Source organism: Panthera onca, chromosome B1, assembly GCF_046562875.1.
Source record: "Panthera onca isolate mPanOnc1 chromosome B1, mPanOnc1 haplotype 2, whole genome shotgun sequence".
NCBI classification, from domain to species: domain Eukaryota; kingdom Metazoa; phylum Chordata; class Mammalia; order Carnivora; family Felidae; genus Panthera; species Panthera onca.
In genome coordinates, this window is record NC_138342.1 from 114439799 (window position 1) to 114583977 (window position 144179).

The window sequence follows — 144179 nt, forward strand, 5'->3', positions numbered from 1 at the left end:
AGTGGGTTCACAATTAAACAGACAATATACATACTTCCCATGGTAAAATTATTGTTTTAATTATCAAACCTCTTCATTTGACGGATCTAAATAATATTGTTTTGAGTTAAATTAAGCATACCCTTGGATTTATCTATACATCCCCGATGTCAACTCCAAAGTCAAGTAGATTACAGTTTCTTGTTCCTATTCATAAATTCATAGTTTTTTTTTCTTTTTCTTTTTTTGATTTAGGCATTCCAAGAAACAGTTAGTCTTTCACATATATATCTTTAATATATCTGATGAACTCTAATACTGAAGTAAAAACTAAAATACATCAGAAAAACACTAAGTTTGAGGCTTGACAATGCATTTATTCTGACCATGTGTTAGTGTATGTAGATATGTGTGTTTTCTTTTTATATTTGAATGTTATCTTTGGTTTTCCCAAGTATACAAATGGTAATTTTGTGATCTTGTGCCCTTAATAAAAAGAAGTAAAGACAAATCTGCCACAATCATCATCCAATCCTACTGTGAGCAAATTAGTTTCTCATGATCACCCATGAGAGGCAAACATCTTCTTCCAGAACACTGGGGTTCCATTTCTGTTACTGCTTCTGGTACAGCAAATGACACTTTGGTGCCTGATAGAGTTTATTTGCCTCTTAGGTATACCACACTCACTGAAGCATTACACAATAATATTAACTTGGATTGTAAATTCAATGAACCAGTGCACATCATCCCCAGTTCTATGCTATGCATAGCACCTAATTCACTGTAGGAAACTGTTTTCAGTTTGAATATTAGCCAAGAAAAAAAAATTATAAGAACAAAGGTAGAAAATTACGAACAATAACATTAAAAATTAAGGTATATGTTAATTTTTCTTATCAATTGCATATCTGCTACTCCTAAATTTTCACTTCTCTAGAACCTAGTTCTATTCAACTAGTTTATTATTTTTCTCTAAGCATGTGTTGCCCTCTCCACCTTTTTAAACTTGGTAGTTGTTTTTATCTTTTATACTGATGATCTCACAGTCTCTATAGCTGATTTTCCTTGCAAGCTTCCTCTACTTTTCTTCTTAGTCACAAGGCAGGAATGTAGCAAAAAGCCAAAATGAGAAAAAAAATTAATACCATAAAAAACTAGTTTTATCTCATAACCTTAACTTATATACCCCTTTTCTACTTCAACTAGAAAAGAAATTATAGTACTCAGATTTATTTATGCTCTCCAAACAAGACAATCTATTTGCAGAAAATTTATTTCACATTTTAACTCTTGTCCCTGTATCTGTATAAAATACGTTAAAATAAAAGAAGAAACAAAAAAAGAAATAAAAGATCAAAACAGCAATAAGTTCAGAATGTTTCTTTTTTTGAAAAACAATATACCTGTAAAATGGCTTCAGTAAAGCTAATACAATGTTTATAATAAAATTATGTGTGTATGTGTATGTGTTGAAGATAGTAGGTAAGATGATACAGTAGAGAACATCTGAAAAAAATCATTACGGTTCACTCTGGAAGAACAAGATGTTTACCAGCTTTTTACCTTCACCTACTCAGCTATCTTAGGACCAGCTTGAGGCTGAAGAAAAGGGAAGACCCCAGAGATCACGAAGGACCTCTCTGGTCTCTCAAAGACCATATGGGGTACCAGAAAAACTGGATACTGTGATTATTAGAGGATTTTGGAGATGGAGGTACTTTTCCAGAGACCTATATTGCCCAGTATCCACTAGATATGTGATGAAAGAAAAAAGAATGTCAAATGCACACGCCATCCAGGTAGATCCTGAAGGAAATTTAAATATAATGCAATTGCTCAGCCAGGACAGTCAAACGACAAGGTCATTTATGGCAAGTACACTGGCCTGGTTCCCAAGGAAGCCATGAATGCAGATGATCCAGACCTGCAAAGACCTGATGAAGAAGCCATTAAAGAGCTAACAGAAAAGACAAGGGTAGCCCTAGAAAAATCTGTATCATAGAAGGTTGCTGCAGCCATGCCAGTGTGAGCAGCTAATAAACTGGCTGCTGCTCCGTGTATTTGATATTCACCATCTCAACCAAGAGTGGCTTTCGATTCTGGAGCTAAACAGAGTTATTTGGATGGTGAGAATGCTGAAAGATCCAGTGGAACCTCCAAGGTTCAAGATTAATAAGAACGCTCCCCAAGGACCACCTTCTCCTCCTGTGCCTGTTATGCATTCTCCTAGCCAAAAGATGACCATGAAGGAGCCATAAGAATGGAAGATTCCTCCTTATATTTCAAACCGGAAAAATGCAAAGGGTTGTACAATTCCATTAGACAAATGTTTGGCTGCGAGCAGAAGAGGGTTGCAGACATTTCGTCTCAATGAGAACATTGCCAAGCTGGCAGAAGCCCACTATGTTGCTGGCCAGAATGTTCATGAAGCTGTAAAAATGCATTCTCAAGTAGAGAGAAAGATGGCTCAAAAAGAAAAGAAGAAACATGGAGAGAATCTTAGAGAAACAGCCCAGAAAGCCAGTGAGAGAAGAGCTGGGATCAAAACCCATGTGAAAAAAGAGGATTGGGAGGCCCATGGGAGGGATGAAATCTGGCATGACAGGTAAAAAGACAGACCACATGACTGGAATCTTTCCAGGGAAGCTCCTAATAAACGGTCAAAACTACAGACAAATGAAAATCGAGGTATCAGTGACATCATCGCTCTTCATGTGCCCAATCCTCAGATGTCCAATGACGTTCAGTATGACCAAGAGCCCTTCAAGCAATCCAAGGGTATGGACAGTATTTTTACAGGTGTAAAAAATGAAATTTACAACGTTTGTGATCAAGTCTGCAGAGGTGTCAAAGATAATGGTTCAGAATATTTACAGGCCCAGTAAAATTCTGGACAAGGTCAGGTATGGTGATGACCTAGAAGCCAGAATAAAGACCAACAGATTTGTTCTCAATAAGGAGTTTTCTGGTTTGGGCCACAGACAAAGAGGCCGAGAAGGACCAGTTCAGTTTGAGGAAGGTCCTTGATTTGGACAAGTTTTTGGAAGAAGCCAAATAGCCAAGTGGCTATAAAATACTCAGATAGCAACCACCCCAGAGAACATGAGCATGAAAGCAAGTAGAGGAGGAAGGAGTAGTTACACCTCTCTCCATAGTGAATGAAATTTTGGGGTACCTGGGTGGCTCCATTGGTTGAGTGTTCAACTTTTGATTTTGGCTCAGGTCATGATTGCAGGGTTGTAGGATAGAGCTCCACATCGAGCTCTGCCCTGAGCATGGAGCCTACTTAAGATTCTCTCTCCTTCTCTGTCTCTGTCTCTCTCTCCCTCCCCCTCCACTTCTCTCCATGACTCACATGCTCTCTCTCTCTCTAAAATTAAAAAAAAAAAAAAGTTGGGGCATCTTGGTGGCTCCATCGGTTGAGCGTCTGACTTCAGCTCAGGTCATGATCTCACGGTTCATGAGTTCGAGCCCCACATCGGGCTCTGTGCTGACAGCTCAGAACCTGGAGCCTGCTTTGGATTCTGTGTCTCCCTTTCTCTCTGCTCCTTCCTTGCTTGTGCTCTCTCTCTCTCTCTCTCTCTCTCTCAAAAATAAATAAACACTAATTTTTTTTTTAAAGTTAATGAACTTTTATCCATAACCCTACTGATACAAGTCAGATGGAGAAACACTTTGTAAATGGCCAGAATAAAAACCAAATCTAGGTGTCAGACCCCAACACTACTTTTTATTACAGGAGTAAGCAGAAATGGAAAATTATCCGAATTATTTAATTTTTGTGTTCGTGCTTCTACATTTTAGCATTTGTAGAACATACTGCCCCACTCATGATATTAAGACCACTTCCTTTTGTGTGACATTAATACTTTGGGGTTGATACGTTGTGTAAGAATGACTGCTGATGAATTAAGTTGCCCCAACCACAGTGAGTAGAAGGATATCCATTCACATAGTGGACCAATCCTACTAAACCACATTTGCCCCTACTGTGGTGTGTTTTAATTTGGAATGGGGAAAGTCAGCTCTTTCTTGGCACAATGATTTGTTTTAAGTAAAAACATTTAGACAATAAAAATAAAAACAAAATATAATCACTACAGACTTGCTTAAGCTACACTTGGGGAAGCTTACTGTTAGAGAATATTATGTATCTTTTGGTCTAGCATAACTCACAATGCCTCAATCTTTTTAATGCCCCTCAAAAATGATTGTGCAATATTGATAGCCCATTTCTTTATGAGATCATCCTGAATGTGGGCGAGTTAGATGGAACCATGCAGAGCTTAGCAAGACAATTTGGAAATGAACCTGAAAGTAATAAGTAGAAATATAAAAATCATTTCTTTAGAAGTTGAATGGAAGGGGATAAAAGGAGATTAAGTATTAGTACAGAAATACAAAAGAAGAAACAAGAATGGGTATTTAGACACAATGGGAAGAGAAGAAGGAAAAGAACAGAGGAAAAGAGAAGGTAAAGGCAAGAATTTAGTATCCAGCTATCACTAATTCCCTTTGAAGGGCAATTCTCACATCTTTACACAGTTGGCTTCCGCATTTTAATCAATAATAGCTCATCCTGTGTTAGAAGGTCTTCCTTACATTTATTGAAATGTGCAAACTCTTCTGGAGGCTTGTTTTCCTATAACACCTTGCTACCTCATGTGGAGTCTTTAGACCATCAATGGCAGCATCACCTGGGAGCTTGTAGGAAATACAGACACGCAAACCCTACCTGGGCTTATTGAATCACAATCTGCAATGTGACAAGACCCAAAGTAATTTGTAAGACACATAAATACTTAAGAAGCACCACATTTTATATAGTTTTACATGTTAAAAATAAGACCGCATTAAAATCTATGAAATTTCAAACCAGAATGACGAAGCATGGAAGCGATCTTTCAGTGTTTGGATGACTTTTATACTGGGAATTTAGGATTATAGCAGGACAGCAGAGAGGCTGGAGGACGAAGTGAGCACAGGGAATATAGGACAGACTTTTGGAGGCTGACTGAAATTTTTTGGCAAAGGCAGGAATAACAGTATAACACATGGTTCCATCTGAAAAGCTTTGAAAAAAAACTTAACATTTTACTGGAGATGTAGAGAGTCACTCATTGCCCTGAATCTCTTGTGTGTCATGTAGGGGTATTTGGGCCATAGAAATATTTTGGATTATAGTAAGGTGTCTTTACTGAGCCCTAGTTGGAGTTTTACTTTAATAAATGGACCGATTAATCCCTTAGGCATTAGTTTGCAAAACTTGATATCTATGTCTTGTTTGTGGATTATGTGGGGTTTTGTAGGGTAATAGGGGAAGGAAGCAAACAACAAAGGAGCATGGTGCTTTCTGAAGCTTTGCTACCATCAAGGTGCTTTCAGAGCTTGCAAAGACTGAATAGCTGAGGTGATCTTTTCTTTTCTTTTCTTTTCTTTTCTTTTCTTTTCTTTTCTTTTCTTTTCTCTTTTTTCTTTTTTCACTTTTATCTTCTCTTCTCTCCTCTCTCCTCTCCTCTCTTTTCCTCTTTTCCTTTTTTTCTTCACAAAACCATTGTGAATTTCAGCACCATAGAATACTGGTTCTCAAAAATGTCACCAAAACAGCCTATTAGTAACAGGAGGCTAATTTTAATGCTTATATGATAAGGAGTAAATATATATTTATATTTTATTTTATTCTGACAGTATATACAAGGTTTCTGGATCAAAGGCAAAACTGATTATTTATTTATAGAATATCTTAGTACTGTTTGTCCATGCTCCATTTTCCTCCAGGAGGCAACATGGTGAGAGCCAAACAGACCTGCATGTGGAAGGGAGTAGAGAGGACCTATACTATAGGAGAAGAATCAAAAGTTTGAAATTAGAAGCTTAATATATAGGTGTTGGCATAGTAACCCCACTCCTCACTCCAGTCTGTGTAGAGATAGATGGGTCTTTTTTTAGTTTGGAATGTAAACAAATCCTTTCTTAGGGAGAGAAGGGGAAAATCACCTAGGTTTTCACATTTTAGAATGTAATCATTGGCTCTGGGTTTTATTACTATTTGAAATATAAACACATGGCTCCAAAACTATCACCTTAGAATATGAGAAGTAAATGATTTTGGGAAAAAAAGATAGATTCTTTATCATTATAGAGAGCTCTTTATCTCTGTCAGAAAGTCCTGTTTGTTCAGAAAAAGAAAAATATTCACATTCTAACATGAGAACACCACTTTGACAGTGTCTTAGTAACATCTCTGAGAGAGAATGACAAAGTTGGGATATTTGTTAAGATTTTGATGTCTTGTTTATAGAGGATACTTCAGAGGAGGGGCTCAATTAGGATAAGAATCGTGATGGAATAATTTAGAATTGGTAAGAACAGCCAGGCAAAGATTTGTAGTAAGGGATTAGAAGAGTTGTAAGGTATAAACTGTTATTTGATGCTTCCCATTGAAGAGTTGCTGTATCTTTCAAAAAGTTCCTGGAATGAAACTTTTTGGAATTTTACATTGCTGAACAAGAGTGTTTTAGCACAGTAAACTCGTATTAATGAAGATAATGGGATAGAAAATTCAAGTTAATGTACATTCATTTTGATTTTCCGTCCATTTCATGTATCTCTGGTGTCAGTTAACCAGTTCTCTCTCAGGATCCACACCCCCTTCATACCACAGCTTGATCCATCTGTTGATGATGTCCCTTAATTGGATCTCTGCCTCTGGTAGAGCAGCAAATCCATGCGATGAGCAATACATCTAGAAAAGAGATTGGAACAGAAAAAAATAAGAACCTGAGTATATGTGAGACATAAACTTCTTGGGAAGTTTAAAATATTTATGACCCTAAATATCATGGAGTGAGGAGCATCAGGGGAGATGCCAAAGTCCTTCCTACACAAGGCAGCAGAAACTAAGACTCATTGTCACTTGAGCATCTATGTAAAATGAGTTTATGTTTACCTCTAGGTCTGTAAATCCTGGCAAGCTTGGGACTTGTCACTCAGCTTCTGAAGAGGCAATGAATTTTAGACCATTCTTCCTTCTTAAGGAAGACCTGTCTTGCTATATACTTCCCTCTTATGTCTGCCTATGCTGCATCCCACAGGTTTGGGGCTGTCATGTTATCATGACATTTATCATTTATTTATTTTTGACAGACAGAGAGGGGCAGAGCATGAGTGGGGGAGAGGCAGAGAGAGAGGGAGACACATAATCCAAAGCAGGCTCCAGGCTCTGAACTGTAAACCCAGAGCCCGACAAGGGGCTCGAACCCACAAACCATGAGATCATGACCTGAGCCGAAGTTGGATGCTTAACCCACTGAGCCACCCAGGTGCCCTAAGATTATTTTTCTCTTATTTCATTGTTTCACAAAATATTGGTTAACAAAAATACATCAACAAACAATATGCTATGAAACTATGCAAAGAAAATCATAGGAAAATGTGTGCATGGGAAAGCTATAGAAGAAAACAAAGAAAAAGTATATTCACTTGTAAAGCATTTTTTAAGTATAAACAAAGAATCATGTGTATGTACATTATCACTTTAAAATCTAAAGCCTGATTAATTTGTTTTTTTGTAAAACCTACTTGCATTTGTAAATAAATCAGAATCATCAAGTTGTGAATCAGATTAGGAAACTGAAAACAAATCAGTTAAACGGATGTCTCAGTAAAATTGTAAGCTCTTAAGAAAGTAGCAAAGATTATTTGAGGATAGCTCAACTTCTGCATTAGTACAAGATAGTGAGTTTTGCAAATTGCTAATCCTGTAACATGCTCCATGAAAACGGAGTATGGGAAAAAGAAACTTTAGGAGGGCATTAGCTATGAAAAATCTTGCAATAAAGAAAACTCTAACCTTGTTTAACTCACTGTCTGCCAAACTTAATTAGCCATTACATCTTTTACTTCGTACATCTTTTTAATACAGAATAGCTAACACGAATGTTTTACACTCTGTCATGGATTTGAATAGCAGCAGTAGCTTGCTGTGCAAAATGTGCACCAGCAGCATCGGAACCAGCTAGGACATTGTGAGAAATACAAAGTTTATCACCTTGAAAAACTGAAGAAGAATTTGAATTTTATAAGTTCCCTAAGTGGTTCATAAGCATATTAAAGTGACAGAAGCAATAGTATGGAGCATTGCTTTCCAGCCATGACTGAACATGAGAATAATGTGGAAATCTTCTGATACTGGTGTCCTGGGGCCACACTAAAAATCTTCTGCTGTAAGGGTTTGGGAGAAATTCAAGAGTATTGTAAGAAACTCACTAGCTGATTCTAATTTTCAGGCAGATTTGAGAACTGTGGGGAAAGAATAACACCATTTAAGGAACATCATTAAGGAGTCTTTCTGCCTCAATTAATAGCAAAGTCATAATATCACTTCTTGGCCGTTTGGCTAAGATCAAGTATAGTATCTGTTCCTATCAGTTTAACAGCAAAGTCATATTTATAATAGTTTAAGCCAAAACCTTGGAGGTTTTCTTGACTTTTCACATGCTACCTTTAGTCTGTCAAAAATCTATAGGCAGGGACTTCCATTTTCAGCCAAGGTGGATTATCAGGAATCAGTAGATAAGGTTTACCCTCATGCACATGACTTATGAAAACTAAACAACTACACACACACAGACACACACACACACACACACAAAACACAAAACGCTGCATATGCAGTTTTCTTTTTTCTTTGAAGAAAATTGCATTTCGTTTTTTTATTTTTTTAATATGAAATTTATTGTCAAATTGGTTTCGCTACAACACCCAGACAGTTTTCAAGACACTAGACATCAAGAAAGTAAGGACAGTAATCCCTGAGAAATGGAAGACAAATGAGGGGAAATCTATAATTGTTTTGACTTCACTTGTGGGAGTTTCGAGGCCCAAGCTCATGGAATCAAACCTTCTTTTTTAAAGTTATTGAGTTAAAATTGACATATATTAATTTCACGTGTATAACAAATAATTTCATATGTACAGGTATTGCCAAATAAGTCTAGTTAATATCCATCATCGCACCTAATGGCAATTTTTTTCTTGTGACGACAGAACTTCTAAATTCTACTGTCTTAGCAAATATGCAATACAGTAGTATTAACTATAGTCCTCATGCTGTATGTACATCCCATGACTTATTTGTTTCATAACTAGAAGCCAGTAACTCTTGACTGCTATTTCACCCACTCCTGCTCCCTGGCTCTGGCAACCACCAACCTGTTTTCTTTATCTATGAGTTTGGCTTTGTTTGTTTTTGGATTCCACATATAAGTGAGATCATACAGAACTTTCCTTTCTCTGACTCATTCAAAATCTGGTACTGAATTTTCTAAAATTCAGTCTCTATCTTCTCAATTCCCTTTTACTCATCAACATTTTGCAAAGCAGATTCTGGTTCTATTATTTCAATAAATCACAACTCACTTTGATGTGACTAAATCCATTGGGACTTTTTCCTTCTTGTACTTGGCTCTGGAAACTTTGCACACTTTTGAATGTATCTCTTTCTCTTTCTCTAAACGGTCTTCCTTTGGCTTTATTCACATCAAACACTCCTACTTTGTCTTTATCCTTATGAATTCCTCTCTTTGAAAGCTTGTTTTCTTCTTTAGTGTAGTTAAAATCTGTATTCTGCCATCATTCAAATTAATTAGTGGTCCTAGCTTTTATCAGTTACTTTAGTTCCACCCATACAGAGATGAATGTCTGATACATGTCTCCAGCCTCGTACTCTTTTTTTCTTATTCTCTATTTCCTTTTGATATTTTAAACTTAACCAAAAAATGCTTATAATTGATAATAAGACTATCATTTCCAAACTGGTCTTATGACATTTCCATACTTGTCATGAATGTGAACCAATATGCATCCACTTAAGAAAAAAATAACATAGAAATTATGCTTGGTGCCTCCTTCTTCTTCATACACTAAGTCAAATACACGATGATTTTACCTCCTAATTTCACAAATTGAACTCGATTTCCATGACGAGCAGCACCTTACTTTCAGCCATTAACGTGTTTTCTTTTGAATACCATAGTAGACTTTCAGCTGGCCTCCCTTGCTCAAATCCATATTCTATATAGATTTATTTTTCCTCTAAACAATAATAATCTGATTATGCCACTCCCTGATTAAAATTTCACAGTCACTCTCATTGCTTGCTCTAAGGCTATAAACAAAAGTTTTGTTGTAATTAAGAAAGCTCCCCCCCCATTCTTGCTTCTGCTAATCCCTCCAAAGTTATTTGCATTAAATGCCTACTCACTATCTTCTAAGTTCTAAGCCTACAATGCTGGTCCCTCTATACTTTGCCCAGGAAACTCATACGTATCCTCTTTATTTGATCCAAATATCTCTTACTCCATGAAACTGTCTTTCATCTCTCTTCCCAGGTGGCAGCTGCCCATTAGGTGTCCCAGAGTTCAGTATACCTCTTTCTCGTGGTATTTCACATGTATATTTTACATTTGCTTGCATACTATTTCAGCTTCTATATATCTTTTAAATTTGATGTTTGTTTCTTCCCCTCGACTTTAGGTTCTGTGAGGGTGAGGTCACCATATGTTTCTGCATCTCTATGACTCCTCTTGTGTTTGACATAGAATAGGCACTCAGTAATTTTTTGGCAAACATGTAAACATATTGATTGAGAAAATAGATGGACACTTGAATTACACATTTTTTAAGGTTCGTATAATCTCTGCTCTTTTAAGGGGCTAAAAATGTTCTTTTTGAGCAAGTACACTAAAGTCTACATATCTAGGGGTAATTGAAGGCTTGTGCTTTCCGGAAGTTCTGGAAAACAAAACTTGTATGAGCTCTTTTTCTTTGTTCTGGGCATGCTCTTATTAGGTCAGCATCATAAAGCCCTTGAACCATAAAGCAGTAGATTCTGAATTCATGGTGGGAAGTTGTACATCAGCCCATGTTCCTAGTTTGCCTTCCTCTCATAAAGCGATAAAAAGGTGTTAAGGGTGTTGGCTGAGATATCCATGAGTATGGAGGCTGTGGGAATTAAAGTAGTAAAGGTGGCAGAGAGACTTCCTCCAGAATTACCAGCAAGGACCTTTTAGCTGGTTTCTTATATTCACCACTCACGTTCAACACTTAACAACCTGTTGATGATACTTAGGCCCTCTAACAACCAGTGGACCAAAGACTGGCATGACAATAACAGAAGGTAAGTCAGAATTGATAGAAGACATGATTAGATAATGGTTTTTAGAAAGACAGACAATACAACAGAAAAGTCAAAAAAGCAGTAAGGGAATAAAGTTAATTGCAACATCAAAATGGGTTTGTAGTTTGCAGCAAAACAAACATAAAACAACACACACACACACAAAGAACCTTATTTTATACTTGAACAACTCAATAAATAAATTGAAGGAGGGCATGACACCGAGGACACCCAAATTAGTGACCTGGAAGATCAATAGCATAATTTTTTAAAATGTTTATTTTTGAGAAAGAGATGGGGTGGGAAGTGAGGGGCAGACAGAGAGGGAGAGAGAGAATCCTAAGCCGGCTCCACTCTGTCAGCACAGAGCCTGACAGGGACTCGATCTCACAGACTCGTGAGATCATGACCTGAATCTAAAGGAGTTGGATGCTTAATCGACTAAGCCACCCAGACACCCTAGAATAAAAAAAAAAAAAAAAATTAAAGTACAAAACAAGAATTGACCAAACAGATCATGAAATGTCATAATGAAAGAAAATATAAGTGACATGCTTGGTAGATTCAGAAAATATGAAGATTTCACATGTGAAGATTGTACTTCTAGGAGGAGAAAAACAATTGTACGGAGAACTAATAAATAGATTAAGAATCATTGAATAGCCTATGCCTCGGCAACCTTGAATGTGTAAATTGAAAGCTTTCAAGTAGTTCTATGTAAGTCTAGCAATAAAAGACACCCATCTGAATGGGTTAATATTCAAAATGGGTAACAACTGCTGTACATAGGCTCCACCCAACAAGAATGTATGCGAGCCAAAATAGTCAAATGGCTTTACTGGGTTGCATGAGCAGTATTTAGCCTGGAATTAAAATCATTTTATTCAAATATTCTCTCTCTCAATAATTTGGACACAAAGAGTTACTTATATTGGACATCCCATTTATAACAAAAGCAGAAGAAGCACTTCAAGACAACTGAGAGAAAAGGGTCACAAATACCAAAATGTTGACCTAGTCAAGGTACTATTCATCTGTCAGAGAAAAAGTGTTTTAGCAGTTTTAAAGGTTTTATTATTGCAGGTAAGATACTTTGAGATCTTTAATATTCTCACTTGTTAAATAAAAAATGCAAGTAGTATGTTTGATACGTAACATGTTACGAGATTATTGGCTATAGAAGACATTTTGAGTAATTCCTTTTGGGTTAGTGCCCTGGAAAACTATATTTAGGTAAATGCTAAATTAAATTTGTGGTTTTTAGTAAAGGAAAATTAGAATGTGGTCATTAGAGTTTCTGGGTACATAAGATTAATTTCTGAGGAAAAGTTCCTGCTTTTATCTTTGTTTATACTAGGTAGACCAGAGCATCTTAAAATTTCCTTTATAATATAAATTAATCTTGGAGGCTTCAGTTTTCTGACCTTAATCTATAATAGAAAAAAGTTTCCCCAAATTAATGTATTAAACTGTTAATAAATTTTTTTGATATTAAGTTAATTTTAAGACATTATTATATAAACTTTTGTTTATTGGTTTGTTTTTTATCCTGATAGTGAATAGATTGGTCAGCATTTTTTTTAAATAGGTGAATGAGTCAATGAACAAATAAGGTAGTTTTTGAGATGAATAATCAAATTATAAATTATAAATTTTATAAATATGCTAATTATTCAAACTACCTCTGATTTATTGACTCAAAAATTCTCTTCAGTAGTATGGGAAGATGAAAACCAGAGAACCAAATGTAGTTTGTAGTCAACACTTTTCTTATTAGTTACTACATATTATCCTTTGATTTAACTTTTCAGTGTTTGGCAACATGCCAATATTATGAGTTTCACTTCCTTTTTAACAGAGGTGACCTATCATGTACACTAAATTGAAACTCCAATTTAGAAGTGAGGAATATAAATGAATCTGTCATATTGCTTTCCCAGATAGTAGCAGAGACATCTTGCTTTTGGAGGAATCAATAATTGGAAAACTAATCTTTATTTTTTTTTATTTATTTTTTCAATATATGAAGTTTATTGTCAAAATGGTTTCCATACAACACCCAGTGCTCATCCCAAAAGGTGCCCTCCTCAATACCCATCACCCACCCTCCCCTCCCTCCCACCCCCCATCAACCCTCGGTTTGTTCTCAGTTTTTAACAATCTTTAAATAATAGTGTCCAAAATGATGGGAGAAGAGCCACTGTAGTCAAATCTGGTTGTTGGGTTTTGCTGTTTGGAGCTGTGATCCTGATAGAAACAACATGGTTTTTGACATTACCTTAGAACTGGCCATTGTTCCTGGAACATTAGTCTTTGTTTCCCAGGACTTTGTTTACCACTTATTATTCTTTAATATACAAGCTTGTTTTCTACTTACGCTAGCAATAATAGTGTCTGTTATTTGTAACTAAACAAAATTCCAAACAGGCTGCAGATCTCTAGTCCTGAGCCAGGCATCTCTTGGTTTTCATGCTTGCTCATCCAACATTGTGGGTGGAATCTCTTGGCACTAAACAAGGGGCATTTTCTTCCTTTGACACACGTTTGTGGATGGATACCCAGTTTTGCTGTTAACTGAGTGAACTTGACCAAAGTCCTTAATTTTTCTGTACTTGCTTTTCACCATGCGACCTTAAAATGAGGACAAAATATATGCTTGCCGCTTAAAGTGTGGGAGGGGCTCCTAAAATAAGCAACTTCCCAAAATAAAAAAATAAGTTAAAAATGTGGTGAATTTCTCTTTAGAAAAAGCAAACTGGTAACCATGGGGGAAGATAATTAGAACGACAAAACAAATGGGATAATAGATAACATGCATGGCCGTTTACAAATATAAAATAAGTTCATTAGAACAACATTGAATGAGAATATAAAAAGCAAATGTATAGGCAAAAATCAAATGATCAACAAATATGTGAAACTTGATGTTTTTGCTGAAAATTTAAAATCAATGCAAAACCATTTTATACCCACCTCCTTGACAAAAATGTAGAAGTGAAGTATTAGCAAATGATTGTGAGGCTGTGGGAAAACAATCTTCATAATACACAGGGAGAAAGTTAGTGAAATTATAGATAGTTATACTTGATGATCCAGCAATCCATACTTGGATATTCATTCTAGAAAAACTTTGGGTTTCGTACCTAAGGGGACATAGTACAAGGGTTTTTACTATAGCAATGCTTGAATACTAGAGAGTGAACACAATGTAATACCTATTAGACAATCTATCAACAAGATGTAAATGATATCATGGATGCTACTATAGAATAAAACCCAAAAGAGTAGTCAAAAGAGAAACTTTAAAGTATGTGCAGTAACATGGATAAAACTTAAAAAAAAAAAAAAAAAAAAACTTAGAAAAAAAGTGAAGAGAATAATGTCTAGAACAATAGTATTTCCTTAATGTAATACACATATTTTATTTTTCAAATTTGCCTATACATTCAAGGACATTTATTGATATACAATTAGAGACTATCAGGAAGAGAAAGAGTAAAAATAATGATTATGGGATAAAAAACTGGAATAAGACAAAGGGAAGGAAAGGGTAAAGAAGAAAGGAAGGGGAAAAAAGGAAAGAGAAAGAAGAAAACCCTTGCGCATACTTTAAAAATAAATTCACTCTGCAGCCAAGGGTTAAAAAATGAGTTAACTGCTGTATCTAATCACTGATATCCTAGGCACCAAGTATTTAAATCAGATACTACTTTTTTTCTTTTTTCTTTTAGCTAATATGTTTTCTTAGATTGGAATACTCTATCTCTATCTATGTATTTTATGGAAGAAACATTTCCAATAATATTTTCACAAAATTCTCTGTGCTGTTTTAGAAAATTAGGGCAGGTAATTCCCAGGCCTGCTGTGGCTAAAAAGACCAATATAATAAATTTTAAAACATATTTATTAGACTTGTTTCTGGAAACTGTTGATTTCCAGTAATTAGACACACCCTACTGTTTTTAAGCAATATTCAACATCAGTATTTTTTTTTCTAAAATTTGGCTCTCTTCAAACTGACCAAATTTTCTCACTTTAACAAAATTACATCTGAAACAAATAGAAGCGTTGAAGTTTTAAAGTATTCTATTTCTAAACCAACATAGGTGAGCACACACTCAATTAGATTAAGGATATGCTGCTGATTTTGTGGAGGGAAAATGCCTCTTGCCAGTAATTGTCAAATCATGATTCATGCACTCCTATCGACCTCCGTCTGCAATAAATATGTACGCATTGATAATAGCAGATTTGATCAGTCTTTTCTTTATATTAATCTCTTAATTAAAAGTACTAGTAACACTAACTAGTTGCAGTAATTCTTGTGATGTTGATATTAAAAGAAAAAATTAAGACTAATAAATTCCTTGCTTTTGATTTTATCTGGTTATAGGTCCTCTTCCCTGGCCACTGGCATCCACCTGCTAATGTTGCTGCCAGAGTTAAATAAATTTCAGGATCCTCAGGAGCATGCTTTACTTTTGATTATTCTTTTACCCTGAAAAGCTGACTTTAAAGAATTTAAATGACAATGTGACCTATCCAGCCCATGGATATATCCCATGGTGATAACAAGGAGAAAATTGTTTTTCTTACAACAGTCTCTTTTTCAAAGGCAAACTTGAGCTTTGATCTTTTTAGGTCCTGTTGCTGTTCATATTCAGGGACACAATGCCATAGATCTGCAATGTTATAACTCAGAAATTTCTCGGTGGCAGGAGTAAAAATCCATAGCTAGCCAATTATATTGCATTTTTTTTTTTTTACATATGGAAGACATACAACCGTCCTTTTTTGAGCACTCTCAATTTATATCATATACAATGTACTATTGCAGTATGGAACATAGACAGCTTAAATTTAATTTGACTTAAGAGAATTGCATTGCATACTCATTAAGTCATCCTGCAGGTCTTTGAAGAAGTACTATATTCTGAAGTGCCATAGCTAGTGGGCCAATTTTAATTTTAACCAAGCATGACATGAAATAAACATGCAAATGGCAAACAAAGAGCTGTTAATTTGTGTGAGAAGTTAAAATTAAGAAAACAAAAGGATAAAAGCAGTTAGTTTGTGCTACTACAACACAGAATCCACAATTCACATCCTGGGGGAGTGACAAACCAGTCATTTAATGCTATGTCAACACATGTATCTTGTCTTTCATTAGTAAACTCTCCTGCTGGTTCGTACACTGTCAGAAGTAGACCTCCTACTGACTTTCATAGAGGTGTGGAAACTGGGATGGTTTAATAATTCTGTTTTGTTTAACTTTCTTCCTTATCCTATTTAAGGCCAGGTTTTTCCTTTACTTTTAGAACAAGTAATATTATATATTAGCTTCATTTATGAAGTAAATGTTAAAAACGTTTATGATTCAAATGACCTACTTCCCTCTTAATTCTTTAGAGCACTTTGAATATCCTAGCCAATTGAGGGTTACATCTGCCTGTAAATTACCCATGCTTTCTCTCTGCACACAGTCTGCCCACATCATCTGTGAATAAATAACCATAAAAAATAAATGGAGAGGAAAGACGACAGCATCCATCTCCCTTTCCTCCTGAAAAGTGTTCTATTGAGATGTTGGTTAATGACCTAAGCAGTATTATAGATCCAAAGTATTTTTCACCCCACCAGCCCACTCCTGCCCCACAAACCTGTTCAATTTAACTCTTATTTGTTTTTAGATAATGTTGCTCATAGGCAGTGTTTAAGCAAACAAATTTATTTTATTTTATTTTAATTTTTTAATGTTTATTTAGTTTTGAGAGAGACAGAGACAGAATGCAAGTGGGTTAGGGGCAGAGAGAGGGAGACACAGAATCTGAAGAAGGCTCCAAGCTCCAAGATATCAACTCAGAGCCTGACGTGGGGCTTGAACTCACGAGCTGTGAGATCATGACCTGAGCCAAAGTCAGACACTCAACTGACTGAGCCACCCAGGCGCCTCATAAGCAAACAAATATTTAAATAATTTCATCTGAAATTCCTGCAAAACAACCATTAAAGATTAGGAAATACACAGATAACTCAATATGGAATTTTTATCTATAATTTCTACAAACATTTCCAAAAAAACAGTTAAGAGTCAAAGAAAACCTGTCCCAGTTTTACATTTTAACTAACAAAGTCATATTTATTTTAGGAATTGATATTTGTAAAATTAATTCTTGGGATTAATTTGTAATAATATAAATCATCTTGACTTTTATTTTATACTATGCTGTAGAATACTTAAAACATGTATGTTGCTGTAAGGCTGTTTCAAATTGTAAATAATGGTGAGCATGAGTTAAACATTTAAGTGTCTACTTCAAATATTATTCCCATTTAAATTGCTAATCCCTCTTTTTTTTTTAAAATAATCCCTCTTCTAATGAAACTATTTTTAAATTACTCTGTTGTCTTCTTGGAACTACCTTAAAACTCCAATTCTTTTTTAAAAAAGGATTTAGGTATTTTTGTTTGTTAGTTTTAGAAACAAGCAAGTTTAAAAGTTGTATAGATCACTAAAAAGCTTTTGGGTGAAATCAAGGACTTCCACAGTAATTTTATGTGTTCAATTATGTACGTTAGAGTCAGAATGTAAGTAAATTCTAAAAAGAATATAAAAATGTTTAGAGAATTGACTGCACTGTTGAAATACGTATGTAACCATCTACCATAACTGATTCGAAGTGCAATAGATATTTTAGAACATAAAATTATATACATTTGTTTAAAAATAATCTTACATATGTTTGGTATATTTCATATCACATTTTACTAAAGGAGTTTTAAAATATTTCATGTTTTACAGAAAGTGAACTTTGTACTTTTGAAGAGTACAAGCAACCACCCTACTCCAAATTAAAAAAAATACAAATAGGTTTTAATTGAATATTAAATTACTAGAAGTAAAATGTTAATAAATTCTTGGCTTTAAAGTATTGGAATTTTTTTTAAATATGATTTTAAAGGACTATGATTTTAAGAGACACGTGACTGGCTCAGTCCAGTGGAGGATGGGACTCTTGATCTTAAGGTTGTAAGTTTCAGCCCCATGTTACACTGGGTGTAGAGATTAACTTCAAAATACAATCCTTAAAAAAACAAAAACAAAAACAAAAAAAAACACTATGATTTTAAAATATTAAACATTTTATAAAATTATTTTCTTCTAAGACCTATTTTTATTTTTTTACTTTGAGCCAAATTTTCATAATAGGAAACTAAAGTTTTTATAAAAGTGCCTTACTTGATAAAAATTTGTAAAGTTATTAGAAGAGAAAGCAAAATTATTTAAAGTATTACAATTTAAAAGGGGCTGTAATTTCAGTTAACTGGAGGGAAAACACTTTTTGATACTCACTGAATTACAAAGTTTTAAATGGAGAAACATTTTACTTAAAATAATTAAACATTTGCTTAATAATATTTGTACCATTAGCTTGTTCAAAAAACTTATGCTTAGTTCAAAACTATTACTAATTCTGATTTATTAGAAATCCATTATAAGATTTACATGATAGAAAGTAGTCTGGATCTCTAAACAATTTTTTTTTTTTTAATATCAAAAAACCAGGAGAAAAAAGTTTCCACAGTTCTGGAAAACCCACAATTAGAAAAGACTGAAAAACATTCCTTTCAAAAGAAATATCCAAAGCTACTAAGATTTTGTATAGTTTCTCATATGTTGGAAATCTGTTATGGTGCTGTGTTTATGACTAATTGCCTTAAGGTGAAAAAAAATGACTATCTTGAGCTATTGTTTCAGAAATGTATTTTACATGCAATTTTTAGACCTAATATTTAATAGACATGAGAATAATAATTTCTAAAGTGTCACTGGATCTTGTCAATAGTTCTTTAACACTGAATCCATAAAGAAAAATATATTTTAATTAAAAAATGACAGCCTTTCTTCACATTCTCATTTTACAGAGTTTAAGCCCACTGTTTGGGTTATTGTTTGTTTAGTTTAGTTTTCCGCCTGTTTTAGCATGGGGAGTTTGTGGTTTTATCTTTTCCTTCTGTCCATCTCTGATTCTTTAAATTGTTTTTAAATTTCCCAAGAGAAACATATTGCATAAGATTATGATGATAAAGTTTTAAGGTAATTATGTTTCTTCAGCAAGAAGTAAAATGACCGTGCACACCTATCTGTTTATGATTTCAACCTCTAAAAATTTAGGAAGTATCGGATGCCTTAAAAGAGTGTCATCAGAAGATCTGTCAAAATACAGCCAGGAACATTTCTTAGAGAACCGCAACTCGATTTTTACACTTAATATATCTGGTTTTGGTTGACTAGAAGATGTCTATAACAGAGCATTAACAAACACTGTAATTTGCTGGGGTCAGCCAGGTCTGCAGCTTTGAGATTGAAAGTCATCTTAAATTATGCTATCAGCTTTCCAAACCTCATTAGACTTAACCCATTTAGGCGCCACTGACTTCTCGGAATCACCAATAGAACCCTAATCAGAAAACCGCACAGCAGCCGGCCTACTGCTATCAGAAACCTCAGTACAATTTTGTATATTAATATTTCAGAACGTTTGTAGGAACATATACTCCCTGCTGAGCACTACAACCAGTTCAGACACAGTTACAGTCAGTCAACCCGCCCAGAGCGGCTGGCTGCTCCCTGTCTGTCTCTGGAACTGGCAACTGGGGAAAGAAAAAGACAGAAGAAAATGAAACGAATGCCTTCACTTGATTTATGATTAATAAATTCCCATAATTGGAGAGTTAGGTAACCAGTAAATAGAATAACAGAAGGTTACAGGAAAATGGCAATTTTATCCTGTAATGTTGCCATTGAATTTTGAATACAATATCACTTTATTTTTCTAGGAGAAGCAATTTTTGGGGCTGTTTGGAGAACATTAGTTTTCTCTAATGCTCTTTAAAATATTTAATCAAATTTTCACCATGTATTGGCTAAAATAAAGCCTAGAAGAGATTCAACAAAGTAGTGCAATTAAAAATGTTTTATAACAGACAAATCAGTGTAGTAATGAAAACCGATGTGAATTGCTAGTGACTTTAGAAATGTTTGCAATGGAGTGAAATAGAATTTCTATGATGATAAACAGTGACCAAAGTTCAGTGAAATACAGTAAAGCTAAATGTCAAAAATAGAAAGAAAACAGTAAATGCAACTCAAAGGATGCTTGAATAAATAATTTACTGTAAATAATCAGAATTATGTACATAATTGATCTGTTTGCTGATAATGGGAAAGATCTAATATTTAAATTTACTATACAATGACATACTTTTACAGATGCCCCAGAGGAAAAATATTTACAGAAACTTCCAACAAGTTAGAGTTTCTTACATTTAAATGAAGCCAAAAGTTTAAAATGAAATTGTACCAGAGCGATTAAAATGTGTCATTTTTTTTAATGAAACTGTTACTACTTAGCATATAAACCAAAGGAAATCACTAGGGCACTGAAATGGCCACCAGAGTCCTTTCGCATTTTTCTTGAAACAAACAAATTATTGTGACAGGCACACATTCTGTCACGTATACAAACTTGAAATCTGGCATTTTCCTGGATTTACGTAAATAGAAATGGAGAGCACTACAAAATTTGGAACCACGGTCCTTATCAAAGGCTCTTGATAATATCCTCTTCCACTGTTCACGGCATGGCAGCATTCTGGCCCTAGGAGGCGTTCAGGTCCACTTTAGTGCCACTTCTGTCATGAGCTCTGTGGGTGGCACTGGCAGATTAATCAGCTTCTCCCCTTTAGTGTCAATTTACATCCGAGATTCCTCACAATCCCTCTGTTGTATGACTAAATTAAAATCGTCCATGTGCATACATACCCTTTAATATGAATATTTTCTACTGTCATCTAAATCTGACTTCCATACATATTCATAAAGCTTCATAACTATTTTATTTTAAATGATATAGGAATATGAACACACACCAATCTTTGTCAGTTCTGATTTTGTTTATATGTATTTAATGTTTTTATTTACTTATTTTGAGAGAGAGAGAGAGAGAGAGAGAGAGCAGGGGAGGGTCAGAGAGAGAGGGAGGGAGAATCCCAAGCAGACTCTGCACTGTCAGTGCAGAGCCCAACATGGGGCTCTATGTCATGAAACATGAGATCATGACCTGAGCTGAAATGGAGAGTAGGACGCTTAACTGACTGAGTCATCCAGCTGCCCCTGGTTTTATTTATTTTATTGTGATAAGAAAACTTAATGAGACCTGGCGTCTTAACAAATTTTTGACTATACATTGACTATACATTGTATAGACTACACATTGACTATACATTGACTATACATTGACTACATTATTTTTGACTATAGGTACACTGTGTACCTCTAGAACTTATTCATCTTTCTTAACTGAAACTTTGTGCCTGCTGATTAATTACTCTTCATTTTCTACCCCCACCAACTCCTGAATAACCACTATGCTGGACTTGGATGTCATGAATTTGACTATATTAGATAGATTACATAAAGTGGAGTCATGCAGTAATTTCTGTGTCGGGGTAATTTTACTTAATATAATGTCCTCTTAGTCCATCCATGTTGTCACATATCTAAGAATGTCTTTCTTTTTTAAAGCTGAATAGAATTCCATTGTATGTGTTCTTCATCTATTCATGTGTTGTTTTGGTTGTTTCCTTTTTTTTTTTTAATATGAAATTTATTGTCAGATTGGTTTCCATACAACACCCAGTGCTCATCCCAAAAGGTGCCCTCCTCAATATGCATAACCCACCCTCCCACCCCCATCAACCCTCAGTTTGTTCTTAGTTTTGTTTTTTTTTAAGGTCTTGAATATTTTGTTTTATTTTTTATATGAAATTTATTGTCAGATTAGTTTCCATACAACACCCAGTGCTCATCCCAAAAGGTGCCTTCTTCAATGCCCATCACCTACCCTCCCCTCCCTCCCACCCCCCAACAACCCTCAGTTTGTTCTCAGTTTTTAAGAGTCTCTTATGCTTTGGCTCTCTCCCACTCTAACCTCTTTTTTTTTCTTTTTTTTTTCCTTCCCCTCCCCCATGGATTTCTGTTAAGTTTCTCAAATCCACATAAGAGGGAAAACATATGGTAACTGTCTTTCTCTGTATGACTTATTTCACTTAGCATAACACTCTCCAGTTCCATCCACGTTGCTACAAAAGGCCATATTTCATTCTTTCTCATTGCCACGTAGTATTCCATTGTGTGGATAAACCACAATTTCTTTATCCATTCATCAGTTGATGGACATTTAGGCTCTTTCCATAATTTAGCTATTGTTGAGAGTGCTGCTATAAACATTGGGGTGCAAGTGCCCCTATGCATCAGTACTCCTGTATCCCTTAGGTAAATTCCTAGCAGTGCTACTGCTGGGTCATAGGGTAGGTCTATTTTTAATTTTCTGAGGAACCTCCACACTGTTTTCCAGAGTAGCTGCACCAGTTTGCATTCCCACTAACAGTGCAAGAGGGTTCCCATTTCTCCACATCCTCGCCAGCATCTATAGTTTCCTGATTTGTTCATTTTGGCCACTCTGACTGGCATGAGGTAATATATGAGTGTGGTTTTGATTTGTATTTCTCTGATGAGGAGTGACATTGAGCATCTTTTCATGTGCCTGTTAGCCATCCAGATATCTTCTTTAGAGAAGTGTCTATTCATGTTTTCTGCCCATTTCTTCACTGGATTATTTGTTTTTCAGGTGTGGAGTTTGGTGAGCTCTTTATAGATTTTGGATACTAGCCCTTTGTCCGATATTTCATTTGCAAATATCTTTTCCCATTCTGTCGGTTGCCTTTTAGTTTTGTTGATTGTTTCCTTTGTAGTGCAGAAGCTTTTTATCTTCATGAGGTCCCAATAGTTCATTTTTGCTTTTAATTCCCTTGCCTTTGGGGATGGGTCAAGTAAGAAATTGTTGCGGCTGAGGTCAGAGGTTTTTTCCTGCTTTCTCCTGTAGGGTTTTGATGGTTTCCCATCTCACATTCAGGTCCTTTATCCATTTTGAGTTTATTTTTGTGAATGGTGTAAGAAAGTGGTCTAGTTTCATCTTTCTGCATGTTTTTTTCCAGTCCTCCCAGCACCATTTATTAAAGAAACTCTCTTTTTTCCATTGGATATTCTTTCTTGCTTTGTCAAAGATTAGTTGGCCATACTTTTGTGGGTCTAATTCTGGGGTTTCTATTCTATTCCATTGGTCTATGTATCTGTTTTTGTGCTAATACCATGCTGTGTTGATGATTACAGCTTTGTAGTAGAGGCTAAAATGTGGGATTGTGATGCCTCCTGCTTTGGTCTTCTTCAAAATTACTTTGGCTATTTGGGGCCTTTTGTGGTTCCATACAAATTTTAGGATTTCTTGTTCTAGCTTCAAGAAGAATGCTCGTGCAATTTTGATTCGGATTGCATTGAATGTGTAGGTAGCTTTGGATAGTATTGAGATTTTAACAATATTTATTCTTCCAATCCATGAGCACAGAATGTTTTTCCATTTCTTTGTATCTTCTTCAATTTGCTTCATAAGCTTTCTATAGTGTTCACTATACAGAACTTTTACATCTTTGGTTAGGTTTATTCCTAGGTATTTTATGCTTCTTGGTGAAATTGTGAATGGGATCAGTTTTTTTATTTGTCTTTCTGTTGCTTCATTATTAGTGTATAAGAATGCAACTGATTTCTGTACATTGACTCTGTATCCTGCGACTGCTGAATTCATGTATCAGTTCTAGCAGACTTTTGGTGGAGTCTATCGGATTTTCCATGTATAACATCATGTCATCTGCAAAAAGTGAAAGCTTAACTTCAACTTTGCCAATTTTGATGCCTTTGATTTCCTTTTGTTGTCTGATTGCTGTAGAACTTACAACACTGTGTTAAACACCAGCTGTGAGAGTGGACATCCTTGTCATGTTCCTGATCTCAGGGGGAAAGCTCTCAGTTTTTCCCCGTTGAGGATAATATTAGCTGTGGGATTTTCATAAATGGCTTTTCTGATGTTTAAGTATGTCCCTTCTATCCCCACTTTCTTAAGGGTTTTTATTAAGAAAGGATGCTGAATTTTAACAAATGCTTTCTCTGCATCGATTGACAGGATCATATGGTTCTTATCTTTTCTTTTATTAATGTGATGTATCGCATTGTTTGAGAATGTTGAACCAGCCCTGCAGCCCAGGAATGAATCCACTTGATCATGGTGAATAATTCTTTTTATATGCTGTTGAATTCGATTTACTAGTATCTTATTGAGAATTTTTGTATCCATATTTTTCAGGGATATTGGCCTGTAGTTCTCTTTTTTTACTGGGTCTCTGTCTGGTTTAGGAATCAAAGTAATACTGGCTTCATAGAATGAGTCTGGAAGTTTTCCTTCCCTTTCTATTTTTTGGAATAGCTTGAGAAGGATAGGTATTATCTCTGCTTTAAACGTCTGGTAGAACTCCCCTGGGAAGCCATCTGGTCCTGGACTCTTATTTGTTGGGAGATTTTTGATAACTGATTCAATTTCCTCAATGGTGATGGGTCTGTTCAAGCTTTCTATGTCTTCCTGTTTGAGTTTTGGAAATGTGTGGGTATTTAGGAATTTGTCCATTTCTTCCAGGTTGTCCAGTTTGTTGGCATATAATTTTTCATAGTATTCCCTGATAATTGCTTGTATCTCTGAAGGATTGGTTGTAATAATTCCATTTTCATTCATGATTGTATCTATTTGGGTCATCTCCCTTTTCTTTTTGAGAAACCTGGCTAGAGGTTTGTCAATTTTGTTTATTTTTTCAAAAAATCAACTCTTGGTTTCATTGATCTGCTCTACAGTTTTTTTAGATTCTATATTGTTTATTTCTGCTCTGATCTTTATTATTTCTCTTCTTCTGCTGGGTTTGGGTATCTTTGCTGTTCTGCTTCTATTTCCTTTAGGTGTGCTGTTAGATTTTGTATTTGGGATTTTTCTTGTTTCTTGACATAGGCCTGTATTGCAATGTATTTTCCTCTCAGGACTGCCTTCGCTGCATCCCAAAGCATTTGGATTGTTGTATTTTCATTTTCATTTGTTTCCATATATTTTTTAATTTCTTCTCTAATTGTCTGGTTGACCCATTCATTCTTTAGTAGGGTGTTCTTTAACCTCCATGCTTTTGGAGGTTTCCCAGACTTTTTCCTTTGGTTGATTTCAAGCTTCATAGCATTGTGGTCTGAAAGTATGCATGGTATGATTTCAATTCTTGTATACTTATGAAGGGCTGTGTTGTGACCCAGTATGTGATCTATCTTGGAGAAGGTTCCATGTGCACTCGAGAAGAAAGTACATTCTGTTGCTTTGGGATGCAGAGTTCTAAATTTATCTGTCAAGTCCATCTGATCCAATGTATCATTCAGGGCCCTTGTTTCTTTATTGATCCTGTGTCCAGCTGATCTATTCATTGTTGTAAGTGGAGTATTAAAGTCCCCTGCAATAACCACATTCTTATCCATAAGGTTGCTTATGTTTGTGAGTAATTGTTTTATATATTTGGGGGCTCCTGCATTCGGCACATAGACATTTATAATTGTTAGCTCTTCCTGATGGATAGGCCTTGTATTTATTATATAATGCCCTTCTTCATCTCTTGTTAGAGTCTTTAATTTAAAGTCTAGTTTTTCTGATGTAAATATGGTTGCTCCAGCTTTCTTTCGACTTCCAGGAGCATGATGGATAGTTCTCCATCCTCTCACTTTCCATCTGAATGTGTCCTCAGGTCTAAAATGAGTCTCTTGTAGATAGCAAATAGATGGGTCTTGTTTTTTTGGTTTTTTGTTTTGTTTTGTTTTGTTTTGTTTTGTTTTTTTCTCTTCCGATACCCTGTATCTTTTGATTGGAGCATTTAGTCCATTTACATTCAGTGTTATTATAGAAAGATATGGGTTTAGAGTCATTGTGATGACTGTAGGTTTCATGCTTGTAGCTATGTCTCTGGTACTTTGTCTCACAGGATCCCCCTTAGGATCTCTTGTAGGGCTGGTTTAGTGGTGACGAATTCCTTCAGTTTTTGTTTGGGAAGACCTTTATCTCTCTTTCTATTCTAAATGACAGACTTGCTGGATAAAGGATTCTCGGCTGCATATTTTTTTTCTGTTCATCACATTGAAGATCTCCTGCCATTCCTTTCTGGCCTGCCAAGTTTCAGTGGAGAGATCTGTCAATAGTCTTATCAGTCTCCCTTTATATGTTAGAGCATGTTTATCCCTAGCTACTTTCAGAATTTTCTCTTTATCCTTGTATTTTGCCAGTTTCACTATATGTCATGCAGAAGATCGATTCAAGTTACATCTGAGGACGTAGCTCTGTGCCTCTTGGATTTTGCCTTTTTCCTTCCCCAGATCAGGGAAGTTCTCAGCTATAATTTCCTCAAGTACACCTTCAGCACCTTTCTCTCTCTCTTCCTCCTCTGCAATCCCAATTATGCGTATATTATTGAGTTTTATCACATCACTTAGTTCTCTAATTCTCCCCTCATACTCCTGGATTTTTTTATCTCTCTTTTACTCAGCTTCTTCTTTTTCCATAATTTTATCTTCTAGTTCACCTATTCTCTCCTCTGCCTCTTCAATCCGTGTTATGGCCACCTCCATTTTATTTTGCACCTTATTTATAGGATTTTTTTTAGCTCCTCATGACTATTTCTTAGTCCCTTGATCTCTGTAACAATAGGTTCTCTACTGTCCTCTATGCTTTTTTCAAGCCCAGTGATTAGTTTTATGACTATTATTCTAAATTCTTGTTCCATTATATTGCCTAAATCATTTTTGATCAATTTGTTAGCTGTCACTACTTCCTGGAGTTTTTTTGAAGAGATCTTCCATTTTGTTATTTTGGGTAGTGCCTGCAGTGGCGTGAAGTCACAGGGCACTTCCCCTGTGCTGTCTGGAGTAACTTGTATTGGTGGGTGGGGCCGCAGTCAGACCTGATGTCTGTCCACAGCCCCCTGCTGGGGCCACAGTCAGACTGGTGTCTACATATCTTCCCCTCTACAAGGGGCAGGACTCACTGTGGAGTGGTGTAGTCCCTGTCTGGGCTGCTTGCACACTGCCAGGCTTGTGGTGCTGCTTAGATGGGATCTGACGTATTAGCGGGGGTGGATCCTCAAGGTGCACAGGGGCAGGAGGGGCAGGCTTAGTTTGCTTTGCAATGAGTGGTCCCTTGCAGGAGGGGCCCTGGAGCACTGGGAGGGAAACAGGCCCATCAGAGGGATGGATCCACAGAAGCACAGAGTTGCATGTTTGAGTGGTGCAAGGAAGTTCCCTGACAGGAACTGGTTCCCTTTGGGATTTTGGCTGGGGGATGGGTGAGGGAGATGGTGCTGGCAAGTGCCTGCCTTTGTTCCCCGCTGAGCTGAGCTCTGTTGTCCTGGGCTCAACAACTCTCCCTCCCATTGTCCCCCAGCCCTCCTGCTCTCCAAGCAGAGCTGTTAATTTATAACCTTCCAGATGTTAAGTCCCGCTGGATGTCAGAACTCACACAGTCCGGCCGCTCCGATTTTGCAAGCTAGACGCCGGAGCTCTGCCTTGCCAGGCGGGCTACCCCTCTGCCTACCGGCTCCCTCCTGCCAGTCCCTGTAGCACACACCGCCTCTCCGCCCTTCCTACCCTCTTCCGTGGGCCTCTCCTCTGTGCTTGGCTCCAGAGCATCTGTTCTGCTAGTCTTCTGGCAGTTTTCTGGGTTATTTAGGCCAATGTGGGTGGAATCTAAGCGATCAGCAGGATGCAGTGAGCCCAGCGTCCTCCTACACCGCCATCTTTCCTACAAGTTTCTCAAGGGAAACTTTTTAAAATACTTCTGTTGATAACTGTGTCACTACCAGATCCTGTTGACAACGCTGGCATGATGCAAGCCGCAGGCTGGGACAACGCACACCAAATGCTCTCCACTTAGAAAGCCACAGGGGAGTCCAGTTCTGTGGCCCACAGCCACGCTGTCGACCAAGGTTTATCGTGCAGGCCGTTTCTGCTCTGGGCAGCCGTGGCTGGTGAGAGGTGCGATCACTCTGGCCCCTGCAGCCCCAGGTCGGGAGACAAGGACACAGCAACCACAGCAGCCGCAAAGGACAATCGGGAGCCAGGGGGCTCGGCACCACCTCGGCAGACACAGAACACAGGAGCCCAACGGGAGCCCGGCCCCCACCCCCAGCCCGGTGAGTAACCCTGTTTTGATTGTTTCCAAACCAAATGTTGGCAGTTGTGAATAGTATTGCCATGAACGTTAGTGCTAATATCTCTGAGATCCTGATTTCAATTCTTTTGGATATATACTCAGTATCGGGACTGCTGAATCAAATGGTAGATACTTTATTTTTAATTTTTTGACAAACCTCCAAACCATTTTGCATAGTGGTTGCATTTTTTGACCTATCCTGACATGGAAGTAATATCTCGTTGTTGTTTTGATTTGCATTTCCCTGATGATGAGTGATGATGAGCATTTTTTCATACACTTGTTGACAATATGTGTGTCTTATTCAAGTCCTTTGCCCATTTTTCAAAATTGAGGTATAATTGACACACAACATTTTATTAGTTTCAGGTGTACAACGTAATGATTTGATATTTGTGTACATAGTGAAATAACCATTACAATAAGTCCAGTTAACATTTTTTCTTGTGATGAGAACCTTTAATATTTATTCTTTTAGCAACTTTCAAATGTGCAATATAGTTTTAACTATAGTCACCATAACTTATTTATTTTATAACTGGAAGTTGATACATTTTGACTCCCTTCACTCATTTTTCCCATTTCTCAACCCATACCTCTGGCCATCACCTATCACCTATCTATTTTCTGTTTTTATGAGTTTGTGTGTGTGTGTGTGTGTATGTGTGTGTATTTATTTTTTAGATTCCACAAACAAGTAGTATCATACAGCCGCCTTTGTTTTTCTCTATCTGACTTATTTTGCTTAGCATAATGCCTTCTAAGTCCATCCATGGAGTCACAATGGCAAGATTTCTCTTTCTTTCTTTCTTTTTTTCTTTCTTTTTTTCTTTTTCTTTTTCTTTCTTTCTTTCTTTCTTTCTTTCTTTCTTTCTTTCTTAATGGCTGAATATTTCATTGTATTTGTGTATTACATTTTCCTTTTTTAATTTTTTAAATGTTTATTTATTTTTGAGAGAGAGAGAGAGAGCACATGCAGGGGAAGGTCAGAGAGAGGGAGTCACAGAATCAGAAGCAGGCTCCAGGCTCTGAGCGGTCAGACCAAAGCCCGACACAGGGCTCAAACTCACAAACTGTAAGATCCTGACCTTAGCCGAAGTCTGACACATTCAACCCACTGAGCTACCCAGGCTCCCCATGTGTATCCCATTTTCTTTATCCATTTATTTATTGATGGATATGCAAGCTGTTTCAATATCTTGGCTATTGTAAATAATACGTTGAACATGGGGGTATTCTTAGAGTCCTTTTTTCATTAATGTTTTTGCTCTGAGGTTACAATTAGACTTACATATTAAAAGTTATATTTATAGTAGTCTATTTTAAGTTGATAACAACTTAAGACTGAATGCATTCTAAAGCTCTGTGTATTTATTCTCTCCCTCCATGTTTTATATTTTTGGTGTCAAATTTAAATGTTTTTGCCTTGTGTATCACTTAACTAATTATTACAGTTTCAGTTATTTGTATTACTTTTGTGTTTTAACCTTCATGCTAGCTTTATAAGTGATCAATCCACAATTTTTACTATATATTTCTATATATTTACCTTTATCAGTGAGATTTATACTTTCAAATTTTCTTGTTACTAATTAATTCCCTTTCTTTTCAGCTTAAAGAATCCCCTTTTACATTTTCTGTAAGGCCAGTTTGGTGGTGATAAACTTTTTTAGCTTTTGCTTTTTTGGAAAAGTCTTAAATCTCTCCTTCAATTCTAACTTTATATCTGCCAGGTAGAGTATTCTTAGTTGGAATTTTCTTTTTTTTTCCTTTCAGCACTCTGTATATATCATGCTCTTCCATTCTGACCTGCAAAGTTTCTGCTGAAAAATCTGCTGATAATCTTATGGGGGTTCTCTTGTGTGTAATAAGTTATTTTTTCCTTATGCTTTCGAAATTCTCTTCTTGCCTTAACTTTTAACATTTTAATTACAATCTGTCTTGGTATGGGTCGCTTTGGGTTTATCTTTTTCTGGAGCTTTCTGGACTTCCCAGATCAGGATCTGTTTATTTCCCCGGGTTTGTAAAGTTTTCAGCCATTATTTCTTCAAATACGTTTTCAGGCCACCCCTACCCCGTTCTCCTTCAGGGTCACCTATTATGCAAATGTTAGTCCACTTGATGTTGTCCTACCAGTCCCTTAAGATATTTTATTTTCATCTAGTTTCCATTTATAATAATGAATGCTTCCATGACCATTCTCCATCATGTTCCCGTATGGACTTGCATGAGAATTTCTCTAGGATATGTATCCAGAAGAGAAATTACTGGGTCCTAGGAGTTAATAATTAATTTGTGTCTCTGGAATCAGATTGGTTTTCAAAATAGCTATGTCATTGCACAGTCCCAACTGCAGTAGAGAATTAAGATGGCCCCGCATTACAATAACCCTGGGCATCTTACAGTTCTCTAATTTCAGTGCGACTGGGGCAAAGTGATAGTTTATTTTCAAAATTTTGTACTTCTCTGATTACCAGCGCTTTTGAGGATATTTTGGAGGCTTGTTTATTCTGTTGCTTATCCTCTTCTATAAATTGCTTGTCCATATTTTTTGCCTGATTTTTCTCTCCACATTGCTCTCTTTCAAGAGTGCTTTGCATGTTTTAGAAAACAGATAGTTTTCACCACCTTTACTTCTACTCTGGTTAAACCAGTACAGTATTATCCCCAGACTCCCTGTTTCTACCCTTGTTCCTGACTCCTACATTCTATTCTCAACAAAGTTGCTAAAATGACCCTATTAAACTGTGAATCAAATTATGGCATATCTGCTCAGAATTCTCCATGTCTTTTCGAATTACTTCAAGATAAAAAACAACAGCCTGTCAGACCCTGTATCCTCTCCTTTTCATCCCCTCTTCAATCTCATTCTTCTCACTCGTTCCTCACTTTTGCCATATTGATCTACTCGGCAGTCCTTGAACAAGCCAGGCACACATCCCCTCTGCGGCTCTGCCTTCATCCTGTTCTTTGTTGGAAAGACCAATGAATTACTCTTGCCTCCTTCAATCTTTGCTTCTGCTACCTTCTCTGTGGGCCCTTTTCTGAGCATCCATTTAAAAATTGAATTTGTATCCATGGCGTTTCCTATCCTATTTCTCCTTTAAAAATATTCTTTGCAAGATTTGTTATGTTCTAAAATATAGTTAAATTATTCATCCTATTTTTGTCTTATTCCCCATACCTGAATATACATTCCATGAGGGAAGACCTTCCTTTTTTATTTTGTCCATTCACATTGTCCAGCTCTTAGCATATTATCTAAAATGTAATATATAGTAAAGTATATATATATATATATATATATATATATATATATATATATATATAAATTTGTCAAATTAAAGTAACTATTATTTTCTCTTTTACATAGAGTTAAAATTGGTATAGGCCTAAATATATTTCACATCCTGTCAATTTCATATTCCTTCCAATAGTGACCCTAAACAAAAGCAGCATAACATTTATAAAATGTTCAGGTATTTTATTAAATTACACAATAGATCTCTACAATGTTGCACATACCAGCTTGTATGAAATTTTAATGGTATATCACTTATTACAAAGATATAACTGAGCGGTAGTTTTGCAAATCTAGTGAGCCATATTTAACCAAATAAAAGTTCAATAATTAAAAAAAATAAAACTGGGCAGTAAAGATCAAGTAAGTTCTAGATAGTGAATAATAAAGTGTTCACTCATTTATCATTTATCTTCAATATTCATATAACATCTTCAACCAGAAAAAAAGATGTGGAGGCTAATTGCATATTCATTTCATTCAGGAATATTAGCCTTTACCAGTTAGTGGCTTGTTTGATTACAAATAATTCAACCCTAAACATAGAAAAGTATTTTTTCAAAGACATTTACTACTGCAAAATATATGCCCTTAATTCTTATTATTCCTTCAAGTCACTGAGCTTTCATTAAAGTATGTTTGTGGGATACCCAAACCGGGGAGTCCTAGATACAATCTTTTTACCTAGCTTTTCATAACATTCATTTAGCTGCACTAAATATCAGTTCATTGTCATAAAAAGCCTGGGCTCTAAATTCATGCACGTGCTCATGGGTGTATACTTTCAATCTCAGGACGAAGTCATGAATATTCTAATATCTGTTAAATAGAGTTGTCTTGATTATTAAATGAGAAAGCATAAATAAGTTACCTAACACAGTTTATGTTTGATTCTCATGCTTTATGAGAATAAACTATCACTTAATTTGAGTAAATTATTTTTTTTTCTCTTGACTCCTGATTGCCTGGAATATTTAAATAACATTCCAAATCTTTCATACTTCTATTTGCCTCTCTGTCATGGAACTCATTGCTCGTGTGTCAGTATCAAGCAAGATTGGCGAAAGCAACAACAACAACAACAACAACAACAACAACAAACAAAACCTGATCTGTGTTTAATTATCGTTGTCTCAGATCTAACTGTGTTTTTTAGTCACATAAGTAGAAAAAAAAGTTCTTTGAGTTACTAGATATATTCAGCCATTATATGAGCACAATTGCTCAACTTGTCATGTCTCTTTAGTGCATCTAAGGTTTGAGTTAAAGCATGGAGTTGCATACAAATAGCTTCTAGGGCCATCACATTAATCTTCTGATGGGTACAAAGTACATAGCACCCCACAGATAGATCATAAAAACCAATATGGTATCCTGGGATCTTCAAGAAGAGTATGGTTATAATTACCAACATTCTGGTTAGTACTTGTCATTACTCTTCATCTTAAGCAAGTAGAGGAGAATTCTGACAATATCTATTCGATCACCTAGTCAAATTACCAGCAGAACTTTCAAGAAGTCCTTTGAAGATATAAAGATTTTGGTTACCTCCATTATAAAATGGTTCTCCTATTTTATTCACCATGGGTGTTTTTAAGTTTCTATGCTTATAAACATTAGAATAATCCAAATACAATTTCTAGCAAATCGTTTTCTAAAGGAATTTTTAAAGATTATCATTGTTTCCTGAGATGATTACAGATATGCTTGCAAATTTATATACCAGGAAATGTTTTAAAATATACCTGAAAACTGGTTGTAATTTTGTTACTTGAGTCAAGGGCATTAAATGCCCTTGGTAGCAAATTATTCTGGAGATGAGAATGTTATAAGTAGGTTTTCTAACAAATGTATGTATTCACTTTTCCCTTCTGTTTAAATTCCTTTGGCTAAGATGTTATCAACTGCTTTGAGAGATACTTAATGGTCTCTCATCAGTAAAGTTACATACATTTCTCCATTCAAAATGTTGTTTTGTAGTGCTTTTATAAATTTGCTTAAAAAGTGACGACTTCTTGACATTTAAGTTAGAAGATTCATTTATATTTTAAAAGAAAATGCTCTGTCATCATGTGAAACTTATATAACACATAAATTTGTAATCTACTCAATTAACCAGAGAGCCCTGAAAGAAGTAGGATGAAATAAATTATTTTTAATGTTTTCTGAGTCATCTACATCGTTTCTCCATTAGCATGTATGTTAAATATGTTCTTCAGTGGTAATATGCTTTCTATGCAACTCTGTAAAAACGTAGTTATGAATGTCAACATAGTTGAATTAATGCATAGCTATTATTTTTAGCTTTGATACTTACAATGATAGAAAACAACACAGAATCTGCCTCTTATATAAGTGAGTGTGGAGAAGAACTGAGCATGAGGGCCTAACTTTGAATACATTGAGACCACTTCACTGAGTGAATGAGAATGATGTAAAATTAATACTAAGGGAAAGAGATGCTTTCAAAAAAGATGTACATCAAACATCATATTATAGCTTCTGGGCGTTGGGTTTTAAGTGAGAAAAGACTGAAATTTCTCAGAAACAAATGTATGAACTTAGGCTATAAATAATTTTCAATTTCATGCACCATGTATAGAAGTTTTTACTTGCCAGAAATGTTTTAAGCATATTGATTCAGTTTTAGAAATAACACTTGAGGCTTTTATTCACCAAGATTAAATTAGCACAGGTTTGCCAAATGATGTACCCTGTTTAGATGGAGATTTAACAGACATCCATGCTATGATTTTTTTCTTCCAGCTGTAGGAATGTTTTACTCAACAATAACCATGCTTATCTATTTAGGCCTACAATTGTGCCACACAATCGGCCATTTAGAAGAGAGTTCATAGTAAACAACAGCAACAGCAAAGCAAAGGCAACTGTAATATGTAGGGATTGGTATCTGGCTTCATCATGTGAAGGGCTCTCGATCAGCAGATCAAGCAGGTAGGGCCATCTATTCACTATGAATCCTAGCAGTATGACTGTGTGGAACCAACTCTACTAATGCCTGGCTGGGGGCGCCACTTGGGCACCATCTTTTTTTCATCTGAGACAGGTGACTCATGTAACAGCAAAATTCTTCCTGGTTTTTGATTCATAACCTAACCTCTTCATTTTAGTGTTTTGAAAAGAGGGGAAAACAGGAGTAAGATGTAAACATCTTCTGTGTGTTTAGAAAATATAAGACTCTTGTGGCACCTGGATGGCTCAGTCGGGTAAGCGCCCAGCTTTGGCTCAGGCCATGATCTCATGGTTCATGAGTTTGAGTCCCACATCGGGCTCTGTGGTGACAGCCTGGAGCCTGGAGCCTGCTTCGGATTCTGTGTCTCCCTCTCTCTCTGCCCCTCCCCCACTCACGCTCTGTCTCTTTCTCTCTCTCTGTCTCTTTCAACAGTAAATAAACATTAAAATAAAAGAACATATAAGGCTCTATAGTAGCCCCTTTTTATCTTTGGGGGATACATTCGAAGACCTCCAGTGGATTCCTGAAACTATAGATAATAAGGAACCCTACATATACTATGTGATTTTCCTATACATACATACCTATGATAAAGTTTAGCTTATAAATTAGGCAAAAAAGAGATTAACAACAGCAATAATAAAATAGAACAATGATAACAATATGCTATAATGAAAGTTTTGTGAATGTGGTCTTTCCCTCAAAATATTTTATTGTACTGTACTCACCCTTCTTTGTGTGATGACATGAGAAGATAAAATACCTACATGATGAGATGAAGTGAAGGACGTTGCAGCTAGCGTCAGGCTACTGTAGATCTTCTAACTGTAGGTCAGGAGGACAATCATCTGCTTATCACCTGGTAGATTTTATTTGTTTATTTACTTATTTATTTTTCTCACCCAGTACATTTAAAAGTTCTCATTGTGTGTACATGTGCATACACACACACACACACACACACACACACACACATATTGTAACTTTGTGAGGTGATGAATAAGTTAACTAACCTTATTGTGGCAATCATTTTGGAATGTATACGTTGCATGTATCAAACCATTGTGTTGTACACTTTAAACTTATGCAATGCTATATGTCAGTTATATTTTAATAGAGTTGAAAAAACAGAGTCCACGATATGTCAACAAAAACTGACGACAGAAAAACCCTCAAGAAATCACCAGAAGACGTAGTACAGGTGACACTTATTTCAATGTAATGAAACTAGAAGTTAAAGAAAAAATGGGAAAAATTCAGAAAGATCAATACAATGGAATTTAGGACACAAGGGAGAGAAATGAAGGGGCATTTACTGAAATGAGATGTATTTCACTACTGGAATCACAGATCATAAGAATATTTTAAGTCATGCCTCTTGCCTGACATTTGTAGAAAAGACAGGGAAAAAAGAATTGTGTTGATTTACATTACTTGGTTGAACGATTATATTTCATAAAATATTCTTGATTTGCTGTCGGTCCCATTACATGTACTCATGATTCAAAAATATGATTTCAGATTCTAAATTTTACAAATGCCTGGATCATTGTAGGATCCTACAAATACTGCCAAATATCATTTCTTTGCATAGCAATCCGTATTAAAAGATAGTTTATATAAATGTGAAAACTAAATTAAAAAATCAATAGCAGATGCTTAAATTACTACAGAAAATGAAAATAAACATAGGAGTGAGTTTTCATTGATTTCTGAGCACGAATGTATTCATTTATGTTATGGCTGCTACTTTCTAGTTTAATTTGAAAGAGTGGGAATTTTCCCAATCAGTTCATTAATCTGTAAAAATCACATTCCTTATCTGAGCTAATATTCTGTATTATACACAGAGATTATGGTAATCATCTGTAATGAATAGCATTTTCAAGTTTAGTCCTTCCCAAATGTGGCCATCTTTACTTTTTCCAGTTCACCCTGATTAAAGTATTTCAAGTTGTAGAAACTAACTAATAATCCTAGAAAATAATAGGTGGTGGGTGTAAGGTTAGTGAGTGAGATTTTTATGAAATAGCTTCTCATCTTGCACTATGAGACTTTGACCTCAGCTCAAATTATAGCACAAGGAGGATTTCAAGATCCATATTTTAAAAGAGAAGTTAACTGGATTGTTTATATTATTCTAATTTAACAGGTAAATTTAAATGTTGGCTTTGCTTTACTACTTTTTAGGAATAACGTATTCATCTTAGATGTTGAAGCACTATAGAAAAATTAATTAGAGTGGCATGCAATTTTTTTTTTTTAATTTTGCTTTCATTCCCAACACAATATATAAGTCTCCAAAAAGAGCACTCACTGTAGAACTAGCACTTTTCATTCTCTTTGCCTGTCCGTATTCTTATATTTGGCATTTGACCCTGCGGGCTAGACATGGCACACTAGAGGAAGTCCAGGCTCAGCCAATGATACAGAAATTATAATTAAGCAGTGTTTGAATGATAGAGGAAGTCCACACTCTGTGGGGGACACTTTCTCTGCTCTTGGCATTACATTAACCCTCTTCTCTTACTTTGTAAGGCTTTAGAATTTAGTCAGCTAAGGGAATTCAGCAGGAGGTATGTGACAAAGTCTTATTGGATACACATGCACAACATATCCCCATGCCTGTCTATGCCTCTTCATCTTCACCAATATCTCTTTAACCCACTGTTAGGCTAAACTTCTGTGTAGCTTCCAAAGTGGTTTTTCTGTTCCTCCCTCAACCTCATTAATTGGTTTCCCACATAGAAGATAAGTTTATCTTTTAAAAAACAAAACAGATTGTGTCTTTTATGTCTAAATTATTCCACTGTCTCTACACTCAGAATAAAATCCAAACATCTTCCGCTCGTACCAAACTCTATACGACTGGGCTTCAGCATGACTTTTCAAGCCTGTCTCAAACTATCCACCTTGCTCACTATTCTCTAGCCATCATGGCTGTTTTCTTGTTCCCGTGGGCTTTGAACCTGCTATCCTCTCTGCTCAGAACATCAACCCTAGAGTTTTGCATGCCTGACTCCCTTTCTTTTAGGTCTCAACATAATCATTTCACCCTCAGCAAGACTTTCTTTGCAGTAACTCAGACCCCAGACATTCTATCTTTCATGTGTGTGTTTTTAAAGAACACTTAAAATATCTGGAAATGTTTTATTCATTTTTTATATGATTATATATTTTATCACCCATGAAAATATAAATTCGAGGAGTGAAGAGACATTATTTTTTTTCTCACTGTGCTATCTGCTTGGCCTACGAATGTGCCTACAACACAGTAGGTGATCACTAAATACTGAATGAAAAATTAAATTGAAAAATAGAAATGTTCTTCTGTTTCAGGCTTTATTTTTCCTCCGTGTGGTAAGAGAACCAATTACAGGCGTCCTTCTCCCAGTGCTGTATGCCCGTTCTTACGAAAGGCCAAAGTACCTATTTGTGAATAAGGAAGTAAATTCTCTAGGGGAGACAGTGACTTAATTCAAATGAGAGAAATCTGAAGATAAAAATGAGCTCTACTCTCTACCAATTTGGAAACAAAAACTGAGTCATCTGAGAAAGTCAATGAGGTAATAGAGTCTAGTGTTTAAAATGGGATTCTAGAATCAAACTGTTTGAGTTTACATTAGGACTCGGCTATTTCCAAGCAATATTACTTTGAAAACATTGTTACACCCATCTTCTCTGCAAGATTGTTTGTTGTTTGTTTGTTTGTTTGTTTGTTTACGTATTGTACACTTGGGTGACACTATGGCATCTAACTCATAGAACAGTTAAAACAAAATGAGGTAACATATATCAAACTCTTAGAACAAGGTCTGAAGTATTCTAGTAATTCATTAAAGCTTAGATACTACTATTTTTACTGCCACATTGGGTCCATCATCTGGGCTATGAAGAGCTACATTGAATGAGCCATTCAGAACAGAAAGTCTGATAGCTATTGGCTCAGTTGCTTAACACAGAAACCCAGCTATACAATGGAGAAAAATTCCGATTCTTAGGCACAAATATGCTTGGATATAATTTTCATCTTGTATCTGTCAAGAAGATACATTAGTCCTCAGGGTGTCTGGGTGTATTAGTTTTCTTTGTCCGAGATAAGGTCAGATATGAGGATTTGCGTACCGGTAGTTTATTTGGCCGGGATTACCTGCAAGGATGTGGGTAGTGATACGGCCAAAGAACACAACCAATAAAGAACACACTTTTAAGTCAACTAAAAGGATAGGAAAATGGAGTTCACTTTCACAGAGAAATTCTGAGATTTTGTGTAAAACATCTCAGAAATATCTCCCCGTGAAGGGTGAAGGAGCTTAAGTATTTATATTCATTGGCTGAAGGCTTCTCCCAGGGAATATTGATTCCCTGGTTCCATGTGGGTCAGAATGACTTTATATGGCTCCAGGGCAAAAAAGAAAGAAAGCCTTCAGACCACAGATGCAGGTAACAGTGGGAGTCATTAGCTATAGGAAACAGAAAGATCCAAGAAATGTGGGCCTGCGGTACGGACAGGTCTGCTTATGGCTCCAAAAACCCACGTGGGACTATCTCAAGGTTTCTAGTAATCGCTTACCCTGTGGTACATATTGAACTGGGATGGGGCTTTCCCCTCTCACTCAGCATTAGGGAAACCAGTCCCAAGCACCCTTACAAAAATTTCTCTGAGTACAATCCTTGGGAATTCAGAGTGCATTAGGAAGTCCTATTCATACAGGACAAAACCATTCATAGTTTTTGGAGCCAACACTTGTCTCCAAAGTACCTATATTCGTCTGCTTGAGTTGCTGTAACAAAATACCATAGACTGGGCAACTTAAACAATAGGCCTGTCTCATAATTTGGGAGGCAGGAAAGTCTAAGATAAAAGTCCAGTTAGTTGGTTTGAGGTAAGAGTTCCCTTCTTGGCTTGCAGATGGTCATCTTCTTCCTGTGTCCCCACATGGAAGAGACCTACCTTTCTCTCTTCCTCTTATGATGCCACTAATCCCATTGTGAGGGCTTTCCCCTCATGATCTCCTTTAACCCTTATTACTTCCCAAAGGTCCCATCTCCGAATATAGTCACATGGGTGGAAGATGGGGTTGGAATTTCAATATATGAACGTATGGGGAGACATAGTCATACCTGAGAGGGAATGTGCTAGCTTTATCATGTCATTAGTCGAGAAGACCTTTTTCACTTGGAGACCCCTTTGTAACGTCCCACACAGCAAGGGTATTGGTGATGTTGAGTCTCCTACTGCACACAAGTGGCTCATTGCTGTCTCATAACCAAGTACACAGGGATAGCCTAAAATAATCATGCATCCATTTTGTGCCAAGGAATATGTTGTTGCACACACTGATTGGGATAAATAAATCTCTATTATCTTCAGTGTTTTCTTTTGTAGTACATTTAGGCTCATCTAAATTGATTCTTTGTGTTTTTTTTTATTACTATTTCTATAGCATTTTGCTTTGTTTATTAACTTGATATGACATTTGTTTTTTGCTTCATATAATCTTGTTTAGTTTTCAGTGGTTTTAAATCCATAAGTAGAATATTAATTAAAAATTACAGATTGGAATGAGTCTCAACACCATCACAGATAACTAAAATCTATGTGTAGGTGTTTAAAGGTTGGCAGATCCTTATAACTGAAATAATGTTGGTGCTCTATATGCCAAGACAACTGCAAAGAAGTTGAACTTTCTTTAAATAAAATCTAAAATATTACAAAAATTTCCAGCAGTATTGAAATTATATGTCTATGTTAAGTGCATATGAGATTAATTCATTATACAACACTTAAACTTAAGAAAACCTTTTTTTTTTTAACTTTAGCAGCATTAGAAGAATTTTTTATATTTATTACATAAATGGGATAGGTTGATGTGTCTGAGGCTCCATATTTTTAGGGACATGGAACCTTCTTCCTTAGGCATAAAGTGCCTAGACATATGCATTAAACTGAACTCAGGGAAGAGAGTTCAGAATAAGACAAGTGGATTTTATATTTTCTTCTTCTGACACATTCCAAGATGCCAGTTGAACAATGAATGGTGTTCTCTTTTGTTTCCTCCGGTGGCAGTAGGATCGTATTGAAGACATTTTGCAAAACACTCAAAGACTGAAGGGGAATCTATACAATAAAAACTGATGGGCTAGTTGGCGCCATATTTCTAGTATGCCAGAGCTCATGTGATTTTAAAAATCATATCCTGAAAACCTCTGATTTTCCCACTGGGTGGATAAATGCTAAAAGCATCCCAATGCCTAGTGGATAAATGCTAAAAGCATCCCAATGCCTATAAACTTGAAACAGTAATTTTACTCTGTAAATTTTACTACCCAAACAGGATATAGGAAGTACCTTCTTGACCTGAAATGGTCTTTTTCTTGTAATCCATAATCAAACTTTGTCAAGTACTAGATAAAGGTATTGTTTTTCTCCTTTCTAAATTGTATTTTATTGTGGTAAGGAAACTTAACATAAGGCCTACCTACCTGACAAATTCTGAATGTACCATACAGCGTTGTTAACCAGAGGAACAATGTTATACAGTGGATGCCTAGAACTTACTCATCTTGCAAAACAAACTTTATACTCCTTGATTAGTAATTCCCAATTTCCATCTCCCCCAAGCCCTTGGAAGTCACACGATTTGACCCTCTGATTTTGACTATTTTAGTTTCCTTCTATAGTGGAATCCTGCTGTATTTGACCACTTAAACTTAAGTTTCATCCATATTGACACATACTGCAGAATATCCTTTTTAAAGGCTGGATACAATTCCATTGTATCTATATACTAATTTTTCTTTACCCATTCATCTGTGGATGGATATTGGGGTTGTTTCCACCTTTGGATATTGTGAATAGTGCTGCAATAGAGAAAAACAGCCCAGCAGCTAAAAGAGCTACTTTTCTTTTTTTCCCCCCTTTTTTAAAATGTATTTATTTTTAAATTTATTTATTTATCTTGAGAAAGGGAGACAGCATGAGCAGGAGAGGGACAGAGAGAGAGGACCCCAAGCAGGCTCCATGCAGTTGGCACAGAGCCTCACATGGGCTCGATCCCATGAAGTGTGAAATCATGACCTGAGCTGAAATCAAGAGTTGGATGCTTAGCTGACTGAACCACCCAGGCGCTCTTTTTTTTTTTTTTTTTTTTTTCCCTTTTAGCATCTATGATTAGATGTTTACTTGAGAGTAGAATCCAGAGAATCTTCCTCTTAGACTGCTCTAAAAGATTTATAACTTCACTAGAAGATTGTCTATAAGAATCCTTTTTTCAGTTTGCATAAGCAGTGAATCCCTTAAGGAAATACCAATTGCTTTCACTAGAAGATATATTTATATATGTAGATCTTTCTCTGGTGAATTTAGACCATTCTCTAAATATCTAATTAGGAAAAAGCTATAAATCCATGCTATAACAAAACTTTTGTTTATTAAAACATTTCAGCTATAAACAAAATGACATTATGGTCTGCTTTGGTGGGTCTTAAGCCATCATTCTTAACGGAGGAAACATATTTGGATACATATTTTGAACCAAATCGAGGGACCACTTCATACTAAGTAATATTTTAAAATTTAACCTCAGCACTCCATTGAGCACCACAATTTTTCTGTCCTGGGGGAAAATTCAGCAAGGAAATCATATATGCCTATAGCAAAATCCTAAAATTTTTACTAGATGTCTGCTTTCCAGGAAGTTTTGTGGGTTGCTGAGTGGGAGGCTGACAGACTCAACTATCTTCATGTCAGTCAGACGCCCCCTTGCAGAGTCTTGGCACCTCTGGGATCCAACAACTATCTCACACACCGAGCAGCTGAGGACTGGAGGAGTACCCACAGCCTTGACCAGAGGCCCCACTCCAGATCCTTACGGTTAGCAAACTGTTGCTGTGGTATAAAGGGACCTGGTGATGCCTCACACACTTATTACTCTCTATAGGCACCAGAAAAAAAAAAGTGCTGAAATCTGTACCATGTGCAGGAAGGGTTTTGCATGGTAATTAAAAAAGAAAAAGATAGAATAGTTGTTCATATTAATACACCCCCCTGTGATCTAGTGGGAAGCTTTCTCACATTCAAAATGCACCTTAAATTCAGATGTTACTCCAGGATTTTTATGGGAATCAAAAACTCCATTGTCTATATTTCAAATATAGTTTACTTTTAGCCTTTCCCACTATTACAGTAACTTTCATATATATTAACATGAATATTAGTATATAATAGTTTATATTTTACACATGGACATGGCATTATGGTGCTTCTAATTTTATATTTAGGTAGTATATCTATACATACATAGAATTATTTCTGTATAAGTGAACTCTTCTTACTAAAAAAAAAATCATGTATATAGAAAAGTAAATATTCAGAACACAAATGAACACTGGGGAACTGTCAAAAAGTTTTCCAGTAGATAACATATGTATGTGAACATAGGAAAAGCTTTCATTTATTGAATAATTGATAGATGTGAGTAGATGCAATTGATTCAACAAAAAATAACACCTTCTGTGTTCTAGGCATTGTGTTATAGATTGAAGTAGTTTGATCTCTAATTGAAAAGACAGATGATTAAATAATTAACTATATTACTATATGATAAGTGCTATAATGAATGCATGATTCAAGCATAATATTTGAAATAAATCTATGAAGATAAATTGCTTTTCCTACCTGCTGTTTATTAAACAGGACTTTGAAAGACAGAGACATAGACTAAAGAACTAATTTCATGAATCTAATGTGGACCAGCCACTAGTTAATATGTGACAGAATCATTTCTAAAAAGTGTTCTCTAGCACTTAGCTCAAAAAGAGATTAGAAATAAAATATTTGACTCTTCAAGCTTGGGGCAGCAGATTATAGTTCCTATTCATAGGACCTTATAAGTATTTAAAAATATACATACTTCTTAAGAATATATAGAAACACATCCATCACATAAAACTTGAGATAGAAAATGGCTATTTTCAACTAGGTTTTGAATAAGATTCTCTCACTTGAAGAATAATAAATTAGTAGAAAATCTCTAAAAGCATATAAAAGCATATAAATATTTAGTTATATTGCCACAAATGCTGATCAAACCCATATGATATACCACACATTTTGCTAGATACTGGTGATAAACAGCAGTGAGCACAATGAACTGCCTTGCCTTTATCAAATTTACACTAGAATATAGAGGAAAATAAAGGTGTTTTGAATAATAGTATTATTATTATAACATAATAATAATGTTAATAATAATGATAATGATAATTGTAGGCAACACTCATAAAGTTTCTGATCCATGACAACTACTGTATGTGCTGTATGTAAACTAACTCATTTAATAGTTGGGTAGAGAGGGCAAATGCTATAGAGAAACATCTGACTGGGCAAAAAGAAAGGAAGGGTCTGTGTTAGAGGTGCTCCTTGAAAAGAGGATGGCCAGGCAGGTCCTCAATGATAAGGAGACATTTGACCATGCAGATATTTGGGGATTTTCTAAGCAAAACTTTTCAGATATCTGCATAGTCAAATACTTGATGTTTTCATGGATCATCAATGATGCCTTGGCTGGAGAAAAGGGGGGATAGTCATAGATGAAATGATAGAAAAAATGGAGTAACAGGCTCAATATATATGAAATGGTGTGTCATTAACAGGACTATGGTACTTACTTCCAACAGTGGAGAGTTGTTGTGGGATTTTTTTTTTTCGGATAAATTGTACAGACATTCTCTTGTGATTGCCTCTGTTTTTCTCAATGAAATAGAAAGCAGATTAATCAAATAAGAGAGAGGATGGAGATATTAAAAATTTAAGGAGAGAGAGAAAAGTATGAAGTAAGTGTAAGAGCGTGAGAAGCAAATGAACTTGGATAATATACTGGGATTAATTGCAGGAATACACGTCCACTAGAATTATTACTAAATACTTTAAAGTGCTGTCAGCATGAATAAAATTAAAGTCAGTCAGGTGCAGAGTAGAAAGGTAGGATTTAACCAAATAATTTGTATTTGTTTCCAACTTTTTCCAGCAACATATTGAAACCAGAGAGGGACAAGAGAATTGATGGTGGAAAAAATGAGTGGTTATGTTAAGGCGCTCAGGTCTGATGTGATTAAGAACCAGAGGAAATGGGACCTCAGTATTCTCTAGCTTATATTTTGACAGACTGATGTTTTCTTTAAAACATAACTACACGGAATAAATGCTTCTTACAGTATATCTCACCAAGACTAAGATATTATACAAGAGTTACACCATAATTTTAAGAAAATCCAACAGTATAGTTTAAAATATACTATGCTTATACTTATTTTCAAGAGAATCACATAACCTAAACCCAGAAGAGTTATAAAACCTACAGGTTGTTTGTCATACTGTAGAAAGCTTGTTGGAAATATAGAGTTGATATCAAGGAACTTTTATTAATAAATCTGTGAGTGAACAGATATGTTTTTCTTGAGGATTTGGAGACATTTCATCAACACTTTCTCCAACAAAGATTTGATCTGTGATACCTACATCAAAAAGTTGTTCTATCTGGCTTGACATTTCTTTTATATTTCTGATATTCTTCTGTATATTTACACCTTACTTGTATACAGAGAACCTCTTTTATTAAAGTATCTACTCTGATTCTCTCTTTGTTCCTTGCGTCTATGGAGCTGAGTTAAGTCTGGAACAGCTACTGACATCAAGACAAACAATACTTGCCTAACTTCAAAAACAGTCCCAAGTCTGAATCAGTAGGTACTAAAAGTAAAACAAAGCATTAAAAATGAGCAGAAATTTAACAAATTTACATCAGATTTTGAGGCATTGTTACAAATACCTGAGAAAATGCTTTATTACTGGGATAGTTAGTAAGGTACCCTGAAAGATTGGTATAGGATTATTTCTTATTGTTAGCAACTCCTTTCACTACCACAGAATTTGACAGGAATTCTTTTCTTTCATTAATTCTATCCAGTATGTATAATTTATAATGTCATTGACCCATATTCATACAGAGAAAATGGAGGTATATAGGCTCATGGCTTGTTGATTCCTGGCTTAACTTGAAATTACCAAAAAATTTGAGTTGATGCTTTTGCATTTTAATTTTTTTTCATGCCACAGATTGATCCATACCAAGAAATCTTCTAATTTGTTTCTGTCCATGCTTACGTTTTTTCAGTTTTGGTTTGAAACTGCACTTTGCCGACGCATATAAGCATCTGCCTATTTTATGTTTTTTGGTTTCATTTGACATTTTTATACTTCCATCCCTTAGCAATTTTTACTGGTGCCTTGCTCAGAAAATCTCTCTTAAATGATGTAAATTAATTCTTGTCAATTACATGCTTTCTTCTAGATATTCTGCAAGCCTTTATCAAACCACAATACCTCAGCCTTTCCATTTCTCTAAATGTCCTCTTTTTCCCTCCCACACTCACCAGCTGAATGACTGTTGCCTGAGTACCATGTTACTAAGGGTCAGTTACTTCCTAGCTTGGGATTGGGGGAGTCCAAATTTATGAGTCTTTTCTTTTATAGATAATATTCCACTGCATAATGAAGAATTATTGCTTCAGAGCTGTATTCATATTCACTAAGAATTTTCCATTTCCATAGGGCAAATTAAAAGGAATATCAGCGAGGAATTAAATACATAATAATTGTCTATTTTAACTTGGATTAACAAATAAGTATACTTGAGTAGTTAACTAGAAAATAAATGGTATTATGTGGAATTTCAACACATAGCTATTAATTTAGCTTGTCTCCTTATCTTGTTTGCTTAGGTCTAGTGTAAATTTCATCATTCTTATAGTTCGTGATAAATTTAATAACACAATGAAAATGTATGAAAGGGACATCTCAAAAAATATTTCATTGGATTTTTAACCCAATCCATTAATTGTAAAACAACAAACACTGATATTATTGCATACTAGATCATTTTCTATAATACAGTTAATGAACCATCTACTACCCGTTTATGACACTGAATGAAAATATATTTGTTTCCTCTGGTGTAATTGTACCAAAATATGTGTTTATATGCTTTTTTATGGTTATGTTTTTTTTTATTTGGAAAGATTCATGAAGAAATAGGAAAAAATATATTAATTTTGAAATAAATTTCTATTATTTCTATAGAAACTATTGTATCTTTTACTAAGTATTTTTCTTCTATTCCTTGTATCCATATTCCTAAAGGAATGGAAAACATATAAAATGCCTCCAATAAAATGTATTATTTTCCTATTGCCGTGACAACAAATTATCACTAACTTAGTGGGTTAAAACAACTCAAACTTGTTAGCTCCTCTAAGGTTAGAAGTCAGGTACAGGTCAGGCAAAGCTAAAATGATGGCGTCAATAGGGCTATGTTCTTTTCTGGAGAGACTTGAGAGATTCGGTGTTCTTGCCTTTTCTAGCATCTAGAAACCACCTGCATTCTCTGACCCATGGCTTTCTTCTTCTATTGTCAACAGCAGCAAGGTTGTATCTCTCTGATGATTCTTCTATGGTCATATGTCCCTCTTGACCACGACCAAAATGTCCTCAGCTTTTTTTTTTTTTTGATATACTTTATTGTCAAATTGGCTTCCATACAACACCCAATGCTCATTCCAACAAGTGCCCTCCTCAATGCCAATCACCCACTTTCCCCTCTCCCCCACCCCCATTAACCCTCAGTTTGTTCTCTGTATTTAAGAATCTCTTATGGTTTGCCTCCCTCCCTTTCTGTTTGTAACTTTTTTCCCCCTTCTCCTCCTCCATGGTCTTCTGTTAAGTTTCTATCCTCAACTTTTAAAGATTCATGTGATTAGATCAGGCCCAAATAGATAAACCAGGATGATCCCCTGCTCAAAGTCCTTAATTTAAACACATCTATAGGAGCATCTGAGTGACTCAATCGGTTAAGCATCTGACTTTGGATCAGGTCATATCTCATGGTTTGTGAGTTCGAGCCCCACGTCTGGTTCTGCGCTGACAGCTCAGAGCGTCGAGCCTGCTTTGGATTCTGTGTCTCCCTCTCCCAGTCTGTCTCTCCCCTGCTTGTGCTCCCTCTAGTAAATAAATAAACATTAAAAAAATTAAAAAGGAAATAAACACATCTACACAGTTTTGCCATGCAGAGTAATATACTCACGGGTTTGGGTAATTAGGATGTGAACATCTTTGGTGGGCAACTTTTCTGCCTGCCACACACTATTTATAAGAAGAGACAGGAAGATTTTATATCACATTTACCAAAACCTTAATAAAAAGAAAAATGTCCAAATCATAATGTGAGTTCCCTTAAGAAGGGTATAATTAAATGGAATTCAATAGCTAATCATTTTATAGTCAAATAATTCCTTTTATTTCTCAAGATAAAAGGTAGTAGGAACACAAATTACTTCCCATAATAATATTAAAGAAAAAATGATTGTCTTCCTTTTCCAACCTTCTTCCCTCATCCCCACTTTCCCTACCCAGAAATAATAATATATTTGTGTTTGTAATACAAGGAAAAAATGTTGCTTCATAAATCAATTCATGACAATTTCTTACAGATTTTATCACTTTAACATAAATTTACCTGATCTTATCTTTAAATATTTTTTTCCTAAATGTATGTGATGCTAATAATCAATTCTCATTTGTCTAGCTGATGAAGCGGGAAGATTTTATGTGTAAAGTAATGTATTTTAAACACATACATTGGGCAGAATAGCCAAAATGCTATAAAACTGCTTTCAATATATTTATCATTTAGCATGCATATTGAGACCAAAGGGAGGATTCATTCTATCATGATTTAGGGTGAATTGTACAAAATATGTAGCTTTTACTTACTTAAATATTATAAAATGATAATAGTTGTTGAGACTATCAGGGTCATGGGAGAATCAGCTGCAGGAATAGATTAAATGACCTTTGAATATTGATTGTTCATTTGCAAGAGTCTAGTTCAGTAGTTTTTTCCTTCTTCGACCTACCTTCTTTTCACTGTCCAACCATTCAGTTAATGAGGCAATGCAGTAATTTCGATATATGACAAACCCTGATTTGCTGCCAATAGTTTCAATCTCTGTGCAGTTTCGCTGGCACAATGTTAAGTATTTGATTGATATACTCCGATGTCACTCCCTATTCCCTTTAGAATTTCCTTAATTCTCCTATCACTTGTCATCACCTGAGACATGTATTTTTTCATCTTCTGAATGCCACACTAGATTACGAGGTCCATGAAGAAAGGCAAGTTGTCTCTTCTGTTCACCACTATATCCCTTGCGCCTGCAGTTACTGTCATATAGTAGATGCTCAAAAAATATTTGATGAATGAGTCACATGCTTAAAGAAATGTAACGAAGTTCAAAGTCACAGGAGGTTTAAGAGAGTTTATTACAGAGATCACATCAACTTTATATTTCCTGAAAAAAAATTGCCTTTTATGTCATGTATGTAAAACCTATTTACAGAATAAATACTTCCATTAATACGTGTTTTACACATATTCTCTATACAGTAGTGATTTTGTTAACTCAATAACCTGCATGTTAATGCCATATTGAATTCATACTTTTATGCTCTCAAGGTAACAATCCTGCGTGAATTCCAGTTTGTTGCAAGTATACTTTGAAAAGTCCTTCATAGAGAGCTAAATAATTTCTACTTGTTAGCAGTCTAATTTATCTCGTGTTCCTTTGAATTTAGGTTATCTCTAATTCCTAACAATCCCTAATTGTTTCCCATAGATTCCCTACCATTTGAAAATAAATTACAATCTTATAAAATCATTTCTATGTCAACTTGTGTAATTGTATTAGTATAAGTTGATCCACAATTACCATAAAATCTAGTATTGGACATTAGATATCAGGGGTATAATTATATTAAAATTACACAAAGCTTATGCACTAAAATTATAATTAAAAACAATAGCCATTTAGTATGATGCACTTTTGACAGTTAAGACTGGCAAAAATAGCAATGCAGATAACTGTATTTTAATGCAAATCAGATCTGCATATTCAAAGATTTAACTTTCTGAAGTAAAAATCACATGGAACATTCCTCACAATGAAAATGACTTGAAGACTTTAGCATTTTTTCATGATGAAAAATGACAAATTTTATTATAGCTAAAACTTCCTTTATTCAAACTTTTGGATACTTATCTCATAGGTATGGTACATACATATCTTAACGTTAACTACATGACAATTTAAAACTATTCAATCATGCCACATACGTTTCTTAACTTTTGTCTCTACACCTATAGCATGTACAAAATCAAATTTCTTACTTTGTACTTATTCCATATGGCTACAACAGGTCTGCTTGAACAAAAATCAATGTTTTTTAGCACTGAAAGCGTTTCCTACTCCATCTCAGTAAGTCATTTCATAAAGTCATTTAATAGAAATGATATAGATTTTTGAGTGATACCTGTGTATACATATATGCATATTTCCATTGGGATTGGAATTTCCTTACTAGTTTCAGGCTTTTTAGAACTTTCTTTCTTTCTTTCTTTCTTTCTTTCTTTCTTTTTTTTTCTTTTTCTTTTTTTTTTTTTTTTTTTTAGATTTCTTGTTCACTTTCCAAATGGCAAACTTATACTGTGGGTGCTTCCCCATTTATCCTACTTCTTTAATCTCAAACTCCATACACATACACGTCTAGCTAATGTGTTACTTTAGTCTTTAATAAATTAAAATTCTTCATGTGTTTTTCACTTTTCTACCATCAATCTAGTTACAGACAGGCATCTACATACACTTCTTTCTTCTCTTAGAATGGAGGAAATGGCTTTCTCCTTCTCAAAATCATTTTCCTCACATAGGATCACCACTCTGCACATCATCCTTCTTTCTTTCCACAGAACCCTGCTTCTACCATTAATTCTTGTTTCTCCCACATCATCTGCCCCCACAATTTATGCAATCATTTCTAACTACATTCATACTTAATATTGTCTCTTTTCAAAAAAACCTCTTTGTTTAACACAAGTTATTCTCCAAATGTTAACCTTTCTGTAAGATTCTCAAAAGATTAAACATTTGCTGACTCTCTAAACTCAGGGCCTGATGTGGGGCATGAAGTCACAAAGAGTGATATCACGACCTGAGCCAAAAGCAAGAGTTGGATGCCTAACCAACTGAGTCACCCAGTCGCCCCTGACTCTGTATACTCTTGATACATTAATTACTCTACACACTGAATAGAATTCATGCCTTAAAATCCCACTGGTGCTCATATTGCCATGTTTGCCAATGATATCCTCAGTGCAGTATTTAATTGACACTCTTATACTCTTATATAGCAATGGGCAAGTCAGAGAGCTTTTGGCCTGAAAGGCTTGTATGAGCCAAACTCGATGGCATGGAGGCTTCAACATTTGTCATGTTTGGCTGAAATGATGGCTTACTGGAGAGTTAAATCCTTGAGTTTCAAACCAATGAAAGCACCCAGGCCAGTAATAATAAGACCAACAATCAACAGAAGAGTACACAGCTGCACTTGACAGGTTTTTGTCTGATACTTATTTTTTTCTGACATGAATTATTACCAAGGATGAGTTGTAAAGTTTATCATTATTAGATATGATGTTGGCTTTTTAAAATTTTCTCTGAATGTGGTTTTTAATTTACTTAATGGAGTGTTTTTTTTAAATTTTTAAACTGTTCTTTATTCTTTTTTTTATTAGTTCACACAATTGGAATGGTCCTGGAGGGGTAATTTTAATATTTTGGAGGGGATCAAAGGAAGAACACAGATTAATTATCTATATTTTATAACCTAAGTATTAAGGAAGGTGTTTTAGGTGGTAGAAATTTAGGCTCAAATGGGTATCACAGCAAACGGGTAGGTGCTAGGACCATAGGACAATTTATGATTAATGGATCTCAGGAAAGTATGTACCATTTATCTGACATCTAGTCATATGTGGTAAGGAAGGTATCAAAAATCTAGGGATGCCTGGGTGGCTCAGTTGGTTAAGCATCCGACTAGGTTATTTACTCTGCAGGAGACAACTCTTAGGAAATGCCCCACATTTGTGAAGATGTATAAATGAGGCCATTTGTTGGCCAAGGCATCTAGCGTTGAGATGACTGTCTTAAATTTGGCCAGTTGGCTTCACCCCGGGGTCTTTTATTAAGTACATTTTGGTAAGGGGATGGCAAGTTGTAACATTCTACTGAGTTCCATCACTTATGATGGTGGCAATGCCATCCATAGAGTCTATGAACTCTCATTATTGCTCACTCAGCTGATCAAGGTACTCCCCTAGGTAAACAAGGATCTTGGAAAGGGGTACTTTCCCACTGTGGCATCTGGCAGGAAACTGAGGAGAGTGGAGTCAGGGCACTGCCTAGAGGTAGAATATGGCAGATGGCCTGAAGTTGACTCTATCTTATATCAAGGAGGATTTGGTAGCCATGTCCAGCAAATAGGGTGCTGCTTTCATGACCCAATACATAATGGGCAAGTATGTAGGGAGGCTTAAAGGCTTAGGGTCTGTGAGAGCTTCCATTTTTTAAAAAAGCTTAGTATGTGACCAGTAACTGCTGCTCCAATGGTGAATAGCATGGGGACTAGTGAAATGGTTATTTGTATTAGAAGCTCATGGGAAACTTCTGGCCAACACAGTTGACCCAGAAAGTCTAAGAGCCATGAGAAGTGCTTGCCAGAGCTTACAATAAAGGAGTCTCCAAGGGTACTAACAGGAGTTAATTTAAAAAAAAATAATGTTTATTTATTTTTGAGAGACAGAGTGTGCGTGAAGGAGGGGCAGAGAGAGAGGGAGACATGGAATCCAAAGCAGGCTCCAGGCTCTGAGCTGTCAGCACAGATTCCCACATGGCACTCAAACTCACAAACAGCAAGATCATGACCTGAACCTAAGTCGGACGCTTAACCGACTGAAGCACCCAGTGTGAGACCCTAATTTTAATTTGGACATATTTTAGAGCCTCTAATGAAGAAGATGCCATTTTAAGTGGGCTGATTTGTATTTAGCAGCATCAGTGAGATTAAGTAAAATTGAATAATACACTGCCTCTAGAACTCAAAAAGGACTAAATATGTCTTTAATGAGTTTGTCAGACAAATCTTTCTTAGAAAAGAGTGTCATCAATATAATGTCATACCTTTGCTCCCATAGGAAGATGAAGGTAGTTAAGATCTTATCTGAAAAGATTTTGTGTGACGGCAAACTTCTTGAGATCTCCTAAGGGTAGCCTAGTAAAGGTGTACATTGTCTTTTCAAAGATGAAAGTAAACTACGGATGAAAAAGGCTGTTTGGGGTAGATATTGAATATAACATATTAGACAAATGTATAAATGCAAAATATTTATGTTATTTATTAGAGTTAATAATTTTAATAATATTGAGTTATTTGGTGTGGGGCCTTTAATGGATGAGACCAGAGCGTTAAGGTTGTAATAAACTACCATGAAGCATAACTAGTATTTGTCATTATTATCAATATTATTCTTGTATTTTAGGTTTAAGAACATGAAAAAAAATGGCTTGTGAAGTGATAAAGTAGAAGAGAAAGTAACTTGTTTATTAATGAGGTCCTAAATAATAAGTTAATTTTTGAAGACTTTGTTTTAGCTTGTATTAGACCATATTAACCTTTTTAACTGGGGGTTTGTGGGGTTCTATTTTGTCAAGCCACTTTGGAAGTGTCAAAGATTTAATTAAATTTTAATTTATTATGCATTGTGTCAGAGTTTCTACGCTTACTATGGAATATTTTAAGGCAATGGGTGCTATGACTATGGAAAATTAAGTCAAGGCTATAAAGTGAAGTTCATCTATTTTTTCTTTATATTCAGTTACTTTCCTAGGATTGTAGGGGTATAATGTTTAAATTTAGTGTAACTCCAACTCCAACTGTCACTTAAGCACCAGTATTAATTAAGTACATGAAGTTTTACAAATTGGTACATTACAGCAAATGTTAAAGGTAATTTAAGACCTATGTGGTAGCACAAAAAACAAATACATCAGCACCATTTTTACCTTTTACTAAAATTGTTTTAGTAAATTTTGGATTTCTACTTGGGTAAAATTATGGAAATTTATTTTAATAATGATATATAAATAGTTGAATATGTTTTTTTTTTCATTTTTTATTCAATCTACAACTAGGTGTTTTTAAATTCTTCTCTTTCTTCTTCTTCTCCTCATCACTGAAAATGCTTTGATGTGGGGGCAGGGAGGGGGAGAGGTTCTCTTCACCCAGAACACATTTATCTATTTTTTCCCCTAGATGGCTTCAAATCACTTTTGTCAGTGTTTAAAACGTCCCCCCGGCAATGGGTGTATGCTTTAAGGAACCCCAGGTTAAGTTGGGTTCGTATTATCCCCTTCACTGTGCCACAGACTTACCATGGGTATATGTCCCTTGTGAACCCTGAGGTATGGGCTTCCATGGTGCAGCAGCATCCCACTGGGTTTACAACCTAAGGTTGGCCATTGAAAACACCCTGTGCTGCAGCCTTGCCCTTTCTCACCCTGTGGGTGTTCCCACACCACCCCTCTTTTTGGACTTCTAGCCACCTCACAGCATGTTTTGTTGTTGTTGTTGTTGTTTTTAAGTTTTTGTTTGTTTTTGAGAGGGAGAAAGGGAGTGAGCAAAAAAAGGGACAGAGAGAGAGACAGAATCCCAAGCAGGCTCGTACTAAGTAGGGTCTATACTACCAGCCCTGAGCCCCACGTGGTCTGGAACTCACAAACTGTGAGAAACTGTGAGATCATGATGTGAACTGATGGGCAGCTTCACCCACGGAGCCACCCAGACGCCCCTACATGATTTTTACTATGTCTCCATTTGATAGCTCATACCCTATCCTGAAAGGGGTAAAGAGCCCTTGTAGCTTGCCTCCCCAGGCAGTTGTATGTATCTCACCCTATCGTCCCAATCCACCTCCAAAAATGAGGTTTGTACTTACAGAACTAAAGCAGCCCTCAAATTGCCTGATTTTAATAATTATGTTCTCGGCATAGAGGCCATCTTTAGTTGTTTAGTACAGAAACCTGGGCAATTAGGGCCAGAGTATTGTGGCCTCTTGATTGTGAGAACCTGATAAGGGAAGTGGTTGGCATGTGGATCTAACTAGCTGTTTCTGAAGGAGAATTGACCTGACTGTAGCCAGGCCTTCAAAATGGAGGCAAAACACAATTAAAAACAAATAAAACAAAATAAATCTATATTATGAGTTATAATTATAATTGAGATAAATCTACACAAATATATATATATACAGACACATATTTGGAAAATTTGGCAATTTTCTGTTTTAAAAACTCCGTTACCGAGACAAACTATATTGTTTACTTACTCTGAAACTCTTTAAGGACATCCATAAGATTTTAGTTTTCTTAATATTTCTCTTTCTTGCTGAATTTGCTTCTAAATGTTTAAAGATTTATTTTCACTTTTACAGCTCATCATGATTATAATTTTTAGGTTTTCCTTATTAATAAAATACATTGATTTTTTTTAATTTTTATTTTATCAAGAATTTTTAACATTTATATGATATGTGTTTGTGTGTGTGTGTGTGTGTGTATGTGTGTATTTACTACAATAAATTATTTTGATTTTTCCTAATATTAAAACACCTTGGATTCCTAGAATGAATACTCTGTATTCATAAAGATAGTTCTTTGTGGGGCGCCTGGATGGCTCAGTCAGTTAAGCGGCCGACTTCGGCTCAGGTCATGATCTCGCAGTCCGTGAGTTCGAGCCCCGCGTCGGGCTCTGTGCTGACAGCTCAAAGCCTGGAACCTGTTTCAGATTCTGTGTCTCCCTCTCTCTGACTCTCCCCCATTTGTGCTCTGTCTCTCTCTGTCTCAAAAATAAATAAACGTTTAAAAAAATTAAAAAAAAAAGATAGTTCTTTGTATTCATTGATGGCTCATATGGATAATATTTTACCTAGAATTTTATATCAATATTCATTAGTGAAACAACCTATGATTTTTTTTTATCCTTTTGTAATTTTTTAAAAGATTATAGCCGTGCTTACTTGAAAGCATGTTTAAAAGGAGAATTTGATCTCTCCCTCCGATCAAGAAAAGTATAAATAACTTTGGGCCTATCAGTTCTTTATAATTAAGTAGAAATTGGAAAAAAACTATTCCTACCACAAGTTTTAATAGTTCTCAATCCTTTTTAAAACTCTGTTATTGTAAATTTTTTAAAATTATTTTCTGCTGGCTGTTTTTGGGCAATTTATATTTTGCTGGAAGATTATTACATCTATTTTTTTAAAATGTATTGCATTTAAATTGACATGTATTACATAATAAACAATTTGAACCTTTCTGTATTTTCAGCTATGCCTTCTTTTCATTCCTAAATTTGTATGTTTGTTCACTTTATTTTTTTGTAAGAAAACTCAAAAGAAATTAGCAATTGTGTTGGACTTTTCAAATAATGTTTGCATCAGTTAAACATTGCTGTGTAACATACCATCCTCAAATTCAAAGGCCTTCATGATCCATCAAATCTAAATTATCTACATTTGTGTTGTTTTAATTTAAAGCATTAGTTTTCTTTACCACATTTGAATTTTTTTGTGATTAGCCTTTTACTTGTTCATTATATATTTTTTTTCACGGAGCTTAACTTCTAAGAAGGCAAAGACCACATCTGTGTTGTTCAATGTATATGTCCAGTTTCCAGTACAAAATCAGATTATAGAAACTAGTCAAAAATGTGTTTAAAGATAATTTATTTTTGTAAATATATTTTTGTAAATAATTATTTTGTAAAAATAATATATTTGTATTTGACACATAGAATTTACTGAGTTAGCTTTTTAAAAAAATCTTATATGTGAAAGCAATGCTATCTAATCTTTAGTGGTTTATAATCAGTAGGAGAAGTTGGAATGATTTAATGATTTAATGCAATTTATGTGTTTTTTATGGTATTGATTCCTTCACTTCAGTATTTTTATTGAGTATCCATTTTTGACATATTTAGCTAGGCTCTAAGGAAACAAATAGAAACAGGTTAACCCTACTTTCAAGAAGCTTAGAAGAAAAATTTAAAATACAATTGTTAAACTAGTAATTCATGTTTCTAAACACTTCAGAAGCAAATTGGAAAAAAATAACAAGACAGTGTATAGTACAAACTTTAGCATATTGTTGATTAATTCTAGAAAAAAATTCTTAAAGTTTAGTCGATGTTTATGGTCATGTTTTCTAAAGATGTAAAGTAAAATGATTTTTAAAATAATTAATATGTGGCTTATGGGTGGCTTACTCAGTTAAGCATCTAACTTTGGCTCAGGGCATGATCTTGCGGTCTGTGAGTTCGAGACCCGCTTTGGGGTCTGTGCTGACAGTCAGAGCCTGGAGCCTGCTTTGGATTCTGTGTCTCTCTCTCTCTGCCCCTCCCTGACTCCCACTCCGCCTCTCTCTCAAAAATAAATAAACATTTAAAAATTAAAAAAAAATAGCAGAACACTAAAATATGACATAGTTTAAATTCCAAATCTTTAGAAAAATAATCAAGGTCAAGGATATCAATTCTAACACTCTGTTTTTCTATTAAAATAAAAGATTTATTTTTCTTACAAGATTTTATCACCTAACAATATATCATGAAAATCTTAACGTGACATGAATTAATATAACCACCAATTTAAAGACTTTTTATGTATGTTTTATTTTTTAATTATTGGCCTATTCATGATATTCTTAAGACATTAAATTATGAAAAATACTCAAACTCATTCATAACAAAAGAAATGCAAATTGATACTCTGAAATATGAGTTCTTACTTATCATGTTGGCACAAATCCATAAATTGGACAGAACACTTTATTGTCAGAGGAGTTCAAATTTCTACAGGAGGAGTTCAAAATTCTACAACTCCTGCAGAGACAAATTTGACATCTACCAAGATTATCTTTCTGTTTCTGTATAACAACTTACAACTTATCACAGCAAATCCTACTTCTGATAATCTACCTTGAGTCTATGGCCCTGTAAATATAGATTTGTTTTGTAACAGAAAATATTGTAAACAGCCTGATAACCAATTAATAAAGAAATGGTTAAATTAAATATGATATATCTTTACATAATGGACTACGGACTATAACATAAAAAAAAAAAGTCAAATATGGAGAGAAGATGGTGGGGTAGGAGGACGCTGAGCTCACCACTTCCTGCTGATCGCTTAGATTCCAGCCACATCTGCCTAAATAACCCAGAAAACCACCAGAAGACTAGCAGAACAGACTCTCTGGAGCCGAGCATAGACAAGAGGCCCATGGAAGAGGGTAGGAAGGGCAGAGAGGTGTTGTGCACTAAACAGACTGGCGGGAGGGAGCTGGGGCAGTAGAGGGGCAGCCCGCCCAGCAAGGCAGAGCCCCCAAGTCTGGCTTGCAAGTGTGGAGGGGCCAGACGGAGTGTGTTCTGACAGCCAGCAGGACTTAACATCTGGAATGTTAAAAGTCAACAGCTCTGCTCTCGGAGAGCAGGGAGGGTGAGAGGACTTTAGGAGGGAGAGCTGTTGAGCCCTGGAAGGATAGAGCTCAGCTTGGCAGGGAACAAAGGCACTGGTCAGCCCCATCTCCCTCGCCCATCCCCCAGCCAAAATCCCAAAGGGAACCAGTTCCCATCACGGAACTTGTTTGTGCTGCACAAACACCCAACGCTGTGCTTCTGTACCGGGGAACAAAGGTTCTGGCAAGCGCCATCTCCCTCTCCCATATCCCAACCGAAATTCCAAAGGGAACCAGTTCCCATCACTGAACTTGCTTGTACCTCGCAATTGCCCAACACTGTGCTTCTGTAGATTCATCCCTCTGACGGGCCTGCCTCCCTCCTGGTGCTGCAGGGTCCCTCCTGCAGGGGACCACTGATGGCAAAGCTAGCTAGGCCTGCCCCTCCTGCCCCTGTGCACCTTGCGGATCCACTCCGGCTAATAGCCCTTGGCAAGATCCCATCAATTAGCACCACAAGCCTGGCAGTGTACAAGCAGCCCAGAGAGGGGCCACACCACTCCACAGTGAGTCCTGCCCCTGGGAGAGGGGAAGATAAGGTACACACCAGTCTGACTGTGGCTCCAGCAGTGGGCTAGGGGCAGACATCATGTCTGACTGTCGCCCCGCCCACCACACAAGTTACTCAGGACAGGAAAGGGTAGTGCCCTGCATTTTGGAGCTACCACAGGGACTACCCAAAATGACAAAACGGAAGAATTCTCCTCAAAAGAAACTCCAGGAAGTAGGGACAGATAACAAATTGATCAAAACCGATTTAAGCAATATAACGGAACAAGAATTTAGAATAATAGTCATAAAATTAATCGCTGGGCTTGAAAAAAGCATAGAGGACAGCAGAGAATCTATTGCTACAGGGAACAAGGGACTACGAAATAGTCATGAGGAGCTAAAAAATGCTATAAATGAGGTACAAAATAAAATGGAGGCAGCCATAGTAAGGATTGAAGAGGTAGAAGAGAGAATAGGTGAATTAGAAGGTAAAATTAAGGAAAAAGAGAAAGCTGAGAAAACTAGAGATAAAAAAAATCCAGGAGTATGAGGGGAGAATTAAAGATCTAAGTGATGCAATCAAAAGGAACAATACCCCTATCATAGGAATTCCAGAAGAAGAAGAGAGAGAGAAAGGGGCTGAAGGTCTTAACTTTAGACGAGAGAGAAGGGAGGTATTTGAACAAATCATAGCTGAGAACTTCCCTGATCTGGGGAAGGAAAAAGGCATTGAAATCCAAGAGGAACAGAGAACTCCCTTCAGACATAACTTGAATCAATTTTTTGCACAACATATCATAGTGAAATTGGCAAAATACAAGGATAAAGAGAAAATTCTGAAAGCAGCTAGGGATAAACATGCTCTAACATATAAAGGGAGACCAATAAGACTTGTGACGGATCTCTCTACTGAAACTTGGCAGGCCAGAAAGGAATGGCAGGAAATCTTCAATGTGATGAACAGAAAAAAAATATGCAGCCGAAGATCCTTTATCCAGAAAGTCTGTCATTCAGAATAGAAGGAGAGATAAAGATTTTCCCAAACGAAAACTGAAGGAATTCATCACCACTAAACCAACCTACAAGAGATCCTAAGGTGGACTCTGTGAGTGAAATGTTGCAAGGACCACAAAGTACCAGAGACATCACTACGAGTATGAAACCTACAGACATCACAATGACTCTAAACCCATATCTTTCAATAATAATACTGAATGTAATGGACTAAATGCTCCTAGCAAAAGACATAGGGTATCAGAATGGATAAAAAAACAAGACCCATCTATTTGCTGTCTACCAGAGACTCATTTTAGATCTGAGGACACCTTCAGATTGAAAGTGAGGGGATGGAGAGAATTATCTATCATGCTACTAGAAGTCAAAAGAAAGCTGGAGTAGCCATACTTATATCAGACAAACTAGACTTTAAATTAAAAGCTGTAACCAGAGATGAAGAAGGGAATTATATAATAATCACAGGGTCTATCCATCAGGAAGAGCTAACAATTATAAATGTCTATGCACCGAATACAGAAGCCCCCAAATATATAAAACAATTATTCACAAATATAAGCAACCTTATAGATAAGAATGTGATAATTGCCGGGGACTTTAATATCCCACTTAAAGCAATGGATAGATCATCTAGACACAGGATCAATAAAGAAACAAGGGCCCTGAATGTTCCATTGGATCAGATGGACTTGGCAGATATATTTAGAACTCTGCATCCCCAAGCAACAGAATATACTTTCTTCTCAAGTGCACATGGAACCTTCTCCAAGATAGATCACATACTGGGTCACAAAACAGCCCTTTATAAGTATGCAAGAATTGAGATCATACCATGCATACTTTCAGACCACAATGCTATGAAGCTTGAAATCAACCACAGGAAAAAAATCTGGAAAACCTCCAAAAGCATGGAGGTTAAAGAACACCCTACTAAAGAATGAATGGGTCAACCAGGCAATTAGAGAAGAAATTAAAAAATATATGGAAACAAATGAAAATGAAAATACAACAGTCCAAATGTTTTAGGATGCAGCGAAGGCAGTCCTGAGAGGAAAACACATTGTAATCCAGGCCTATGTCAAGAAACAAGAAAAATCCCAAATACAAAATCTAACAGCACACCTAAAGGAAATAGAAGCAGAACAGCAAAGACAGCCTAAATCCAGCAGAAGAAGAGAAATAATAAAGATCAGAGCAGAAATAAATATATGATCTAAAAAAAAAACTGTAGAGCAGATCAGTGAAACCAAAAGTTAGTTTTTTGACCAAATAAACAAAATTAATATACCTAAAGCCAGGCTTCTCAAAAAAGAAAAGGGAGAGGACCCAAATAGATAAAATCATGAATGAAAATGGAATTATTACAACCAATCCCTCAGAGATACAAGCAATTATCAGGGAATACTATGAAAATTGTTTGCCAACAAACTGGACAACCTGGAAGAAATGGACAAATTCCTAAACACCCACACACTACCAAAACTCAAACAGGAAGAAATAGAAAATCTGAACACACCCATCACCATTGAAGAAATTGAATCAGTTGTCAAAAATCTCCCAACAAGTAAGAGTTCAGGACCAGATGGCTTCCCAGGGGAATTCTACCAGACATTTAAAGCAGAGATAATACCTATCCTTCTCAAGCTGTTCCAAAAAATAGAAAGGGAAGGAAAACTTCCAGACTCATTCTATGAAGCCAGCATTACTTTGATTCCCAAACCAGAGACCCAGTAAAAAAAAAGAGAACTACAGGCCAATATCCCTGATGAATATGGATGCAAAAATTCTCAACAAGATACTAGCAAATCGAATTCAACAGCATATAAAAAGAATTATTCACCAGGATCAAGTGGGATTCATTCCTGGGTGGCAGGGCTGATTCAAAATTCACAAATCAATCAGTGTGATACATCACATTAATAAAAGTAAAGAACCATATGATCCTGTCAATCGATGCAGAAAAAGCATTTGACAAAATTCAGTATTCTTTCTTAATAATAACCCTCGAGAAACTCGGGATATTAGAAACATACTTAAACATCATAAAAGCCATTTATGAAAAGCCCACAGCTAATATCATCCTCAGTGGGGAAAAACTGAGAGCTTTCCCCCTCAAATCAGGAACACAACAGTGATGTCCACTCTCACCGCTGTTGTTTAACATAGTGTTGGAAGTTCTCGCATCAGCAATCAGACAGCAAAAGGAAATCAGAAGCATCAAAATTTGTAAAGATGAAGTCAAGCTTTTGCTTTTTTGCAGATGACGTGATATTACACATGGAAAACTTGATAGACTCCACCAAAAGTTTGCTAGAACTGATACATGAATTCTGCAAAGTCGCAGGATACAAAATCAATGTACAGAAATCAGTTGCATTCTTATACACTAGTAACGAAGCAACAGAAAGACAAATAAAGAAACTGATCCCATTCACAATTTCTCCAAGAATCATAAAATCCCTAGGAATAAACCTAACCAAAGATATAAAAGATCTGTATGCTGAAAACTATAGGAAGCTCATGAAGGAAACTGAAGAAGATACAAAGAAATGGAAAACACATTCTGTGCTCATGGAGTCAAAGAATAAATATTGTTAAAATGTCAATAGTACTCAAAGCTATCTACACAGTCAGTGCAATCCCAATCAAAATTGCACCAGCATTCTTCTCAAAGCTAGAACAAGCAATCCTAAACTTTGTATGGAACCACAAAAGACTCCGAATAGCCAAAGTAATTTTGAAGAAGACCAAAGTGGGAGGCATCACAATCCCAGATTTTAGCCTCCACCACAAAGCTGTAATCATCAAGACGACATGGTATTGGCACAAAAACAGACACATAGACCAATGGAATAAACTGGAGACTCCAGAAATGGACCCACAAAAGTATGGCCAACTAATCTTTGACAAAGCAGGAAAGAATATCCAATGGAAAAAAGACAGTCTCTTTAACAAATGGTGCTGGGAGAACTGGACAGAAACATGCAGAAGGGTGAAACTAGACCACTTTTTTCCACCGTTTACAAAAATAAACTCAAAATGGGTGAAGGACCTGAATGTGAGACGGGAAACCATCAAAACCCTGGAGAGAAGGCAGGGAAAAACCTCTCTGACCTCAGCCGCAGAAATTTCTTACTTGACCCATCCCCAAAGGCCAGGGAATTAAAAGCAAAAATGAACTATTGGGACCTCATTAAGATTAAACATTTCTGCACTGCAAAGGAAACAATCAACAAAACTAAAAGGCAACCGACAGAATGGGAAAAGATATTTGCAAATGACATATTCGACAAAGAGCTAGTATCCAAAATGTATAAAGAACTCATCAAACTCCACATCCAAAAAACAAATCATCCAGTGAAGAAATGGGCAGAAAACATGAATAGACACTTCTCTAAAGAAGACATCCAGATGGCCAACAGACACATGAAAAGATGCTCAACGTCTCTCCTCATCAGGGAAATACAAAGCAAAACCACGCTGAGATATTACCTCATGCCGGTCAGAGTGGCTACAATGAACAAATCAGGAGACTATAGATGCTGGCGAGGATGTGGAGAAACGGGAACCCTCTTGCGCTGTTGGTGGGAATGCAAACTGGTGCAGCCACTCTGGAAAACAGTGTGGAGGTTCCTCAGAAAATTAAAAATAAATCTACCTTATGACCCAGTAATAGCACTGCTAAGAATTTACCCAAGGGATACAGGAGTACTGATGCATAGGGGCACTTGTACCCCAATGTTTATAGCAGCACTCTCAACAATAGCCAAATTGTGGAAAAAGCCTAAATGTCCATCAACTGATGAATGGATAAAGATACACTCTGAGTATGGAGCCTGCTTTGGATACTGTCTTCCTCTCTGTCTGCCACTCTACCGCTTGTGCTCTCTCTCTTCCTCAAAGATAAATAAACAGTAGAAAAAGAGACAATTATGTATAAATATCAATATTTTCAGAAAATATCTCTATGTATCTTTATTTTTACATTAAGAAATACTGTAAAGATTAAGGAAAAATTAATACAAATAGGAAGTACATAGAATTAGGACAAAGGGGAAAAGGGTAAATATGAGAATTTTGTAGAGAATACATTTGTAAAATATTAGATTTTATGCCTCATAAGTGTTTTATATATATTTTAAAAGTATGTGAAAAAAGTAAAATCAAAATGACACGTCTCAATTTAAGGTACATTGGAAGAGGAGAGATTTTCAGTGAGGCAAATAGAGCAAATACAATAATTTCTTCTCCTACTGAGTCTCATAAAAACCTTTGTGGGAGCAAAGCTGTGTAAGATTCAGTCTGGAGAAATTTCTGAGACAGCTGAGGTCAAGATAGAGTAAACCTGTCCTCCAGGGCATTCATTCTGGGAGCACACATGCTTTATAGATGAAGAAGAAAAAATTAGATTGGAAACAGGGGGATTAGTTATTCATTGATCTGCATTGTAGGATGCCTTATAGTCAGATGTTTAAACCCAAATTAAAAAAAAAAATGGGCACCTGGTGGATCAGTCGGTTAAGTGTCTGACTTGGGGTCAGGTCATGATCTCGCGGTTTGTGAGTTTGAGCTCCACATTGGCTCTGTGCTGACAGCTCAGAGGTCGGAGCCTGGAGCCTGCTTGGGATTGTGTGTCTCCCTCTCTCTCTGCCCCTCCCCCATTCCTGTCTGTCTGTCTGTCTGTCTCTCTCTCTCTCTCATATAAAATAAAAACATTAAAAAAAGGCAAGTTTCTTTTCTTTGCAACTTGACTTAGTTATCTTAGTAGAACTAGGTCAGCTCTTTTGTGTGATTGAGAAACATATGGCACGTTCCACCAGAGTAATGGAGGAAAGTGTATTGAAGGCCCTAATTACAAAGATGCTAACAGAATTAATGGAAACTAATTAGGGATATTGAATAACAGATCTAGCAACAGCAGTGAGCTATGATCACCAGGTCACCTGAAGATCTGAAGGGGCAAGAAGAGTGAGATAGGGGTGTACAGGAACTAACAAGAGCTGGGGCTGATGTAGCAGGTGTGGGAGTCTAAGGAAGATGTAGGAGAGCAAATAGAAAAGAGCCAGCAGATTCCAGGAGGGTATCCCTTTGTGTTCTGAAATGTATGTTTCCCTCAGTGTCATTGCTGGCTGCTCCTCTGCTCATCCAAAGGCAGAGACAGCCAGCTAACAACAGACTCCCTTGATTTACGCATTTAAAGTTCAAAGAATCTTATTGACAAATGTCTGTGGATAAACCAGAATCACTCAGCGTTTAAAGAAAGTTTGCAACATGACAGAAAAATATGTTTTGAAAACATTTCAGAGAAGGGGTGCCTGGATGGTTCAGTTGGTTAATCTGACTCTTGATTTTGACTCAGGCGATGATCTCACAGTTTGTGAGTTAAAGCTCGCATAGGACTGTAAGCTGACAATGTAGAACCTGTTTGGGATTCTCTCTCTTCCTCTCTCTCTCTCTGCCCCTCCCCTGCTAAATCTCTCTCTCTCTCTCCAAATAAATAAAAATAAACTTAAAAAAATAACAATAAAAATAAAAAAATTAAAGGACAAAAGAAAGAAAGAAAGAAAAAATCTAAAGATTTTGTAGTGACTATTGTAATGAGAACACGTTACAATTAACGCAAACAAATCAAAGTATAGCTTCCAATTATTGTTCTCATAAAGATTTGATTAAAATTTGAATTGAAAGAGTAAGAAAACACATCTAAAATAGACTAATTCCAGAAGAAAAATTAAGAAAACAGTATTATTGCCAACAATTAGAAAAAAAATCAATAGAAAATTTAAAATATACAAATTAATAATTACCAAAATACAAAGGCAAAGAATACTAGATAAAAGATGCATAGACAAATGATACAGGAAACCTAACAATGAAATATTAAGGAGTCCTAGAACCCTAAACAGGGAAAACATAAAGGAAGAATTTATCAAATATATTATATTTTAAAGTCACCTAACATTGACATCCTTGGCTTATAAGTAAGTGTCAGGATTAGTAGAGAAATTAAAAAAAAAAACTCAAAACATTGTGAATATGGAAAATTAAGAAGAAACAGAAGAAACTTAAGTCTTTCGGAGAAAAACCTAGTCACCTACAAGGAAATAAAGATCAAACGGTTCTGAGACATTTGGAAGCCGAAAGAAGAGTAATACATTTTCAAACCTTAAAAAAAATAGATTTCAATTCTACATCTTCTATCTAGCCAAATTACCAGTCTTGTGTGGCTTCAGACCAAACATATTTCAGATTTTCAAAACATTGGAAAAATTACCTCCAAAGCATTTTTCCTTTTTTTTTTTTTTTAATTTTAATGTTTATTTATTTTAGAGACAAGAAAGACAGAGTACAAGCTGGGGAGGGACAGAGAGAGCCAGAGACAGTCTGAAGCAGGGTGCAGGCTCTGAGCTGTCAGTACGGAGCCTGATGTGGGGCTCGAACCCACGAACCATGAGATCATGGCCTGAGCTGAAGTTGGACACTCAACTGACGGAGCCACCCAGGCGCCCCAGCATTTTTTTCTCTTCAAGTGTTATGTTAGATTTTAGTACAAATGAAAGGTAAAGCCCAAAAGGATACGCACCTGGATCCAGGAACCAGCAGGACCATGAAGGGAGTCTTCAGAAAAGCAACCCAGAGAATTGCCAGATAAAATTGCCAGTTTTATGGAGAGCCTGCAGAGAGAGTAAAAGGTGTGATTGGAATGTAAGAATACTGACATGAGGAAAAAGACTTCAAGGAAAAAGAAAAATGTGAGTACGATAAGGATATAAGACTATGAGTTGCAAAGGTACAGGATGAGTGAAAAAAAATTATTTAGAAGCCCCAAGGAAAGAAAAGAAAAGCCTGTAAAGAATGGTATGGTTCATATATAAACAAACTAAATTATAGGATGATTTTGAGTGATTAGATGTGTATAAGAAATAATAATTTCAATAGATGTTAGAAAATTCTTCTTTGAGTGGATTAGTGGTTTAAGTTGGGTACTTTTAGAATGATATCATAACAACGCCTCAGTATGGCATTGAATGATATTTTCACTTTCACAATTATTTTATGCTGTAATTGGTTTTAAACTATTGTAATGTTAAAGATAAATGATAAAATACTTAATTATCATCATTGACAGGGATAAATAGGTCCCCACTGATAATATGTTTCTCCTTCTCTCCCTGTGTCCCTCCCTCGTCGCCTTCTCTCTTTCTCTCATGCTTTATTTTTTTTTAACTGATAGAAGTAGAAAAGTAGAATCCACAAGAGAGGTAGAAGGGCAACCATATATTCATCTTTATCCTAAAAAATGAGAAGAGAAAGAGTATTTTCTATGATTGATAGCATAAGTCATGGACTTTTCGGTAGATGGCCTCACATGCTAGAAGTGATCGTTACAGAAATAATGGCTTCAAAGAGGTGATATGAAAGCAAAATCAATAATCTCTGGTTCTGAAAAATCAAAAAGAAGGGGATTTGCATATTACTTAGACAGCTGAAGTAATAAGAACAGATATATAGATAATTGGATGATTAAATGTGATGGCCTCTGAGTAGTGACCCATGTTTAAACTCTTTATTTCATTATTTGTTTAAAATTTTAAATATAGTGAAATAATGTGAAAGACAGTGCACTACAATAGCCTATTTGAACACAACATATCTTGAAATTCTATATCTCATACCAACTTTAAGATTTATTTTGTTCAAGATAATTTCTGATCTGTATGACAAATACTTGGACAAGTGTCTACATGAGTACATATACAATGACTGTGAGGTTTAGGAATAAATTCTGCTGAGTTACCTATCATGAAGATAAACAGCAGTTCTTTTTGATAATTTTTAAGAAATAAATGGCAACTTCTAGCATATATCAGTTGACATTTTATCATCTTGTCTTACTATTCTGCTTTACTCTACATTAAATTCTGAGAGTGCCTGGATCTCCACATGCCTTCTCTCTGCTTAGTCTTATTCTTCAATAACATAGAAAACAAGGAGCTAGCAGGGTGCATTTTTACTTTGAGAATGTCTAAGTCTTTACCGCCCTTCTATTATTTACGTTTCCTGTGATGCCAATATATATCAATAAAGGGCATGAGAAGATGACTTCTGCAGAGACATTTATGTTTTCACCATCGCCTGTGTGTTAAAAACCCATGGCACTTTTAAAAAAATGAGAGTTGCTCTTTTGTAGTATCAGTTCAAAAAAGAAATAATCACTTGGGAAATTTTGCTCTGTATCTGCTGCAAAGAAACCCAGCAGAGAAGAAAGACTTGCAAAACCATAGAAGGCGGTAAATGTCAGAAAAGGTGGGTCATTCTTGCTTGTAACCATAAGGGCATTTCACTTATACTCAAGCTCATTGTTATGCTTAGTCAACTATAACCTTATGTCAAGCTGATCTTTGCTCTGTGGAACTCTAGAAGTAACTACAGGTAACAAACTTTGAAATAATACAGTGCCTCCAATTTAAACAAGAACTTTGCAGAGATATAACCCAAATAAACTTCAATAGCAGTTATAATATAACAATAAAAATTACTTCTTGGAGTTCCTTGATTTCCAAGTTTCATTAAGTGTGAATTTTTCAGATGCTATTTCAATTTCATTAATTATTTCACTAAGGTTTGCAAACTCAAGAGTCGATATATTTTCTGATATGCTAAGCAAATCCATATAACTATCTTAAATCTATTACATTTTTTATCTGTGCACTAAAATATATCAGAACTGTATCGTAACTAGTGCTTAACTAATGCTTCTAACCAGTGATGATTGAAAGATAATTTTTTCTTTGTTTCAGAATAGATTTAGGTTTACAGAAAAAGTTACAAAGATAGTAAAGAGATTTCTCATGTATGCCGTACTCACTTTCCACTATTTTTAACATCTTACATAGTGTGATATATTTGTCATAATTAAAGAACCGATATTTATACATGATTATTATTAATCATGTATAGTCCATATTTCATTCAGATTCACCTAGAATTTGCTTAATGTTCTGCTGTCCCATTCCCATCTAGGATAACGCATTACATTTATTAGTCATGTCTCTGTGGACTTCCCTTCTCTCTGAGTTTTTCAGTCTTTCCTTGTTTTTGAGTACCTTGGCTTTTGAGATTAGTCAACTATTTTATAGAATGTCTCTTAATTGGGATTTGTCTGATATTTTTCTCATGATTAGACTGTATTTATAGATTTGGGGAAGGAGACCATAGAAGTAAAGTGCCATTTCTATCACATCATATCAAGACATATTGTCAACATGTCTTATCCATGCTAACAATAACCTTCATCACCTAGTTGAGGGAGAAATCTGACAATTTTATCAGATTTCTCCACTGCAAACTTGCCCTTTTCCCCCCTTTCTATACTGCCCTCTTTGGAAAGAAGTATAGTTCACACTTAAGGATTAGGAATTACACTCTACTCCCTGGAGAATAGCGTATATACATGAAATATTTGGAATTCTTCCTTGTGAGGCATTTGTCTATCCTCCTCCTCATTGATTTATTTATTCAATCATTTATATCAGTATGGATTCATGGATACTTATACTTTGAATTATAATCATGGCAATGTTTTTGGATTTATACTTATTATCTAAACCTTTATGGAAGGGTTTTTCAAAGTTCAATTGAATACTTTTAGAGGAAATGTTGAATACTCATTGATCTAGGAAAGAGGATAATAACACACTTTTAAATAAAGAAAGATTTATTTCATTTCCCCACTTTTAGATATTTGTTTCCATTTATTCACAATTATACACAATTATCTAGTAAAACTTCTCACACCTATTTTTATTCTCATAGGCTTGATTACAAGAATAAATACTGAAGAGTTGAACTGCTGTTACAAATTTTAGAAAGTAAGTTCTCTACCCAACAGTCATCTACTCTTTTTCCTCACTACCAGTGTTTTGATTTTATTCAAATAAAAATGTCCTCAACCATGGATCAAGAACCATAACTTGTAATTTTTAGTCAGTTCAATCCTAATACATTTGGCTAATGATTGGCCTGGGTCATGCATGTGGCTCTCTTCTGTCTACTAAGATGTAAGGAAAAGTTTGATGGTACATCTCTGGGAAAGGATTTTTTTCCTTATAAAAGAGATACATTCTGATAAAGAAAGGACTTTAATTATAAACTTTAATTTTTTTGATAGTTTATTCATCGGTGACCTCTTTTTCCTGTGTTTTAACCTGGTTGGGTAGACTCCAGATCACTGAAATTCTTGCAACTATCTTACATGAAGAATAGGTCAAAACAATCAAAGATCTCCAATGTAGTACCTTGAAGTTATCAAACCTCAAAACCAGCCCTAGAACTGATTAAATCTAGGCACACTTTTACATGAATGAATGAAATAAATGTATCTGTTTAGTTGTCATTAGATGATGATGATGATGATGATGATGATGATGATTTTAGCATTCTGTGACTCTCAGCAGCATAATTATTAAACTCTGAAATCCTAGATACTAACCAGGGACATTTTTGTAAATTGTTTATTAGACCATGTTAATTAGAAAAATCATTAGGAAACATCACATATCTCTTATTTCTGACTATTTTTGCTGCTGCATAATAGTGTATTCTTTTGTAAACACACTCAATTTGTAAAGGATATTTTTATGTATGTATAATATATATAGTTGAGGTATTTAAGTGGTAAGATTCAAAATATTCGGTATTAACTCTTTTATCATTGTTTACTTTCAAGATCAGGACAATACCAAATTCTGTAAATTCCCTCTCTGTGTTATTTTTTTATACACACTTCTGTGTTCCTTTTCCATAAGGCTAGAATATTATGTTATCTCCTCATGCCTGGTGTAGCCAAATTATACTTTGAAAGACCCATCTCCAGTCTCTGCTGATTCCAATATTCATAATACTAGTAAAACTTAGATACCTCACAATGCCACACTCCCCCATTACTCCTATTCTTAATATTCATCTATGCAACATCACATCAAATCATTTAAAGTTCTGATCTCATGACTCTTTCCTAATGATTTTGTCAGCTTTGAGAAAAGAACATACATTTGTTATTATAGAAAACTGAGGAGCTGCTGTTTTTAAAATATTTCTCTGATATTTGCCATCACTAAAATCATGGGCAACTTATAAAGCACATACCTCAGAGGCATTCTTTCCTCCTCTACTCTATATCTCCAATTCAGAAGTGGTTTCCAAGGGGACTGTTGCCTTGACATATAAAAAAATCAGGAAATTTGTCTTTTTCCCTCAAAACAAATAGTCTACAGGTATGGATGACAGAACAAGCAGTTAGTTACTACTGCTTTTTATTTCTACAAAATTTAGGTGTGTATTTATTAAAACCCCAAATGACACAAAATATGGTTAAATAGGGAGTTATATTTGAATGCCAAAAAAGAGAGAAATTCTTTAAAAGATATTTAGTATAAAAAGTTTAAGGTAAGTTCAACTTTAAAAAATTTAAAGTGCTTCCCAGGAGGGCCTAGGTGGGTCATTGGGTTAAGCGTGGGACTCTTGTTTTAGGCTCAGGTCATGATCTCAGGGTTCTTGAGTTTAAGGTCTATGTGGGGCTCAATGCTGACAGCAGTGGGGCTCAATGCTGACAGGTCTATGTGGGGCTTGGGATTCTCCTTCTCTCCCTAGCACGCTGCCCCTCCCTCGCCCCACCCCCACTTGCACATTCTCTCTGTCTCTCAAAATAAATAAGTAAACTTAAAACAAACAAACAAAAAAGATATTTAGTGCTTTCTTAATTCATGACATTTCAAAGCAAAACTCTTTCTAGATTAGGATAAGAAGAAGTGATTTATCCATGAATAAGATATAGTAACACATATTCGGAAAATGCATTTTTCCCTAGTAGAGAAATAGCTTGAAGAAATTAAACATTTTATTTAAAATGAAACATTGGGGTGAAAAAATATGCTGTTATCTTTGAAGAATAGTTTAATCTGTGTCTTTAAGAAGATCAGGATAAACCAAAAGTAATTTCAAGATTAAACTCAATAGCTTAAGTCTTTACCTCGCACCACTGGAAAGCAACTGGCTCTCACCTGGACTGTCATAAAGACAAGTGTGCTGAATCTTGCACTGATCCAACATGGTAAATACCTCACAGTGGTCTTCCTGCTCTGGGAGTATTTTCTTTTTCTGCCCTCCATATGTTCATGTTCCTTCTCTTCTTTATATTCAGAGTCCTCAGTTGATGATATAACATCTGTTGTTAACATGGATATAACTTTTAGCTATATTTAATACACGTTATAATTGTCTTTCTGATGGCATCAATATGGAGTTGGACAGTTTGGATTTATCCAACTGGACAATTAGAGTGTTATGACTATACCAGCACAGATATTCTGTAAAATTTTCAATGACCTATATGTCCACATGTGTATTCTATAGTTAAGTAGGCAAGTTTATATTCAAGGAGACATAACTTAATAGGGGAATATAAGGGGATTAAAAGAATCATTTAGAACTTTATTAGTTAATATTCTGTTCACTTGATACTTTATCCTATAATGAGTAAAATATGTTTACTTGATTATTATTATTAAAAAGTAGACACTAGTCAAAAGAAGTTTGGTTAAATCACTTTGACACTTATGCCTCAGTTTTGTCACTAGAAAATTATGTGTGGTTGAGATGAAATTTCTGTATTTCCTTCTATATCTAATTTCTAACAAAATAAGGGGATTTTTGGCTAGTGAAAATAAATATATAATGTACCAAATATACTTTTTATTTTACATTAAATATATCTCCTATCCTTAGAGATGATGGATTTATTCAATGTATGTAGAAATACAGAGTTTGCCCACATATTGGATATCATTACACCACTCTATTTGTATATACAGCATTTCAGAATACATTTTTAAATTAGGAAAAATAGCTAGTTATTGAACACCAACACAGAGAAGATGTAATCAATATTTCATGAGCTCCTATTACATTAAAACCATACATATTTGCCTGGTTTTCTTCACCTTACATTCCCCAATGTCTAGCTGGGTACCCAGCACATGGTGTTCATTTTATCTATTATTTGTTAAATTAATGTACGAAGCATGTCAAGTAAGTTGCTCCTGACAAATGTCTGATGTAGTTGATATTCTCAAGTAGCAGATAAGAAAACTGCTGTGCAGAGGCTTGGTAAGTTTGAAAGTTTGCTAAGTTTGTAAAGTATTCAAATCTATAGCTGTCTGACTTCAGGAACCTTTTAATCAAGACGATTAGGTAAATAAATTGTTAATAAGTTTAAAACTATCTTACATGATTTACCACCACTCCGACTTTTCATGAGCATGTAAGACTTCTTTCCAATTTCCATTAAGTGTGACTCATAGGAGGAGGTAACCTGGATGGGACCTTCCTGTACCTTTTTGAAAATTATTTTCTAAATTCTACATCTTCCTGTAGATACTCTCTTCTCCGGCATTCTGTCTACTTTGTGTATTTACATATTGTATTTTTTTTTTCTCATTTGATGCCTGTGTTACTTATTTTAGAGGGTAAATGACTTGGATAATAAATTTTTAAATTAGGATAAGTAGCTAGTTATTGAATATCAACCGAGAGAAGATGCAATCAATAATTCATGAGCTCCTATTGATAATAGTAATAATAATATTTTTTATCTACATCATGTATAATTTAGAGAATATCCAAGGTATCTACATATAATATTTAATTTTATTAATCCTACCAACTAAAGCTTCTACATGATTTGATTTCTGACAAGTAAATAAAACCTACATTCTACCCTGTTCATTAAACATGCTGTGCTATAAATATCTAGTTCCAAATGGAAGAGTGCCATATATCATAAGCATAATTTATAAATGAGTTTATCCCATTTGTCTAGATTTTAATGAGTTTTCTCTAAGTTAACCGAAACTTAATCCTTTTCCTAAGCCCCAACTCTGGATATAATATGTAACCACGGGGATATAAAATCCCACCCATACCTTAATTTATCAGTTTCAATGTCATTGAAGAACTTCAGACAGAGCACCCTTTATGATGCATTTATAATCTGTACCTGTGTAAAGCAGAGGTTGATGAATAGTTTCTGACCAAGCTACTACAAATTTCTAACTTGTAAATTTTCAAGTGCTGGAATATTACCTTCTCTCTCTCTCTCTCTCTCTCTCTATATATATATATATATATACACTTATATATACATATATATATATATATATTTTATGAGCCAAACATTTTGTAAGACACAAGTAGAACTAAAATGTTAATTAAATTTGTGTCATTTACTTTGTTTTCCCTACATTAAAACTGTATAAGAAACTATGGGGAAGGGATGCTTCAGCACAATGAGAAAGAAATTGAAGAAAATCCTTTATGTTTTTAGTATTAGGTCATTATGGATTTCCAAGATACATTTGAACAGGGATCTCCACCAGTATATTATACTTAATCTCTTAGTTCTTAAAAAATTAACTAATATTTTCTCTGAAACCATAGTGAAGAATAGTATGTTTTATTAGAATATCCATGTTGTCTCAAAGTTTCAAAGATTTTTGCAGATAAAATATGCAATCATGAGCACAAAAATCCTAACCAAGTTCCACCTTATAAAACCAAAGTACATTGTAGAACTCAGTTAATTGAAGAGACATTTTAATGACAATTTAATGGAGGAAGATAAAAATACCTAATCATTTTTCCAACTTAATATTCTGCTTTTAATAAGTAAGACACAAATTAATGTCAAAATTAACATACGTTTTAGTTTTAAAAAATAGCTAATTTTTTTTTAAAAAGCAAAAACATGGTAAACTTCCCCTTCTGGAATTTAAATATCAAAAATTTATTAACAGTATGCATAATAATTAACTTTGATTTCCATTGTATTACTTTCTTATTGCTATAAAATTCCAAACACCTTATACACTTATTGTAAATATAGAATTTGAAATACGTATGAGGTAATGATTCTTTTTAGCTTTCTTGGTACTTACCTCTGAGAAGGTGAATTTAAAAAATAAGAACCAGGAAAACTTTAATCTTGTTTTTTTAAATTTTTAATCTTATTATATGAACGTTACATGATGACTAGAGTTCCTTCTAATTTATTATTACATACCAGATGAAAACAATGTTTACCCATCAAGGGGAAATTTGTATTTGGTTTCATTTACATATTTCCATTTAAAATTCAAAGAACTTATAATAATTTTATATAGTGTATTTTCCATCAGTTGTTTAACAATTTAACTGTATTTGTAGAATAGCCAGTAGTTACAATTCAGCACTCAGTATCTTCTTACGTGTTTTTTTTTTGCTATATTCCTGAAAATAAAGTTACATTTTTTTCTGTAAACATAATACTGAAAAATTTTCTAATGGAAAATATCTTGTTATAACTCTCACCAAATCACATATTTACTCTTTGTCTAGCTTTACACAAAGTAGAAATGTGTACATTCTCACCGTCCCCAGAATGCCACTGGCCAGATTTCGGAATTGTGTACCAGCCAAGAGGTTCTGATGACAATTTTGAATGTTTGTAATTTTCGTCCTTGCTGGTTGTTGAGAGTCTTCAATAAGAGGGTGGAGCCATTGTGTTAATTTACAATAAGTACATTGAGCTTTTTGAGGGTTAAATAAATAAAGCTTGATTCTCAAGGATTTACTCTGAAGAAGGCAGTATTAGTTTAATTGTATACAAATCAGAATTTTATTTGAATAAAATGAAAGGCAGAAATGTACTTTGCAAAGAAATTTAAAAATTACTTAAATTGCTAATGTTCTATACAATTAGTTACTTTTTAATTTCAACAAAACTCTGTTTCAGTCCTTCTCAGCAAAAAATAAATTCCCACTATTGTGTTGAAGTAAGCTGAGAGAGGTGTGGATTTTTCTGTGTATTTATAAAGAAAACTCATACTGATGCAGAGATGAGCTTTTAAATAATTTACATTACTTTCTTATAATATTTTGGTACTTTTTAACAAGCTATTTTTCATTAAAACGTAAGTCAAGGAGCTAAATTTTAACTACTACAGTGCCTAATAGTCTTTTTAAAAATTTTTTTGAGATTGAGAGAGCATGTTTTATGTGTGTACATGCACACACACACACACACACACACACACACACACTTAATCTTAAGCAGGCTCCATGCTCAGTGCATAGCCCTAGGTGGAGCTTGATCTCACAACCATGACCTGAGTCAAAATCAAAAGTCAGTTGATTAACCGACAGAGCCACCCAGGTGCCCCTTACCTGTCACAGTTGTAACTGTATTTACTTTTTAGCATATTGAATAGCTAATAATAATTTTGTCAGAAATTTATAGTGTCTCCGATTGCTTCAATATTAGTGATCAGGTGTGTTTCACTGTTAAACATAAATTCATAAAACTGAAATAGTCACTAGAATAAAATTTATAATGTTGGACACTGTCTGGTATTTTAAGCAGTAACTCAACACGATCACAGAGTGTTTGGCACTTACTGTTATTCAGGTTGTTTCCCATAAGTATTGAATCCCTGAAAATCCTCTGTTTGAACTCCACAAATCAGAGGCCAGTGATTTCGGAGATTTGTCCCAATATAAAGGAAAGTGCACATTTGTTTTATCATTCAAATGGCCTGTTTTAGAAATGGATTTATTCTTGAGTTTTTCTCAGATTGAAATACAAACATACAAATACAGATTCATAAGTAAATGGATTCTTTGGTGCCTCTGGAGATTGTCTTCAAATTCTGACCAAGAGACTTATTGAGCCAAAGACATTGCTATTTGAGAATAAAACTTGCTATTTGAGAGCTATTTGATAATAAAACTTTCTTAGACTATTTTATGAAAACAATCTGATATCACCTGCATATTATTACATAATACTGCAATTTCATTCAGAGAACTAAACTAAAATACACCTCATTTCTCAAGAAAAGCATTTTAGCAGTGTTAGTATGGAATATAGACATTTTTATGGAATATAGATGTTTTAACAGTGTTAGTATGGAATACTAATTGATATATTAATAACATCAAACACAAAACACTGATTAAGGACTCTTACCTATTAACTGTGGCTTTTCCTCTTGTTGATTAGAGCATGAAAAAGTACTATAATCTGCCCCAACCATTATTTATAAGATGATATTTTGTTTTGATGATACCATTGTTAATAGACCACATAATTTATTAAAAGAGTATCTATAGCTAAATATATTTACATCTAAGACTGGTGAATCTAAACAATTACTTTCTAACTTAAGATGGTTCAAAAGCCTTACACCAAAGACAATTCTTGATATCTTGGTATAGATTATAAAACACATATCTTTCTATTTAGAAAGATATGGTTCTAGGTATCTAGAAGTTCTAGGTATAAATGTTAGTTTTGCAAATTCTAAAACTGTTAACCTTGAGCATATTACTTAAATTCTTATGTTTCAGTCATATCATCTTTCCTATAGCATACAAGCTATCTGTCTGATGAAGGCTTGTGGTGGGGATTTAGTGAACATTTTAAAAGTTCCTACTAGGGGCGCCTGGGTGGCTCAGTCGGTTGGGTGGCCGACTTTGGCTCAGGTCATGATCTTGCGGTCCGTGAGTTCTAGCCCCGCGTCGGGCTCTGTGCTGACAGCTTGGAGCCTGGAGCCTGCTTCAGATTCTGTGTCTCCCTCTCTCTGACCCTCCCCTGTTCATGCTCTGTCTCTCCCTGTCTCGAAAATAAATAAACGTTAAAAAAAAAAATTAAAAATAAATAAATAAATAAAAGTTCCTACTATAGTATTATCATATGTCTTTGGCTCAATGAATGATATTTATTATTTTGCTTGATTTTATAAAATATCCAAAGTCCAAGGTCAAAAAAATTAGGGATACAGGGACACAAATTAATCAGGAATATAAAAAAAAAAAAAAAAAAAAAAAAAAAAACATTTTCTAGGATCTAAGAAGGCAGAGTAGATCAGAACCAATTTAAATGTCTTCCTATATCTGCTCAGCCCCAATTGCCCACACAGGTTTCCAGCACATATACTGCTTCTTCTATGGTGATGTGGCCACGATGGCCTTCTCTGTGTCCTTCGGTGGTAAAATTCTGGCTGCCACATATGTTGTCTCATCACCAAACATTGCCAGCCGTTTAACCTTCTCCAGGAGTGAGGGCAGGGCTTCTATCTGATACCCATTATGCTATCACCGTGGGAGAAGAATAGCTCCCAGCCTAGGTCCAAGCTTCTTGGAAAAACAGAAAGTGTGGCTTTGTCCAGAATCTATCCTGAAGGGCCTGTTGGCATTATTAGAAAGTGTTGGGGAGTTAATGACTCCTGGGACAGATTCAGGAGATAGGACAAGACTGGGGAGAAAAAAAAAAAGTTCTCCTTCCTCATTCTTTCATTAACTTTTCTAAAATGTTGTAGTTTCATAAGGCCTTTCTGGGGATGGTTTGTGTCACTGAGACAACTTCCTGTCTTGTCAAAGAGTGGCAACTCCACTGATATCATCTTGTACTTGCTCTCCCTTTCCCCTGCCTCATTTTCCTTTTTTTGTTTTTGTTTTTGTTTTTGTTTTTGTTTTTGGTAAATTTCACTTCGCTATTTTGTACTTCTATGCCAGATAAAATAACACTTCATAAAATTTGTCTCTGGCAATTATTTTGTCTGTTTGTTGGTATTGTTTTAGTTAACCAGAATTAAGAAAGACAAAATTAAAGGGGCACCTGGGTGGCTCAATTCCTTGAGCGTCCAACTCCTGATTTTGGCTCAGGTCATCGTCTCATGGTTCATGAGATTTAGCTCTTTGTTGGGCTCTGCACTGACAGTAAGGAGCCTGCTTGTGATTTTCTATATCCCTCTCTCTCTGCCCCTCCCCAGTTCTCACGTGAGTGTTTTCTCTCTCTCTCTCTCTCTCAAATTAAATAAATGAATTTAATAATGAAAGAAAGAAAGAAAGAAAGAAAGAAAGAAAAAGAAAGAAAGAAAGAAAGAAAGAAAAAAGAAAAAAAAAAGAAAGAGTTAGAGCTTCTAGCTGAAATAAACTCAAATATTGACCAAGACAGTTATTGATTTTTTATTCCTTATCTCATGTTTTTTTTTTTTTTTTTTTTTTTTTTTTTTTTTTACTTCTGTGGCTGACCTTGGTTCTACAAAAAAACAAAACACAAAAACAGATAAAATCATCCTTTTAGGTGATATTTATTAATTTCTTTATCCATTCTCTAAAGTTTTCATTTAAGTTTTCAGTTAGTTAACATATAGTGTAATATTAGTTTCAGGTGTAAAATACAGAGATTTAACACTTCTATATAACACCCAGTGCTCATCACAGCAAGCGCATGCCTTAATCCCCATCACATTAAGCCATACCCCTGCCCATCTCCCCTCTCGTAACCATCAGATTGTTCTCTGTAGTTTAGAGTCTGTCTTTTGGTTTGTCTCCCTCTGTCCTTTTTTCCCTTTACTTGTTTGTTTCTTAGTGTCCACATATGAGTGAAATCATATGGTATTTTGTCATTCTCTGACTTATTTTGCTTAGCATACCATTCTCTAGCTCTATCCATGTTGTTGCAAATGGCACATTTTCATTCTTTTTTATGGCTGAGTAACATTCCTTGTGTGTGTGTGTGTGTGTGTGTGTGTGTGTGTGTGTATCTCACATCTTCTTTATCCATTCAAAAGTCAATTAACACTTGGGCTGTTTCCATAATTTGGCTATTGCAGATAATGCTTCTATAAACATCAGTGTGCATGTATCCCTTAGAATTAGTATTTTTGTATTCTTTGGGTAAATGCCTAATAGCACAATTGCTGGCTTGTAGGATAGTTTAGGAAACTCTGTACTGTTTTCCAGAGTGGCCTCAACAGTTTGCATTCCCACAAACAGTGAAAGAAGAATCCCTTTTCTCCACATCCTTACCAACACCTGTTTTTCCTTCTTGTGTTGTTGATTTTAGCAATTTTGACAGGTGTGAGGTGATTTCTCATTGTAGTTTTGATTTACATTTCGCTGAGGATAAGTAATGCTGAGCATCTTTTCATGTGTCTGTTAGCCATCTTTATGTCTTCTTTGGAAAAATATCTATTCATGTCATCTGCTGATTTTTTAATTAGATTATTCCTTTTTTGTGTGTTGAGTTTTGTAAGTTCTTTATATATTTTGGATACTATCCCTTTATCAGATATGTCATTTGCAAATATCTTCTCCGACTCCACAGGTTTCCTTTTAGTTTTGTTGATTGTTTCCTGTGCTGTGCAGGAGCTTTTTTATTTTGATGAAGTCTCTACAGTTTATTTTTGCTTTTGTTTACCTTGCTTTAGGAGACATATATCTAGAAAGAAGATGCTAGGGCCAATGTCAGAGAAGTTATTGCCTGTGTTCTCCTCTAGGGTTTTGATAGTTTCCTGTCTCCCATTTAGGTCTTTCATTCATTTTCAATTTATTTTTGTGTTTGGTGTAAGAAAGTGGTCCAGTTCCATTCTTTTGCATGTTGCTACCCTATTTTCCCAACACCATTTGTTGAAGAGACTGTATTTTTCCCATTGGATATTCTTTCCTGCTTCGTCAAAGATTAATGGACCATATAGTTGTGAGTTAATTTCTGGGTTTTCTATTCTGTTATTATTAATCTATGTGTCTATTTGTGTTCTATTACCATACTGTTTTATTAGTATAGCTTTGTAATATCATCTGAAATCCAAAATAGTGATGCCTCCAGCTTTGCTTTGATTTTTCAAGATTGCTTTGGCTATTTAGAGTCTTTTGTGGTTTTATAAAAAAAAGTTAGTATTGTTTATTTCTAGCTCTGTGAAAAATGCTTTTGGAATTTTGATAAGGATTGCATTAAATGTGTAGGTTGTTTTGGGTAGTATAGACACTTTAAGAATATTTGTTATTCCAATCCAGGAGCAGGGAACGTCTTTCCATTTCTCTGTGTCCTTTTCAATTTCTTTCAACAGTGTTGTATAGTTTTAGAGAAGAGGTCTTTCACCTCTTTGGTTAGGTTTATTCTTAGGTATCTTATTGGCTTTGGTGCAATTTTAAATGGGATTGCTTCCTTAATTTCCCTTTTTGCTGCTTCATTATTGATGAATAGAAATCCGACAGATTTCTGTACATTGATTTTATGTCCTGCAAGTTTACTGAATTTGTGTATCAGTTCTAGCAGGGTTGTTTTTTCTGTTTGTTTGTTTTGTTTTTTTGTTTTTTGGTGGAGTGTTTTGGGTTTTCTATATATAGTATCATTTCATCTGCAAATAGTGAAAGTTTTACTTCTTGCCAATTTGAATGCTCTTTATTTCTTTTTGTTGTCTGATTGCTGAGGCTAGGACTTCCAGTGGTGAGAGTGGACATCCTTTTCTTGTTCCTGATCATGGAGGAAAATCTCTCAGTTTTTCCCCACTAAGAATGATATTATCTGTAGCTTTTTCATAGATGGACTTATTATGTTGAGGTATGTTCCCTCTAAAACTATTTTATTGAAGGTTTATTATCATGAATGCATGTTGTACTTTGTCATAATTTATTCATTTATTCTTTATCTATTTCTTATGTTTCGACTATATTATAAATAGAGTGTAACCAGAAGTCTCTTTAAACATTAAACAAACTATTGTTTACACAATAGTAAAAAATGGCAAAATTAACTAATTTTTAACTCTCTGAGAATGTTGGAGAAGAAACATATATTTTAGCATAATTTTAATCAAAAGTAACATTTGACTGATAATTCAAAGACAATAGTTTATATTAAGGATTGTCACAATGATATGGTCCATTTTTTCTGAAAAATATCGATATGTGGAGTGCACAATCTTGATATGTAAGAGATTTATGTTTATGTTAATAGACAGATATATTCAAAAGACACCAAATTTCAACTAGATATTTATAGTTCTAATAGGTATACTTCCAAATACATTTTTCATGTACAATAGCATGCGTGATGATTAAGCCACTAAATGGTCCAAAATAAAATCAAAACCATTTTTATGGATAATTTTACTGGGGATTTTAATCTTAAATGGCAAGAAAATCATCTCAATGCAGCCCACAATCAAAAGAACAGAATTTCTCACTCTCTCATACATCCAATTGTCAGGTAATGGATCATGAATTTCTTACGATCTCATAGGTTATGAGTTCTCTGAGGAAAGGCTCTGGTAGGTTAGGCAATGATCTCCAAAGAGAACTGTGCATAATAATCTATTAGATTTACAGAAAAACATGTTAAAATGTTTGTTTTCTTAGATGTCTGGTTTGTCTGCATTTGTGATCGCATAAGATATGTGATAGCATAATGTGTTAACATTATATTTAATCATGCATGATTATATATTAATAGCATCTGTAGAATAAATATATATTGACCATGATGGAGGCCTAGTACATTTTGTTTTGTTTGTACATACCATTCAGAATAAAAAAGACAAAAGTGTATACACTCATGGGAGATCATAGGCTACCTGTTTCAAAAACAAACTGCAGTCATATTTCTAACATCTGGGGTATTGATGCTAATGGTTATCATTGGGTTGAGGCTAAAAAAAACTTATTTGGATTTTAGATTCTTCAGTGAGACACTACTGGTTATGGCATTCAACAGTATTTTGTTTGTTTTTTTGTTTTTATTTTGTTTCATTTTGTTTTTCATGCAAAGGAAATATTTTGCAGAAATGTATGGTAAATAAATAGAACACATTAAAATAAGTTAACAGCATGAGTGTAGCAGATAGCAAGCTTTGGGATTATGGGAAAGCATTCTACCCAATATCTGTTTTTTTTTTTTTTCAATATTTGAAACAGAAAAAGAAAGAGAAGTTAATGATATATTTACCACTATTTTTCCCCTGCAAAGCATACTGACATTGACACTGTTAATTAATCCCTAGAACTCCTTCCAAAAACTGGTCCCTGAAATATCTCTATCTCTATCTCTATCTCTATCTCTATCTCTATCTATCTCTATCTCTATCTCTATCTCTATCTCTATCACTATCATTTCTATCTCTATCTATCTCTATCTCTGTCTAATCTATTCCCTGCAAAGTCTCTATCAAACACATTGTCCTTAAGACTTTGATTATAATAGGAAAAAATAAAACCTTTTGTATCAGTCCATTATGGGCATGGACTGTATTCACTAGATATATCTTGATAAGCTTCTCCAAATTTAGGTTGATGGGTACTTAACCCTGCTTTGGGACCATTTATTGAACATTTTAGGAGGAAATATCTTTTGCAGTCCATATATTCAGTTTATGACTCTGTAGTTAACATATTCTGTCGCTCTGAGCAAAGTGAATTAAAATATTTAAACTGCTTTGCATATCTGTCTCATCTACCAGGTGTTTAAGCATCCTGCAGGAGCTTGAGGACTCTATTTGTATGTATTTTAAAGTTTAAGTATTATACAGCTGTGGATGCACTTGTTTCCTTCTTACTCATTCAACGAGGTTTCTATCCTCCTCTTAAAATGCTGTAATTGCACCGGCATAAGGAATGTAAGGAATAGAACTTTGAACGAAGCAGTACTCTGAGTATTTGTAAATGTAAAACAGATGTGCAGTAAATATTGTGAGCTCTGAATCAATGGAACACCATATAAATACAAAAGAATGAAAGAAGAGATATAATTTTTCAGTGATTTTTGCTAAATGTCTCATCAGTAAGGAGGAGCTGAGGCTTCCTTACAGCACTTAATGAACAGCCTTTTGCACATGGTTTTCCTATTACTCCTGGGGAGCAACTAGTCTGCAAACTAAATATAAGCAAACTTTTAGTCAGCGAGAGGTATACACATTCATGAAAAATAAATGTCAAAATATTTCAAAGGATTTTTAGGACCCAAAATAAAACTAGGAAATATTTTGATGAAAGAAATGTTAGATATTCAAAACATATTACCAGCCTTAAGCATTTAAATTATATACTTTTTTGCAAGTTATTATTAAATATAGGTAAATTTGGAATAGGAAGCATAAGATAAAAACAATTTATACTGTATTTTAGAGAAAAAGAGAAGCATTTCATGTTTCCCAAAACTTCCTCTTATCCCTTACTTCTCAAAATCTGATAATGGCATCACCTTTCAGTGAATAACTCAGTCTCAAAGCCCACACTCTCATCAGCTTTATTCCGTCACTAAGACCTATTGAAACTACACTCAATTTACGTCAAAGGCTTCTGACCTCCCATGTCCATGGGTTGCCTTAATTAGCATCCATTGCCTGACTTATTGTAATACTTTTAAAATTATTTCTATACATTTGTTTTCTTTCTAAACCAATTCACGCTGAAGAGTATCATCTGATTAATAATCTTGAGCACACACTGACCAGTTGTCCTTGACTTAAAAAATCTTTATTTGCTCTCCATTTCCATATGAGTAAGTGGGTTCTTTGACCTGAATTAATATGCATTCTCTAGCCATACCAAAAATGTTTCCGATATTATGTGATAACATATACATTAGACATTCTTTGTAAGATGAAGTAGCTATCATTACCTGATGAAACCCATTCTTACTGACTTTAAATTATAGCTCTATCAAATTTCTATTTAGCTCTTCTATTAAATCATCACTACTTAATTTTCACTCTTCCTTTTTTCTGCTTTATTTTGTCAAATTTTGTATTTTAAATTTATGAGGATAAACTTTACTATACTTTTAAAATTGGGTATAGGATACATGTGTTGATTTTTTTCATGTAGTGATTTTAAGTTTGAGTGTACATATGAATACATATACTATTACATATTCCATAAGTGCAGTTAGAGATTTTAAAGGATGACTAGGGTTGCTATTGGTCTAAGCTTTTCTGATTCACTATATCTGAATGATCAAATATCCTAAAATATAGGGTACTTTCAAGCAACAACTGTTTAAAAAAAAAATTTTTTTAACATTTATTTATTTTTGAGACAGAGACAGAGCATGAATGGGGGAGGGTCAGAGAGAGAGGGAGACACAGAATCTGAAACAGGCTCCAGGCTAGCAGTCAGCACAGAGCCCGACGCTGGGCTCGAACTCACATACCGCGAGAACGTGACCTGAGCCGAAGTCGGACGCTTAACCGACTGAGCCACCCAGGCGCCCCAAGCAACAACTGTTTTAATATCTGTTACAACTTGGAGTTGTGAGTCAAAAATATGGGCAGTGTTCTGCTGGATGAGTCTTCTGTTCCATGTAGCATTTATATATATATATAGTCTTCTTGGGAGTGACTGTAAGTCTTAGCCTAGGTAGAACTATTGACTGATAATTTAGACATTTACCTAAACCTGCTCATTTTTACATGGTAGCCTCAGGATAATAGGCATCTACCTTTATCTGAGGCTGAGAGTATCAATAAATCCACTTGGTGAGGCGCCTGGGTGGCGCAGTCGGTTAAGCGTCCGACTTCAGCCAGGTCACGATCTCGCGGTCCGTGAGTTCGAGCCCCGCGTCAGGCTCTGGGCTGATGGCTCGGAGCCTGGAGCCTGTTTCCGATTCTGTGTCTCCCTCTCTCTCTGCCCCTCCCCCGTTCATGCTCTGTCTCTCTCTGTCCCAAAAATAAATAAAAAAAAAAAAAAAAAAAAAAAAAAAAGTTGAAAAAAAAAAATAAATAAATCCACTTGGAAAAGGCAAAGCCTCTTATGACAGGCTTTGAAATACCAAAACATTGTATCTGTAACATTTACTAGTAAAAATAAATCACTTAGGTCAAGTGTGTTTCAAGGAAAAAGAATGAGACTCCATCCCTGAATGGGAAGGGTATCAAAATTTTGGGTTACCATTAACGTACCTCTGAGCATAAGGAACGTACACTTCTCTCACATGCAAACTTCACCTCTTACAAGGCACAGAATATTTCATCCTATTATCAAATTAGCTTCAAGTCTAGTCTCTGGGCATCTAAATCAGGTCTGGGTCCAAGTACAGATGATAGGATCTATGAGCACAGTTCCCCTCAAGTATAATTTTTCTCAATCTTCATATCTGTAAACAGATCAATTTCCCATTTCCGTCCTCTAGGTGCATCTCATGGCCATAACATACAGTGGTGACACAGGAAAGGGCATTGTCCATTGGCATCTGATTCAAAAAGGAGGAAGAAGTGGGCATATGTCAATCACTGATGCACAGCAATTTTAAAAGCCTGCTGGGCATGTGTTGGCCTTCATTAGGGCACCCTGGCAATAATTCTTCAAGGTTTTTGCCTCTACTGTTTGGGCCTTTTGTTCTGTCTCCTGATATATCCTTATTTTTTTTTTCCAAAAGAAATAACTCGTTTGCAAGTGTGTAGACCTCTTAAATTGCTTCCTATGCTTAGATCTGTAGGGGCCCCAGTGGTACTTTTAACACTGTAAGGTCTCTGTCTCAGCAAAATCTGACGGTTCCATGCCAATACCCTGTTCTTAAAAATTCGTGAAGTTACTCTGAAATTTAATGTGGTTAACATCATTAGACAATGACTCAGCCACAAATGTATTTGATATAGGTCCTTCTTTAGAAAAGCCTGAGTTAGATTGTTGTGGGACAAGAACTTTAAAATACTTTTTAAAGAGATTCATTTGCTTATGTATAGGGTCTATATCCTTTTAAAATGTTTTGAGGTCTTAAGAGTTTTCCAGCAACTCTTTCCATAACTCTTAAGTTATGATTTTAGTCTATTTCTTATTTTGAGAACTTTTTGCCATCTAGAGAATTTGAAAATAAGAAAAGCTTTCCTTCATAAAATCTATCAAGCACTGTCTCATTTATAATCTAAATTTTGCTTGAAAACTGAGCCGTTCAATTTGTTTAATCTCATATCTTTCTATCCATATATTATCAAACACAGATAAAAGAAATTAGTTGGCATGTTAAACCTATGGCTTGAATATCTCCTTAGCTTAATCTGCCAGTTGTCTATAGATTCAAATTTTTCCCCACTATCAATAACAACTGTCTTTTCTGTCAGCATTTCTAATAGTATCTGTGAGAATTTTTCATCTTCCACTAACAGTCTCTTTGAGATACGCTACTTACAATTCCCTCACGTGTTCCAGCTTTTCCCATTGCTAAGTCCCAAAGACAATATCACAGTTGTAAAGTTTCCATGACAAAGCCCCCCTCTTCTACTCAAATCCATTCCTGTTTTCTATTATTCTATGAAAAATTATGTCAAACTTATTGGCTTATCGCAATAAATATTTTACTATAAATCACAATTTAATGAGTTAAGATTTTGTTCAGGGCTTGATAGGATGATTCTCTTGTTTCAAGTAGCATCAACAAAGGCCACTGAATGATATTCAGTGGACCTATGGCTTCTTCTGGTCCAAGATTATTTCATTCACATGCCCAGCCTCTAGGCAGGGCAATATGGATGACTGGGCAAAACTGAAACTACTGACTGGAGTACCTCCATGTTACATTCAGGCATAAATATCTTGGGATAATGAAACTCATTATACCATGCATTAAGACCCACAGAGAATGTTCTAAGAAACTAAAATGATAACCACAAGGCTTCTTATAACCTAGCCTAAAAAGTCCTAGAATGTTCCTTCTTCCACATTCTGATGGTCAAGCAAGTCATACAATTCTGCCCAGATGCAAATAGGGAAATAGAATATACTGCTCAATATAACAAGTCAGATAATTTTGCTGCCAGATTTAATCTACAATATACACTATGCCTTAAATACTTGGAATACTGCTTATTTCTCATTAGATATTCTGTCACTGATTGGAATCCCTAAGAATCAGATTCTGAGATGAAGATAAGAGGACTATTGGAGAGTGCTTTTGGAATAAAATCCTGTAAAGAGAAAAAACGAAAGCAAAATTAGTGGTGGGGAAGTGGAACTGTGATTCAATCTCCTAGAACACCTCAGGTAACACTACGGGAGTTCAGAAAACGGGTTGTCTCTACAGAGCAGTTTGAGTTGAGGAGATAATTCAAGGGTTATCTTCTGGAAGCACTCCCAGTGACTGTGGTAATAAGGTATTCGTTTCTAAAGGGAGAATTACAGTCCAACACATGTCTACTTTGAGAACATATTCACTATGTAATTTCTCTAAAGAGGTAGAAGTGCTACTCTCTACAACACTCAGCAGCCATGATTGAATGGTTAATAATGAACCAGGTGAACAGTTATTAAAAGAGCACTGTCTTTTTTTTTTTTCCCTGAATGAGTGTAATTCAAAATAAAAAGTTAAGATTTACGGGTTCAAATACCAAAAGATATTAACTAAAATCATTATATTGCTTCTAGATCTACCATATAAGTTGTGATTAGTTACCCCAATGTACTTAATTCATTTAAAACTCTTTTATTCATGAACTCTAAAGTGAGAAATACTGAATTATTTTTCATTTGTTTTATGAAACTCTGTTAAAAAATTGCCTTATATTCCTTTTTCTATTTCATCCCGTTTTATCTGACATGAATATGAAGAAAAACATTACTAATTAATACATTATTTTCTTTTGACGTATTTTGTATTCATCAAATTAGGGTGTTTGAATAGCAGAGATGCTGAACAGTAAACAACAGCAAATGGAAAAGTGACACTAGACAAGCAGAGATATTAACCAGCTTCACTGTATCTGAGGAAAGAAAATTGGCGCACTTGTTAAACCTTATATAAACCTTTATATGCCATAAATCCCTGAAATATGTTATAATCTGGGAATGACATTATTTTTTGTTTCAGAGAAACAGTCAAATGATTTTTTAAGAAAAGTAATAGCATAATTTCACATATCACTCCACTGCAGCCCAAGTCTCTTATTTACACATTTGTGTAAATTGAAATACATTTTAGGCATTAAAATTTTTAATGTGATATGACTTCTTGCTAAGGAATAAAAGGTAACTAGGTAGATGCTATCAAACTGTAACTCCCTTTTTATGACTCCATGTGTGTGTACGTGTGTGTGTTTTAAAATTAGAAGGCAAAGCTATTTTAAATACTAAAAATGATGTAACTAATTAGTTTCTCTTTACCATGTCTTTTTTTATATTTTCCATTTCGATTGAAATTAATCTCTTTAACCTCATTATAGATGTTAATTTTCACTGATACCTAATTTAATCTTAAAAATACATAAAAGCATGTTGCAGTTAAATCCAGAGAAAGAAATACCTGAAACATCTCAGTCACACTCTTCAAAAAAAGAACGAGGAAGAGAGAAATACAGGAGTGCTGGACTTTATTTTTTGCACCCAACTAGAACCTCTAGGCCCCTATTGTTCTTTCGTTCCTCCTAGAGTGGGTATTTTAAACAATGGTTCTACAGACCTAGGAGAGCCCCACCTGGTGCAGATTTACAAGGTAGACCACTGCATGGGTCACAGTTCTATGAGTGCTCAAAAGAGGCTCTGACTTCCCTAAGGCTGCCAAGAGGTGCCAGATCAAGAACCTAGAAATTCAGGGAAGTTACCATGTGATGGAGATTTGACCAGTGAGATTCTGCATTCCAGAAGAGGCCAGAAGATAAATTTCTCGCCCTTCCTACTTCCAGCCAATTGTTTGGCGATGCAGGGATTCCATGTGGTCTTACTGGAGATGCCCTGCAAAATCTAACATGAGCGGTGTTTTGTGAAGCTGTGGCCAGTTCACTAACATGTCACCTTACGTGACATGTTATATTGATTTTTGATTTTTCTTATATTTGATTTTTCTCCTTATGTGGTTCAGTGTCTTTTCTTCCCATGCTTTCATGCCCCAAGAAAATCCAGACTAACAAAGAAGGACAATCAGAATATTTGTATACTCCTCCAAGATGACTGGTTTGGAGTAATATACTGCCTTATATTTTAAAATCCTTGATTTTTTTTTTATTTAAAAAAATTCCCTATCTTCTTATAGCCTTACCTCATATACATGAAAATATATATTATTATATTAAATTATAAGTGTACATTTTAAGCAGTTTCCCAGTTTTTAAAAGTAGTTCATGATGATGATGTTACAATAATTCTTGTGGGGTATAATATAAGAAATTAACTTCGTTCCAGATAGGAAACTTTCAATATTTACACGAGTAAGACTGAGGTTTTCTTTGTGATCATTACCTGCATGTATAGATTTGTAATCTACATGAGGCCAGGGCAACTACTCATCTTAATCACTTTTCTTTCTTTAGTGCCTAGTAGTGTGTTTGGCCCTAGGAGAGAAAATATATTTAATCAATATATTAAGCACCTTATGGATTTAGTGTCAAATCCATTGCTTCAGTTCTCCTTCACTGGTTGTTCCCATTAATTAAACTTCTACTTTTTTTTTGACTAGTCAAAACAAATAATCTCTCAGTAATTCTCTGTTTTGTAGGTGGGTAATTTATATCACAGTTAATAGGAATATGAAATATATTGCAGAGGCTAATCAGTACCCAATAATCACATGTTTAAAAATACTGATTTCAGAAATCTTAGTATACTGACTTCTGCAAAGTGAGTCCTCTCTGTGCAGAGGGATGTTGTATCTAGGTTGGTTGCTTCCTTGCATTTCTGTTCCTAGATTCCAAGACTCCTTCCTACTCAATCTTAAATATATGACCTTTTATAAATGAGACCACTGAAATATTTGACATTTATTTATCACCATGTTTACAATATTTAGCTCTTTTTCAAATTCAAAGTTAATATAACCAGGCTAAATGTAAGTATGTTTTAGGAAAAAGATATTTTTAAATTAACAGTTGATAAAGCATGATGAAATCAACGACACACATTTTTGTTTCCCTAAAAACACTCTGGCATTCCTGTTTCAAATATAAAAAAACTTGTTATTTGGTACAAAACTCAATTCCTGTATTGATTTTTTATCAATTCACTGAAAGGAAGTACCTGTAAATTAGAGAACAAAATTAGGAAAAATACATAATGCTTATTTTCAAAATTTTCAATATTAATATTATTTAATTCATAGTTAAAAAAACTCTTTTTAAGGAATGCTATTATAATTCATTCTTTAAATCATTTATTTTAGCCAACAAATGGAATTATATGCAAATATCTACTCAGGTGTGTATTTTAATACATATTCTTGAGTTAGTATATAAAAAATCATCTTTGGGCGCCTGGGTGGCTCAGTCGGTTGAGCGTCTGACTTCAGCTTAGGTCATTATCTCACGGTATGTGAGTTCAAGCCTCGCGTCAGGCTCTGTGCTGAGAGCTCAGAGCCTGGAGCCTGCTTTGGATTCTGAGTCTCCCTCTCTCTCTGCCCCTCCCCTGCTCATGCTCTGTCTCTCTCTATGTCAAAAATAAATAAACATTAAAAAAATTAAAAAAACATCTTTAATTATAACATAAAATTGTTCATGTAAGCTCTATATCTACAATTTGTAAGGCATATGAAAATCTGTTCATAAGTATCCATCTTCAAGTTCAAATCATGATGCCAAATGATATAATAGTATGTCCTATACTATTATGCTATCATATAGTGAAGACATTTTTCTTGAAATTTATTATGATCTTGTTTTTAATCATTCATTAAAAAACAAAGTTGGTACAACAGAGCAAATTGACTATATATATAGATATACGACTTATCCTCCCCACCATTAAAACAACAGTAAAGGTGTTGTAAGGAAAAAAAAAGCAGGATAAGTTTAAATCTATTAAAACAAAGAGAATGAGAAAACAGACATGGTGGGGCAATGAATGTCAATACATTTGGGGGAAGATGGAAATCAACTAAAGGTGGAGACTGAGCAGGGTTTAGGTAATCTACACCACAATAGGCGAAAGGAATAGTTGGTCTTAAGAAAGAATTATGTTCACTTAAATGGATTCCTGAAGAGAACTCAAAGTGACAAGGCCAGAGGTATGGTGGAACCTGGTAGTGAGGCTGACATTTGAGAAATTTAGTAAAAGTAATTCTGTAGTGTGGCTACAAAAGCTGATCCCTCTCTAAAGTCTATTTCCAAGGCACAGAACAGTGACTGGTATTTTCTGTAGAAGAAAGAGGCTAGACTCTGCATTTGGTAAAACTCATACATTGTTGTGTGGGTGGAGCATAGGACTAGAAAAGGAGATAACTAGGAATTAGTATATTCCTTGGTGAGCTCACCTCTGTCCCCCTTACCCTTTCTCCTCCCAGGACACTGAGAACCAGAGGCATTCTTTCCTTGTGGGAAACATTAAGTGGCACCTGTAAAAAGGTATTCAAAAACTTACTTACATCTGGGGGTGTGGGGCACAAAGAAAAATGGCCTGATTGCTATGTGATCATTCTTCCATTCAAAAGTCATGCACAAGACTCCAAGGATATGTAGAAATTATTCCACTTCAGCATTAATCTTCACAATGTTCATTTATAACTTGTACATATTATAAAACAACACTCTCCTCTTACTGTTGAACTCTATCATATTATCCTGCTTTATTCTTTTTAAAGTTTACACAACACTCTGGAATTATTTTCTTTATTTATCTGATTTATTGCCTCAATATGATAAAAGCCTCTTGAGTTAGGAGGCCTTGTCTACCTTGTTCACTGCAACAGTTATCAGATTGAGTTCTCCTGGAATGGGAGAGGTGTTACTATTTATTGTGGATTTTCTAAATAAAATAATAGATGGGACATAGGTGAAAATAATGGGTTAGTCTTGTAAATAGGTGGGTATCAGAGAGCTCAAGAATAAAAAGAAAACTAAACACAAACGTACTGGGAAGTAATCTAACAGATGAAAGGTTTGTGCGGCTGTAGCAGAGTGAACAAAGTGGAAAATAGCATAGCACAAGTAGAAAAGTGGTAAGAAGAGGCCAGGTAATTTGGTCAGGAGTTTCATGACCCAGAAGCCTTCAAGATTGGCCTCAGCTTATTCCCATTTCCTTAAAAAACTTATATTACATTATTACATAAATTATTACATTTGTTACAGCATTGTATTTGAATAGTTTATCATATATAAATCCAGAAAATCACCTGCCCTCCTTATTTAAGAAAGTAAACACAGGTTTTCCCCCATAATCTTTGCTTACCCTCCCTCTTCCCCCGCCCAAGATTGCAATGCATTCTATCCCCTCTTCTAACATCTCCCGGCATAGGATAAATTAGCAGGGATGGTATATAATCATACTTCCATTATCCTACTTGAGGCAGCATTAATAATAGACATGCCTCTCTAACTTTTAGTTGAAGCTGAAAGGCAAACTGGTGCAATTTTTGGACAAAATGTATCACCACGACTTGCCAAGGATTGCATAACTTATGTGTTGCAATAATGTGAAACTTATACGCTAAGGGCTATGCACACAGGGTACATCTTTATGGGACTTAAGAACATAGGCACTTTTCATTTGCCTTCATTTTCTTAAAAGGGAGAATATAATGAAACATATTATGGTGGATAAGGAGTCTTCAAGTCTATAAAGGTGAATATAACCAATGACCATCTCGGCCAATACTTTGCTGTGGTGTGCAGTGTGATGTCTAGGGTGTGCATCGTAATAAATACCAATTCTAGTCCTGTACTGAACCACAGCTTGTGAATTCTTATTGCAGTGACAAAGGTGAATCTGCAGAGTATGCTGTAAACTGTACCTGAAACTAGAAATCCAGAAATCTCTCTCCAGGACAGAACCTCCTTGTCCAGCCCCCCCCATCCCAAGTCCCATCATTGCTGTGCTATGCAGCATGTTGATCTGCAGAGCAGAATCTGCCCTGAAGGCAATAAGCATAATAGTTTCATTTTGCTGTGTCTCTCTGGAGCGAAATTTTACCCAATCCTAATGTGCGATTTTATAGACTCAGGTACTGAAAAGGTTGACAAAGTGGCAAGAAATAAAAGAGCTCACATCAAAGCCCATATCTAATGATACGAGCTTTACCCTGAGGACTTGCTTACCTTCAAGGGAGAACATCAGTGTAATTGCAAGATTTTTGAGGTATACTGTAATGAAAATAAGAGACTGATCTACATCAGTGCAATAGTGGGGTTTTCTAGTTGGCCCAGCCTTTTTATTTCATTGCATACCAATGCACAGCATTGTCCTGAGTGTACTTTTTCCCTTGCAAATTTTTGTGCTTGATGAAAACCCATAACATTTGGACTTTGATTTGTGAAAGTAGCTTCTGTTATGCAAATGTTGGTTTTAGACACTGAGCCAGAACGAAAAAAATAAAAAAAAAAAATATAAAAGCCCCAGAGGCTGAGTTGTCAGGTTCCAGTGATAAAACCCTTAGACTATCCATTTTAAATTTGTAATTGTCAGTATTCTTACCGTGAATGAAGTATTTCAAAAATAGAGTACTATGGAGACAAAGTCCAAAGGTATACACATTTAAAAGTAAAACCTCAATCAGCTGAAAGTGACAAATATTTATGATAGTACATTTATTCATTTAGTAAACATTAAATTCCTAAAATAAATAAGATGTAAACCCCCATGCAACTGAAAAATTAAATGTATAAAAAGTCTTTAATATTCATCCAAATAATTTCAAAACGTAATGGGAAAAGATAATAGTAAGAGAAATACCCATGCAAATCTATGGGATTTCAATATTTGTATACATTCTTTTGACCTAAGGAACCTAAGATAACCTATGAAAGATGTAGGAAAATAATTGTTTCGGCAAAGAACTGGCCATCATTAACTCTTGAAGACCCACACATATTGCAAGTATATTCATGAAGCTTATATGTGGCCAGCACAATTTGCATTAAGAGAATGTTTTTCCATCTCTCTTGCAACTTCTGCGGTGCTTCTATGCCGGTGTCAGTTAGTTACCTTTATCAAGTAGAATAAAATCCAAGCTTCTTAACAAGGACTTCAACAACCTCATAGGATTTTTATCTGTTGGATCATGACCCAGGTCTTTCATACTGCTTTTCTATTCATTCTTTTACTCTCTGCTACTCTTTTATTTGCAAAACCAGTTCCTTCTCCTCATACAGGTCTTTCTTTTTTTTTTTTTTTTGTTAATGTTATTTATTTATTTTGAGAGCACACGCATGCAAGTTGGGGAGGGGCAGAGAGAGAGAGGGAGAGAGAGAATCCCAAGCAGGCTCTGTGCTGATGTGGGACTCAAATCCATGAACAAAATCATGAGAGATCATGACCTAAAACAAAATCAAGAGTCGGATGTTTAAAAGACTGAGCCAACCAGGTGCCCCCTCATTCAGGTCTTAATTTAAATGTCAACTCATCTTAGAAATCTTTCTGGACAATCCAGCATAAATTTTCAGCTCTTCCTTCCATCCTACTTATGCTCTATGGCATTATCCTGATTTACTCATTTTAAAGCCATATGAACATTTGCAAATATTTTCTGCGTCATTTGATTACTTATTATATCTATTACCTTTGGTAAAAGTTTCTTTAGTTCAGGTCTCCTTTGTCTTTTTGCATTGCAACAGTATAGCATACAGCATAGGTACTCAATAAATATTGTTTAATGAATATATATCTACATACCTCCCCCTGACCCCCTTTTTTTTGCTCTTGAATTATCCATTTCTCAGCCTTGTCCATGCATAAAAGATTTCCCATTTTCCACAATATGTGTTTAGTGAGAATATCAGTTTGAAAACAATTTTGGAGAAATCAAATCCAAGAAGGCAACTAAACCAAATGTGAAGTTGATGAATAAATTCTACACCTTTCTCTGAGCAAGGCGAGGTGTTACCCCGCAGAAAAGGGAATGCTCTTTGCCATCAGTCACACCAGGTTTGAATTTTACCTTTGTGTGATTTGAGAAAAGTTGTGCTCTTTGAAACTCCGTCTCTCATCTGAAAGATGAAAAGCGTATAATAACACCTTTTCCAGCTGTGAGAATTAAATGAATTAATTTACGTAAAGGGATATATCAAAAAGCTTTCTGATACATAGTTGATATTCAATAAATATTTCCTTCTTTCTTTCCGCTTGTGCCTCGTTCCCGCCGGCTAATCAAAGTTTCAAACTAGAGTCAGAATTCTAATTTGCATTACGCCTACAGGGTGATGCCTAATAAGCCTGAAGGTAAACCATTTTGCCTTGGGCCTCCCAGGCAAGTATCATTTTAGATGACGGGCTTAGAAATATTGGAGTTATAAATGCAACCACGAGAGGGTTGTTCATTAAATTAATGTCTACATCTTAATTTAAGAAAGCTAATTGATTTATGAAGAAAAAAATACTTGAATGTCTGGTTTTGGAAGATATAATGCAAGTATAAAAATGTTTAAATAGAAATCATGAATATCCTTGAGATTTAAAATGTGTTTTCACACAATAAAAAACTGTATTCTTTTAATTATTTTATACTCTTCCATATGTTTGAATATATTTCTAGTTTAATATATTTTTTGTTTTCCTTCCTTCCTTTCCTCTTTTTCTTTCTTTCTTTCTTTCTTTCTTTCTTTCTTTCTTTCTTTCATCCTAAAAGATATATATCTATTATTTATATCAAAGAATGAATTTTTGGATCTATTCGTTTTTCAAATTCATTTACTGATTTTCTGTTTCATTATTTCCAGCTTATATTTTCATTGTTTTTATTTTCCCACTTTAGGTTTTCTTTTTCTTTACTGGTTTATTGTTGTTGTTATAACCAATGTGTTGGGCAAATGCAATTAAAAAGAACATCTCCTCACAACTTACAAAGCACCTTCATAAAGGTAAAAGAGAAAAAAAAAATCAGTTATTGAATAAGCATTAAACCACAATGTGAGGCACATCACAAGCAATCCACTAAGACATTGCCAAGACAGAAGGAAATCTCACCCCAAGCCAACAGATGTGACCCATTACATACAAATTCTTAAGATAAATAACTAATCCTTAAGTAGAAGGATTTGACAGCATCATTTGTCATACACAGTTCGTCTGGATTCACCTGGTAATTGGGGTGCCCATCTGTGTTTGCTAATTGGCTTAATTAAAAGGAAAAATAAACTTCTTATATCTTTATGACAAGGGGTAGTACTTTTGCAACTTAGAGGGAAGTAATTATGGAAGTTAGGCACCTGCTCTCCCACAGAAACTGGAAGATAAGAGCTCTCTTCTTTGATGATTATAGTGTAAAAAAGATGGTTCTTGAGAGAGACATTTCCTGGGTTGTAAATCTGGTGAGAAGCTTATTTAGCTTTTAAAAAGACTCCCATCCATTTCAAAGAGACAAAGCATTCACAGTAACAAGTTTTCTGAAGTAAATGCTATAAGAAAAGGAACTTTGGTGGAGGGTGTCTCTTCCTTTATTTTCACCAGGGAGAATTAAGCATCTTATTTTTCATTTGTATTAGCCCTTACAAATGAGAGAGTTTTTAGGCTGCTGAGTTTCAGCTGCCTGAGGCCTTGCTTCGGACTCCAACCTCTAGCATTCCCAGCTACAGTAACATTAACTGGATTAGATCCAAGAAACAAACTAGCATGGATTCACTGGAGCATTACTTCTCAGCATTACTGAAATGAACCCAAGGCAAAGAGGGTATGTACTACACAAATTACAGTGGTAGAACAGGTCAGTACAGGTTCTAAAGAGTTACTAATAGAAGGCATAGGCCCCATACTCTGATACATTAGCTGAAGGTGAGAGCCTGGTACCTGTTTTTTGTTTTTGTTTTTGTTTTTGTTTTTTTTTTGGGTGAACCATACCTAGTAGGATTCTAATGCAAGTGTGCTGGGGTGTGCTTTGAGAGAAACACTCTATTAAAACATTAAGAAGCTGGGGAAGATGGAATATGAAAACCTCTGTCCCAGAAACATTAATCGGCTGGCTGCACGTACATGGGATGCTGAAAACAAGAAGGCAAATTTGAAGCTAAAGCAAGAAAAATCTAGACTTTGAAGCTAGTAAAGTATGCACACATCCATGCCATAAGAGATTAAGAAATGTGCAAATGTGATCAAAATGACTCATAGGAATGTTTAGCACTTTTTTTTTTTTTACCTCTATAGCATTTAATAGGGCTTAATCTCATTTTCTTGTTAAGCATTCCCGTCTCAACTTGAATACTTTACCAATGTACTTGCCATTTACAAATTATTTCCTAGTATTTTCTGGCCTTTTTAATTTAATTTAAAATGACCTTTTTATATTCCTATCCCTAAACATAAGTGCCATCCAAGGTTAAGCTAGCTTCTGTTGTTCTTCTAAATGTATTCCTTAGAACGATGATATCCAGTATAAATTAATTTCTCACCAATAAGTTTTATGGTGATTTTCATCAGCCCCATAATCATTAGCCTCAGCTGTCATCTGCTTTTTTGGCTCTGGTGGATAACACAGAGTAGTGGGTCAAGAGGAAATGTTCAGGTAGCCAAATATATTTCTGAAATATCTGATATTGTAGGAAAAAAGGAGCAAGGGTGGACTGACTTAGACCTCTCAAAGCCTTGATGGAGTGAAAACTAATGCAGGTCAATTTCAGAAGAGTTTTCAAGTGCCAAGGAAGAAGACGTGTACAGGAACCAGGAATCTAAGAGAAAATTTTTTATAAAAGAAGACAGAATAGAGTATGGGGAATGGCAGCTCCAGTGTTGGAAATATGAATGATATAAAAAATCAGAAGCCCAGAAGTTCAAATATCAGAGCCTTTCAATGCTGAAACAGCCGAGAGTGTGACCTGTAACTTGTTATGTAATGAGGGTTAGACTAGATGTTTGCAAGGTTCTGTACAGTACCCGAATTCTATACATCTATAATTGCATAATATAATTTAAAGTTTTATATTTGATTTGTTTCCTTAAAGCAATGCAAATTTTAGCACTGATTAAAAATTTCACATAGAAATCTAATGTCTTGTAGACTCCAAATTTGATTCCGTGCCCACGCAGTAGTAATTTGAAATGATTCTATAGAAACTGAGGGATGGTAATGTTTCGGCACCTGGCTGCAACACTGATTCTCTGGGAATTGATGCCTCAAACTGAAACAGAATAGCATCCTCCTCTTGCTCCAAGAGCCTTACTTTCATGGTTCTCCCACATCAGAAGCACAGAATCAAGCCTTTAGGAGAGTCAGGAGTCATCGGTCTTTCTTTTTTAACTTTTGAACTGACTTCAATGTGAAAATACTGCAACTGCACATGGCTACACCTGAAAAAAAAAGATCTATTCTATTTTTCTATTTTAATCACAATATGATCAATAAGTGATCATAGGGTTAGTTCAACTGCCTGCTCACTTTTATTTTTGTCTGTTTGTTCTTGTATTTCTATCTCTACTCCTTTACCTCTTTATAATTTTTGTCTTTCAAAATCCTGAAAGTTACTTAGAAACTGACAAATTTCAGGCTACTATACTGATAAAGCTATCCAATTTTTAATATACTGTTAGCACAACTCAGCACTTGAAGGCCTTCAATCTGTTCCATAAATTAGAATTAGCTCTGGAGAAAAATCATTATGCAATATACAAAATACATGATGTGCTATTATTATATTATATTATATTATATTATATTATATTATATTATATTATATTAACGTGCTATGTTGTGAAGACAGATGGTGGGAAGTCTTAGCCAGAGAAGAAAATGTGGTGTCACAGCCAAAACTTTGTAATGTCCTTGAGGTAATTTGAGTGCTGCCATGATGAACAGGGACCAAACCACAATTACCATAAGCAACATGGTGAATGGGTATTGGTTATACATACTGGAGGGTCCTTATGTCAGAGAAGACGGACAATGGGAAAAAAAATGTGTGTTCAACTGAGAAACAGCAAATATAAAACTAAGCCCATCTTTATGACTAAAGAGAACTGTCACTCACTTGCAACAAAGGCAGAGTGCAGATATATTTGTAATATGAACACTTGCAAACAACTGTTCTTGTAGGGTTTTACATTGGGCCTTTATATATATATTGTTTATTGTCTATTCAAGAAGAGACGCACATTACTTTATGAACATGTCAGTATGGACACTTGACTCTCTTTTTCCTTTTGGTAACCTGAATTACCAGCTTTTGGGGTCTCTTGGTATTCAATCTTTTGTTTCCCCCTGCCTCTTAATGTTAAACTGTTCTCCTATTTTTCTAATTTAGTTTTTCCTCTATTCAGCAGAAAGCAATTTGGCTTTTCAATCTGCCTCAAGTCAGTACCAGTAATTCATCTATTCTTTCATAAATATTTATCAGAACTTTTCTCTATACCATTTCTTGGGTTAAGCAGTGAGGATACATACTGAGTAAGACTCACATGATCCCTATCCTCATAGAGCTTAGACTTCTTTGGAGAAAAAAAATATTCAGGTAGTAATATTCATAAAGTGTGGTAAGTGTTAGAATGAGGGAAGTACAAGGATCTTTGTGACCCCCATCAAGCCACCAGAAGCCTTATGTTATTTTACCTCTGCAATTAAAATAAAATAATTAATACATAAATATACAGACGTGTATCTTAGAAAAATACCGAATTAATTTTTCAATATGTTCAAAATAATTGGTAAGTGTTAAACTGCTAAACATATACCGGTTCTGCATCGAACAATACAAGCATTTTATCTTTCAGTCCTAATGGAAGATAAATGTAATAGGTATATTTTTACCCTCTTCTGACATATGAGAAAAATGGTTTAGAGTACTTAAATAATTTTTCTCAGGTCACATAATCAGATTATGACAAGCTTGAGTTTTACACCCAAGCTTACCAGACTGCAGGGCTCAAACCTTACTACTATTCAGTTTACCCATCGTGCCAGGTTATTTACAATTAAAAATTTCAATTCCTCCGGGGGCACCTGGGTGGCTCAGTCGGTTAAGCATCTGACTTCGGCTCAGGTCACAATCTCGCGGTATGTGAGTTCGAGCCCCGCGTCGGGCTCTGTGCTGACTGCTCAGAGCCTGGAGCCTGTTTCAGATTCTGTATCTCCCTCTCTCTCTGACCCTCCCCCGTTCATGCTCTGTCTCTCTCTGTCTCAAAAATAAATAAATGTTAAAAAAAAATAAAAAAAATTCAATTCTTCCAATTAAGAGAAAATATGATAATAAAACCTGAAATACCTATTCTTAATAAGTAGAGTTACTGTACACATGCCACTTTTTTTTTGATATGATACCAACCTCCCACCACAACAAAATTGAAAGGAAATACCTCAAGATCGAATTTAAAATAGAACACATGTAATGTATAATTTGGTGGTAGTGGAGGAAGCAGAGAATGAAGCGCAAAGCCGAACCAAAAATGACCTCTTGACTCTATTTTCTACGTGTATTTTTCACTCTATAATCTACCAGTGGTCTTTACATTCCTGACAGGAGATAATTGCTTTTGCTAATTGCAATTGTTCCATCTTCAACCCCATGGACCTCTCTGCAGCAGTTGCCAACATTAGTCCCTTCCTTCTTGAAAATCTCCTCCTCTTGAATTCACAAATTGATGAATTCCAACAGTTCTTTTACCTTTATGATCGTATTTTCTCTGGTCCTATTGTGTTTCGAACTCTGTATATATGTCACAAAGTACTGTCTTAAAAACTATATTTCATGATGTTATTTTTAATTAATTTATTTACTGCTTAATTTATATCCAAGTTGTTAGTTAACATATGAGGGCACAATGATTTCAGGAGTAGATTCCTTATTATATTTTAACTGATCCTAAGGTTTTGTGAGGAAGTATAATGCATTAATATTATATTTTTATATATTAGCTGATAAAATTATGTTTCATTAGCATAACGTATATCTGATTATTTTCACAAATGTTGAATTAAGTCCATGTATGCATCCCTAAGCAGTCAGCCTTCCTAGGTTAAAAGTGTCAAATTTATTATCTTTGCCTTGAAATTACTTTGGTTTCACCTAATATGATCCCTACAACATTGGGCACTGTGAGGAAAGGGGCTATGGCTTGTTCATCTCTGCCATGGTGCCTGTAGCACAGCACAAAAGGAAGTCATTAAAGGTTGTCAACTGAAAGAAAAAATGATTTTTTTTACAAAAGATCTATTAAAAAAAATTTAATGAATTTGAAAATTGCTGTATGTGAAACTAAATCATGGAAACATAGAATTCTAGAAAACATTTTTATCTTCTTGTTTTCTGAAAATAACCTACACTCAGTGCTTCCAAATCCTTTTACCTTTTCTACTCTATTTTCTCTAATACCGTAGTTCCAGGCCTCCTTAACTTTTCTCAGGAACATGTCATTGTATGTCTAACTTATCTCTCTGCCTTGATTCTGCCCTGATATGGAATGTTTTAGCACCTATTTATATGAAAAATTTTAAAGTATGAATCTGATTATGTTTCTCACATTCAGAAAATCTTGGTAAGTTCATATTTGGCTACAGGATAATTTTTAAAATATTTAAACTCCTCTTAAGGATATGTTTAATCAAGCCATATTTGTTCAACATTATTCAAATAGTTAGCTAGCACCATTCTATTTTTAAAATCTAAATATTCCTCCGTGTTTGAGTTTTTGCTTTCCCCACAACTTGGAATTTTCTCCGTAGTTAACCTGTGTCTGCATGTCTAAATCTTGCTGATCTCTCCAGACGGCACTCAAATGCTGCCTTATTCTTGATTGTCAAAGCCAGCATATAATAACCTGATAACATTAAATTGCTAAGAGGAAAGAATGATTACATGCAGAGCATAGCAAAGAAATTATTCAAGAAATCACTGAAAAATATTAATATAGCTATTAACAAATGGAAAACAACAAAAACAGAGAGGCTACTATGGAATATACTTATATTTCATGTTTTCAGCAATTCTGTTTTTCATTCTAAGAGTCAGACAATCACTTCAGTAAATATCCAAGAAACTAATACAAACTAAATCCATAGATACACAAAAGTAAAATATTCAGTTTGAGTAGATACAATAATATTAGAAACATAGTTGTATTTGTTTACCTGGATTCTAAAAGATCTTAAATATGAAAAAGAATGAACTGCATCTAGTATTTAATATAAAAGTAAAAATATAACAAAACAGGGGAAATAAGGGAAGGGTTTTTGGATTTCTAGGAAAACACAAGAGTGAGAATCCAAGAAAATGTTAAAAAGATGAAAGATCATATAAACCACACCATCTAGCCACAATAATATTTAATTCATTTTGTTTAGAAAAGTTAAGTCACTGTTTTTGGTTTTGAATGTTTGTTCATTCCAGGATTTACTACACCAGTCCTTAGTCCAGTAAATCATTTCTTTTGGCAAAGACAAAATAGTTTAATTTCTGCAACAGGCATTAATTAGTAGTTCTGGAAAACTGCTAACAAACGTATGTGTACATGTGTTTATGCATGTATATACATATATATGTGTGTGTATGTGTATGTGTGTGCATTTATGTGTATATACTGATTATACTAAAATAAACTCTATATGTACACACATGCAAATACATCATTTCTTTGTTAAATCAACATTTTTATATTTTTTCACATGTGGATGAATCTTTAATATAGCCAGATAGGAGGCAAATTCATTTTGTTTGGTTTTGACAATGATAATATTACTAAATAACTTTTAAAAAATAAATTGCAATTTTGAGATAATAGCAGTGAAATACTTTGATATACTCTTTAAAAAGGATTCTGCTAGCCATTGAATATTTTGTTGTATTTAATACACATCAGAGATGTGTAAATATATTATAGATATTTTTCTATTAAGAAATACTATAAAATGATAAAGAAACATTTCTAGAAGTTATCCAGTAGTTAATGGTAATCAAATAATTCACTCTACTGGCATACATTCCGGAAAAAAAAATCTAGAGAGATTTTCAATCTTATAAATTTACTCTAATGCCCTTTTTTGGTAAGTGTTCACTAATTTTGAAGGTTATCAGCAATTTAAAACACTTGAAAAAATTTAAACATGAGAATTCACAATGCAATCATGGCTACTTAAAGTCTCATATAATCATGCTGTCAATCATCACAACAAATACTCACTTCAGGATATTTCAATATCGGTAGCATTGGGGTAAGAATCAGTCCAATTTTCCACTTTGCAACCAGATATAAATAACAACCCATACAAATCTAGGAGAGAAAAGATATCTCAAGTATTTCCTCTTAGTCTCTTGAGCTATATTTTTCTTGGCAACCATTCAAGGGGAAAACATTAAAAAAGATTCTGTGTATAAGCAAAATCCACAATCACCAGTTTCATATTACATTATTAGCAGATTTGGGTATGAAAAATTGTTCATGGACAGTATTTTTAAGTTAAAAAAAATGAAATAATGATACAGGTTGAATTGGAATATTTATGTGGGATGAAACGTTCTAAAACTGTCATTTTTTGATGAAGCATATTTCTTAACACCGCTTTCACAAACCAGAAATATTAGTTGTTTAGACTAAAAAGTTTATAAATGAAAACAGATTTATATCAAATGGAATGTGGCAGTCTATTATAAGAGCTATACGATATTGAAAGTATACTGCAGGGGCACCTGGGTGGCTCAGTCGGTTAAGCTTCCGACTTCGGCTCAGGTCATGATCTCAGGGTTTGTGAGTTCGAGCCCCGCGTCAGGCTCTGGGCTGATGGCCCAGAGCCTGGAGCCTGCTTCCGATTCTGTGTCTCCCTCTCTCTCTGCCCCTCCCCTGTTCATGCTCTCTCTCTGTCTCAAAAATAAATAAATGTTAAAAAAAAAAAAATTAGAAAAAAAAAAAAAAAGAAAGTATACTGCAAATATTTATTGAGCATCTGCCATTGGTCAGATACTGAGGAAAATTTAAATTTAAATATACGCATATATATATATATATATATATATATATATATATGTAAAAATTAAAAGACCTATTGTGTGTGTGTGTGTGTGTGTGTGTGTGTGTGTATATATATATATATATATATATATATATATATGTAATATCTAAAAACACTTTGTAAACAGATTCTAAAATTATAATACTATGGTAATTTTTTTCCCATCACCCTCATCCACCTGCCCTCTCTCTGGTAACCATCAGTTAGTTCTTTATAGGTAAGTGTCTGTTTCTTGGTTTGTCTCTTTTTTTCTTTGTTTGTTTCCTTTTTAAAATTTCACATATAAGTGAAAATATATAGTATTTGTCTTTCTCTGATTTATTTCCCTTAGCATTATACTCTATTGATTCATCCATGTTGTTGCAAATGACAAGATTCTATTTTATGTATACATACCACCTCTTCTTTATCCATTCATCTATCAGTGGACACTGGGGCTGCTTTCAGAATTTGGCTATTGCAAATAATACTACAATAAACATAGGTGTGCATATACCTTTTTGAATTTGTGTTTTCATATTCTTCAGGTAAATATCCAGTAGGGGATTTACTGAAACACATGGTAGTTTATTATTTGATTTTTTGAGAAATCTCCATACTGTCTTCCACAATAGCTGTACCACTTTGCATTCCCACCAGCACTGCGAGAGGTGACTTTTCTTCTACATTCTTGCCAACACTTGTTTCTGGTGTTTTGATTTTAGCCATTCTCACAGGTATAAGGTGACATCTCATTGTGGTTTTGATTTGCATCTCCTGGAAGATGAGTGATGTTGAGCACCTTTTCATGTGTCTGTTGACCATTTGTGTGTCTTCTTTGGAGAAATGTTTCTTCATATCGTCTGCCCATTTTATAATTTATTCTGTTTTTGGGTGTTGAGCTGTATAAGTTCCTTATGTATTTTGGATACTAACCCTTTATCAGATATGTCATTTGCAAATATCTTCTCTCATTCAGTCAGTTGAATTTTATTTTTATTGATTCTTTCCTTTGCTGTGCAAACATATTTTATTTTGATATAGCTTCAATAGTTTACTTTGCTTTTGTTTCCCTTTCCTCAGGAGAAATAGCCAAAAAAAATGTTGCTATGACCCATATCAGAGAAATTTCTGTCTTTTGCTCTTTTAGTTTTTTTTTTTTTTATGGTTTCAAGTCTCACAGTTATGTTCTTAATCTATTTTGAATTTATTTTTGTGTATGGTGTAAGGAGGCGGTCAAGTTTCATTCTTTTTCATTTGGCTGGCCAGTTTTCCCCGCACCATTTGTTGAAGAGACTGTCTTTTGTCCCTTGCATATCCTTGTCTCCTTTGTCAAAGATTAAGTGACCATATAATCGTGGGTTTATTTCTGGACTCTCTATTCTATTATATTGATTTATGTGTCTATTTTTGTGTACTCTGGTAATTTTCAATACTGTGTTGGTGGCCAAGGATGACGCATGACTACTTCCTGTCAAGTCAAAATATGATTGCATTGTTTATGTTAGTCCCACAGTACTATACAAGCCCTATTTATAGCAGAACCTACGAACAATAAAAATAAAAGTAAAATAAAATTTTAGTAGATACTGTGGAATGGCTTGCCCTAGCATCTCTCTTTACTTCTAGTGTATTCTCCCATCAGTAAAATCTGAACAGGGAATATACAAACAACAAGAAAACAAATAAACAACAAGAAAAAAGGGAGAAAGTAATTTTTTTTCTCAGGCTCACTTGCAGCTAGTGTTTTAAATGTGAACTAGGCTTCCTGAATTGATCCACCTGCGGAAGATGTAGACACAGAGTGTAAAATGAGGACTTCTTCCTGCTCCTTCTTCTAGTACCACTGTTAAAGCTGTAACACAGTCAAGTTCTCAATGGCAGTGCCCTGTTCTTAGCTTCTTTAATGACAGAGATGGTTCTGAAAGGGGAGGTCCAATCCAGCAATCAGTTTTCCCATTTCTAGTTTTCTTTTTCTTAGGAGTTTGTAATAGGTCTACAGAAACAGTTTCCTAATTCTTGAGTCTCAGCTTCTGTAGTGTTTTCTTGATGTCAAAGCTATTCAGGCTTTTCTCATGGACCCCAGTCCATGCAGCAGTCTCCAAGCCCTTCTAATAAGTTGGTATGCACCTAATTCCCAGTATGACATCACTTGCTATTAAAGTAGTTAGGGTTGGGGGCGCCTGGGTGGCGCAGTCGGTTAAGCGTCCGACTTCAGCCAGGTCACGATCTCGCGGTCCGTGAGTTCGAGCCCCGCGTCAGGCTCTGGGCTGATGGCTCGGAGCCTGGAGCTTGCTTCCGATTCTGTGTCTCCCTCTCTCTCTGCCCCTCCCCCATTCATGCTCTGTCTCTCTCTGTCCCAAAAATAAATAAAAAACGTTGAAAAAAAAAATTAAAAAAAAAAAAAAAGTAGTTAGGGTTGTTGCAGTTTTCTCTATTTGGCCCTAACTGATATATCAGCCACCCAGTTAGGCAAACATGATTCTTTAAACTGTGATATAATTCAAATCCTGATAAGATACACAACCAAACCACAGTTTAACTAGTGGTTAACGAAAGGAAGTGCAAGTAAAAAGCTTGTCTTAGATGTTCTGTAATACAGAACTGCCAACCTACACAGATAAGTAATGCTGTGATTATAATAGTCTAGGTTTTTATGTTCTGAGGGGAACAAAAAGAGATTGAAAACTTAATAAATGCAAAAACAAAAAAAGGAAACCTTAAAAAAAAACTCAAACATTTACTCAACCATTCATCTTTTACATTTGGTAAAATTAGTATTCAAAGACAGGACATTATTTTGATAGTATCCTAAAAAAAATCTATCTAGTGATAGATATTGATACAAACATTTATATGTATTCTAGTCCTGTGGCTTGAAATTCCATCTGCATGCCAAATTTATAACTACAGTCTCAAATTCCCCCACACACACCCAATGCAAGATTTACCTATTCAAATGTCTGTTTGAAATCTTCGTGGATGTTTGGTAGGCATCTCAAATTTATCTAGAACATCTATGCATCCCTGACCTATCTGCCTCCCATATGGTCTCTACTTCAGGAAATATTACCACCATTTTCTTCCACAGTCATCCTCCTTTACCACTTGTCTCATTTACTCTCACCAGCAACCTCTACCTTAGAAAAATATGTTTGTATATATTCTAAATGTATGCACTTTTAATCATGTCCGCTGCTATTGTGCTTATCTAAGCATCATCATCTATTCCTTCAATATTTCACAAGCTTCCTAAATAGCTTCTCTGCTTTTTCTCTTGACCTCCATAAATCTAGCTTCCATAAAGAAACTAGGACCGTCTAAAATATAAATCACATCACATCATTCTTCTGCTCAATAATCTCTAATTATTTGGAATGAAATAACACTTGGAAAATAATCCAGTGTCCTTACTATGACATAGAGGGTCCTCATTGCTTAAATGATAAGTAATGTTGAACATCTTTTCATATGTTTAGTTGCCATGTGTATATCCTTTTAGGTGAGGTGTTTGTTAAGATCACTTGCCTGTTTTTTAACTGGATTGTTCACTTGCTTATTACTGAGTTTCAAGGGCTCTTGTACATTTTGGATGCAAGTCCTTCATCAGACATGTGTTTTGCAAACATTTTTTTCCCACTCTGTATTGTGTCTTTCACATAATAGACATTTATTTTTTAATTTTAATAAAATACAACTTGTCAAGTTTTTCTTTCAGGGGTCAAATTTTGGTGTATCTGAAAAGTCATTTCTAATCCTAAGGACACAAAGCATTTGTCCTGTTTTCTTCCATACGTCTTATAGTTTTGCATCTTATATTTAGACTATGATCCATTTTGAGTTGATTTTTGTCAAAGTTGTAAGTTCTGTGTTTAGTTTCATTTCTTTTTGCATAAGATCATCCAATTTTTCCAGCACCATTTGTTGAAAAGTCTATTCTTTCTCCATTAAATTACTTTTGTTCTTTGACAAAAAAGTTTTTATTATATTTGTGTGGATCTACTTCTGGGTTGACTATTATGTTCCATTGATTTATTTGTCTGTTATTTTTCTTGATACCTGGTTTTGAAATTACTATAGCTTTGTAGTAAATTTTTACATTAGGTCGAGTGAGTCTTCCAATTTTGTTCCTCTTCAATGTCGTGTTGGCTACTCTGCCTTTTGCATTTCCAAATAAACTTTAGAATCAATGTGTTGACTATATATTTTTAAATCTAACATGAAATATGTATGTGGAAGTTCTTATAGATTGTTATATGTAACAGTTGTTGTACATATAAAGTATTATTTTGAGACTGCTAATTTAAAATATTTGATACCTGTAATCAACAAATGCAATGTCTTAGAAAGTGAATTCTGTTTTTCTCCTAAAATGAATTCAGAGAAAAGTCTCAGTTAACTGAGAAGTTCTATTACATTTACAGCATAATTTTGATGCCTTCATTTCAGCATATATTCTAGGCCATCATCAACAATACTCAGCCACATTGCTTTAACAGTTAAAACCATGTTTAGTGAATTTTCAAATTTATTTTAGAATTTGTGTTACATCTCAGTAGTTGTCTGTTGATTCTTGGCATTTTCTACATACACAATCATGTCATCTACAAACAAAGAATTTTTTGTCTCTTCCTTCCCAGTCTGTATATCTTTCTTTCCCTTTCCTTTCCTTTCCTTGTTTTACTGAATTTATTAGGGCTTCCAGTACAACACTGAGTAGCAGTAGTGAGAGAAAACATCTTTGCCTAATTCTCAATCTTGAGAAAGGGCATCTAGTTTATCACCATTAAGTATGATGTTATTTTTGAGATGTTCTTGCCATGTGATTTTCCTAAACAGGACCCAAATAATGCAAATCATAAAATATATTAACAAAATGTCTATTCATTAAAAGATATTAAATGAGAGTTTAATAAATTAAACAGTAAGAGAAGAGAGTAAAATAAATTAAACAGAGAGTAAGAGAAGATATTTGTAAAACATACCCAGAATATATAAAATTTAACTGTAAGTCTATAAGAAAAAGACAATTTGATAGGAAAATATGCAACACATCTGAACAGGAACTTCACAAGAGGTTATTCAGATGGCCAATAAATGCGTGAAAAGTTATCAACCTTGTTAGTCAACAAGAAAATGCAAATTAAAACCACAATAAAATTCAAACTGCCTTCTTGTAATTCCATTTAGACATCACTTCTACAGACAGTCTTGCTTGACCCTTTCTAGACCATGTCAGTACCATATTTTATATACTTCCTATGAATAATATATTCCCTTTTTCATTCTAGTTCTTAATTTATGATAAAAATGAAGATATTTTCCCTCCTCACTCTTCTATATCTGAAGCTTAGCATTGTGCAAACACACAATAGTTCTGTGAATCAATAATTCAATGATTAAGAAATAGAAATAGCAGTACTGATGCCCAACTCTTACAATTCAACTACTTTAGAGGATTCAGATTGTATAATCTATATACATAAAACAGCAATATAATATATTAACCATTTTAATATGCCTCAGAACATAGAGTAAAATATTTTAGATGTTTTGGAGAGCTGGAGAGAATTATCAGTTTCTCAACTTTAAATATATTTAAAACCCTCATTTTTATCATGAAACATATTTGGCCTGATATTCCTGGAATTTTTAAATGTGTGTTGTTAGTTTTCAATATGAAACATTTGCATTGCTCTTATTTTTAAAATAAGTTCAAGGTTATGAAAATGTTAAAGAATGCACCATTTTTGTTTGTAAAATGTTATACGTCAAGATATATTCATATGAAGAAAACCTGTTTAAAAAATTGGTAAATTCTTAGGGGAAAACATCAAAAGTACCAACATCAATAAATAAGCTTTTCCCCAGGAGTTGGCAATTCACAATTTGGCTTCTTAAGTCTACTTTTTCATAGTGTAAAGATTAAGGAGTGAGATACTGAATTATATTTGAAGAAAATATCAAATGAAAGAGAATAGAACATAAATTTTGAAGACTTGAATATTTAGAATGCAAAGAAATCAGTTTTACTTATACCTGTCAAGTAAAAATATTATGTGGACCAATGAATATTCTCTTTTCAATGCATATTTATGTTATAGGGTACCATTTGTACCTCATTCTTCCTTCCTTAATCCAAAAGATAATCAATTTGCCAATTCATTTACTTCTTCAGAGGTTACTGTGTTTTGGATGTTATTTGGTTATGCTTCTTTTCTCCATTACTCAGATGTGCCCTAGAAAATCTTGTTTAAATTATTTTATCTTCACCATTCAGTTAAAAATTGTGGACTTAGAGTAAATGCTCCCATATGTTGATGTTGGTTTCAATGTTTTTTGATTCTGTAAGTCTATAATCTGGTTGTTCATTTGCATAACCTCACAAAACACATGCACACGCGTGCAGCTTGAAAATAACAGAAAAATGTTGAAATGCTTTTTTTCCCCTCACACTGGTGATTTACGTTCTTTGCAGGCTTTATATTTTTCTACATATATACTTTTCATGTGGCTATAAGGGAGACTTACATAGCTATGATAAATAAAAAAATGTCATATGTGAGTTAATGGAAAAAACCTCGATGAGATGAAAAAACAGCAATAGTAAAATTTTAATCTAAGCAAGAGGATTTATAAACTGTACTGAGCATCTCATAGAACCAAAAGACCTGGAGTTGAAGCATCAAGAAGCACAGAGATACCTGAGAAGTATTACTGCTTAGGGATCTCTTCATTTGCTCTTTCCTGTTCTGTGTGGACAGCTTCATTTGCCTTCACCAAATTTCTTCTCAGTGTACAGACGTCATCACTTACGTGCAAAGTTAGCAAACAGAAATAGGACACCTCTTTCCAAATAACAATTTTAAACGTGTAAGAGAAAGATTCTAATTTCTTAGCTTTGATTTTCTTTTTATGTATCAGTGGACAAGGAAGTGAGACTTTCCAACTTTCATTATGCCTCTGGCTGCAGGTACAGAGTCTGTGACAAACAGAAGGAAGTAATTGGGAAGACCAAACAATAAACATCAATAGCTGATTGAATATAAGAACACTAAATGTTGACTCCTCATCTTCCAACGTAGGTAAAAACACAAATTCTCATGTTTAGAAAAGTGAGATTTAAAAACATATGTGTGTGCGTGCATGTGTGTGAATTATTTAGCACACATTATCTAATGTTAAACTTAACAATAGGTCTGTCCTCTTTATGCACAAAAACTTTTATAGCACAAGATTAGTACTTTCTAGTGGAGGCTGTTCTCATTGTTGAGCATCTTGCATATCTTTCTCCAGTTTCGGATATACAAAACATCATATATAATTCAGTCATCTACAATTCCTAAGTTATAAATTTTATAAGAATGTTGTCCTAGTTGATCAATAGGTAGAGCATGCCCCATAAAATATTGACTGTCAATACATATAACTATAGGTCTAGTACATTTATGATTTTATTACCTGTACTCAACAAACATGCCTACCATGTACTTATTATCGTGTTCAATTTATGTTTCCAAACTTTTCAAAGTATTACTCATTTTTAGCAGTATTTATCTACTCATTTTACTTCAATTCCATTTCATGTTTGACTTTTGTAAAGAGAAACATTTTCCCTTCAATATTACAAAAAATTAACCACCATTCAAAATTCAAAACCATCAAATATTGCCACTTTGTTTATCAACTCTAAATAAGGCTGATATTCAATGTTCTCTTGGAGCCTATTTTTTTCTATTTACTCCAGAGCATTTTTATTCTTTCCTTTGTATTAAATTTATTGTGCCCTTGCTTTGTCTCTCATGCCAGCTTCGTATAACTTGCCTGTATATGTTTTCTATGATATATAGTAAATATTGTATAATAATAAATATTACATTTAAAGTTTTAAAGTGTGGAAAACTAAGACACAGTTTGCCTACTCTTTTATATGTGCATGCTGTGTTATCTTTTAGGAAGACCTATAAATGATAAAAACAAAATTTAAAACAGAGTTTACCTCTGAAGGGGAGAAAGCAATTGTATTTAGAAGTGGCACCTAGAAGATGGTAACAGCAATGGAAATCTTCCCTTTCTAAGGGGGCAGTTTCAGTACATAGGCATGTTTTTAATTTATATATTAAAATAACATATAGGCATTTTATAAATAGTTGTGTAAGCATGTATTCATTGGCTTAATAAAATGTTTATATAAATGTGAGTGGAATATAACTGAAAAGATACTATAACTTAAACCAATCATTTATAAAGACTTAGATTATTTGAAACTTTTCTCCTCTGCCTTTTTGTCCTGCTCATCATACTTGCATATTAATGGAAAGGAGTGAATAAATACACTCAGATGTCTACTCTCAAGAAATAGATCTGATGAAAACTACACAAATCCAGAAGAAACATTCCACTGTCCTTCCAAATTCCATTTAGAATTGTGGTCAGACACCTGAGGACCATGAGATATTTGAGGATAATAGCATTAAAGAAATAATAACATAGAAGAGAAAAACCAATGAGCAAAAAAGAATACCTGACAATTCTACAAGCATTCTATTGTTACCCTCAGAGAGCGTGCACACAAGATTTCAGTTGTAAACACAGGACAGACTTGCTTTGAAAATAAAATGATCATAAAATTAAACATTTTTATTGGAATTTTAAAATACATTAAGAATTGGAAGTGGCTATAGACTTAAGATTTTATCTGGATGATAAAACTGATTAATTTTTGTTTTGTACGGCCAAAGACTCAGTGAGATGGAAACTATTTGAGAAAAATTGGGTTCTTGTTGTAAGGGATTGTGAGTTTCATTTTATACCGGTGCTAGAGGAGACAAAAGAGACAATGCAAGGGAAGAAAGTATCAAAAACAAAATTAAGAGTAATCTCAGTATCCGATTCATATTCTTTTGGTCATGGTAATCTGATTTTCCTTTGCAAGAGTCTAACGTGACTGTTGATCACAATGACCTGCTCCTTCACTGAGGGTTACAGTTAGGTATGTCACTCAAGGAAAGCTAATTAAATTTTCTCCTATTTTTAAGTATTTCAGTTTTTAAGCCTCCTTTTTTATCCTCTGAGGGCTAAATATTCCCAGTTAGTTTTATTTATTTATTTATTTTTTAGTAAGTTCAGTACTTAACATTACTTAAGATCTTTAAAGAATTTTCCCTAAAACAATGATTATTTGAAATGGGTAATATGTATTCTAATAAAGACCAAAAAAATGAAACCCTCATTTTCATGGGAGCACTTGTTTTCACAGTATTCTCTCAGAAAATATTTTAAGATGAGCTACCTTTATTTGGAAAGAAATGATTACTCAGGGGATTTGATCTTTCCCTTAATGTAAAATGTAGCTCAGTTACCCAGCTTCATTCTGATTCTCCTACCAGAGCCCTAGAAATTGGTCTGTCTCCATGGATGGTTATTTATTATATTCTCCTTGATCTCTTAGCTTTGGTATGTCCAAAGGGGTCCTTAGAATTCTTTTGTAGTTCCATTAACTGTCCAAGTGATCTTATCTGGTCACATGCTTTAAACAGCATCTATGCATTGATGAAAACTAAATTCTAGCCCAGCTCGTACTTCTCCTCTGACCTGTAAAATGAATCCCAAATGCAGTGTTGACATGCTACTTGCAAAATATATAATAGGCATTCCATGCTTTAATATGTTCAAAATCAAACCGCTGACTTCGTTTCTTTCAAAACTGAAACCAACCAGCCTTTTATTTTCCAGCTGCTCTACCCAAAGTCTTGAAGTCATTCCTGACTTCAGTCTTTCTCATACACCTCCGTGTCTAATGCACACTAAATCCTGCAAGCACAGTCATAATCACCTACTTCACACTCCTAGTGACCATCATATCTTACACAGAATTTCGCAAAAGCTGTCTAACTGTGCTTCCTACTTCTAATCCTCCCAGCCAATGATCAGTCCATTTACAATATAGCAGACACAGTGATACTTGGTACTCAATAGTTTAAAACTCTTTGCTGATTTCACACTTTCTTCAAAATGAAAACCATTGCCCTTGCAGTGGCAATTAAACCCAACAGGATTTACTGACCACCTCCATCTCCTACCATTATTACCTAAACTTACTCTCCTCCAGACATACTGGGTTGATCTTCTTTTACTGTTTTTGATCTGAAACTTTAAGTCTGCTTTTATCTTCCTGTAATATTTTTACTCTGGCTACCTTTGTGGGAGTTAGGGGTAACTCCTTCACTTTTTTTAGTTTTCTCCTTAAATATACTGCTTTCAGTGATCATTAGAAAGAAACTTACTAACTTCAGCTAACCTTTCCAGCTACCTTTAGCTCCAAAGCTCTTTTCACCATTAAATAACGTAGTACTTAGTTCTTTATTGTTTAAGTCCTCATTCTGGAATATAAGTGCTACATTAGGATGGATTTTTGTCTGTTCTGTTCATTGTAACCGAGGAACTTAAAGCAACCATTCATTGTGGAATGAGTAATGAAAAAGTGGATAGAACGATCTATCAATTTGTTCTCTTTTTTTAATGTTTTCAGTTTGGTCTGTCAGAAATGATAAATAAATAAAAGTAAAAATTTCCAATATCATCGTTAAAAAAACCTGAAAGATAGTGTCATGTCAGTGTAATAATTAAATCAACATTTTATTAGTTAGCAGTTTTCAAGCTATTATAAATCACCCTGAGACATACAGAAAGGTTTTATATACAAAATATAATAAAGTTTCAAGGGAATTTTCTGTTAAGGCAAAATACATGCAATTTCAATAAAATCTAGTAACAAGAGACAGCTGTGATTTTCACCTGAGTTACACAAGACCTAGGTCAGTGCTGTTTAATCATGATGGAGATAATCAGTTTGAAAATTAATTTACATTTTTATCCTATTACTGACTTCCTGGTCACTTTATTTAATCTAGTCGTCAGATTTACCATGGACAAAGGCATTTATTGTTTTCTCTCAAAATATCTTATATAAATGATAATGTTATATGTTCATGAGATATTTTGAATTTTTCTTAGAAAGTCTCTAAATAAATTTGAAGGAGTATTTTTAGACGTAGAAAATGTTGAACATACGTTCTTGCAAAAAACTATGCTTGTCACAACTCCATACATGAGGGCAAGCTCCTGACCCTCCCAAGTCGATTCCTCTTCCAACGCATTTTTAAAGATCTTTCTATTGTCACCATAACAATCTCTTACCAAATGACTTCAGTGGGATTTAAGATAGGAATTGACACACTCCTGTGTGTCCCATAATCCCCACACAACCTGTTGCCTAGAATTCAACCAGCCATCTGTCTCATGCAATTCCCGCAACCAGTATAAGATAGAGATTCAGGCTATTTCCAAGAAGCTATCTCTTTGCAAAGAAGCAACTTTAATTGCTGATTACTGTCATCCCAGTAATTCAAATGGGCATGAAAAACAATGATACTTCATCCAATGAGTCTATTTAACACTTTCCTAAATCACTATTATTAGAGAAGTAGAATTACCTTTTTCATAAAATGGCTATTTATAGTACTATAAGTAACAATTAATGTTAATACTAAAATAAAATAATGAATTAAATAATATAAATATAAAAAAATAATATAACAATTTTAAATGATCACAGGTTCTTTAATACAAATAATTTCAGCAGTAACTTGTCATAGTCATAACATTCTTAAATCAGAAAACTGAAAATAATACTTTCCAGAAGGAAAAAAATTAAATCTTAAGAAGACATGTCTCCACATATCAACAATTAAGTGAGAAATTCTGATCATCTCTAGGATATAGATAATGTATTTTGAAACCTATGTGCTCTTTATTGTTGAATCTTTTGCTACAATGGACCATATAAGTAAAGAGCATTTAAGTTTATTTTATGTACAACACACAGTTTGAATAAATATATAAATTATAGCTGATCCATACAGATAGACGAGAGAGATTTTGATTACCTGGCTAGAGCTATAAAAATTCAAGATTACAAAAATGTCACTAAGTCATGAAGTAAGAAAAATACTTTCATCTATGTTTTCTTCCACTATTCATGAGTTTCTTCAAGTGTATTCTGGAGGAGAGATTCATAATTTTACTTGAGGACACAAAACCTTAGTCAGTATATTACACTTGTAGTTCAAAGCATGCAAGAAAACCAAACCAGCTAAGCAAAGTTATTTGATGTTGCTTTGTGTTAGAATCCAAGAAAAATAACTACTTTGATCATTTTCTGCCTTGAAGATGTCCTCTAGTACAACTGCTCAAGAGTAATTTTTGATAACAATTGCATAGTACATGTATCAATCCTCAATTGAATTTGGTGCATGGTTTTGGAAAAGAAAAGTGAGACCGAGTTCTTCAATATGTATGTACTTCATTATTTCTATCTTGGTTAAATAAGGAAAATTGCTTCCCCTTTTTAGTCTCATGATCCCAAATTAGAAATAATTAAAATGTATTAACTTCTATAGCAAAAAAAGAAATAATAAATAAAAGTGAATATAAGTATTTAAAAGTGTAAAATATGGTTCCAACACGTGGAAAAGTAGTTTGATGTTAAATGCTTTCATTATATCTCAAACATAAAGAAATGTTTAAGTTAAATGAAAATATGAAGTCATTATCTAAATGCTTCTTTACCATTGAAGTCTAGGGGCTATTTTAGGAACAATTGGATTCAAAAGCAAACTTCTAAGTCAATACATATTTAACTGCTGTTTTCTTCATTTAACTAGTTAATATTTTTAAGGGTAAGAAATATGATATTTTCACATCTAGAAAAGATGTGAAAACTATTATGTGTTATGGACATTATCTACGTTGTGTCCATTCCATTTCAATATCTGTATTGAAGGTAATTTTAAAGAATCCTCAAAGAAGTTGGGAAGTAGATATTATTATTCCAGCTTTGCAAATGAGAGAAATTATTTTCAGAGATTTTAGAGAACAGTTACAAAGCTAGCAAGTAGCCTTCCTGAAATTTGAAACTTGATCCATCAAGCAAAAAGATACCAAATAAAAATATAATGCATTCCTGTTCATGGGCAACCCTTTCCCCTAAAATAGATTCCATGATGTAGAAAATTCTACAATGCTTGGAGGTAACATCAACAATCACATCTTATTTAAACTATGAGTTTTACAAAAAAAAATCATCCAAGGTCATCATGCCCAGTTCTAAAGACACTTCTACAGTAAGAGGAATAAGGAATTATCTTGGTTGAAGTTTCTATTACAAAACACAAAATAATGTGGTATAACTGAATTGGTTCCCTGTAATTTTTTGAATGTATATAAACATTGATGCTCAAATACAGAAAATTTTTGCCCGTTTTTTAATTTTTATTTTATACTCATAATCTGACATACGGAGAGGTATACATTTTTGCAAAATAAAAATTCAAATATTTTATACACAATGTACACTTAATTGTCATCAACAATATGTTTTCAAACAGTACAGTAGGATTGTCAGGAAAACCTCAAGTTTTTTATTGTTTGTATAAAATGGTGCTTTTAGTACAGAAGCTAAATGCTGTCTTTTAAACCATCTGATATACTACTAAAATGAAAGTCAATTATTTCTATGCCTTCTTAAAATACCTTCTTCTTGCATACTAATAAAATCCAGTTATTCAGTCTATTTAGAAAGAAATTATATTTGAAAAGTAAAAATGCATGTTTTCATTTCAGAAACTGTCCAAAATGAAACAAGTAGTAATATTTTAGTTTATAGCTATCAAATGCAAATTTACATCTTTGTTTAAAATGGACTATTAACTACCTTTGACTATGTGAGAAATTTTTGTAGTATATTTAAAGAAAGATTAAAATGTGGAAAAGGTGCCAAACTTATTTCCCAGCAATGTTCTACAGTGTCAGTTGCAAATATTCTATTGGCATATTTTTATAATTGGTGCATCAGTTATAATTTATCCTTATCTAACTTTTCCTAAGATCAATAAAACAATAAAAACTTGACTAAATGAACAAATCATTGAATAAACCCTAAAGGTCTTTGGAAAACTATTGTTTGTGTACGTAAAGTCACTACTGAAAGATCTTTATAAACAGTTCAAGAAGTTTTCTTCAAAACTTTTACTTTAAAATATACATTACACTACCCAATGTTCAATTGTATGGATCTAAAAACAGCTATCTTTAATCATCTTAAATTAATACGGCCTCAAAATCTGTATCATCTACTTATTCATTTTAACACAATTCTTGTACTACAAGGAAATAAATACAGTGAGGGGGGTCAATGAAAAAACTTACAAAGAACATAGTACCGTAACCATGATTTTAAATAAACAGTTGTATTTCCGATATGAAAATTTAGTTGAAAGAAAATTAGAAGAATCAGTTATCTGATTCAGCATTGCAGTTGAATTGGAATAGCATTAAAGAATGAAATACAGTCAGATATTCATTGACATTTGTTTCTTTATTGTAATTAATAAATTATTGCTAGTAAAATTTGAATTAATTCATTTCCAACATACACGCTTATTTAATTAACATTTTTATTTTGAATATAGGGGGAATATATAGAAAATTTTGCAGAGGATCACCATATATATGAAAACTAGTGAATTCTATTTAGTTGTCTGAAGGTGTGAATTTTAAGAGATCATACTACTTACACAAAGGTGCATTGCCTGCAAATATGCTTCAAGTGAATTTCTATGAATATTAAAATCCATCATGTGTAAAAATTCAAATAAGGTAATAATTTCAATAGAGTATAGTTCTTACAGTTCAAAAAGATGAAACTATTCAATAAATATTAAAATTGGGGTTCAGGAGCTCTAATTGTTAACACATTGTGTAGCTCTTTAAAGGAGACACAGGTAATTTAACTCTCCTGGATCTCAATTAATCAATTTAAAATCAAATACTCAGACAAAAATGTGCAGTTTAAAAATATTTTCAAAACTGCTATAATGCCCTCAAGTACCTTCTTGTTTCCTCTATGATTTTCTAGTATCTCTTCCCCCTGGTTGGTTCTATACTTCTTTTTATAAAGCAAATTTGGCGAGTGTAAGATAAACTTGGAGATTCCTATTATTTCTAGCAATTGTGATGCATATGTGTATAAACCTGTGCATTTATGCACCAATTCTGCTTTTACTTATCTTATGAGGAATGGTAAATTCAAGATAAAATTTTATATGTGATCTTTCCGGCCCTATTCCAGGCAATTCCAAGGCTTTCTTTACCTGGCAGACCTCAAAGCAGAAAGTTGCCATTCCCATACCAGACATCACTCACATCCGGTGCGTTATGGTTTTCTGGAGGTAATTTCAGTCAAGGTTTCAGGCCCCAGGCTAGCATGCAAATACACAGCAGCAGAGGTTCTGGCTTCCATCTGATTCTTCCTTACCGAGGGTCTTTGCTAAGGCGTTTTTCTAACCCAATAGAGCTTTCCACTTCAAGCCCTTTCCCTTATACTTCTTCCTAGCCTCCAGATTCTTCAAAAGGCAAAAGCTTTTTTTTTCATGTTTTTTAAAATTTATTTCGAGAGAGAGAGAGTAGCAGAATAGGGGCAGAGAGGGAGAGAGAGAGAGAGGATCCTTAGCGGTCTCCAAACTGTCACAACAGAGCCCAATGTGGGGCTGGATCCCAGAAACCTGATCCCAAGATCATGACATGAGCTGAAATCAAGAGTCCAACACTAAGCCAACTGAGACACCCAGGTGCCCCACAAGGCAAAAGCTTTTAGTTCAGAGTTCCTAGACAGGGAGATGATTATGCCTATCTGTGCTATATACCAGAAAAGTAAAAAGTCGTTCTCTCATAATTTATGCATCTGAAAACTGCTAAGGCTTTCTTTGGTCAGAGGGAAACTGATGAATGTGGGTGAGAATGTACCTATGGAATACTTTTTCTAACATTCAGTTTGTGACTTGTAAAGGTATGAAAGGATTAGAATCAGCATATGGGATTTTTTTTATCTGAATATAATCTGATGTCTAGATTATGAAATAAGCTTTAAAATGTTTCTTGAGTGCTCATCTACTATACTGTCGGTGTCTGGCATAAAGTTGGCACAATATTGACTAGATGGATGAATGAATTGTATTTGTATTTAAAGATAGTGAGAAACTAACTCAGAGATCTCATATCTCACAAAGCTATAAACTCAATTCAGAGACATCAAAACATTCTGAACTTGAAACTGTAGAGAGAGAGAGAGAGAGAGAAAAAAAAAGCAAAGCAGACTTCTTTTTTTCCCCCCAAATTTATAAGTTTTTAGATTCATTCTTGACAGGTGTATTGGAATCTTTCCGCAGTGATAAAGGACTCTGAGACCAGTGAACACACTAGTTTGAGAGGATTGTAAAGCTTTGGAGTAGAAATAAAGTCATTTTTTTTTTTCAGAAGATTTCCATAGTATTTTAACTGGATCATGTTTAATGTTCTGTGGCTTTCTTTTAAGTCAGACTTATGATACCTTTGAGTTATCTATCTTCTACCCTTTTGGTGTAGTTCCTTCTAAAAAGGAATAGATGAGGCTGAAAATGATTTATACCCATCATATATGTATGCAATATATGTATGCAATATGTATGCAATATATGTATGCAGGGCATACTTTCTCTGTAATTTTTAAGTAAATTCGTGAGAATTATAAAACCCTTACCAAGTCTGTGATTATATTTGCCAATCTCCAAACAGTCGTTAAGTCCACCGAGTTTTTACACTGTTTTCATTTCACTAGAATGAAAACACATGGACACACAGCTTTTAAAATATGTATCATTTCAGCTATGCCACTATTTCCTACAAAAATGCCTGACATGTACTAAATGCTCAGGAATTATTTACTGGGTAAATTAAGGAATGAAGTTAGCTGACGGAAAATCTGTGAAGCAATCCTGGATTTCAAGTTGTGATGTTTTAATGAACGACTGTATCGCACAACTGAACAACATTTGCTGTTATATATGTGAATTGACATTTTAAATATTCAACTTGTCGCCAAACACATCTCTGTGGACCCTAGACCGGCGTGTGGATTCCTGCCACTCTTCGCCACCTTCATTGGTGCCATTGTAAGCAAAGCCACTGACCTTTCTTACCTTGATAATTACTGCAGCCTCCTACCTGATCTCCCCAATTTGGCCTTTGCTCCCCTTCAGTCTATTCTCAGGCTAGTGGCCTGAAAAATTATTTTAAACTCAGTTGAGCATATCATCTCTCTGCTTACACCCTTCAGCAGATTCACATTTTATTAAAAAAGAGCTGAAGTCCTTCTCCACTCTTCAACTTGTCACCCTGCCTCAGATTCACTGGCCCCCTGGCTGTCTGTCCACCTAATTCTTCAGAGGTTTTTTACTACAGGGCATTGCAGTTGTCACACATACCTGGAGGGTTGTGTGCCCCCACCTCCTGCCCCCCATCAACTCCAGTGTCTGCTCCCTCACACCCTTCAGAAGCTTACTCGTGTCACTCTGGACAACTCTTTATAAAATCGCAATCTCACCCACACTCGGCACTCCCTGGCCCCCTGCCCTACTTTATTGTTGTCCTTGCAAATGTTACCACTTAACATATTTGATATTTATGTATTTTTCTTATTATTTCTCTCATTGTTAGCATGTGAGCTCCACAGGGCAAGAGGTTTTGTTTATTTTGTCCACTACACTATCTACTCTGCCCAGAACACGATCTGATTCATCTGTCATTATTATACTATCATTCATTCACAGTTCGAATGATTAATACCTTATTATCTAACTACGAGAAAGGTAATTATAGAGTGTGAACATTATTCTCTCGTATAAATCTATTAATTGCGATATGTAAATAAAAAGGAAATAAGATAGTGTAAAACTATACATAAGACTATATATAAGACCATAACATTTAAGGGACTCGAAATACACGTACTCAGTAACCCTGTCGTAGGTTCTAAAATATGAAGTTGAAAGTAAGAGATATTTATAGGGATCTGAAATCTAGTATCTTTTTCTTTTAGGAGCTCATATAATTATGACCAGCATATGAGGTCTCTCTAGACCTTAATTCCAAAGTAAAGACCTGGGTCATGTTAGAATGAGCAAAAGCTTTCCACATGTTCAGGCAACCTAAAGAGATCACCTTTTTAGTAGGATACAGAATCTCTTGATTTTCTTTTAGCACTTTCTCTCCTCCTCTGAAGAAATTGATGATTTAAATTGTATTTCTTATTCCTTCCTTATAATATGCTGTCTTACTTATTTTAGAAAGAACAGAGTTACTAAAGTTCTGTAAATACATGTCAGGCCATCAAATACGTGTTTATTTTTGTAAATATATTTCAACTAAGAAAGAACATTAGGAGTATATTATCTTTAAAAGTATTATTTTATATTTTTGTCTGATATATCTGAAAATATGTGACATTAATAGAATTTTGAGGCTGATTCAGTGGGTGTAATGTTAAAAAAATAGAAAGTATATAATTTCCAAAAGATCTTAGAGATTTGAGTATGTTTGAAAAAGCTCATCAAATATTTTATCAAGTATTTTGTTTTTTACATGTTTGTTTATTGTTGAGGGTGGGGGAGGGCAGAATTGTCTGTATCACTTACACTTATTGAATTTTAAAAAAGAAAAACTATTTGCTTATCTTGTGTTCACTCAAGTTATCTGAACTTACACAATGGGTCTTTTTCACTTTTCTCCATATCTAAGCATATTGAAACATGGGTCAGCTTTAAGAAGGGAGTATTTTCTATTAGTATCTCATGAAGATACTCCTGCTGGGAAAACGTGAGTGCAGCAATAATAGGGAAAAAGTACTCTAGATTGCCATTAGAGAAAATTTTATTATTTAAAAAAATTTTTTTAATCTCTATATTTTAATCTCTATATTTTTGAGAGATTGACAGAGTGTGAGCAGGGGAGGAGCAGAGAGAGAGGGAGACGCAGAATCCGAAGCAGGCTCCAGGCCCCAAGCTGTCAGCATAGAGCCCGATGTGGGGCTTGAACTCACAAACCGTGAGATCATGACCTGTGCCGAAGTCAGACGCTCAATTGACTGAGCCACCCAGACACCCCACTATTAGAGTAAATTTTAAAATGGTTGAGAGGTATTTTTATGAAGATATTTTTAATATTTTAAATTTTATTTAAAATTAGAAAATTTAGAAATACCAATTACATATATTACGAATGCCATGCATACAGATCTCAGTACAATTTGACCTTTGTATGAAGAAAAAAATATTGGTTTAAAAACGTATTGGCTAAACATTACCGAACTTCAAATAAAAATCTCACTACACTAGGGTGCCTGGGTGGCTCAGTCGCTTAAGAATCTGACTTCCCGCTCAAGTCGTGATCTCATGGTTCATGGGTTCAAGCCCTGTGTCAGATTGCTGACAGACAGCTCAGACACTGGAGCCTCCTTCAGATTCTGTGTCTCCCTCTCTCTCTGTCCCTCTCCATTCATGTTCTCTTTCTCTTTCAAAAAATAAATAAATATTAAAAATAAAATAAAATAAAATAAAAATCTCACTACACCACCGTATTTCTTTTTAATGTGTATTTATTTTTGAGAAACAGAGTGCAAGCGGGGGGAGGGGCAGAGAGAGAGAGAGGGAGGGAGACAGAATCTGAAGCAGGCTTCAGGCTCTGAGCTGTCAGCGGAGTCCGACGTGGGGCTCGGGCCCACGAACTGTGAGATTGTGACCTGAGCTGAAGTCCGGTGCTTAACCCTCTGAGCCACCTAGGTGTCCCTCACTACACTACCGTATTGATAAGATAGGTGAACAGAGAGAAAGAAAGAAAGAAAAAAAGAGAGGGAGGGAGGAAGGAAGGAAAGAAGAAAGAAACCCTTTAGTGTAACTCTCAGGGTATTCTTCGTAAATAGGGAGTAAAATTATGTTTCCTGATTCAAATTACCATTGAAAATGAGAGAAAGGACAAAGAATTGCATGCAAAACAGTATAGAAATATGTAGAAATCTGTAGCATTTAACTGCATGGAGAAATCATTCCAGGTGGAAAAGGAGAAACCCCGACAAAAAGAATGATCAAAATCCTAGGTGTGCCAAACGCCTATAGGCACAGGTGGGAGGTATATAGAGCGAAGCCACCACAGATGGGTACCACAAATGCGTGTGTTAGTGGTGGGGACTACACAGCTCGTGCCTTTTCCTGGATAAATGGTGAAGCTGGTACTGGGCCCAGGCAATATTTCACACATGGAAATGAACGTCCAATGCAGCCAAAAAACTCTTATTTTACACGAAAATCTAGAAATCTCAATTAAGTAGAAAGACCAAATTACTAGATGTAATTTAAAAACTAAATAAATAAGGGCGCCTGGGTGACTCAGTCGGTTGAGCGTCCGACTTCAGCTCAGGTCATGATCTCAGAGTTCGTGAGTTCAAGCCCCCACGTTGGGCTCTGTGTGGACAGCTCAGAACCTGGAGCCTGCTTCGGATTCTGTGCTTCCCTCTTTCTCTGACCCTCCCCTGCTCATGGTCTGTCTCTCTCTGTCTCAAAAATAAATAAAACATTAAAAAAAATTAAAAGTAAATAAATAAAAATAAAAACTAACTAAATAAAATGAGGGCGAAGTGGGAGACCAAGAGTCCTAGTAGGAAGCTGATTAAAAATCTCTGTAAAAGAATGCTTTTTGAAAGAGAATAAGAGGAGCACCTGTCATGCAGGATCTGCCTTTATTAATGATTTGTGATGAGGAGGAATTTAGGAAATAAGTTTGGATAGTTGGGATGAGTTTATTAGAACTGAAATCTTTCTCCATATATGAAAGCTCTGTTACCATCTCCACACACATATAATGAAATTTAAGGACTTTCTAACTTACAAGGTCAGGACTTGAAAGCTGGGGTTTGTAGTCTGAAGAAAATAACAAAATGTGAGTGTGAAAAAACTTGCACGGGGAATGAGAAGCTATGAACAATTACAGAAGCCCAAAATCATTCTTGGAAACAAAGCTAAACACTTTGTAATTTTATTGTACTGTTATTATCATTATTACAGAATTAATTTTAATTAATCTTCTTGTCGGGCATTTCTTTCCATTATATGTTTTCAAAAGACTGGCCACATTATTAAATCTGAATTTATTGTTTGCAACCTATGTTAACTTTCCACAGAAAAGCATAAGTTTATTTCACAACAAAGAGTTTTTATATTAATATTCTAAAAAAATATTTTGGGGCACCTGGGTGGCTGAGTTGGATGAGCATCTGACTTGGGCTCAGGCCACGATCTCGCAGATTGTGAGTTTGAGTCCCATGTTGGGCTCTGTTATGATGGCTCAGAGCCTGGACCCTGCTTTGAATTCTGTGTCTCCCTCTCTCTCTGCACCTCTCCTGCTCATGTTCTGTCTCTGTCTCTCAAAAAATAAATAGATGTTAAAAAATTTTTAAAATATCTAAGTAGGTTTATAATTAATAAATATTTATTCAGAAACTTTATTTTCAAACACAATCAATGTTGCCTAGAGATTTACAGTAATGCTTCATGGGGTACTGATGGAGAAATGGGGAAGTCTAAATAGAGAAGAGTCCCAAATCCCTATCATTCCAACCCACACAGTTTAAATACCACTGATTTGTAATCATTTGATTTTTATCTTTATTTCTATTTATTTATTTTTATTCCCGTTAGTTAACATAGAGTGTAGTTTTGGCTTCAGGAGTAGAACCAAGTGATTTATCTCTTACATATAGGGATACATTTACATGTTTATCTACTCATACCAAGTTTTGGTTTTAAAGAGTAAAGTCTATTAATGTGTGAACATAACCTCTGAAGATTTTGCTTGAAAATTTTTCCTGCTTGGAATCAATTCTATATTAATTCTTAAAGCTATATTTTCACTTATACATTGTTTCAGTTGAAATTAATTTCATCTTTATCTTTGTTCTTTTCCTGTTTTCCAATCCTTCTCTCCCTGTATTTCTTTTCCTCTTTTTTTAATGTTTATTATTTATTTATTTATTTATTTGTTTGTTTATTTAATTAATTATTTATTTTTCTGAGAGAGCAGGGGAGGGGTAGACAAAGAGGGAGAGAGAGAATCTCAAGAAGGCTCTACACTGCTAGTGTGGAGTCCAATGAGGGGCACCATCCCACAAAAGATGAAATCATGACCTGAGCTGAACTTAAGAGTCAGATGCTCAACCGACTGACCCACACAGGCACCTCCCTTCCTTGTTCTTTCTATCTGATCTATCAATCTATTACCTATTTTTTTTTGTTTCTTGTTCACTTTTATTTTTGAATTTTTTACCAAAAAATGAGAACTTCACAAAATTACTTATTTTTCAGATGGCCAAATGCCCTACTGCTCAAAATACTTAGTAGTGTATCACAGGGTAAGAGCTCATGGAGTGTTTTTAAAGGGATATTCTAGAATCTGGATAGATAGAGAAGCATTCAATGAAAGCAGACTAATGCTGCTGATAAATCTTAATATTGCACCCTAATTTTTTAGTAATCATAATCGTTTCCTTTAAAACAAGAGTTCAATAGCTATCATCCACTAGTAAGATTGTGGACTTGGCCCTGCTGGGATAAATCATGGTGAATGCGTCAGAAATGTTGTGAGTTTTTCCCTCAAATAATTTGCCCAGAAAGTGTTTCAACTACTTTAAATATATTTTATAAAAACATATTTTTATAGCTACATTGTGTTAGAAATGAACCAATTTTATGTAAATGAACATTCTGCATTCTGCAGATAAAGCATGCTAATTTTAACAATGTCAGACATCTGTGACAGAATTTCTAAACAACCCAACTGGATTAAGCTGACAAATATGAAAAAGTAATACATGGTTAGTCACCTTTTAATTCTTGCATTTACATTAAACTACCACTTCAAAGGGCAAGGGTAATTTCACACTTTTAAAGTTTTAAATGGCTTTTATTTCAACTTAACACAATATGCCAATATTGAAACACAGTTATAATGATTGTTTTATTCTTTTTTATGACTTCTATTTTAAAATATATTGAATCATATAACTCTAACTCTTTCCTCCCAAATAACTAACACCCATACAGTCCTGTGAATATTGTTATCTTACAACTCTTTATTTCCAAGATTTTCTGTGTTGAAAATGGGCAATCCAGGAGCAGATTTTCAATACTATACATACAAACTTTCTCCTAAAAATTGTAGCTGTTATTATACAGTGTCTAATTACGTAATATTTACATATCTGAATGGATAATTACAGTAGATGCTTGAGCCATAGGATAATAAGAATATTCACATATTTAAACTACCTAAATTGTGCCAACCATTTTTGTAAACAATTTGCATGTGTGAACTCATTTAACCTCCACTCTATGACGTAGGTCCTATTAATCTGACACTTATTTTACAGGAAACTGAGGAGCAGAAAGTTAATGTAACTTACTGAGGTCACCCAATTAGTACATGTCCCGAGGTTAAAAAGCAGGCAGCCTGCCTTCAAAATCCTACAGTATAGATGCCTTAGGAACAGTAAAGGAAAGCAGTTTGTGATAGAAAGTTTTACATTTATTTCAGATCTTACAGTTTATGGTGTACTTAAATACTAAAATTATAAATGATTTAGGTAATTTTAACTTTCCCTTCTACATGTGACATTTAAATATCATGATGTTTGCTCATTAAGAGAAAATAATTTCCCTTTAAAAACAGCTCTCAAGGGATGCCTTGGTGGCTCCCTTGGTTAAGCATCCAACTTTGCTCAGGTCATGATCCCATGGCTCATAGGTTCGAGCCCCACGTCAGGCTCTGTGCTGTCAGATCAGAGCTTGGAGCCTGCTTTGGATTCTGTGTCTCCCTCTCTCTCTACCCCTCCCCTGCTTACAGTCTGACCCTATCTCAGACTTAATAAAAATAAACCTTAAAAAATTAAAAAAAAAAAAAAAAAAAAACAGCTTTCGAGTAGTATTAATGAAACCCAGTGCCAAAGATTTAAAATATTTGCCTTCAATACCATCCCTGATGATTTGTCCCATTCGGTGTCATGAAGATTAAATAGAAGATGAGATCTCTCTGTAGGAGTCATTTTTCATCAATTTCAAAATTCTGCCTTTTCTTTAAGTAATTGTCAATATATATTTTAAGTCAATGATGAATTTTCATTTTGCAAACTCCTACACATGTGTACATGAATGTTCGAATAACAACTGAATTTCAGGCTTTCTAGTTAGTGTTGGACAAGTGAGCAGTTAAGGATAATGTTAGTTCAGCACAAAAGTCCTCCTAGTGTGAGCAGGTATGGGCTATAGACTATCACTCTTCCTGCTTCATTGACTGATTATAACTTCGGGAGACCCCTTCCTTCAGAAGCAGTGCTACTTCTTAAGAATGTAAAGCAAAATTTGGACTAGAGAAATTTCTTGGAGGGCCAGGCAGAAGGGGAATGAACATTTCTTTTCTGCTCATTCATTGAATTTATCTGTGGAGATAGTGATTCCAATCTTGAAGGTTGTCAGGCACCCCGTGGGAACACACTGACATCCAAATTTACACAGCACCTGAGCAATACAAGTACCACAAAAGAAAGATGACAGATCTCTTCATTCATTCAACATATACTCATTTAGTGTGTGATATACGCCAGAAGCTATCTAGGTGCCAAGAAATAACGATGTAATACACCAGTTTTTGTTTTGTTCTGTTTCGTTTCGTTCTGTTTTGTTTTGTTTTGCTTTTTAGGCAAAACTTCCATCTTTGAGGAACATACACTCCAGTAAAGTGAGGCATACAATAAACATAAAGATAAGTATATTTATTTTAGGAGTGATAAGTGCAATGGAACAATAAAACAAGGTAAAGGGGGTTAGGAGATTGGTCAGGGTGGAAACTATCATTTTTAATGTGGCATTGCATGACACCTTATGAGGGATATTTTGAGTGAAGATCTCTTTCTCTACGCATGAGTAAATTAATTCATATAAGCAATATAATTGCAATAACATTTTGAGGCTTTACAGAAAGCCCGTGTTAGTAGTGAAGAATCGTGTCAGCCTTGATGGGGGAATGTATTAGTTTATGACAAACTGGGTGCCTTAAAACAACATAAATCTATCCTTTCACAGTTCTGGAGGGCAGAAGTCGACAGTGTTGGCAAAGCCAAACTCCCTGCAGAGGTCCTAAGCTATACTCTGTCTTGCCTGTTCCAGATCCTGGTGACACCTTGGCTTGTGGCTACATCACTTCAGTGTTCTCTCTTCAAGTGGCTTCCCCCTGTGAATATCTTCTACCTCTTCATTGTTTTCCTGTTGTTGTTTGTTTGCTTTTTTTGTTTTTTTTTTTTTAAGTTTTTATTTAAATTCCGGTTAGTTAACCTATGGTGTAATATTGGTTTCAGGGGTAGAGTTTAGTGATTCGTCACTTACATAACACCCGATTCTCAGGGCAAGTACCTTCCTTGTCCTGTTTATCCCATCCCCCACGCTATTCCGCTCTAGCAACCCTCAATTTGTTCTCTATTTTTAAGTCTCAATGGTTTGCCTCTCTTCCTCCCCCCCCTTCCTCCATGTTAATTTGTTTTGTTTTTTAAATTCCACATATGAGTGAAATCTATGGTCTTTGTCTTTCTCTAACTAATTTTGCTTAGCATAATACACTCTAGTTCCATCCATGTCACTGCAAATAGCAATAGTTCATTCGTTTTGATGGCTGAGTAATATTCCATTGTGTACACATATGACCTCTTCTTTATCCATTCGTCAGGAAATGGACATTTGGCTATTGTTGATAGTGCTGCTATAAACATCAAGATGCATATATCCTTTTGAATTAATATTCTTCTATTCTTTGGGTGAACACCTAGTAGTGCAATTGCTGGATCATAGAGTAGTTCTATTTTTAACTGAGAGAACTCCAAACTGTGTTCCAGAGTGGCTGTGACAATGTATTCCCACCAACAGTGCAAGAAGGTTCCATTGTCTCCACATCATTGCCAACACCTGTTGTTTCTTATATTGGTGATTTTAACTATTCTGACTGGTGTGAGGTGATATCTTACTGTAGTTTTGATTAGCATTTCCCTGATGATCAGTGATGTTGAGCATCTTTTCGTGTGTCTATTGGCCATCTGTACATTTTCTTTTAAAATTTTTCTACAAATGTCTTTTGCCCATTTAAAAAATTTTTTATGTTTATTTACTTTTGAGAGAGAGAGAGAGAGAATAAATGATGGAGGGGCAGAGAGAGGGGGAGACACAGAATCTGAAACAGGCTCCAGTCTCCACACTCTGAGCTGTTAGCACAGAGCCCGATTAGGGGTTCAAACTCATGAGATCATGACCTTAGCTGAAGTTGGATGCTTAAATGACTGAGCTACCCAGGTGCTCTGTCTTTTGCCCATTTTTAATTAGATTATTCATATTTTGGGTGTTGAGTTTTATAAGTTTTTTTTATATATTTTGGATATTAACCCTTTATCAGAGGTGTTATTTGCAAATATCTTCTCCCATTCCATTGGTTGCCTTTTAATTTTGTTGATTTTTTCCTTCATTGTGTAGAACTTGTTTCTTTTCTTCTTCTCCTTCTTCTTCTTCTTCTTCTTCTTCTTCTTCTTCTTCTTCTTCTTCTTTCTTCTTCTTTCTTCTTCTTCTTCTTCTTCTTCTTCTTCTTCTTCTTCTTCTTCTTCTTCTCTCTTCTTCCTCTTCTTCCTCTTCTTCTTCTTCTTCTTTTTTCGTCTTGATGAAGTCCCAACAATTCATTTTTCCTTTGTTTCCTTTGCCTCCAGAGACATATCTAGACATAACTGATTCTAAACTTTGACTGCCTTTAAGCTAATTTACAATCTTGTAAATTGTAGGTAACTGAAAGTTGTGCAAAATAATTCTTATCTCTGAACACAAAAATGAATTCTGTCCAGTGGAGATTCAATTAATTTCTTCTCTTCTCACTTTCCTACGCTTGAAAACAGCCAGTTTTTAGTCTATTTGTAAATTCCTTTTACTATTTCTTTATTGAAAATAAACTTTTTTATCCATAGCTGGATAAACACTGTTGCTAGAGAAGTGTACTTCATATACGGGCTGCCCAAGTTCAGGTGTATCTTTTCTTGACTCTCTGGGGTGAATCCAAATAGCAATAGAATTTTACTGACTCTGTTTTGTCCAAATTCAGTTTTTCTGTCGTATACTTTTTTGTTTATTGGTTGATTTTGGCAGCAGTGATTATGAATTTGAGTCTATTGCCTGATCATTTTATGATCTCTGTAAATGCATTAATGGTTTAGAGAGATGTGTTAACTGCTTGATAGAGGTGATAAAGACTGATTTATTAGCCATTTTTTCTTGTCTATTTGTCTATTTTGAGTTTGAATCTGTCATAAATTTTTTACCATTGTTAAAAAGAAACCTTTCATATCTTCATTAGTGAGCTTCTGTGTTTTTGTAATAGCTATTGACTCAAGGCTGAAAGTAGAAAATTATAGCTGTAAGTTATCTTTCTGTCTGTGTGCCTATAATTTAGAAAGGTCTTTACCTCTCCGAGCATGAATATGGAATATTTTCCTACCTCTAGAAGGTATTAAAAAATTAGCCTATATAAGTCTCTTAAAGCAAAAGAGTGATGTTTTAATTACTTTACAAAGAAAAATGAGCACTTACATAAACATTAAATTTCTAAAATCCACAGGTAATAAAAAATTGTGCTTCTAAAGATTTAAATATGCCATAATTAAAAGATAAAAGAGATAAAGATTATCGCTTAATAAAAACTAACCCAGGGGAGCCTGGGTGGCTCAGTCAGCTAAGCGACTGTCTTCCTCTCAGGTCATGATCTCATAGCTCATGAGTTTGAACCTCACCTGACAGTTGGGAACCTGGAGCCTGCTTCAGATTCTGTCTCTGTCTCTCTGCCCCTCCTCTGCTCGCTCTCTGTCTCTCTCTTTCACTCTCAAATATAAAAAATAAAACAAAAAATAAATTTAAAAAAATGCTCACCCAGAATCTTTTTAGAATCTAAGTTTACATGTTAAAATTTTGGCCAAAAAATAATTTAATAATTTTTGTTTAATAAAAACATCTATGCCTTTGCTTACTGATTCTTCTGAGTAGAATGGCTTTTAATTCATATGATTACTCTTCTTGGGCATTATTTTCCTCAATTTAGACAGGTTTACTGATCAAATAAGTAACACTACCCTAGATGTTTAAGATTGTGAAAAATGTAAATATGTATTACGCTAAATTGAATCATTATTATGACAAACTCAACAATACTTGGTTTTGTAGTATGCCGATCTGAATGATTTTCAAGGTCTTTAGGTAACTTAAAACCTTGGATTGTTTTCATTAACTTAATTAATGAATACCTCCTTGGCTATCTAAATAATTTCCAATTAAAGCATAGAAACATTTACTCTAATCATAATTTTAAGTTTACATAATTTGCTTCTTATTTTTATATTCTACAAAAAGGCTATGATGCCTTTGGTCCCTGTTAATAAAACCATTTATGCCACTTTCACAAGTTGTATAAGGGATATTTATGTCTGTAGAAAGTTATGTGCATTCAAGACTTCTGTATATTACCTAAAATACTGGGGCATGACAGACACTTCTCAATTTTCCATAGTTGAACCTCCCCCACATTCAATTTTTTCTTTAAAGCAGAAGTTATTTACTTTGGCTGAGAGTTATAATCTAAGTGGTTGGGACTAGTCCAGGAGCAGCAGTGACAAAATGAAAAATATACTATTTCACTAAAGGTGATAGAAATAATTAGATTTATTTGATAGGTTGGTATTCATGGGTAGCATGAGCTGGTGTCAAATTAGAAGAGATGCTTAGCTTTCCCTAGGTTAAATTTGTATAAAAATATTACTTATATAAATATTTTATACATTTTCTGTTTTATGGAAATGTGAGGAAATGTCACTTCTCTATACTTAGTGCTCCTGCAAATGCCCTAGCCTCCTGAGTCTTAGAAATGCATATGATATGAAGCTAGAGAATATTCACTTTCATCTCCCAGAAATATTTCAATTTTCATATACCATGAAAGACCAGATGTGTAGTCATTTGTCTCTTATCTGTCATGTATGCTCTGTCTATGCTCTGATCTGAAAGGATAATAAACTTCTAGTGTCTTCCCTAGAGAGCCAAGTGATTACAGCCTGTACTAGATCCCTGGGTTAAGCCCTGAGGAGGACTGAGGCACTATCGAGGTATTCACATGTAACAAGGGATGAATCCCAGAATTAGAAGACCTCTCTAGCTTGTAGAAGCTTGTGACATTCAGGTTCATCTGGCTCTTTAGGAAAGCTGATTTACTTATCTACAAAGAAATGTAAGCCTCAAAACTGTAAAAGTTTCTTTTTATTTCCCCCCCTTCATTTCCTTTTGGGAGTAAAGGAGGACAGCAATCTCCCTCCAGAACATAAACAGAAAAGATTATATTCTTTGTCCCTTATCTTCAGGGTGTAAACCCCTTGTCATGTTATCTTTTGAGTAAGGTGTGGGGGACTGATGCTACCATGTCACTCAGGCTGTTATTCTGGTTATGTCAATAAAGAACTATTTTCCTGGCCATAACTGTCCAAATAGGGTGACATCTCACACACCTCACTGTTCTTTTTTTGTTGTTTTTTTTTTTCTTTTTGAGTTTATTTATTTTTGAGAGTGAAAGAGAGCGTGAGCCAGGGAAAGGCACAAAGAGAGGGAGACACAGAATCCGAAGCAGGCTCCAGGCTCTGAGTTGTCAGCACAGAGCCCCACATGGGGCTCAAACTCATGAACCGTGAGATCATGACCTGAGCCAAAATTGGAAGCTTAACCAACTGAGCCACCCAGGCACCTTCACATTCATCACTGTTTTTGACAAAACAAGGAATTTCCCAGAAATTGTCAGTGTTCATAATCTTTCTTTTCAGCACAGTTGTGATGGTTGGTTGCCTGGTATCTGATAAGAATCAGGTGTTACTAGACATAGCATCAGTTATTATTTAAAATGCTTACCTGGGGGCGCCTGGGTGGCTCAGTGGGTTAAGCGTCACACTCTTGGTTTTTGGCTCAGATCACGATCTCACAGTTTGTGAGTTTGAGACCCACATAGGGCTCTAAACTGACAGTGTGGAGCCTGCCTGGGATTCTCTGTCTCTGTCTCTCTGATCCTTCCCCACTTGCTCTCTGTCTCAAAAATAAATAAACAAACAAACAAATAAACAAACATTTGAATGAATGAGTAAATAAATAAATAAATAAATAAACAAAATGCTTACTTGGCCTCAACCTTCTTTATGTTTAACATCTTCTGAACCAGTTCTTTTTAATTAGGATGCATATCCACATTTTCTATATTTTATAAATTATAGATATTTAGGTTCTACTCGTGACTTACTGAATCACCTTTCTTGATATTCTTGATATATTCTTGGTATATCCCTGATACTTTCTTGCATGTTCTTGATATACTAACATTATTTTATGTTATATATCAAAAGTTTTTCCACTATAAATATGTTGTTAGTCAATTTTTATAATTAGCTGTAATGCTCACTCAACTCTTTGAAAATAAGCTTAATCATTGCCCTTAATGACATGTTACCTAATATGGGGGAAATTACTATTTTACCTCATTTTCCATGCTATGGAAACACCAATTTCCTTGTCACCTGCATTATTTTATTGTGAATTTTATCATAACCTTCAATTTGAAAATTATCGGTAATAAATTAATCATGATTTTATTATAGGTCTGTCACTTACATATAGATTTTTGTTTTACTCTGATGTTTACCTAAAGGCGTTACACTCAGCTACAGGCCAGAATTTCTTTCTTCATCAAAGAAAGACAGTCTCAAAGCTCTGTCTGTGGAAGGCACTCTGTCAATTACATTAAACCAATGATACTTCAAAGAATAGATTTTGGGTATAGCCTTCTGATGTTATTGCTTTGACAACATTCAGACCATACCATCGGGCTGCCTGGATTTCCAACATTCTTTAGAATTAATATTAATCCAAGATCCAGGAGAACAAGAAGTAATTACATAAATCCTAATGAACAGATGAAAGAAATTTAATAATGTAATTTATTTGGAATATTGCTGGCATTGTTTTAATGTTCAATTATTTGAATACTTTAAAAAGCCTTTTTTTTTCCTTAAGCTGTCTCCAACCTATGATGACTTAATAGGCTCTGCTTTCAAATACAGAATTGAAATATTTAAAAATTATATCTGATTAAAACATTTCATAGTTAACATACTTAATGGTGAGAAGCCCAAATTTTTTCCACTAAAATCAGTATAAGGTAAGAATGTCTCCTCACATTATTCCTTTTCAACATCATACCAGAGGTTCTTGCAAATACAATAGACAAAAAAAGAAAATGAAAAATAAAAGTATAATTATTGGAAGAGAATAAATAAAATGGTCTTTGCAGATGACTTGATCATCTTTTTTAGAAAATCCAAAACAGGGCTCTGGGTGGCTCAGTTGGTTGAGCATCTGACTTTGGCTCAGGTCATGATCTCGCAGTCCTTGGGTCTGACCCCTGGGTAGGGCTGTGTGCTGACAGCTCAGAGCCTGGAGCCTGCTTCAGATTCTGTCTCCCTCTCCCTCTCTGCCCCTCCCCTACTCGCTCTCTCTCTAAAATAAATAAAAACATTAAAAAATAGAAAATCCAAAACAATTTTTAGAAAGCTCTGTTTACTAAATAGCAATTATTTCAAGGTTTCAGGATACAAGGTAATTGCTTTCTTATGTAACAACCATAAGCAAGTGGAATCAGGAATTAAATATGCAATATCAGAGGGAGGCACCTGCATGGCTCAGTCAGTTAAGTGCCTGACTGTTGATTTCAGCTCAGGTCATGATCTCATTGTCTTGAAATTGAGCTCCACATAGGGCTCTACACTGGGCATAGAGCCTGCTTAATATTCTTTCTTTCCCTCTCTCTTTGCCCCTTTCCTGCTTGTGCTCTCTCAAGAAACAAATAAACAAAAACAAACAAACAAAACCCAGAATATAATTTATATTAGCACCAAAAATTTAAAAAGATATGCTTAGGTATACATCTAACAAAATATGTACAAGATGTGTACATATTGTACATATGCACAAAAATGAACTAAATAAATGGAGAGATATTGCATGTTCAAGGATAGGAAAACTAAATATTTTCAAGATGTCAGTTCTTCCCAATTTGATCTATAGATTCAATGCAATCACCATCAAAATCCCAAAAGTTAATTTATGAATACTGACAAACTGATTCTAAGGTTTGTCTAAAGAAAAAAAAAATACCCAGAATAACCAGCACAATATTGAGGGAGAATAACAAAATTGGAAGACTGACACTACCTGACTTCAAGACTTATAAAAATACAGTAATCAAGGCAGTTTGGTACTGATGAAAGAAGACAAATAGATCAATGGAAAAGAATAGAGAAACCAGAAATACACCTGCAAAAATATAGTCAGGTAATCTTAGGTAAAGGAGCAAAGTCATTACAAAGGAACAAAAATGGTCTCTTCAACAAATGGTGCTGGAAAAACAAGACATCGATATGCAAAACAATATGAATCTAGATAATCGACTTTACACCCTTCTCCAAAATTAACTCAAAAAATGGATAAATGCAAAACTACAAAACTCTTGGAAGATATAACACAGGAGAAAACCTAGATAAGCTGGGTGTGCTAATCTCTTTTTAGATACAATATAAAAGGTACAATCCATGAAAGAAATAACTGATAAGCTAGACTTCATTAAAGTTAAAAAGTTCTTTCTGCAAATGACAAGGTCAAGAGCATAAGAAGACAAGCCACAGTATAGGAGAAAATAATTTCAAAGGACACTTCTTGTAAAGGATTGTTGTCCAAAATATATGAAGAACTCTTAAAACTCAACCAAAGGAAAACAAACAACTCAGTTAAATAAAATGAGTTGAAGACTTTAACAGACATCTTACCAAAGGAGATATGTAGATGGATAATAAACAAAAGAAAACGTCTTCCACATCCTGTGTCTGCAGGGAAATGCAAATTAAAACGACAATCAGATACTACTACATACTTATTAGAAAGGTCAAAATCGTGAACAGTTTTAACACTAAGTGCTGGCAAAAGATGTTGAGTTGGGCAAAAGAAACTCTCACACATTCTACAAAATGTAAAACCATGAAAAAAGGAAATGGCCAATAGTCGCCAGGGGTCAGGGAAGAGATAAATGGGCAAAGCACAGAGGATTTTTAGGTCAGTGAAAATACTTTGCATGATGGATGAATATACATTTGTCCAAACCCATAGAATTTGGGTGATTCTGTTGTGTCAATGGAGGTTCATCCTTGGTTTAAAAAAAAAAATACCACACTGGTGAGTGATATTGACTATGAGGGAAGGGTGCATATGTGAGGGCTGGGGGTGTATGAGTAATCTCTCAATTTTACTGTAATCTGAAAACTTGCTCTAAAATCTTAAGTGTTCTCACTGACACTCCTCCTCCACAATTAAAATTTATTCTTATTGAATTTTCTTACTTTTTTATGGCAATGGTTATGCAATAAGAACATTGTTCAGTGATAATCTGTTCTCCCTTTTACTAGGATAAATTGTAAAGATAAAACAACCAAGGCCTTGCCTTCAATGTCATTTGATAATAATGATTATTTAGTCAGATATGGTAAACATTTTTTTTTAAAAACCAAGATTTACTTTATGGAACCAAAACTTACAAAGAAAGCCCCACCAAGAAAACTGGCCTACTACCTGGCATACAGGGTTCTTAGTCTTACAGATGGGAAGAAAGATCATTTCCTGACAAGTCAAGGATCCTTAGAATACTTTAGAGCGCTCAAGAAGAGAGGAATTTACACAAATTATGAACACTGCAAATGATATCTGGAGGAGAGTTTATTGAGTTTGGCTTCCTAGTATTGTGATAGCAAATAATAGAGGTTTCTAAAAGTCAAATCTGAGATTCCTTATGAAAACTTCCAGCATAGCAAATATAGAAGGGTCTATAGGAAAATTAATGCTCTTACTGGACCTATTTAAATATGCAGGCCATGTCTTAAAAAAACCCTTCTTATTTGCAATCAAGAGTAATATTTTCTTGGAATTATTTTTGATAAAAAGGAGGAAATGTGTAAGGAAAGTTAGGGGTAAACAAAACAAACAAAGAAAAAAGACTACAGGGCATCTCTAATGAAAAAAACATGTACTGATAGAACTCATCCTTCTGGGGCTGATTATTTAGTTGCCTTTGAGTTATTTTACAACTTTGTGATTGTAACAGTACATAATCACTCCTGTTTACACACATGCAAATGAATTCTGTTCAGTGGAGCTTCAACTGATACCTCTCTCCACAGGAAGAAAGCCAGTTTTGCATCCATGTATGAATTTATTTCAACATTCCTTTACTACATATAAAATCATGCTTCTTTGATTATTCCTTTGATCCCTTTGTAACATCTGCCTGATTCTCTCATTAATAACGAGTTAAATAAAATCTTTAACTCATGTTCATGTCTTGAAAGTTATCCTTTAGCTATATGTCCTTTTGCTTGTTCACTCTCGCTCTTTCTCTCTGTACACACACACACACACACACACACACACACACACACACACACAGTATTGAGGGGAAAAGAAACTTGGACCTGCAGTATTATACTGAATGCAATGCAATTCAAATTTAATGTTGGAATAATTCAATCTCAAGCACATGATGCTAAACCTTCTGCTATGAAAAAATTATTAATAAAAACATTTTTAGAGGAAGTATTCCAATAAGAAGAGAAACAAATCCAGGAAAATGTTGAAGTCATATGAGAATTAAAACCTAACAAACATATTGATAATACTATTATCAAAAACAGACAAATACATAAAAACCTTCCTCTGCCCTAAAAATTTGACATAAAGAAAAGGAAAAATAGGTACATTTCCTTTTAAATGCTTTATTAGTTTTATTGATTATATATTTGATATAAGGAAATATTATTTAAAGCTATGCAATAAAATAAACAGTAGACTTTGTTGGCAGAACTTTAAAATAATTTTGTTGGGAAAATATATTGTGTCACTTTACAGCCCAGAAATTGTACTACTAGGTATTTACCTAAAGGGTACAAAAATAATTATTTGAAGAGGCACATGCACCCCAATGTTTATAGTGGCATTATCAACATTAGCCAAATTATGGAAACAGCTCAAATGTCCTTGGCCTGATGAATGGATAAAGATGTGGTGTATATGTATAATGTATACGTGTATAATGGAATATTACTCAGCCATCGAAAAGAATGAAATCTTGCCATCTGCAATGACATAGATCGAGGTAGAGTATTATGATAAGAAAAATAAGTCAGAGAAAGATAAACACCATATTAAACACCATTTCACTTATATGTGAAATTTAAGAAACAGATTAACATAGGGGAAGGAAAATAAAAAAGAGAGTGAGGCAAACCATAAGACACTCTTAAGTATGGAGAACTGAGGGTTACTGGAGGGGAGGTGGATTAGGGACGGGCTAAATGGCTGATAGTATTAAGGAAGGCACTTGTGCTGAGCACTGGGTGTTATATATAAGTGATGAATCACCAAATTCTATTCCTGAAACTCATATTACGCTATATGTCAAACTAGCATTTAATACAAATTTGAAAAAAAAATGTAATTTAAATTTTAAAACCCAATTTATATGTTCACTTGAGGTTACACCTCTTTAAAGAAATTTCATTAAGATTTCTTTTTGTAGATTTATGGTTTTTTTTAAGTTTTCATTTATTGATATAATTTTAAATGGTATTCCTTGAGCACAGTGGCCATATAACGTTCCATTAGTTTCCGGTGAGTGATACGACTTCTTTATAGATCATGTTATGCCCACCGCAGGTGTAGCTACCATCTGTCGCTATACAACATTAGTACAAAGCATTTATTATATTCTCTACTCTGTACCCTTTATTCCCATGGCTTCTTTTTTTCTCCAAGTTTTTATTTACATTGCAGTTAGTTAGCATACAATGTGGTATCAGTTTCAGGAGTACAATACAAGACTCCCACTTCCACACAATTCTCAGCGCTCATCACAACAAATGCACTCCCTAATCCCCATCATTTATTTAACCCATCCCCCGTCCCTCCGTTCCGGTAACCATCAGTCTGTTCTCTATAGTTAAGAGTCTATTTCTTGAAAAAACACTTAAATGAGATTAAAAAAAATTTTTTTTTGATGTTTATTTTACTTTCGGGAGAAAGAGAGACAGAGACAGAGACAGAGGTGTGAGCGGGGGAGGGGCAGAGAAAGGGAGACACAGAATCCAAAGCAGGTTCCAGGCTCTAAGCTGTCAGCACAGAGCCGGATGTGGGACTTGAACTCACAGACCACGAGATCATGACCTGGGCTGAAGTCAGACCCTTAACTGCCTGAGCCACCCAGGTGTCCCAAGCATTTTTTTTTTTCTTTTTTAATATACAAGTTAAGACACAATGTCTTTCAGCCTCAAACTAAAATCTTATGAATAAAAAGTTTTTAAAAAATAGGCTAACAGAGACCAAATTGCATACCCTTGAGAATATTTTTAATGTTTTTTTAATCCATATGATGAATAAAAATAGCCAATCCACATTAAGAATATGCCCTTTTTATCTTTAGAAATAAGTCTCAATTTTGTGTGTTTGATTGCAATAATGCCATCTTAATCCCGCTGAGAGAAACAACTGGAAAGTTGTGTCTCATTCCTTTTGGATTCTTCCCTATTTGCCTTTGTTTTTTGTTGATTGTAAAGTGTTCTTTTGCTGTGAAAAACTCTAACCATGACTATAACTGTTTTTCTGAGTTTTGTGATTGCCTCTCGTGAAACATGGAAACTGAGGCTGACCTTGGGGATTCCAGACAACACACACCTTATGATGGCAATAGACAACTGATATCACGTATAAACTCACCCCTGGCTTCATCGCAATTTATTGTGAAACCTGCACATACGCATACAAATTGTAATAAAAACTTATATAAAAATTCAACATAATTTTTGAAAACACTACTTTAAATATATCGTTATCACACATTTTCATTAGTGTATAGCTTATATTAGTTTGATAAAGCATAAAATCATATAACCAATGTGCTTTTGATTTTTATAGTTAGAGAGAGCTTCACTGATCATGTCTGGGCAATAACGTTAACTACTTTCTAGGGAAATAAATAATATGCAATATGCTTTCATAATAAACATAAATTTTAATTCCTTATTGAGTTATTAAATATTCAATTTCAAATTTATTTTTATAGTATTCTCTAGGTTTATGAGCCTGTGTTTTTTTAAACACAATTAATAGTTTGAATAATGAGATGACCTCTGGACTTTATAAACGTGGCAAAGGGATGTGCTAATACTCACCTGTCAGTTAAGTAAATGGTAGAAATGACATCCAATATTCCAGATATACCAGTTACATTTAACATACACATAGAGGTATAATGGCAGAGTTGAAATGGACCAAGGCAGATTGTAAGAGGTAATTTGGCTGGAATCAAGCGATCTTTGTCTTAAGACAAAAAAATAAGTGGATGCTTTTGCGTGTTTCAAATTAACGGTTTTGCTAACACAGACCTATGTATTTTTCTTTCCAATATTTGGTGAAATGTTTCTTATTTAGTAAATGCAGTGTTTTACTCGATGAATATTTTTTTACAACATTCATAACTCGTTCTAAGTAGCATGCAACAGGATATAGAATATGAACCTGAATTTATAAGTCTAACCTGTCACTCCTGAGATCTTAACAAATCGTTTAAACGGAATGAACACTACATTTCTCATTTGTAAAAAGTGGATAATGATAAAATCTTTTTTGGCTTCTCTTGAGTGCAGCCAGGATGACAGGGATGGGGGAGAGATGGTGAAGAGAGGATTAATTTTTGCTGGCTTACTCATCAGCCAATGAACAATGGCTGTTGAGGGACAAATGACCTGGCATCCTTTCCTTTGTATAAACAACCTCAGAGTCGTCTTACCAGATCTTGGAGTTCTGAGGAAATTGAGGCCCTACTGCCTCAGTGATCTCAATAAAAGTCCTTCATGTTGGCTTTTGGTCTTCTTTGTCTCATGGCCCCTGTTCTCTCACTTCTACTCTCTGGGTCATCCCCCAAGGAAATAATCATTATTTAAGACCTAGATCAGCCAGTTTTTTTAGGAGATCCCCAAATCACATGATAAAAAATTAGTAAGAATAGATTTTTCATCAATGTTTAAAGTACCCATTTATGATAATTTTCAGTATTTAAAATGATATAAAACTATTACCAAAAATAGTGATTTGAATATCAAAGTTGTGTACCATATTAAATCTGATTTTTTTTAGCTTTATTGAGGGGTAATTGACAAATACATTTGTATGATGTTTAAAGTATACAATGTGATGATTTCATATACATATACAGATTTTCCTCCACTTATGTGGTTATATCTGGATAAGCTCATCATAAGTTAAGGATATCATAAGTAAAAAATACATTTAATACGTCTTAACTCCGCCTAACATCATGACAGAGTATTGCAATGCATATTGCTAGCCCAGAAAAAGATCAAAATTCAAAATTTCAAAGTATGGTTGCTACTAAACGCAAATTGATTTTATACCATTGGAAAGACAAAAATATCATAAGTCAAACCATCATCAGTCAAGGACCACCTGTATTTTGAAAAGCCAAATCTGATTTTAAATATCACAAATGAGACTAGTGTATATAAATGGTCCTTTATTTGTAGTAGTATATGACTGGTAGAGAATATTTTGAAATATTGGATTGCATCTACTTTTATGTATTAACATACTCAATTCAACTCCTATAATCTGATTAATTTAACATCGTAATTTGTCTAGAATATGAGAGGTGACTAAAAAGTTAACTATTTAACATAATTTACTTTGTAATCAAAAATCAAAATTGTGTATATCTTCAATCTTTTTATTTGATTATAATCAGCTTAATCCAGTAAGATACATGACATAATTGCTGAATATCATGAGGAAAATTTTATCATCTCAAAAATGTTTTAGTGTAATGAAACATTGTAATACAGGAATACAGGGAATGTGCAATATATGGAAATACACAAAACAAGTTAATCACCTTGGGATATCTATATAGCTAGAAAACATATTTGTATTACATAATTATAAGAAAAATTAATGTTGAACAATTTAATTTTTCAGAGCTAAAAATCCAGTAAATCTTATATACACCAAGAAAACCCCAAATTTTTCTGTGTGTGTGTGTGTGTATATATATATATATATATATATATATATATATACACATATATATGTATATATACATATACATATACATATATATATATATACACATACACACAGAGAATATATATATATAGAGAGAGAGAATATATATACATATATAGAGAAAGAGACTATATATACATATATATATTCTCTATGTGTATATATAAATATATTCATTCCAACAAATTATATACATTTATTATATATATATATATATATATGTCTTTTAACTTATATGCATTCCTTGTTTTTATAATTCTACCATTAAAATGTACATTTCAGTATATACACAGAGTTGTGCAACCATGATCACAATCTAAATTGAAAACATTTTGATCACCCCTCTCAAATAAAATGCCATATCCATTAAGCAGCAACTCCTTCTCCTCCCTCCAAATCAGCCACTGACAATCATCAATATATTTTTTTAATTTTTTTTTAAACGTTAAAAACGTTTATTTATTTTTGAGACAGAGAGAGACAGAGCATGAACGGGGGAGGGGCAGAGAGAGGGAGACACAGAATCTGAAACAGGCTCCAGGCTCTGAGCCATCAGCCCAGAGCCCGACGTGGGGCTCGAACTCACAGACCACAAGATCGTGACCTGAGCTGAAGTCGGACGCTTAACCGACTGAGCCACCCAGGCGCCCCATCAATATATTTTTTAAGAGAGAG

General features: G+C 34.7%; 2 pseudogenes; both read left to right on the top strand.

Annotated features, from left to right (window-relative positions):
• Nucleotides 1-1526: 1526 nt before the first annotated feature.
• Nucleotides 1527-3144, top strand: LOC132693006 (SNW domain-containing protein 1 pseudogene; annotated as a pseudogene).
• A 5216-nt stretch (nt 3145-8360) lies between these two features.
• On the top strand, nt 8361-8490 carry LOC132693505 (U2 spliceosomal RNA; annotated as a pseudogene).
• The last annotated feature ends 135689 nt before the right edge of the window (nt 8491-144179 follow it).